General features: G+C 44.7%; 2 protein-coding genes and 2 non-coding genes across 6 annotated transcripts; 1 reads left to right on the top strand and 3 right to left on the bottom strand.

Annotated features, from left to right (window-relative positions):
• Positions 1-25,236: 25,236 nt before the first annotated feature.
• LOC140724206 (uncharacterized) lies at positions 25,237-34,873 on the bottom strand. Its single transcript, XM_073038695.1, has 3 exons — positions 34,717-34,873; positions 33,696-33,865; positions 25,237-27,830 (listed from the first exon to the last, which is right to left on the bottom strand). The coding sequence occupies exon 3, from the start codon at positions 27,442-27,444 to the stop codon at positions 25,987-25,989; it is 1,458 nt and encodes a 485-aa protein (XP_072894796.1). The 5' UTR covers positions 27,445-27,830; positions 33,696-33,865; positions 34,717-34,873; the 3' UTR covers positions 25,237-25,986.
• A 23,583-nt stretch (positions 34,874-58,456) lies between these two features.
• Positions 58,457-125,963, top strand: LOC140724209 (uncharacterized). Of its 3 annotated transcripts, XR_012098061.1 has the most exons (4): positions 58,457-60,365; positions 62,734-62,901; positions 120,762-124,317; positions 125,859-125,925. XR_012098061.1 is itself a non-coding variant. In XM_073038697.1 (3 exons), the coding sequence occupies exon 3, from the start codon at positions 121,128-121,130 to the stop codon at positions 122,283-122,285; it is 1,158 nt and encodes a 385-aa protein (XP_072894798.1). In that variant the 5' UTR covers positions 99,602-99,678; positions 100,642-100,803; positions 120,762-121,127; the 3' UTR covers positions 122,286-125,963. The 3 variants fall into 3 exon arrangements, 1 of the variants encoding a protein (XP_072894798.1); XR_012098062.1 differs by lacking the exons at positions 120,762-124,317; positions 125,859-125,925 and adding an exon at positions 71,645-71,776; XM_073038697.1 differs by lacking the exons at positions 58,457-60,365; positions 62,734-62,901 and adding exons at positions 99,602-99,678; positions 100,642-100,803 and having other exon boundaries at positions 120,762-125,963.
• A 10,822-nt stretch (positions 125,964-136,785) lies between these two features.
• Positions 136,786-136,901, bottom strand: trnal-uaa (transfer RNA leucine (anticodon UAA)). Its single transcript has 2 exons — positions 136,864-136,901; positions 136,786-136,831 (listed from the first exon to the last, which is right to left on the bottom strand). It is a non-coding gene; the product is annotated as a tRNA-Leu (tRNA).
• A 1,159-nt stretch (positions 136,902-138,060) lies between these two features.
• On the bottom strand, positions 138,061-138,174 carry trnal-caa (transfer RNA leucine (anticodon CAA)). Its single transcript has 2 exons — positions 138,137-138,174; positions 138,061-138,095 (listed from the first exon to the last, which is right to left on the bottom strand). It is a non-coding gene; the product is annotated as a tRNA-Leu (tRNA).
• Positions 138,175-144,179: the final 6,005 nt, after the last annotated feature.

Raw genomic sequence — 144,179 nt, 5'->3', positions numbered from 1 at the left:
CTTAAAATATCTGTGTTATGTCATAGACTCTCCGTCAACTTGTTTGCTAGAGCAACCCGATGCCTTCTTATAACCATCCTGGTTTCTCTCTTAAGTGTTCTCTTGCATTTCATCGACTCCATAAGTACATCATTTTCTCCCACCGATCTATACCTGCTATGTTTTTCTTTACTAGAGCCGCAGTAGCTATTGAAATCCAAGGTTCCTAAAAAGGTTACCTTTCATTCCGAGAGGCCCGTACAAGCTTTGAACTCTGATAATTTCCCCTTTGAAGGTCTCCCATTTACCAAGTACACCTTTGCCAGAAAACAGCCTGTGCCAATCCATACTTGTCAGATACTTTCTGATATCATGAACATTGGTCTTCTTCTAGTTTACCATCTTAACCCATGAGACAGTTATGTTTTTCCATATTTCCTTTGAATCTAATGGCATTGTTATCACTGGATGCAAAGAGTTTCCCTACACAATACTTCTATCATGTGTGAAAAGACCATGAGATATAGGAGCAGACTTAGGCCATTTGGCCCATCAAGTCTGTTCCATCATTTCATTATGGCTGGTCCATTTTTCCTATCAGCCTCAATCTACTGTGCACCCCGTAATGCCCAGATCACTCAGTAATCTACCAATCTCTGCTTAAAAAATATATAAAGAAATCGCTGCCTGTTGGCAAAGACGTCCACTGATCCACAACTCTCTGGCGAAAGACATTCCTCCTCACCTCTGTTCTAAATGGACGCCCCTCTATTCTGAGGCTGTGCTCTGTAGTCCTAGACTGTCCCACCACAGGAAGTATACTCTCTGCATCCATTCCATCAAGACCTTTCAGCATTCCATAGGTTTCAATTAGGTCACCCCTCATTCTTCTGAAATCTAGTGAATACAGGCACAGTGTCATCAAATGCCATTCATATGAAAAGCCTTTCCTCGCCATACACTCAAACAGCAAATTATCATTTAGAGAATACTGCACAGGGACACCCACATTTGCCTCAGATTCTTGAATTTTCACTCCATTTAGAAAATAGTCTACCGTTTTATTTCTTCTTCCAAAGTGCATAACCATACCCTTGACAACACAATATTCCATCTGCCATTTCTTTGCCCATTCGCCTAACCTGTCTGTCCTTTTATACCCTGTCGACTTCTTAAAAACTAACTTCCCCTCCACTTATGTCCCGATCGTCTGCAAACTTTGCAACGAAGTTATCAATTCGTCATCCAAGTCCTTAACATATAATATAAAAGGAAGCACTCCCAACCTGGACTGCTGTGAGACACCACTAGATATTGGCAGCCAGCCCGATAAGGCCCCGTTTATTCCCGCTCTTTTTTTCCTGTCAATCAGCCACTGCTTTATCCATGTTAGTGTCGGTCCTGTAATACCATGGGCACTTAAGCCAATAATATATAGCAGTTAGTTTTAGTTATGTGAAGAGTAAAAGGGCAGTGAGAGTTGATTATCGACCAGCAGAAAGTAATGCTGGTGAGGTAGTACTGGGGGACAAAGAAATGGCAGATTAACTTAATTAGTGCTTTGCATTTGTCTTCACTGTGGAAGAAACTAGCATTGTGCCAGTGGTTCTTGAGTGTCACGTGACAGGTGTTGAAGCTATACTGGATTTGAGGTAATGGTCTTGTGATGGTGGAGTGACGTCATTTTCCCGCCAGTAGAGGTCAGGTGACAGGCTTTTTTTTTACAGGGTATAAAAGGAGGACACCTCCCTGTGAAGACGGGCAGTTCGTGGCTGGATTTGCCATGTTGACTTCATGCCACTGCATGATTTAATATCATGACGCAGTGTGGTTGAAAGATGGAGTTTTATTTAATGCCTAAAGTTTAAAAGGTCATTGCCAGCAGTTTCTTTATATTACTGCTAGTTGAGAATTAGTGGAGAGTGAAGATCGGAGTTTGGGAGTTAAAAGATCGAGGAACGTCTATTTCGACGGTGAAACGGGTTCGACTTTGTTTGATCCTCATTCGGAAGGAATTCGTTGACTGTGCCCGTGTTAATCCCTGTGAATAGCAGAAAGGATTTGGAACAGTTTTGTAAAGGAAATGTCAGTGCCTTTAAGTCGTTTCATTTTTCACCTTCGTAAATTCTTCGTGGGAAAAGTAGTTCGACTGGGAACTGCAACAACCCGACGTGAAAGAGAATTTAAATCGTCTTAAAAAGTCTCTCCCTTAAATGGACTGTAAGCATTTTGAACTTTTGCAACACTACTTTGAAGAACTGTTTTTGCAACATCGCTTTAAGAACTGTTTAAGCTGCCGCACAGCAGCCGATTTCCGGTTACGTTAGTGATTTGTTTACTTTTGGGGGTTTGTTTTTCAGTGTTTAATAAACGTGTTATTTGTTATAAAAACCCTTGCCTCACTCATATATTTATTGTTGCTGAATCCGTAACACAGGGAGCACGAGAGTGTCAATTGTATTGCAAAGGAAAATGTTCTAGACAAACTGCAAGGACTTAAGGTGGATAAGTCACCTGGATCAGATGGATTCCATCCTAGAGCCCTGAGACAGGTTTCTGAGGAGATAACGGACGAATTAGTCATGATCTTTCAAGTATAGCTTCATTCCGGCATGGTCCAAGGAGACTGGAAGATTGCAAAGGTCAGTCCACTCTTTAAATGATGAAGACAACATAAAGGAAATTATAGGCCAGTTAGCCTAACCTCCGTGGTTGACAAAGTGTTTGTGTATTATTAAGGATGAGGTTTGGAGACGAATGATAAAATAAATCAGAGTTAGCATGGTTTCTGTAAATGAAAACATTGCCTGACAAATCTGTTAGAGTTCTCCAAGGAGCTAACAAGCAGGGTAGACAACAAAAGAGGAAGTGGACGTCATTTACTTGGACTTTCAAGAGTTTTATCAGGTGTCATACATGAAGTTGCTTAACAAGATAAAATACTATGGTTTTACAGGAAAGATACTGGCATGGATAGTGGAAAGTTTGACAGACAGGAGGTAGTGGGTGGGAATAATGGGGCCTTGTCTGGTGGGCTGCCGTTGACTAGTGGTGTTCCCCACGGGTCAGCATTGGGACAGCTGCTTTTCACATTGATTGTAATGGAACTGATGGCTTTGTGGCAAAGTTTGTGGATGATAAGAAGGTAGGTGGAGGGGTAGGTAGTGCTGAGGAAGCAATACAATTGCAGCAGAACTTAAACAACAGCAGGAGCGGCTGTGGAGGCCAAGTCATTGGGTGTATTTAAGGCAGAGATAGATAGGGTCTTGATTAGCCAGGTCATCAAAGGGTATGAGGTGAATGCAGGGGATTGCGGATGACTGGAAGAATTGGATCAGCCCGTGATAGAATGGAGGAGCAGACAAGATGGCCGAATGGCCTATTTCTGCTTTAATATCTAATGATCTTATGGTCTTAAGTTGGAAGAGTGGACAGTAAAGTGGCAGATTGAATGAAGTGTTGGGAAACGTATGATAATACATTTGGGTAAGAGGAGCAATAGTGCAGACTATTATCTGAATGGGGAAATCAGCAGAGGTGCAGGGAGGCCTAATTTTGCTCACGTCGTATGAACTTGTGGGCTTAACATGTTAAGCAGTCTCATGTGCGGTACCTTGTCAAAGGCCTCTTGAAAATCCAATTAGACAACATCAACCGATTCTCCTTTATCTGTCCTGCTTGTTATCACTGCAAAAAATTCCAACAGACCTTTCAGGCAAGATGCTTTTTGAGGAGACTATACTGACGATGTGCCTTCAATTACCACAAAGCCATGTTTCCATGTGAGCACATCTGCCTTTCCTTCAACACTTCTTACATTGAAGAATACGCAGCTGAGAACATTAATGGCATCATGGTTAACCTGCGATTCCTGACTTTGTCTATGGTCTTTACAAAATCTGTTTGAGACACTTGGATAGCTACATGGATGGGAGGGGATGGAGGACTGGTCAGTGGGATTCGGCTGATTAACATTTCGACACGGAGACCCAAAACCGTGCACAGTTGTGGGATAAGGGGACTATGAATCGGATGAGATAAAAGTTCCCGAGTGTGATACAGGGATCGGGAAACGTGCATGAGAAAACCCTCACTGTGGTATCGGAGACGTGGAACAATAATCTCACCGATTGTTTTTCTGTGACGTGAGTAGCCTTTTCACTGTGGAGCAGACACACCGTCTCTGTCCCTCATCCACTCCTCCTCACCGGTGCACTCCTTCAACTTGCTGTCTTCTCCATCCCTGTCCCTCAGTGTTCCCACGCCCCTCTCTCCTCGCCACCCATCAACCTCACCTCTCCTTTCTCAGCACAACGTTGTACTCACCCCAGACTCTGCTCCCCACAACTTCAGTATTTCTGCATCAAATACGTCTCGCTCACCCCTCTCATTGACGCCCATCTCACTCCTCACTCACTCGTCGCATATCCGGTCACTCAGACCTCCTACTCGCATAAATCTTGCTCCCCCTTCTCACCTCTGCACACACCTTCTTCTTCACCCTCATCCCTCACCCTACAAACCTCGCCAAATTTCCTTCCCCCTCTCCACAACTCTCCCCAACACACACCCTCTCACTCACTCTCTGCTCTTACCTCACAATCCCTCTCACCCTCGAACTTCCCCTTACAACCTCCCACTCTCCTCTGCCTCTCTCCATTTTCTGTACCCCACTCAATTGACCATTAACCATCTCTTCCACACCAATTTTCTCAGCCTGTTCCTCTCACTTAAGCGTTCTCTCCTTCTCTTTCCCATCATCTCTATATCGCCTTCTCTCCCTTCTTCTCTCTCACCCAATCTACTTCAATTCATACTAACCTTCATCTTCAGCTTCCCCGCATCCTGTTCACCCCTAATGATAGAGATCCAGAAGATTATAAGGCTAGCAGGCAGGAGCTTAAGGAGGAAATTAGGAGAGCCAGAAGGGGCCATGAGAAGGCCTTGGCGGACAGGATTAAGCAAACCCCAAGGCATTCTACAGGTATGTGAAGACCAAGCGGATAACTATCTTAATCAGTCAAAGTTTATCTAACTAGTCATACGTCCAGTCCCTTAGAACAACTTTCAATAACTTTCCCACTACTAATACCAGGATTCCCGGCCTCTAATTTCTGGGTTTATTCCAAAAAAAACTGCCTGTCCCACTGCACATTTGCCAGATCATTTCTGATACTATCCAATGTTTAATACCAACCGACAGAGCAGAGATATCCTTGTTCATATTTCCCTTGAATCTAATGATTTTTAAAAGAGTGTGCATGCACAAACTTCTGGCACATGTCCGGACTCATCCCGTGACAGGAGATCACGTATCACACGTTCTCTAATTGGGAATTAAATTTGCAGATGAAGGAAACATCCCTAAACACATCAGACACACACTATCACATCGAGTCATTTTACAGTATGGACGTCCCTGTCCATATGAGTAATGTTAAAATCACCTACCATCACAAATTCTGTTTGTTGCAACAGTCTACAATTTGCTCCTGTAAATCCCACGACTGTTAGGTGGTCATACTTCCCTGTGTTGATCCATGACCCGAGCACATCTGCCATTCCTTCAATACTACTTGCGTTGAAATACACGCAGCTCAGAACATCAGTCACAGCATGACTAACCTGCAATTCCGGACTGTGTCTAAGGTCTTAGCAACATCAGTTGGGAAACTTGGATAACTAGATGGATGGGAGTAGATGGAGGACAGCTTACTGGGATTTGACAGATTAACAGTTCTACATGAAGACCGGGAGCCGTGCACAGTAAAACACATGGTTCAGGATACGGTGACTGGGAATCATGCAAGGTACAACACCCGATATGGGGTATGGTGATTGGTAATAGTGAGGATGAGATATGGAGACTGGGAATCGTGTCTGGAAATACTCCCCATGTGGGTTACGGAATTCGAGAACCGTGCGTGGTAAAACACGCTCTGGGTTGGAGACGGGGAAGAGAGTGTGGCAAAACTCCCCGTGTGGAATAGTGGACGGGGAACCACATCTCACTGTGGATTTGTGCAGTGATGTGTGATCAGCCATAATTAACATCCTTGCCACTGTGGTTGAATAGTTAGTTAGTCTCATAATTCTGGCCAGACACAGCGCCTCACGCATCCATGGCTCCTTCACTCTGCTCCCTTCTCTATTGTTCTCACTCTCCCCTCCCAATTCGCCCCACTCTCCTCGCCACCCATCATCCTCATCCCTCCATTCTCACTGCCCCTTCGTAGTCACACCACTCTCTGCAACACATACTTTCACTCCGGCATCAAACCGGCTCCTTCACCTCTCTCTCATTGACACCATTCTCACTTACCCGTCTTTCCTCGCCACCCAACTCAGTCACCCTTCCTCCTCGCTGTATAGCCCACCCCTCCCTCTTGCCACCCATCTCTCTTGTTCCTCTCTCCCTGCCTCCCCTATCACTCTTGCTCGCTGCTCCTCTCGGTCACCCATTCCACCATGCCCAGACGTACTCAACACTCCTCCTTCAACTCTCTGAATCCTCATCCGGTCTCCCTGTCACTCTCCCTAACTCAGACGCTGTCACTCCCAATCTACTCCTATCCGTCACACTCTCACTTATGCTCACATCCCCGCAATCCCTGTCTTGTATCCCCCCTCCCATTTCTTTCAATTTTCAAACCTCTCTACACCTCTCACTCAACCACTCTCCGAAAGTCCTACTCCATTTCTCTCCGTCTCTGTTTATCTCGCTCCCTCTCTTTATCTCTCTCCCCGTTCTATCTAACCATTCCTCTCTGCATGTCCCTACCCACTACCTCCCCTTACACTCACCTTCATCTTCAGCTTTCTGCTGATCTTGTTCACCCTTCACTCTTCTCCTGACCCTCACCCTCCCCATTAGCTCAATGGCAATTAAAAGTTTCGTGGGAAGTGTAACTGGGAACTCTGCAGGTTCCAGTTCCTAGGTAATCAAGGGAGTTTGGGAATGCCATGGACTGATTTATTTAAAAGATCTTTGAAATTTATTTTTAACCCAACTGCAGATGATACGTGTCTGAGGTAAACACAAGATGGTAATAACTCTCAGCAAACAGGGCAGCAACTGTAAATGGTAATGTTGCAGGATCGAGACACAAGGCAATTTTCTTTAAATCATGTTAAAGAATCGGTCACTCTACCCTGCAGCTGAAATGGTTAAATACAATACTAATGAAATTCTGTTCACACCCGAATGAGAGAGAATTGTCAAAGCGATTAGATTTGTTTTCAGCCTCTCCCTGTTCTGAGGAACGTGCTCGGACCAGCAGCTGTTGACACGTATACCCTGAGCTCAAAGTCAAACAGAACAACAACCCGCATCTTCAAAATCAATGATCTGGCCTTTTCCCCCTTCCTTTCCAATTCCACTGTGGGGTCTCGACTCGAAACAGAGATTTAATATTCAGTTCCATAGATGTTGCTGGAACTGCTGTATTCCACCAGCATCTTGTGTACTACCGTGGTTACAAAGATCTGCGAGAGGGAGCGTGTGGGACAGTGAGCAAGGCAATGTTAAACAACTTCAAAACACAGACATACTGTTGGAATCTTTTTGGGGAATTAGGTATGAATAATTCAACTTCTGATATTTATTTTGGACTATCATTTAATCAGCCCGTTGTCTTTATTATGGATCAGAGATCAAGGAGTCATAAAGTCATAGAAATGTACAGCACAGAAGCTGGCCCTTTGGCCGAGGAATTTGAACTGGCTAATCTCATCGGCCTGCGCTGGGGCCACAGTCCACCATACCCCTTCCATCCAAAAGATCGCTTAAACAGTGACCACGAGGAAATCTGCAGATGCTGGAAATTCAAACAACACACACTGGTGGACCATAGCAGGCCAGGCAGCATCTATAAGGAGAAGCAGTGTCGACATTTTGGGCCGAGACCCTTCGTCAGGACTAACTGAGAGAAAAGATAGTAAGAGATTTGAAAGTAGGAGGAGGAGGGGCAATGCGAAATGATAGGAGAAGACCGGAGGGGATGGGGTGCTGAGAGCCAGAAAGGTGATTGGTAAAAGGGATACAGAGCTGGAGAAGGGAAAGGTTCATGGGACCGGAGGCCCAGTGAGAAAGAAAGGGGGAGGGGAGCACCAGCGGGAGATGGAGAACTGGCAGTGATGGGCAGAAGGAGAGAGAGAAAAAAAAACTAAATATATCAGGGATGGGGTAAAAAGGGGAGGAGGGGCATTAACAGAAGTTAGAGAAGTCAATGTTCATGCCATGAGGTTGGAGGCTACCCAGCCGGTATATAATGTGTTGTTCTTCCAACGTGGTTGTGGCTTCATCTTGATAGTAGAGGAGGCCATCGATAGACATATCAGAATGGGAATGGGACGTGGAATTAAAATGTGTGCCCAGTGGGAGATCCTGCTTTCTCTGGCGGACGGAGCGTAGGTGTTCAGCGAAACTGTCTCCCAGTCTGCATCGTGTCTCACCAATCTATAAAAGGCCACATTGGCAGAACCGGACGCAGTATACCACACCAGCCGACTCACAGGTGAAGTGTCACCTCACTTGGAAGGACTGTTTGGGCCCTGAATGGTGGTGAGGGAGGAAGTCTAAGGGCAGATGTAACACTTGTTCCACTTGCAAGGATAAGTGCCAGGAGGGAGATCGGTGGGAAGGGATGGTGGGGGGGGGGGGACAACTTTCTTCCTCCTTAGGCCTCCCGTTCCATGAACCTTTCCCGTCTCCAGCTCTGTATCCCTTTTGCCAGTCACCTTTCCGGCTCTCAGCTTCACCCCACCCCCTCCGGTCTTCTCTTATCATTTCGCATTTTCCCCTCCCCCTCCTATTTTCAAATCTCTTACTATCTTTCATTTCGGTTAGTCCTGACGAAGGGTATTGGCCCAAAAAGTCGACAGCACTTCTCCTTATAGATGCTGCCTGGCCTGCTGTGTTCCACCAGCATTTTGTGTGTGATGCTTAAACAGTGACACCGTGTTCGCTTGCACTACTTTTGCTGTCCACTCATTCGACGGCCCTCTGAGCGAAGAAGTCTCCACTCAAGTTACTCTTAAACTTTTTATCTTTCACCCTTCACCCACGACCTTTGGTTGCATTCCCACTCACCCTCAGTGAAAAAAGCTTGCTTGCTCTTACCCTACTTATATGCCTCATAATTGTGTATACCTCGATCAAATCTCCTCTCAATCTTCCAACCTTTGAAATCTGTCCTTAAAACTCAGGTCATCCAGACCCGCCAACATCCTTGAAAAAAATAAGTACTCCTACAACCTTATTAACATATTTACTGCAGGTAGGTGATTAATCCTTCACACTGTACTCCAAAGTCTCATACAAATTCAGCATAACATTCCATCTCCTGTACTCAATACATAGATTTATGAAGGCGAATGCTTGAAAATGTTTTATTTACGACCATATCTATCTGTCACATTACTTTCAATGAATTATGGAACTGTAACCCCAGATCACTTCGTTCTCTCACACTCCTCACTTCACTGCTTAAGTCCTACCCTGGCTGTTCCTACGGAAGTATAACACCTCACAATTGTCTGCGTTAAATTACATTTCACGGTTTTCAGCCCATTTTTGTAGCTGGTACCATTCCCCCTGCAAGTCTTGATAACCTTCCTCACTGTCAAATACACCTCTATCTTAGCATTCTCCGCAACTTTGCTGGTCCAGTTAATTACATTATCATGTAGATTGTTGCTTTCGGTGACAAAGAGCAATCGAGCCATCACTGATTCTGCAGTTTTTTACTAGCCACAGGCCTCCAGTCAGAGAGGTAACAATCTACTGCTACTGTCTGGTTTCTCCCACGAAGACACGTCTTATTCAGTTTATTGAATGCCGCGTGACTGGACATCTTTGACTATCCTCCATGCGAGACCATGGCAATTCCCTTCTAAAGTCCATGGAGACTATATCCACTGCCTTGTCTGCATCAACTTTCGTGGTAACATTCTCAAAAATATCTGTAAGTTTGCTGAGACAAGACCGACCTCGTACGACGCCATGCTGACTATTCATAATCAGTCAATGTCCATCAAATAATTCATAAATCCTATCCCTTAGTACAGCTCCCAATATCTTTCCCACTACTGATAACAGACTCACCTGCCTATAACATTCTCACAGAGCTTTAGACACTTTCTTAAAGAAAGCATCCTCTCTAATCAACATAGGATCCAGGACCTCACTACTTATACCGACTCTGTGTCCATCTCCTGAGTAAATTCAGATGCAGAAAACCCATCTCTTCTATCTCGTCATCGCCCCCATCCCCTTTGGCTCCACGTATGGTTTATTGTTCTCTTCTTTCAGAGGACCAGTGTTATCCTTTCCAGTCCTTTTGTTCTAATCTGTATAATCCATTAGTACTGGTCTTCACCCAACGCATTCATTTAGCACACTTGATTCCTTTCGAAGTGTTACCTTGCATTCCATATACTCAATCATTACCGACCTGCCTGTACCTACCGTGGAACTCCTTTTATCTCGTAACCAGAGCCTCAACATATCTCAAAAAAAAGTTTCCTAAACCTGTTATCCTTGTCTTTTATTCTGACAGTCACATACAAACTTTATACTCTCAAAATTTCACCTTTGAAAGACTCCCGCTGACTAGAACGCATTTGCCAGAAAAAGGCTGTCCCATTCCGCACTGGCCAGGTCATTTCTACCACCATCAAAATTGTCTTTTCCAAATTTTAATCTCAACCCATGCAGATACCCTTTTCCATATTTCCTTCGAATCACAAGATGCAAGGAGTAGTACTACACACCCCTCCCTCCTTACACCCCCCTCTCTCCTCGCCGCCCACCTCACTCATTCCTCTCTCCTGTGCTTCCCGGTCACTCAACCTTCTTGCTGACTGCACGTCTCTCACACCTCCCACTCGCCTACTCGTGCACACCCCTCCCTCCTTACACCCCCCTCTCTCCTCGCCGCCCACCTCACTCATTCCTCTCTCCTGTGCTTCCCGGTCACTCACCCTTCTTGCTGACACACCTCCCACTCGCCTACTCGTGCACACCCCTTCCTCTCTCTCACCCAACCCTCCTCGCACCCTTTCCATCATCGCCTCTCCCATTCTGCTGAACCCTCTCCCTTTCTCCTGTTTCCCACCTTTCTCTCTCCTATCCTATTGCCCCTCCTTACCCGTGACTTGCCCTCTCTCCAACTCTTTCTCATCTCTCCCAGACGCGCTCGCTACCCCTCTCACTTAACCCCTCCCGATGCTTCACACCCTTTATCTCACTCTCCCTCTCTCCGCCTTTTATCTGTCCTTTCCTTTCTCTCCCTCTCTCCAGCTGTTTCACTCCCCCTCTTTCTCTGTCTTTCCCCTCTCTCTCGTGCTCTCCATGTCTCCCATCTCTTTAACTCTCTCCCACTCCGCCGGCTCTCGACGTAACTTCATCTTCTTCCTCTCCAAATTCCACACAATCATCCTGCCTCCTCACCCTTCAAACCCCACTCTCTTCTTTCCATCAGCCTCTCCCCCCTCCTCCCTCACCATCACGGTTACAGCAAACATTTAAAAATACTGGCAACTTAACTGGGAACTTAGCCAAGTTAATGTTGCAGTTAGGAATGCCACGGACTGAATATTTGAAGGAATCCTGAAAATACCTGCAGAATAATTGCAGATGATGCGAGTCCGAGGGGACCATAAAATGCTGAAAAATCGCAGTAAACCCTCGCCGTACTGTATCGGGTAATGTTGCGGGTTGGAGACCCCAGGTAAATTTCGTAAAGATACATTGATGGTTCTATCGGTCTTTTCTGCAGCAGAAATGGTTAACTACATTATGAAGGTGAATGATTTCAAACCTGAATGACAGTGAATTGTCGAGCCGGTTGGATTTGATTTCAGCAGAAAGGCCGTCCCCTGTTCCGAGGAAAGTGCGGGTGCAGCAGATGCTTCCACACAGACCCTGAGCTCCGAGTTTCACAGAACAACCACCTGCATCCATGGTCTGCCCTCTTTACCCTTCAGTTCCAGTTCCACTGACGGGCCTTGGGCGAAAGCTCGACTTATTTCTCCGTTCCATAGATGCTACCGGCCCTGCTGAGTTCCTCCAGCATTTTGTGTGTTACCATGGTTACGAAAGATCAGCGGGTCGGGCAGAGAGCAGGGGCAGTTTGAAAAGTCTTCGGAACATATCCTCCTTGTCAGAAAATTCTTGGGAAATTAAGCTGTGAAAAAATAAACTTCCGAAATTTACTTCTGATCTTTGTTTAATCAGCTCGTTGTCTCTGTTATGAATCAGAGATTGGGTGACACAGAAAAGTACAACACAAAAACAGGCCCTTCGGCTGAGCCATTTAAACTGACTAATCCCTTCGAGCTGTATTGGGGCCAAAGCCCGCCACACCCCTCCCATCCAAACTATCTCTTAGTGGTTGAAATAGAACTCGCTTGTAATGTGTGTAGCCGGCAGCTCGTTCCGCACTCTCACAACCCCCTGAGTCAAAATGTTCCCCTCGTGTTCCCCTTATACTTTTCAGCTGCAATCCTTAATACATGACCTCGGTGGAAAACGACTGCTTGCGTTTACCCTATCTATACCCCCCATAGTTTTGTCTACCTCTGTCATATCTCCTCTCCATCCTCTTCGTTCAAAGGAATCAATTTAGAACCTATTCAATCTTTCCTTAAAACTCATTTTTTCTATATTTTTATATTTAAAATATATTTTAAAAACTGCAGATGACGTGAGTCTGGAGTAAAGATAAAATGCTGGAAACTCGCTGTAAACAGGGCAGCAACTATGACTGGTAAAGTTGTGTGTTCGGGACCCAAAGGTCGTTTTCCTTGAATCACGTTAAATATCCTATCACTCCTCCCTGCAGCAGAAATGGTTAAATACAATATTAAAGTGACTTTGTTCACACCTGAATGAGAGTGAATCGTCAAACCGGTTGGATTTGATTTCAGCAGAGGGCCACTCCCTGTTCTGAGGAATGTGGGTGGACAGGCCGCTGGTCACACACATATCTGAGACCGATATCTCTCAGAACAACCACCCGAACCCTCAGAATGAATCAGTAATCCGGCCTCTCCCCAGATTGGTGAGAGTTTGGTGTAGTGGGCGGGGCAGTTTCAATCACCTCAAAACATATCCAAGAATATCCGCGGATATACTTGGCGAATTTAAGAGGGAATATTACAACTTCTGATATATACTTCGGATCTTTGTACAATCAACCCGTGGACTGTTATGAATCAGCCACCAGGAGTCACAGAGTCACAGAGTCAAAGTGTCAGAGAAAAGTGCAGCACAGAAACAGGCCCTTCAGCTGAGCTATTTAAACTGCCTACTCCCATCCACCTGCACCGGGGCGGTATCTGCCATACCCATACCTTCTAAACTATCTCCGAATCGTTGAAATCCAGTTCGCATGCGCCACTGGTGCTGGTAGGTCGTTCCACGCTCTCACGACCGACTGAGTGAAGAAGTTTTACCTCATGTCCCTTTTAATTTCTTCATCTTTCATCTGGCACCCATCACCTCCGGTTGTGGCCCTACCGAAACTTGCTGAAAAGCCTGCTTGCATTTACCCTCTCTACAATCCCTCATATCATTGTATACCTCTGTGAAATCTCCTCTCAATCTTCTATATTCTAAAGAACCAGTTTTCATCTATTCAATCTTTCCATATTATTCAGGATTTCTTTGTAAACTTTCTCTGTCCTCTTTCAACCTTACTTACATTTTCCCTGTGGGTAGCTGACCAAAGCTGAGCTCAACCCTTCAGATTAGACTCTGACAGTGTCCTGTACAACTTCAGCTTAGCATCCCACCGCGTGTACTCGGTACTCTGGCCTGTGTGCCAGCAGCTTGCTTTACCACCCCACTGATCGGTGACGCCATCAGTCCGCTGCAAGCCGGTGTAGTATTCCTTGCTGCAGAACGCACTTCGGCGGCATCCGAAAATGTCCTGATGCATTTAACCATTTTATCATTCAGATCGTTGATTTAGTTGAAAACAGCAGAGAATGATCCCTCAGGGCAGCCAACAACTCCTCTGTAATTTATATAGTCCATGAAGTTGATGACATTTTGTCTTAACTCTACAGACTCTCTCTCCGTCTTCCAGGTAAATACAGATTCACATTAAGCTCATCCCTTTGGCTGCACACACGGTTTACCATTCTATTCTCCCAGAGGACCAAGTCTGGTTTTGGCAATCCCTTAGCTCTTAACATCTCTGCAGCAACCCTGAGGAATCTTCTTCCTCTTGTCTGCTAAGGGAACATCATGCAATCTCCTGACCCTTCTGCTTTCCTTCATAAGTGTTATCTTGCATTTCTTACGGTCCTTAAGCACCTCGTTGCACAAGGGATTTCCTGCGATTCACCATCTGCGATCCTCTGTCATCCTGCCCCACGTCAGCGCACCGGAGTCTCCTGCGCCCTCTACTGGTGACTAAAACGTGCTTGATGGTTAATTCACGCGCCTGGGGAACCAACAGGAATGGGATTTACAGAAGTGAGGATGCAATTAAATAACTTCATTGGCATTGCAAAAGACAAGAACAAATAATATACAGACAGCTGATCACTGTCACTGTCCCCAGAGTGATTGCCCCGGTTTTCGTGGTGCAATATTTTTTTGGCAACAAATGGCCACGGATCGATCAAAAGTGAAGGAGACTAAGTACCTGACAGAACAAAGAGGAACAGCGTGGATGTTAAACACCGATGCACACTCAGACAAGAAGAAAATTCCAGTTAGCATGTGAGCATTCGGAATCCTGCTCAGTATCTGGTATCAGTAACGATCAGCAGATCCCTCGCTTCCAATGCAACCAGTTAGCGAGTGAGAACACCGGAGAGAATTCACAATACAGATCTGCAAAGTGACTTCGGGTCCTTCTGCAGGATACCCTAAAGTTTACCCTCCAAGGTTGAGTCGGTGGTGAAGTAGGCGAATGCAACGTTGGCATTCATTTCTGGCGGTATAGAATACAAGAGCAATGATGTGATTGTGAGGCTCTGTAAGGGCTCATGAGACCACACTTGGAGTATTGTGTGCACTTTTGGGCTCCTTATTTCAGAAAAGATATACTGACTTTGGAGAGCTTTCACAGAAGATCCAGGAGAATGATTCAGGAATGAAAGGGCTACCTTATGAGGAACGTCTGACATCTCTTGGGCTGTATTCTGTGGAGTTCAGGAGAATGAGGGGGGATCTCAGAGAAACTTTCCGAATGTTAAAAGGCCTTAACAGATTAGATATGCCAAAGTTATTTCATATGGTAGAGGAGTCTAGGACAAGAGGGCACGACTTCAGGATTGAATGACGTCCATTTAGAAAAGAGATGGGGATACATTACTGTAGTCAGAGCATGGTAAATTTGTGGAATTTGTTGACAGGTCGTGGGGTGTATTTAAGGAAGAGATAGATATTTTCATGATTTGCCAGGTCATCAACGGGTAGGGGAGGAGGTAGATGCGTAGGGATGACCGGAAGAACTGGATCAGCCCATGATTGAATGGAGGGACAGACTCGCTGGACCGAATGGCATGCATCTGCTTCTTTATCTTATGGTCTTATGCTCATACGCAATCAGCGCAAGATTAAATTCCTCACGAGGTCGTTACGAGGGGCATAAAATCTTAGTGGTTACACATCCGGTAGCGTGTTCCTTTAATTTCATGAGGGACAATGTACAAGAACAGAGATATGTTATTACAAATGTACTTGGCTCATTTCAGCTCTGACTGAAGAGCTAGTCACAGCTTTCGACAACGCACTATCGGGAGGAAGATCCCCTGCACAAATGTGCTGAAGACTCTCACCAGAGTCTTGGGACATGTTCCTGGGATGGAAAGTTTCACAACAGGGACACACAGGTACCCGAGATAAGAGCTTGTTCGTGGTTTTCATCAGCAGTGAATAACTCAGATAAAGATCACTGATGATTAGGCAATTTCATAAATGTTGAGGGAAAGGTGGTCAATGGGGCATCAAATACAAACACCACAGAACTTAAATTCCATTCAATATCAGAATTAGAATCCGGTTTATTAACACTGGCATCTGTCGTGAAATTTGTTAACTTAGCAGCAACAGTTCAATGCAAAGCATAATATAGAAAAGGTAAAAAAAAAAACAATAAGTAAGTAAATCAATAATGGTATATCGGTATTGAACAGATAAAAAGTGGAAAAACAGAAATAATATATATTTTAAAAGTGAACACAAGTGAATCTGCAGATGCTGAAAATAAATGAAAACGCAAAATGCTGGCAGAACTCAGCAGGCCAGACAGCATCTATGGGAGGAGATAGTGACGACGTTTCGGGCCGAAACCCTTCAACAGGAGTGAAGTAACACGTCGTCACTACCTCCTCCCATAGATGCTATCTGGCCTGCTGAGTTCTGCCAGAATTTTGTGTTTTTATTAAAAAAGTGAGGTGGTTTCATGGGTTTAATGCCTATTTAGGAACCGGATGGCGGGGGGTAGACGTGTTCGTAATAGTGACCCATTGTAACTGGTGGGAGGAAAGGATTTTGGGAATGCCTAGGGTGGAGCACCGTGGGAGGAGTGTGAGACGGATGTCATAGAAGGAGAAACAGGGGCGGAGCATGAAGCGGTTACAGATATACCCAGACATGATTTTTGTTTTTGAGGAATAGAGAGCATGGCGGTAAGGGTAGTATTTCTCTCTGCGTGTCGGATGGGGGAATACTGGGAATCTTCCAGTCTCACAGATGGTCACATCTACGCCAGGTGCACCGAGAGTCTGTTAGGGATCTGGAGCTGCGGCTCGATGAACTACAGCTTATTAGGGAGAGTGAACAGGAGATAGAGAGGAGCTATTTGTCACCCTGAGGCTCCAGGAGTTAGATAATTGGGTGACCGTTAGGGGAGCGAGGGAAAGTGCTCAGATAGTAGAGAGCACCCCTGTGGCCACCCCCCTCAGTAATCGTTATCTTGTTTTGCATGCGGCTGGATGAAGTGACCTGACAGAGGACGATCACAGCGATCTGGCACTGAGCGTGGTCCTGTGGTGCAGAAGGGAAAGAGGAATATGAGGAATGCGGCATTCACAGGGGATTCCATCGTGAGGGAACAGACAGGGGATTCTGTCAACCTGATAGAGACACCCGCATACTGTGTTGCCACCCAGGTGCCAGGGTACGGGTTGTATTGGATCGGGTGCAGGGTATTCTGAAGGGAGAGGGTGAACAGCTAGTCTTGGTACACGTTGGTACCAATGGCATAGGTAGAAATAGGGAGGAGGTCCTGACGAGAGAATACATGGAGTTGGGTAGGAAGTTGGAAAGCAGGATCTGCAGCGTAGTATCCTCGAGATTGCTGCCTGTACCTCGTGCTAACGATTCGAGATAACACAATCAGGCATGTTAATGAGTAGCTGAGACTGGTGTACGGGGCAGGTTTTCCGGTTCCTGGATCATTGGGACATGTTCTGCGGGAGGTACAACCTGTACGAAAAGGACGGATTACACCCGAACCCAAAGAGGTCCAATACCATCGCGGGAACACTTAATTGAGCTGTAAGGGGTGGGGGGGAGGGCGGGTGGATGGGAACCGGAGTGATAGGCGTCAGGAAGGGGAAAACAGAAATAAGTCACGGATAGCGTGCAACAGAGATGATAGAAAAGAAAGGCTGGAGATGAGGCATAATCACAGCCAGTGGGATGAGCTACAGGGCAATAGAGGCGTGGTGCAGTTAAATCAGAAAGCAAGAAATACTGGAATGAAAGTGTTGCAGTAGAATGCACGCAACGTAAGAAATAAAACGGACGATCTTTAAATTCAGCTACTGATTGGCAAGTATGAGGATGTGGCCATCTCTGAAACTTGGCTAAAAGATGGCTGCCATTGAGAGCTGAACGCCCAAGGATATATGGTGCATCGGAAAGATGCAAGGGGTGGGGGAGTGCTGGTGTAGCCCTATATATAAAAAATGATATTAAATCATTGGAAAGAGATGACATAGGGATTGGAATGTGTAGGATCTCTACGGGTTGAGATAAGAAATGGCAAAGGTAAATGAACCCTAATGGCAATTGTATACGGGCCTCTAAACAACACCCGGGATTTGGATTACAAATTACACCAGGAGATAGAAAAGGTGTGTCAAGAGGGCAATGTCATGATAATCGTTGGGGATTTTAACATGAAATTCGATTGGGAAAGCCAGGCCAGTACTGGACCTCAAGAGAGAAAAACTGAAGAATGTCCAAGCGAACAGCTTGTTGTTGAACCCAATACCGGGTTGGCTGTGCTGGATTGGATTTTGTGTAACGATCGGGGGTGATAAAAGAGATTAAGGTTAAGGAACCCTTAGGGAACAGTGATCACAATATGATCGAGTTCACTTTGAAATTTGAGAAGGAGAAACTAAATGTCAATGTGTCGGTATTTCAGTGGAAAAAAAGGAAATTTTAATGGCATGAGAGGGAAACGGGCTAAAGTTGACTGGAAAGAGACACCGGCAGGAAGGACAGCAGAGCAGCAATGGCTGGAGTTTCTGCGAAAAATTAGGGAATTGTGAGACAAATATATTTCAAATAAGAAAACATTTTCGAATGAAAGATGGACACTACCGTTACTGACAAGTAAATTCGGAGATAAAATAAAAGTAAAATGGAGAGCATACAAGGAAGCCAGATCTAGTGGAAGGTAGATGATTGCGAAGCTTTTAAAAACTTACAGAAGGAAACTAAGAAGGTCATTAGGAAGGAAAAGATTAATTATGAAAGGTAGCTGGCGACTAAAGAGAAAAAGAGAATTGCGGGTAGATAGAGGACTAATAGAAAATGACGCTGGAGATAATGTAATGAGAGACGCAGAGATGGCAGAAGAACCGAATGTGAATTTTGCATCAGTCTTCACAGTGGAAGACATCTGCAGTATACCGGACATTCAAGAGTATCAGGGAAGTATGTGCAGTGAAAATTACGACTGTGAAGGTGCTCAGGGAGCATAATGGTCTGACAATTATGGACAAGATCAACAATAAGAATTTTCAGGATGGAGTAAAACGGGGGAAGATGCCAAAATAAGAAAATTGGGAGGAGCTGGAAAGAGCACAAGCTAGAAGGTAGTAGATGAAACTGGATGCGTGGGATAGTGGGCGAAATGTAGCTTGGGTGATAATGGGAAAAAGCAAAGAGCTGGAGAAGAAGGAATCTGATAGGAGAGAGTGGATCATTGGAGAAAGGGAAGCAGAAGGGGACCGAAGTGAGGTGATTGGCAGGTGAAGAGAAGAGTAGAAGGCCAGAGTGGTGAAATGAAGAAGAGGGAAAAGGGAGGGGGAAAATATCGGAAAGCCGAGATATCTGTGTTCATGTCATAAAATTGGAGGTTCCATAGACAGAATATATTTGCAGTTTACTCCTCCAACCTGAGGCTGCTCATGTGGCAGCAAAGGAGACGATGTGCGACATTTCAGACCAGGAATGGGGATTGGAATTGAAATGTTTGGCCACTGGGAAAATCTGCTTTTTGTTGTTGGAGCCGAGATGCTGGACTAAACGTTAATTAATCTGAAGAAGGCACGTCTGTACGAAACGTCGACAGTTTATTCATCTCCATAGAAGTTGCCTTATACGTTGAGTTCTTTCAGCATTTTGTATGTGTTGTGATTATTGTTGTTAACGGTTTTCGTGCGTCCATTATCTTCGTAAGTCTGGACGCGATATCAGGTTAAGGTTCTTCAATATATTACAGGAGCATACAAACAACATATATTTTTTTAATATTTCTATTGAAAGATCGATAACTGAGACAATTTCCCAGAGCGGATCTATAATCCAGACAAAGTCTATGGAGTCTGGGAATGGACAAGATCAACAATAAGAATCATGAAACCGAGAGGTGACACTGAGAGACTTTCACGGCAGCATTCACTGAATTCTCGATTCATCATTTCTTCGTCTTTGGGATTTTGCAATTTCGTGTGAAGCTCTCCATACCTCATCATATTTGAGATTTTACCTGAATGAAATCATGCTTATTTTTACCCCAGCTGTTGGAAAACACGTCAGCCTTGTATACAATTGAACACTCAGCGTGCTAGAGTGAGTATAAATGAATGATCGTGGAGATACATCAGCTCAGAGTTTCTTCAGCGAGATCGCGGGCAGCTCGAATACAGGGTGAATCACACACAGAATGCCTGAAACTATCTACAGTAGGAGAAGGATATATTACTTGATCGTTGCCGTTATTGGTGTCCCTGGTAGGAACAGACGCGAACTAATATTTGCAGTTCAATGTGCGCGGTATTTGGATCCGTTCAGTCACTAACAGCGTTGTGATGCCGGTGTATTAGTGAGTGTGGTGCAGTCATTGTGACAGAACTCTTGTGTTCCGTCAGAAGGTTCCTTGCAGTTTAGTCAGTAGACAAGGCTGAAAAGAAAAAAAAAAACATTAACTGAAACAGATGTAGAGTGGAAGATCGGGGAGATGGATATATTTTGTGGAAATAACAGGCAGCTTTGATTTATCAAGGTAAAACCGCTATCAAAATAAACTCCAATTCTCCAGCACGGTCGGCACCATCCGGGGCTACGGCGGTTTTTTTTTCCCGCACCAATAGTTCAAGATGCTTTAATTTAAAATTGAACGTAATTGTGCTGTGTTTGAAGAAATGCTACAAGGTTGAATAGAACGCGGAAAGCGAAACCCTGGTGAGATTCACTTGTGTGTTCAATCTCGGACCATCGGGAGTTTTGAAAATTCAAATCGTGTCGCTGTGCGTTTTCGTTTACAAGGGTTTGTTTCCACGCCTTATTATCGGTGAAGAGGGGTTTCGCCAACCAGAGGTGTCTGTTAGATGCCTGACGGGGTAAAGTACATGCAATACTCTGGTCTGGAAAAATAAACATCGAACCATTTGGAATAATGCTTCTGTAATTCGGAGCAGGTCAGGAAGAATGTGCAAATAAAAAGAAAATGCGAACTTCCTGATCTGATCCCTTGTCATAGTTTGAAGGAACCGCATCCAAGTGTATTTGCAGAATTTAAAAGCAGCGAGCCCAGCTGGGCCGGCGAGGGCAGGTGACAAACCGGAGTCGAAAAGGAGATGGACGCCTGCGAACAGAGGAAGTAAATGTGCTACGAACTTTGAACATTGTAAATGGACAACCTCAGAGGCAGCGGGGCGTAGCGACATGCGATGAGTGCCAGGATATCAAGGAAGTGCCGAGGTATCCAAACTTTACACATCGGTCGTAAAGCTCCCTTGGCGATCAGTTGACAGTGCCTCATTCCCAAATCCTGCTCCTCTTGCAGTACCGAGTATGTAACCTTTCTCCCTGCTTGCGCACCATTGCTGAGTCTGCGAAGCACGATTTAAACCTTTTAAACCTCCAGTAATGAGCGCCCGCCAGGTTTGATTGTTCTCTCTTTACAGCTTATCTCTGTCCCACAGAGCGTGAGAGAGTAATTCATTGATTCCTTCTGCTGTTCCCCCCCCCCCAAATGAATTTATCGGCGACTGTGATCCTGTCCCGGGAAATGTGCGGCCTCTCCACCTGCCCCACTCGCTACCTGGTGGCCATGGCAACGGCGGATCTACTGACCATTGTCTTTGTGGTGATATTGTGGTCGCTCAGTTATTATTACTTCCCTGGGACTTTCCTGGCCATCACCCCCCGTATGCAGTATGATTGCTGCCCTAACCGAGACAGCCACAGACTCCTCTGTCTGGTCCACTGTCAGCTTTACCTTTGATCGGTTTGTCGTCATCTGTTGCCAGAGGTGGAGAGTAAAGTATTGCACCGGGAAAACTGCGCCTGTGGTTCTGATAACAACCAGTGTTCTGGTCTATTTGAATCATGTGCCCTACTTCTTCTATTGCAACATGTGAAAGTGATTGACAATATACCTGGAGACTGCATTCCAAAGACGGGATACTATACGGATCCCGGCTGGGTGGGATATGACTGTCTTACTACTGTTCTAACGTCATTACTCCTGTTCTTGTTAAAAATACTCCTCAACAACCTGACAGTCAGACACATTTTGGTGACTAATGGCGTCCAAAAGGGTTGAAAGGTCAGAGCAAGGCGGAGAACCGCAGTGACCCGGAGATGGAGAGCAGGAGGAGGTCTGTGATCTTACTTCTCACCATCTCCGGGAGCTTCATCATCCTGTGGTCGGTGGGTGTTGCCCAATTGTTTATAGCACCATTGCTGGATTGGATCAGAATTATTAGAATGATTTGGAATACATTTCTTCAACACACAGGATACATACCAATGATATTAAGTTGCTGCACAGACGTGATTATTTATGGTAACTCAGTCCAAGTTCAGAGAGCAGTTCGTCAGCGCAGTGAAATATCCGCTCACGACAATTATTCAACTAATTAACAAACAAAATATCTAACCTCTTCTCAAGAGGCGGTTGCCGTGATTTCCATCTGGACACTGCAGGATGGACGGTCACCGAAGAACATGACAGCGGAGAGAATAAAACTGGTTTAGAGCCCGAGAGAGGACAACACAGGCAAACACACATTCACACCTTCAGCCCGCGACGTCCACCTCCTATCTCACCCTACCTTTTCTGTTTATTTGCCCAGCATATTCCGGCCCCTGTCACCGTCACAACCCTGTCGGTAATGATAAAGCGGGAGAGCATCCAAGGGTATTTAAAACCTAATCAGCAAAATAGCATCTCATTTGTTACTTCAGTCTTTTGCGTCAGGATGAAATGAAAAAGAAAGTCACCAGTCTAACGAGCTTACAGTAAATCTCGCACTTGTCCTTGGTATCAGATAAAGCTGTTGTGGAGAAATGATTAACACTACAGAACTCCTGGATTTGGTTCATAATTGTGCAAATTTGCATGGAACACCCAAATTCCTACTCCAGGGAGAAATGTCACCTTCCTTCCTGATTTTGATGAATGATGCTTGCCACTTGATGGCGACTGTGTGAGCAATCAAATGGCATATTCTGCTTCAGAGCCTGAGAAAGGAACAACACTTCGTCTTGAGTTTGTTACTCTTTCAAAGTGCATGTTTGTTATTTTTGTGTCAACCGCCTGGTCCTCTATTGACACAAGGAACCACTCAGCGTCTGAGAAGAGATCTCCAGTTTTGAGCCTGTCCTCAGACGCTTCACGTTGACACCTCGTCTGCTCAGATGGTGGATCTCACCCGTGGACGGTTATGCTCATCCATTGGTTAACTCAATCCTCTTTAGCAGAGTTTCCCAACCTACTTTAGCCCCAGTGCCGCGAGTCGAGAACAGTCCAGTACCCCCGTCACTAACTTATGCGTCTGCAACAACGTCTGCTAGGGTGGTTAGGTCGGACGAGATCGCCAAGTGTCAGACGCGTTGTGATGACGAATGCTCAAGGCCTGCAGTGTGATGCTTCTTCCTGTGTCCCAGCGCCACCACCTTTTTTGGAAGTGCCTGCTCTACTAATGGTCGGTCAGATCTGATGCCTTAAGTGATGGCTTATCGCCCCACCAAGATTCTTTAATGTCCCCCTAGCGAGTGTTATTTGCTCCTAAAGCCATCTTAGGACATGTAACCACCCCAGAGGGAATAACTGCTCGATTGTGATCATTTCTTCATCTTTCTGGTCTGAGCTTTCATTTCAGTTCAGAATAGTACATGCTCGCAGCATGTTGAATCCTGTTTTCATTGATGAAAATACATCCTTAGAAGAGTTACAGTGAGTAGGACAGAGGGAATGGGACTCCCTCAACACTGTGTGTGCAGCTCCCTCAACATCTTGCTTGCTCCTCTCCATAGTGCACTCACTTTATCTTCCACTCCCTTTCTCCCTACCCTTCACCCTCCTCTCAATTCTCAGCACACCTTCCTCTCTGCTTCTCCTCCATCTTCTCTCACTCTCCATTTCCTCCTTTCCCCTCTTATCCTAATACATCCTCTCCCACTTCCTCACCTCCCTCTCCTACTCCAGTCACCCCAACTTCCGCTGACTCTCACCTCTCTTCTCCCCTTTCTGTCTACAAACCACACACCCACCCCGACACTGAATCTCAGCCCGTGCTCACTGCAGGATAGCAACCCGTCCCTTTCAATATGCGACAGTGACATCGACAAGATAAGTAGTCTTGGTGACATCGGAACATACTGGCGTTTGGAGTTGGATGAAGCAGAGGAGGGAGAGAAAGTGACAGAGAGATAGAGGAAGAGGGAGAAAGAGAGAAGGGGGAGGAAGAGATAGAGAAAGAGGGGGAGGGAGGGTTGGAGTGAGGAGAGAACAGGCTGAGTGGTGGTTGTGAAAAAGAGGGAGAGAGAATCGAGAGACTAGGAGTGTTAGTGAGCAAGACTGAGGAGAGCTGGCAGGGAAGTGTTAGAGGCGAGAAACAGAGGGGAGAGAGATGGTGGCAACAACCAGTGAGGGGAGAGAATGGCGGGTAGAGTGAGATGGATGTGGGTAAGAAATAAACGGGGAGCAAGTGAGGGGCAGAAAGAGGCATGGGAGAGAATGACGGAGGAGAGAGATTGGAGGGAATATGGGAGGGAAGAGAGATGGGGAGTTAAACTGGGATAGAAACCAGGGATTGAGACGGGGGAGATATACGAGGGAAAGGGACATGTTGATCAGTGAGAGAGAAACTGACAGGGATCGAAAAGGGCCACTCATTTTAAATGGAGACATATGGAAATTTCTAAAATTCTAAATCTTCCATGTAAATTCCTTTAGGATCAGTGAAGTGTCTCTATCTGAGTGTAGGTGGGTGACTGGGTACATTTTAGGTGGAGATAGAGAGGGATAGACACAGAAGCATAGATCAGTCATGGCCATGTTGAATAAACATTATATCATAACACTTCCTCCTCATCTTTCTTATGAATTGATTTCCCTGTAGTCTGAGGGTGTACCCCTGGTCCTGGGCTACGCATTATGGCGAACATCCTCTCCATATCCTCTCTATCTTGGCTTTACAGTAGTCAGGAAACCCGGCCATAATTCTAAACTCCAGCGGGAACAGCACAGAGACATCATATACCATGAGCTGTGGTCCTGTTAAGCAGCTTCAGCTGCAGCACCTTGTTCAGAACCATCTGAAAATCCAAACAAACAACACCCACCACCTTTCTTATTTCACCAAAAAATTCCAAGAGATCTGGCTGGGAAGAGGAAAACCATGCTGTTTTGGCCGTACAGGGGAGGATTTAAAAGGACTGTCATGGAGCAGAATCACTGGCAGGGTCCAGCTGGCCAGAGTTAACTCTCTACTGTACACTAGGTGTGTTATAAATTCACTTCAGTACCGGAGACAGAGTTTAAAATTAACTGATTTATTTGTTTCAGATTCAGAATATTAAACACCAGTCCCATTAAAGGTGAAAGAAGAAACTCCTCCCATTCCCAGTGACCAGGGTGCAGAACTGGGTGTGGTGAGCAGCAGCAATAATTGCAGAGTTCAGCACCGACAGTCACTCTCGAAATTACATTCAGCAACGGTGATGGACAAATCTCCAGCATGCAGCTCATTGAATCTTTCTCCCCAGTGTGAACCCGCCAGTGTGTCACAAGTGTAACATGCTGCAAGGTTTCACTGCTCATGTAATGGCCTCTCTGTAATGTTTCACTGCTGAGGTAATGGTTTCTCTGCAGCAGCAATGTTTAGGTTAAGACTACAGATAACAGGGTTTTGGAGTGTGGGGGTATCCAATGAGAGAAACATTCTTTCTTGTGAGTCTGGAAGAGAGAATTTGTGGTCTTTCGCTAGGGAGAGATGAGAAGACGTGAATGGAGAGAGAGGGCCCTTTTTCTTTGTTTACTTTACTAACCCTATAGTCAAAGTAAGAATTATAAAGCTCAATTGTTTAATCGCATATTGTGTACTGTTTGTAATTTCGGGGAACTGATTTGTAACAGGGGACACATCACACAGCATCCACCCAAACGAGATTTCACAAGTTTGGCCGGGCTGGGGGCTATCACCCCTACATTAAGCTGCTAGCCGAAGCAAGAGTTACATACACCTAGATGACTGAGTGAATCGCGTCCCAAGGTCTGAGCAGGTGATCAGCCTCTACCCACTGTGAACTCGCTGGTGTCTCTGTAGTTGAGATGACCAAGTGAATCCCTTCCCGCAGTCTGGGCAGGTGAACGGCTTCTCCCCAGTGTGAACTCGCTGGTGTCTCTGTAGTTGAGATGAGCAAGTGAATCCCTTCCCACAGTCTGAGCAGGTGAACGGCCTCTCCCCAGTGTGAACCCTCTGATGTACACTCAGTTGGGATGAGCAAGTGAATCCCTTCCCACAGTCTGAGCAGGTGAACGGCCGCTCACCAGTGTGAACTCTCTGATGTATGTTCAGTTGAGATGACTGAGTGAATCCCTTCCCACAGTCTGAGCAGGTGAACGGCCTCTCGCCAGTGTGACCTCGCTGATGTACCCTCAGTTGGGATGAGTAAGGGAATCCCTTCCCACAGTCTGAGCAGGTGAATGGCCTCTCGCCAGTGTGAACTCGCTGATGTACCCTCAGTTGGGATGAGTAAGGGAATCCCTTCCCACAGTCTGAGCAGGTGAATGGCCTCTCACCAGTGTGAACTCGTTGATGTACCTTCAGTTGGGATGAGCAGCGGAATCCCTTCCCACAGTCTGAGCAGGTGAACGGCCGCTCCCTTATGTGAACTCGTTGGTGAGCCATCAGGTACGACGACCGAATGAATCCCTTCCCACAGTCTGAACAGGTGAATGGCCTCTCACCAGTGTGAACTTGCTGATGTGACTTCAGGTTAGATGAGCAAATGAATCCCTTCCCACAGTCCGAGCAGGTGAATGGCCGCTCCCCGGTGTGAACTCGCTGGTGTTTCATTAGGGAGGATGACTGAGTGAATCCTGTCCCACAGTATGAGCAGGTGAATGGCCTCTCTCCAGTGTGAACTCTCTGATGTACCTTCAGTTGAGATGACCGAGCGAATCCCTTCCCACAGTCTGAGCAGGAGAACGGCTTCTCTCCAGTGTGAACTCGCTGATGTAGCATTAGCTCAGATGACCGAGTGAATCCCTTTCCACAGTCTGAGCAGGTGAACGGCTTCTCTCCAGTGTGAACTCGCTGATGTACCTTCAGTTGAGATGACTGAGTGAATCCCTTCCCACAGTCTGAGCAGGTGAATGGCCTCTCCCCAGTGTGAACTCTCTGATGTACCCTCAGTTGGGATGAGCAAGTGAATCGCTTCCCACAGTCTGAGCAGGTGAATGGCCTCTCCCCAGTGTGAACTCGCTGATGTACCTTCAGTTGGGATGAGCAAGGGAATCCCTTCCCACAGTCTGAGCAGGTGAACGGCCTCTCTCCAGTGTGAACTCGCTGATGTATTTTCAGTTTAGATGAGCAAGTGAATCCCTTCCCACAGTCTGAGCAGGTGAACGGCCTCTGCCCACTGTGAACTCGCTGGTGTACCTTCAGATGGGATGACTGAGTGAATCCCTTCCCACAGTCCGAGCAGTTGAACAGCCTCTCCCCAGTGTGAACTCGCAGATGAGCCATTATGTCAGATGACCGAGTGTATTTTTCCCCACAATTTGAGCAGATGACCAGCCTCTGCCCAGTGTGAACCGACTGCTGTGTCCACAGGTGGGAAGACCGACTGGATCCCTTCTCTCACACAGAACAGGTGAATGGCCTTGTCCCAGTATGAACCTGCTGATGTACCTTCAGTTGAGACGACCAACTGAACCCATTCCCACAGTCTGGGCAGGAAATAACGGGCGTAGAAGTCAGTCAGATGATCGAGTGAATCCCTCCCCACAGTCTGAACAGGAAGGAAGATGAAGTGAATCCCTTGCTCCACTTCGTAAATATCTGGTCAGAGACAGCAAAACTGGCATGATATGTTTGAGATTCCAGTCGACAAATTCCTCATCATTTTCAACCTGTAAAAAGATTTACTAAGTTTTACTAAGATTTACTAAGTCAATGGGTGTCAGACAACATTTCAGATGAGATCACTTGATTCGTCAAGGTGTGATATGGCTTCACAACATTTCAGTGAATTTCAACCCAAGTTGGAGAGAGAAGTCATCTTCTAACTGGGCACAGTGCTGGTATCTAGAATGACCATCAAATTCTCTGATGCTCCTCCTGTCTCTATGAGAATGGGGCATTTCTAACATCTCCAATCTGTGACCTGGCTCACTTTGACTCTGTCCATTGGTGTTATTCCCTGCTCCCACTGAGCTGCATGGGTGCCTGGCCCCACAGTAACTGAAACACTCTCACACAAATAGCCGGTACTCATTCCAAGCACCCACCACTCTCTGTGTAAAAAAACTAACCCCTGACATACTCTCGGTATCTGTTTCCAAGCACCTTAAAACTATGCCCCTCATGTTAGCCACTTTAGACCTGGGGGAAAAAGCCTCTCATCATGCCCCTCATCATCTTTTCACCTAAAATATGCTCTAAACATAAACATCAAAAATGCCCCTCATCATCTTTTCACCTAAAATATGCTCTAAACATAAACAAGGGAATCATACATTGCTTTGAGGTTTTGTTAGAAGTATACAAAATTATTAGGGTACAGATAGGGTAAATGCAAGCAGCATTTTCCACTGAGGTTGGGTGGGATGATAACCAGAGGATCATGGGTAAGTGGCGAAGGTGAAAATTTAACGGGAGCGTGTAGAACAGCTCTTCACTGAAATAGTTGTGAGAGTGTGGAATGAGATGTCAGCATGAGTGATGAATATGAGCTCAGTTTCACCATTTTAAAGAAGTTTGGATGGGAGCCTGGATGGTAGGGGTATGGAGGGCGATGGTCCCAGTGCAGGTAGTTGCATTAGACAGCTTAAATGCTTTTTCAGCATTGACTAGATGGGCCAAGTAGCCTGTTTCCATACTGAACTTCTGTAGGTTTCTGTGACAGAGAAGCTGGACAAACTTGTTTGGAAGGGAAAAGGTAGGAGTGACAACGGAGCAGCAATGGCTGGAGTTTCTGGGAGCAATTCGGGAGCTGAGTGATCGATACATCCGAGGAAGTGAAAGCATTGGAAAGGCAGGAGGACACAACTGTGGCTAAAATGAGAAGCCAAAGCCAACATAAAAGTCAAAGAGAGGGCAAACAAAAGAGAAAAATTATTGGGAAGCATTTGGAAACCAACAGAAGACAACTAAAAAAAGTCAGATAAGCTCAGTGCATGGAATCATGATATTGTAGTCATTAATGAGTCTTGGTAGCACCCAACAGTCTGAGGCATTTAGAGGAACAAAATATCCGGGGCCTCAATATCTCTTAAAAACCCAGGTTCCCTGCACCAGTTACCATGCAACCTTTATTTTGGCAGGCATGTACAAACTCTACACCCTCAAAATTTCACTTCTGAAGGCCTCCCACTTACCAAGTACTCCTTTTCCAGAAAACAGCCTGTCCCAAACCACACTTGTCAGATCCTTTCTGATACCATCAAAATTGACCTTTCTCCAATTGAGAATCTCAACCCGTGATCCAGACCTCTCTTTTTCCATATTTTCTTTGAATCTCCTGGCATTATGATCACTAATTTCTGTCACCAGCCCTGGATCATTTCCTAACAGCTTCCTGCACACTTCTACATCGGGAATCCTACCTACTGAGTAAGGGCACATTTGACAAACTCTACCCCATCTAGTCTTTTTACAGTATGGAAGTCACAGACAATATCTGGAAAGTTAAAATCACTTACTGAATCAACCTTTGTTTCTTGGCATGGTCTGCGATCTCTCTGGAAATTTGTTCCTCTAAATCCCTCAGACTGTTGGGTGCAACCAAGTCCCAAGAATGGCTACAATATCATAATTCCCTGTCCTGATCTCATCTGACTTTCCTACGATGCTTCTTGCATTGTGATATACACAGCTCAGCACATTCATCGCACCATGCTCAACCATTTGATTGCTGACTCTATCTGAGGTCTGAACAACATCTGACTGGTCTGAACAAACTCTTCCTCATTGGCACAAAAACAATGGAGCTGATTGTGGAGGACAGGAGGAATGGACACAGACTAACCCCTAATGACGTCAATGGACCTGGGGTTAAGATGGTGAACAGCTTTAAGTTCCTCAACATAAACATCACCAAGGATCTCAAATGGGCTGTACATAGCAGCTGTGTTTTTCACCTCAGATGGTTGAAGAAGTTTGATTTGGGCCCCAGATCCTAAGAGATTTCTACAGGGAGACAATTGAGAGCATCTCGACTGGCTGCATCACTGCCTGGTATGGGAACTGTACTTCCCTCAATCGCAGGAACCTGTAGAAAGTGGTACGGACAGCCCTGCACATCTGCAGATGTGAACTTCCCATGATTCATGGAAAAGAATAAAGTGAACTCGTGAAAAAAATAATGAACTGATTGTGGTGTGGTTATTGCTCCGGCGAATTGAAGTTTACACCATAAAAAGTTTCCCATCCGGATACATCACACCTTTGTGTGGCTACTCTCTTCTGTTGACTTCAAGAAATAGCAGAGAACTGTGGACTTCACTGAGCACATCATGGAAACAAACCTCCCCTCCATGGATTCTCTCTATACTTCCTGCTGCCTCAGTAAATCAGGCAACATAATTAAAGATTCCCAGAACTCCAGACCAGACATTCTCAATTCTCAACCACCCATCGGGTCGAAGATAAATGAAAACACAAAAACAGAAAACGTACCACCAGGCCTAGGGACATTTTCCATTCTGCTGTTATAAGTAAACTGATTATTCCTCAGGAATTCCTCAGCTTCCTTCTTGCATTAATAGGGATATATACCTTGAAACATTGGCTGCACTTCGGCAAGTTTTAACAGTGGAATGGAGTGAATGAAAAAATGCCCGCCCACAATGAGAGGACGTGACACTGGATCTCACTCCCTTGTCTGAACGGAATAAAGATTAAACTGCACAACCACGAGAATAACCCACATATGTAAGGTACCACACACATGATGTTAGACACCGGTGTAGCAAACCCATGCATGACATCAGGCATGTGGGGGGGGGGGGGGGGGGGGGAATAGGATTTTTGGTTCCATGGCTCTCTTCCAGGGAAGGTGGGACCTGTACAGAAGGTACCACAGCAAGAGAGAAGGTTCTTTGGAAACTGAAGATCTGAAGGCAGATAAGTCACCTGGACCAGATGGTTTACACACACAGTTCTGAAAGAGGTGGCGGGAGAGATTGTGGAGGCATTACTAATGATCCTTCAAGAATCACTAAATTCAGGAATGGTTCTGAAAGACTGGAACATTGCAAAAGCCACTCCACTCTTCAAGAAGGGAGAGAGGGAGAAGAAAGGAAACTATAGGCCACTTAGACTGACAGTGGTTTGAAAGATGTTGGAGTTGATTGTTAAGGATGCCTCCTACTTGGAGGCACAAGATAAAATAGGCCAGGGTCAGCATTGTTTCCGCAAGGGAAAATCTTGCCCGATGAATTTGGTGGAATGCTTTGAGAAATAATAAGCAGGGTAGACAAATGAGAGTTGGTTGATATTTTGCACTTGGATTTTCAGACCTTTTAACAGGGGTGTCAAACTCATTTTAGGTCACGGGCCGGATTGAGCAAAATGCAGCTTCATGCGGGCCGGATCAGTCGGACGCGTGCGAACGCAGCTTTCGTTGCATCTGTTTTTTTCAGCCTGCTCTCATGCATCTCAGTCTCTGCTATAACTACAAAGTGTTTCACTTTATAAATTCCGTTTCTTATGAAGACTGCCGAATAAACACTAAAAACCCTGAAAACCTGGTACCTGAATAAACTCAGCATTAGCTATATCATACGCCATAGGCGCTTCAATTACTGGGGCCAGGTTTAATAGTAATTAGATATTATCTCGCGGGCCAAAGATAATTCCACTGTGGGCCGGATTTGGCTCGCGGGCCTTGAGTTTGACATATATGTTTTACAAGGTACCACACACGAGGCTCCTTAACGAGCTCTGAGCCTGGTTGGGCGGCGATGAGGAAGGAGCGGATCTCGGGTTTACATTGTTATGTGTGATGAGAAAACCATGGGGAGATGGGGTCCAGAGTTGGCCCCCCGTGAACTATGCTGCTAACGAGAGGGAGGGATAAAGATGGGGAGAGGCGCCATGCTGCACATGCTGATAATGAGAGAGACACAAGGATTTAAAATTATGGCTTCTTCGCTGATTGTTGACTTTACTCCCAAGGACTTTGCCTGCTTGAGTGAATCCTTGCTGACACAGCAGAGTGATGCCAGATGCCTGCTGAGACAGGAGGGAGTGGCCCAGTTTGATGGACATGATCAGCTGATGGATGGCTGGAACCCCAGCTGGGGAGATAAAAGACGAGTCTGCTGAGACACAGGCAGACACGCCACTGGACAGTGAATGAGTGTTCTGCACCCACAGGAAGGTGGGGGCTTGGAGGATCGATTCGGGGGAATCGGTCCAAAGCTCACAGTGTGTGAAGGCAGGCCGGTAGGGGCTTGTGTGTGTGTCTGTCCTCGCCTGGGTGACAAGTCCAGCACTGAAGAACGGTCTAGCCGGGAACGGAAGGGTCATAATCGATGACCACAACAGGTCAAAGGAACAAGAAGACAACGGAAGGTTTGCCTGCTGATTCCGCTCATCTCTCGTTCGCTCTCTCTCTCTCTCCAACGTCACAACAGCAACTACCTCAACCCAAACTGAACTGAACTCTGCATTATCTTAAGACTATTCATTTACCCCTTGACTACGATAGAGCTTGGTTTTGGTTCTTATTCCTACACTTCTGTATTTATCATTGCTAACCTGTTATATATGTATATTTGCATTTTGGATACTGTATTACTTAGTTTATTAATAAACACCTTTAGTTACAGTACCACCAGACTCCAATGTATCATTCCATTTCTGCTGATTTGGTTACCCGGTTACAGGTTACGTGACAACCTAAATCGAAGGTCGGTTGCAGGGGGGGAAAGGGTTGGGATGGAGACAGAAGGCTGGACAATCTGGGCCTGGAAAGTAGGATCAGTTAGTTGTGGTTCCCCAGCAGTGAGAGTGGATGTTGGTGACATGAATCTGTTTGTGTGTACGGGTGTGGGGTAAATGGGGGGAAAGTTGTGGGGCTACTGGCTGGTGGAGGGAGGTTGGGGATGTGGGTTATCGGACAAAGTGTGACCCGGGAGGATGGTTCCGAGGGCAGATTACATTGTGAGCAAACGAGGATCTGGTCCATTGCATCAGACAGCTTTCAAGAAGCAACAAATCTCTCTTTATGTTAATCACTGTCTAATTCTGCTGCTACCATTGTGTTTGTCACAGAGCCTAGAGTCTGGGAACAGCTCAATGGTAGGAAGCAGATGGTGATGATGGGAGGCTGTTTACTGGAGGCAAGGCCCGTGTCTCCTGGAGCTCCCCAGGGTAACACCCATTGCTACTTGTCATCTATGTAATTAATATTGTTGAGAATGTACAGGGTATGGGTAGTGAGTTTGCAGCAAGTAATTGCAAACAATTACTTCTTTTTGCAAGATAATAAATATAAACACCCCTCTTTCCCTCTCCACACTCAGAACCAACCAAAAGCTACTTCAGAAGATACAAGCTCTTCAAATGTGCAAACACTGAGGGAATGTGTGTGAGTTTAAAGAGCCGTGCTACTGACAGCACATTAGCAGATCTGGAGTGATTGCAACTGGGTCTGATAGAGGCATAACTGGTATTTCTGGGCACATTCAGCTCACTCCAATCATTCCCTACCTTCCTTTGTACAGTTATGTGATGTCTAAAGGACCAGTATTTGAGTAAATGAGACTCACCAAACTTTCTCCTGACTGAATCAATGGAAACTCTGAGTCAGAAGGGTTTCTCTCCAGTTGGTTCTCTCAATCCTCGGGCTGGTTCACGTGTTGCTGTTCCCTCGTCTTCAGTCGTGGTTTGCTTCCAGTTGTGGGCTTTTCTTCCAATAAATCTCTCACCGCAGGTGTAACTTTAACATGAGAGATAACGAACCATGTTAACAATACAAAGGAGAACAAAATATTTCTGCTCCCTGAACTCTAAACATTGAAGACAAATATAATGATCCCACTGAACAAATCTGTCCCTGACACGTCACAAAACCTGATATGGGATAGGAAGGAGTCATCATTCAGTCATTGTAAGACATAAGATGTAGGGACAGAATTAGGTGATTCGATCCATCGAGTCTGCTCCACCACTCAACCATGGCTGAGATTTATTCCAACACCATATTCCTGCCTTGCTCCTGGTACCCTGAAGCTACTTAGCAATCATGAGTATATTAATCTCTGTCATAAATATACCCAAATGGCAGCCTCAAGCACCATCTGTGGCAACAAATTCCACAAATCAGACATCTTTTGGCTGAAGAAATTTTTCTCATCTCAGTTTTAAAGGGAAGCATCTTTACTCTGACACCGTGCTGTCAATCGCAAACTTTCCATGCCCACTGTATCCAGGCTTTTCAGCATTCGGTAGGTTTACTTCACCATACATCCCTCCACTTCCCCCACCATCCCGCATCACCATCCATCCGCGGACGGTGGGCACACACCACGTGATCGTCCGTCACAAAGGGAAAGGCGGAGCAGATCTGCGGCGCACAGCCTCACGTGACCTGTTCGCGGGACGTCCGTTTCAATTCCGCGGAAATAGGCAGCCTGGGCTCCTGGTTTGGATCGCTCAATGCAGATTCAGTGAAGCCGACACATTTCTGACGAGCCCAGATAACTGGGTACTAAATGAGAAATTGGCCCACGGTTCGGAGCTCATGGCTAACATCGGATCTCCTCACTCGGGATCGGTCTCAGTACTCACCGATGGGAAAGTGATATCTTCGGCCCGCAGACAGTGATCCCGACCCCCGGCTCCCCACCCAGGAGGCGGGAACCCTTTGCCGATCCGGGAGCTGATGTACTTCAGCGCTGTGAAAGCGAGCACACCGCCCGCCTGTAGACTGTGAGCATGCGCGAAGTAATTGTTGCGTCATTAGGAGGGCGGGGCCTCGGACGCAGACGCCCAGATACTGCCCACCTGCGGTTAAATGGGAGGGGCAAACGATATCACGTGACCCGTGGGGTCTCACACCCCCAGAGAAAGATCCAGCTCCCCATCACTCTGTAAAGAAGCAAACTTGCCGTTCACATCGCCTCTCACCCTAAATGTGTCAGACATTTCAACCCGCAGGAAAATTATATCGTCTGTTCACTGTATCTACTCCTCTCGTAATCTTATAAATGTCCATCCAGTCTCACCCCAGCCTGCGCCGCTCTGGAGAAAACAACACAAGTTTGTCCAACCTCTCGTTATAGCTCATGCCCTCTAATACAGGCAATATCCTGGTAAACCTCTTCCACACCCTCTCCAAAGCCCCGACATCCTTCCAAGAATGGGGGCGCCCAGAACTATGAAATACTCCAGATGTGGCCTAACTTGTTTTATAAAGCTGTGTCACGAACTGTAACGTTTGAGAAACGAACCAGCAGCAATAGAGTTCACACTGGAGTCTGGTTTTAATGTTAAACCATTTCTTTTTAGTATCTACTTACAGTAACTTAACGAAATAAAGGAAAGGTAACAGTGTTTTGTGTAAATATAACTCCCAAACTATCGAGCCTGAGGCAACAAAGCTCAGAGTCTTGAGATGGTAAAGTAGGAAAGTTCAGTAATCCACGGAATAAATGATGGGAGAGAGATATTTGTGATCCAGGGTGAAACGTAGAGAAAAGGCCGTTACTTCAAAATAACCGTCAACGAAGATCTTATCCGTTGAATCCGTCCATATACGAGTTATCAACGAAAGTGACCTGTCACAGGAATACCGTCTACCGGGGTTGCCACACAACATACCCTGGCAATGGTTAACACAAGCGGTCCCCCAAGATATTCCACAATCCACTCCTATGGATTATACGAAGTGACAGTCACACACATTCGTTGTGGTTCCGTGTACCGATGATCAACCCACTCTTGTGGCACAGGAGAGTTCCACGCCCCGGCTGCGACACACTGAAGTGATCAGCTTTTCCTCTCTCTCTCTCTCTCTCTCTCTCTCTCTCTCTCTCTCTCTCTCTCTCTCTCTCTCTCTCTCTCGACTGACCGACAGCCTGTCTGCAGATCGCTCTCTCTCTCTCATGATTAATCCACAGTTAGCGCTGTCAGCCTGTGACTGACGTCATAGTCCCGCCTCCTCACGCCGGCGCTCTTAAAGAAACAGTCACAGTACGACCGCAGGCTCGTAACAGCTGCAACACAACTTCCCGACTTTTGAACTCAAAGCTTCAACTAATAAAGACAACCATGCCATTTGCCTTCTTAACCACCCGATCAATCTGTGCAGTCTCTTTCAGGGAGCGATGAACTTGGAGTCTGAGATCCCTCTGATCATCAACACTGTTCAGGGTTTTGCATTTAACAGTGTACTGTCTCGTACATTCGACCTACCGAGCTGCCAAGATGATCATCACTGATCAAATCTCACTGAGATTTCTCAGGTCCTGTTGAATTTATTGCCAAGTGCGCAAGTACGGGAAGGTACAGGTACAGAGAAACACTGACTTGTGGCAGCATCACAGGCAAGTACATTCAGATAACACACGGAACACAGGTTATACGATTCTCTGTCAGTAACAATCTATAAATATGCTTTATGTCATTAACTGTATATCACATACATTGTGTCATGATCAATATTAAAATGTGCAATAACAGACTTGAAAATGTTCAAATTGGTTCCTGTTTCCATTCCTCCTGTAATCCACAACCAGCTCCTTTGTTTTTGTCACAATGAGGGAGAGGTTGTTTTCTTGACACCACAGTGTCGAGGTGATGACTTCTTCTCTGTCGGCTGTCTCGTTATTATTTGAGATTAGGTCAATCAATGTAATGTCAGCAAATTTAATTATCAGATTGGAGCTGTGAGGGGTGACACAAGTCATGGTGCACAGAGTAAAGGAGGGGGCCAAGGAGACAACCTTGTGGGGTATGTGTGCTGAGGGTCAGAGAGACAGAGGTGAGGGAGCCCACTCTTACCAACTGCCGGCGATCTGACAGGAATTCCAGGATCCAGCTACACAAGGCAGGGTGAAGGCCGCGGTCTCTGAGCTTCTTGTCGATACTTCACGCCTTCGTATGGCTACAGCTCTGCCTATGACTGCAAGGAACTGCAGAGAACTTTGGAGAGCGGAGAACATGAGAGAAACAAGCCTCCCCTCCATGGACTCTTCCTACACTTCCCCTGCCTCGGAAAAGCAGGCCATGTACTCAGATACCCACAACTTGGACATTCTTGCTGCAAATACAGCTCCCATCGGAGACGAGATACAAAAGCCTTAAGGCGCGAACCAGGTTTAAGGAGGGCATTCCGTCCGCGGCTATAAGCCAAATCAATGGTCTCTAGTCCGATAGAATGGACTCGACCTCACAATGTAACTCGATGTGACCCTGCACCATATGTCTATCTACACTGCACTTTCTCATTCAGTGTCCAAAACCATGTATCTGTAGGTCTATCAGCTGACCCACTATGTATCTCATCAGCCGTCCATCAAATAACACCGCCCTCGGTCACCATGGCGACCCATGAGCTGCTCGTTGCTCTTTCTCTGTAAAAAAACTCACAAGCAGGCAGTGTCCTTGTATATTCAAAACAAGCTTGCAGAGAAACCATAACTCACTCTCTCCCCCCCTCTCTCTCTCTCTCTGCCCCCCCTCTCTCTCTGCCCCCCCTCTCTCTCCCTCTCTCTCTCTCTCTCTCTCTCTCTCTCTCTCTCTCTCTCTCTCTCTCTCTCTCTCTCTCTCTCTCTCTCTCTCTCTCTCTTCTCCCTCCCCCCCCCCTTAATAACAATGTGTCCGGTTTTGAACAACAACTCTCTCTCACTTTTCGAAAACACAGTTCATAGGGGTGATTCAGGACCCCGTCACACATAATAATCAGAAAGTCTCTAGTCGCAGCCGTGTAAATTAAATGTGATCTCAGTGGGTGTGTGGCGCATGCTCAGAATGCGAAGGAGACAGCCAAACTGAGCCAGGTCACAGACTGATGAAGGGGAGGAATGATCCATTTTGATACAGAGACGGAAGCAGAGTGTTTGATATTGTGCCTGATGCCGGAACTGTGGCCAGTTAGAAGATGAAGTCTTGTTCCTCCAAATTGTTTTGAGCTGTGACAGTATTTTTATCAGAAGACACCATGGAGACTAAAATTATCTGAGTTGAAATGTTGTCCTTCTCCCACTGACGTGCTTTGTAATGTTTTAACAGTGTAGAAAAGTCAAAGGATTTGTGTATGGGAATCACAAACACAACAGCTCGTTAGTTCCGCTGTATCTGTCAGCGTTGACAGCAGTGAGATGTCATTGACTGGCTCTCATTTTGGGAGGGATTCAATCGGCCATCGCAGATACACCAACAGCTTCGCACCCGGAAGCGACCGTTCACCTGCTCCGTGTGTGTGAAGAGACTCATTCAGTTAACCCACCTTGTGATGCTCCGGTGAGTTCACAGTAAATAGAGGCCACATTTCTGTCCGGAGTAAGCAAAGAGTTTTACTCAATCATCCCAGCTGCGGCAACACCAGCAACTTCACATCAGGGAGGAAGTTCAAATCAGCTCCGTGTTAAATGTTTAACCTTCACGGTGACTGAAGGCAGCTGCAGGTTCATGAGGGACGGTTACTGTCTTATCCGTTGATTCGTTCCGAAATTCACTTCGAAATATCACCAGGTGACAGTGACAGGAATATCGTCTTCAAGTGGTTACCATAGAACACCCCGATTCCAGGTAAGGGCCAACAAAAGTGATACCACAGGATACTCCAGCAAATTCACACCAATGGATTATACGAAGTGACAGTCACACATATCCGTTGTGCACGGCGTGCCGATGATCAACCTGATTTTCTGGGCATGGAAGAGTTCCAACCCATAGCAGTGACAAGCTGAAGTTCCAACAGCTTCTCCTTCTCCTTCTCCCTCTCCCTCTAAGTCTGCCACAGCTTGTGTCTGACGTCACAGTCCCGCCTCACTCAGGCACTTAAAGGGACACTCACAGTAAAAGAACCTGCGGTCTCGCAACACAATGCACCTCTAACGTCTGAAAGTAGACTCGCCAGTGAATCTTCCATGGTGCAGAGTCAGAAACCAAAGAGTTACCAGCCTGAGTCAGGGCTTTGGGACTCCAGAGAGAGATGGGGCCTGGAGTTCACGAGGAGGAGGAGGAATCAAACCAGCAGGCTATGGCTACAAAACAAAGATCGGAAACATTTGGAAACAGGTTGTCCGGAAAAAGGTGGTTAATTTCTGCAAAATACTGGTGGAAATCAACAGATCAGGCAGCAAATGTGGAGAGGAATAAATAGACAACGTTTAGGCCGACTCCCTTCAGCATGTCTAGACTGTGTACTCCTCTGCTTAGCTGCTGCCTGAACTGCAGAGTTTCTCCTGCAGTTTGTGTGTGTGCGTCTCTGGTTTTCCAGCAACAGCAAAATCTCTTGTGTTTTCAATCTGCATTTGTAAGAAGGATCTACTTTCGCATTAGACACTGGGAAGGGTTGCTGATATTAAGTGCATTGTTTATGGTAGCTGCTTTCTGCGTTAAAAGAGCTGCTGAGTTTTCTACACAAAAACAAAACTGAGGTCTGGATATGGAACCGGTGCTTGCAGAAACTTTTAATGGCACCGTGATTACCCAGAATGTTCTGCGTTACAATTTTCGCTATCGCTGAAGCACCGACCGAACGCGCAGGCGTCAGGGATGCGGATGGATCCAAATATCGCGCATGCGCGCAGTACAGAAAGGCCTCGAGGAATCGGCTCCAGGTAAGAGATGATTTGTGCTGGTTTTTTCAACACCGAATTCGGGGTAATTGCTGTGACGTTTGGACACCGTGCCCTGAAATCCCGGGATAGTCCTGTTCTCGTCCCCCTCTCTCTCAGCCTCACGATCCGTACACGGGCCCCGGGGAGCTTCCGGCTGATGACGGAATGGGAACCGATAGATCTCTCAGACAGAGCTGAGCTCCAGCTATCTAAATGCAAGGATTACGAACTCGGAGAAAGGGAACAACATCTTTTACACCACCAGTTGAGAAAATCACCTTTGTTTTACCTACAATCACAAACCAGAGAAAATGTGCAGAAATTGAAAATCCAAGCAACACACACAAAATGCTGGAGGAACTCAGCATTAGTACTCATTTCCATAGATGCTGCCTGGCCTGCTGAGTTCCTCCGGTATTTTATGTGTGTTGCTTGTTCTACCTCCTCTTCTTCTGGATTTTTCTACCCGTGAGAACGTGTTTTGACCCATTCTCTCTGGGTACATAATGATCTCAAACACCTTTGCCCCGGGCATCAAGTAGCTTTCACATCACAGATGTGCCAGACTCCAGTTAGACAGACTAGTGCCCTTCCCTTCATATTCATTGGCATTGCTGTCAGTGAGTTCGCCACCATCAGGTGGAGGGTTCAGGGGAAATATTTGTGTCCAATACAGAAATTGCGTTACCTTTGTGTATTGTGGCGATGCAGAAGTTGCTGGAGAATTTGCAAGTAGGAGTAAGTGCAGTAATATTTGGAAATCTGACTTTTTAAAGCATCATTTAGCAAGCAAATCAGACATGGATGGTGTGAAAAAGCTGGAGTGAGAAAATCCTTCATAACCCTCTACAGGCCTGCTACATAGATTGTGTGAGAGTGCAGATGAACTTGATCAAACCCAAAGAATATCAAAGTTCTTATTAACAGTGATTACAGTCCAACAGTCCACTCTCTCAACCCCAGATCCATTGATGTCAATAGGGGTTAGCCTGTCTCCATTCCTTCTGTCGTCCACAACCAGTTCCCTTGTTTTTGTGACTTTGAGCAAGAGTTTGTTTTCTTGACACCAGTCAGATGTTGTTCAGACCTCAGATAGAGTCAGCAATCAAATGGTTGAGCATGGTGTGATGAATGTGCTGAGCTGTGTATATCACAATGCAAGAAGCATCGTAGGAAAGCCAGATGAGCTCAGGACAGGGAATTATGATATTGTAGCCATTACTGGGACTTGGTTGCACGTAAGAGTCTGAGGGATTTAGAGGAACAAATGTGTGGAGAGATTGCAGACTGTGCCAAGAAATAAATGTTGATATGGTAAGCGATTTTAACTTTCTAAATATTGACTGTGTCTCCCATACTGTAAAAGGAATAGCTGGGGTAGAATTTGTCAAATGTGTCCTTATTCAGTCCATAGAATTCCTAAAGTAGAAGTGTGCAATATGCTATTAGGGAATGATCCAGGGCTAGTGACAGAAATTAGTGTATGGGAACACTTTGTATCTAGTGATCATAATGCCATGAGATTCTAAGTAAATATGGAAAAAGAGAGGTCTGGAACAGAGGCTGGGGTTCTAAATTGGAGACAGGACAATTTGGATGTTATCAGAAAGGATCTGAGAAGTGTGGACTCGGTCAGGAAGTTTTCTGTCGAAGGAGTACTTGGGAAATGGGCGTCCTTCAGCAGTGGAATTCTGAATCTGTGGAGTTTGTATGAGCTTGCCAAGTTAAAAGTTGAAAGTGAACTGGTGCAGGGAACATTGGTTTTCAGACAGACAGACATACTTTTTTGATCCCAAGGGAAATTGGGTTTCATTACAGTTGCACCAACCGAGAATAGTGAAGAAATATAGCAAAATAAAGCCATAAATAATTAAATAATAATAAGTAAATTATGCCAAGTGAAAATAAGTCTAGGACCAGGCTATTGGCTCAGGGTGTCTGACACTCCGAGGGAGGAGTTGTAAAGTTTGATGGCCACTGGCAGGAATGACTTCCCATGATGCTCAGTGTTGCATCTCGGTGGAATGAGTCTCTGGATGAATGTACTCCTGTGCCTAACCAGTACCTTATGGAGTGGATGGGAGACATTGTCCAAGATGGCATGCAACTTTGTCAGCATCCTCCTTTCAGACACCAACGTCAGAGAGTCCAGTTCCACCCCCACAGCATCACTGGCCTTACAATTGAGTTTGTTGATTCTGTTGGTGCCTGCTACCCTCCGCCTGCTCCCTCCACTTCTTCATCCAGGTCATTTATAAAAATCAAAGAGTAAGGGTCCAAACAGATACCTGAGGCACTCCACTGGTCACCGACCTCCATGCAGAATATGACCCGTCTACAACCACTTGTGTGATTCATTGAAACATCCAATCCTTTGGTACCTCCCCCTGTCACCAAGCATGATTTAATTATCTGCTCGGAACCCCGATAATTTCTGCACTTGTCTCACGCAGGATCCAAGGGAGCACCTTGTCATGCCCTGGAGATTTATCCACCCGCATCAGCCTCAGGATAACAAACATCTCCGCTTCTTTAATCTGTACAGGGTCCACGATTTTAATGCAGCTTTTCCACTCTCACATAGATCCTGTGTCCATCTCCTGAGTAATTGAGATGATAAAAGTATTTAAGATCTCCCCCGTCTGCTTTGGTTCCACACGTGGATTGCCATTCTGGTCTTGCGGAGGACCAACTTTGCTCTTAAATTCTTCAATTCTTTTGCTCTTAATCTATCTCTAGAATCCCTGAAGATTATCCTTCATCTTTTCTGTGAGGGCAACCTCATTCATGCCTTCTTTTAGCAATCCTGATTTATTTCTTATGTCAAACAGCACACACAAAATGCTGGTGGAACACAGCTGGCCAGGCAGCATCTATAGGGAGAAGCGCTGTCGACGTTTCGGGCCGAGACACTTTGTCAGGACTTTCTTATGTGTTCTCTTGCATTCCTTAAACTCCGTTAGAACCTACTTGCTATCCCTGTTAGTGCTTCACCAGGGTCACAATATCTCTTGAAAACCAAGGTTCCCTACAGTTTCTATCTTTACCTTTTATTCTGACACGTTGTACTTTCAAAAGTTTGCTTTGAAGGCCTCCCATTTACCAAGCACACCTTTGCCATAAAGCAGCCTGTCCCAGTCCACAGTTGCCAGATCCTGGAGTCATAATTCCAGGTGTTGTTCCGTGCCGTGAACACATCCGCCTTTCCTACGCAGCTCCTTGCATTGAAATATACAGGGCTCAGCATATTCACTGCACCATGCTGAACTTTTTCATTCCTGACTTTGTCTGAGGTCTGAACAACATCTGTCTCCACAACACCTCCACTATCTGTTCTGTTATTCAGGCTCCCATTTAGTTTAGTTTGCATCTTTAGTTTAACACCCACCCACCCCCACCTCCTAGCATGCAGCTCTATCACCCCTTTGGCTTTCATCTCCCAGATCAATAAAAAGGAGGTGCATACCAGGTTCAGGCAAATAGGAACAAATGGGGTACTTATGAAGTACAGGAAATTCAAGTGAACACTTATGAAAGAAATAAAAGAAGGCATGAGGTTGCCCAGTATACAAGGCAAAGGAGAATCCTCAGGGATTCTGCAGATATGTTAAGAGCAAAAAGATTCCAAGGGGAAAAAATTAATCCTGTGGAAGATCAGAATGGTAATACATATGAGGGAACAAAATAGATGAGGGACATTTGTTTTTACACAGGAAACAGACACAGGGTCTATAGAAGTGAGGCAAAGCAGCATCAACTTCATGGACACCGTACAGATTACAGAGGTGGAGGTGTTTGTTGTCCTGAGGCAAATTAGCGTGGATAAATCCCCAGGGCTTGACAGGTTGTTCCCTGGGACCCTGGGGAAGACATGTAGAAATTGTCGGGGCACAAGCACAGATATTTAAATTATCCTTAGTGACAGGTGAGGTACTGGAGGATAGGCAGCATGGCTTTGTGCATAGTAGGTCATGTCTAACCAATCTTGTAGAGTCTCTGGAGGAAGTTATCAGAAAATTGGATGAAGGCAAGGCAATGGATGTTGTCTACATGGACTTCGGCAAGGCACTTGACAAAGTCTGATATGGGAGGTGGGTCAAGAAGGTTCAGTCACTCAGCATTCAAGATGAGATAGTAAATTGGATGAGACACTGGCTTTGGGAGAAGCCAGAGTGTGGTAGCAGATGGTTGCCTCTCTGACTGGAGGCCTGTGACTCGTGATTGCCACAGGGATCAGTGCTGGATCTGTTGTTGTTTGTCTTCTATATCAGTAATCTGGATGTGAACATGGTTCACTGGATCAGCAAATTTGTGGATGACACTAAGATTGGAGGTGTACTGGACAGCGAGGAAGACTATCGTGGCTTGCAGTGTGAACTGGACCAGCTGGAAAAATGGGTTGAGAAACGGAAAATGGAATTTAATGAAGACAAGTGTGAGGTGTTACACTTTGGTAGGACCTACCAGGGTAGGTCTTACACAGTGACTGGTCGGGCATGGAGAAGTGTTGTAGAGGAAAGGGATCTGGGAATACAGGTCTATATTTCACTGAAAGTGGTGTCACAGTTCGATAGGGATGGAAAGAAAGATTTTGGCACATTGGCCTTCATGAACCAAAGTGGTGAGTGCAGGATATGGATGATATGTTGACTTTGTACAAGACATTGGTGAGGCCTAATTTGGAGTATTGTGTGCAGTTTTGGTCACCAACCTACAGGAAAGATTTAAAAGAGGTTGAAAGAGTTCAGAGAAAATTCAGAACGATGTTGCCAGGTCTAGAGGACTTGGGTTTTACGATTGAACAGGTCAGGACATTATTCCTTGGAACACAGAAGATTGAGGGGAGATTTGATGGAGGTATACCAAAATTATGAGGGGTATAGATAGGGTAAATGCAAGCTGGCTTTTACCACTGAGATGGGGTGGGACTACAACCAGAGGCCATGTGTTAAGGGTGAAAGGTGAAATGTTAAGGGGAACACGAGGGGAAACTTCTTCACGCAATGGGTCATCCGTGTGTGGAATGAGCAGACAGCTCAACTGGTGCGTGCAAGCTCAGTTTCAACATTTAAGAGGTTTGGATGGCAGGTGTATGGGAGTGGGCAGTTTAGACAGTTCAACACAAATCTGATGGGCCAAAAGGTCTGTTTCTGTGTTGTATTTCTCTTTGACTGTGACAAGAACCTGAAATAATACTAATATTTGCTCTAATTCCTTTTAGCAGCTGTGCAGACCAACCATACATCTGAGTAGGAGATATTTACATGGCGTTAAAACTGTGGCTCTTTAAATTAACAGTACATAAAAGAAAATCCCAACTGCACGTCAACAAATGCTATTTGCGTGAGAGTATTTCAGTTACTGTGGGGCCAGGCACCCATACAGCTCAGTGGGAGCAGGGAATAATACCAGTGGAGAGAGTCAACTGAGCCAGGTCACAGATTGGAGATGGCAGAATTGCCCCATTCTTGTAGAGACAGGAAGAACATCAGAGAGTTTGATGGTCATTCCAGATACCAGCAACTGTGCCAAGTTAGAAGATGATTTCTCTCTCCAATTTGGGTTGAACTTCACTGTAACAGTGTGATATCAGATCACACCTCGGCAACTAAAGTGATCTCATCTGAAATGTTGTCCTACACCCAGTGATGGATTTTGTAAATCTTTTTACAGGTTAAAAATGACAAGGAATTTGTCTACGGGAATCTCAAACAAAACACGCCAGTTTTACTGTCTCTGTCCAGATATTTAAGAAGTGGAGCAAGGGATTCACTCAATCATCCTTCCTGCTCAGACTGTGGGGAGGGATTCACTCAGTCATCTGAACGACTGGCACACCTGTTATTTTACAAGGGGAGAGGCCATTCACCTGCGCAGACAATGGGAATGGATTCAGTTGGTCATCTCAAATGAAGGTACATCAGCAAGTTCACATTGGGCAGACGCTGGACATCTGCTGAATTTGTGGGGAAGGATTCTCTCGGTCATCTAACCTAATGGCTCACCAGCGAGTTCACACTGGGGAGCGGCCGTTCACCTGCTCGGACTGTGGGAAGGGATTCACTGAATCATCTAAATTGAAGGTACATCAACGAGTTCATTCTGGGGAGAGGCCATTCACCTGCTCAGACTGTGGGAAGGGATTCACTCGGTCATCTCACCTACTGCTACATCAGTTAGTTCACACTGCAGAGAGGGATTTCACCTGCTCAGATTGTGGGAAGAGATTCACTCACTCTTCCACCCTACAGAGACACCAGTCAGTTCACACCAGGGAGAGGCCATTCACCTGCTCAGTCTGTGGGAAGAGATTTACTCAGTCATCCCACCTACAGAGACACCAGCAAGTTCACACTGGGGAGAAGCCTTTCACCTGCTCAAACTGTGGGAAGAGATTCACACAGTCATCCACCCTACAGAGACACCAGTCAATTCACACTGGGGAGTGGCGGTTCACCTGCTCACAATGTGGGAAGGGATTCACACAGTTATCCAAACTACTGGCACACCAGTCAGTTCACAGTGGGGAGTGGCCATTCACCTGCTCAGACTGTGGGAAGGGATTCACTCGGTCATCTGATCTGCTGACACACGAGCGAGTTCACACCGGGGAGAGGCCATTCACCTGCTGTGAATGTGGGAAGGGATTCGCTCGGTCATCTGATCTACAGATACACCAGCGAGTTCACACTGGGGAGAGGCCGTTTACCTGCTCAGTCTGTGGAAAGGGATTCCATCAATCTTCCAACCTCCATAGACACCAGCAATTTCACACTGGGGTGAAGCAGTTCACCTGCTCATTCTGTGGGAAGGGATTCAGTCGGTCATCCTCCCTATTGGCACACCAGTCAGTTCACACTGGGGTGTGGCCATTCACCTGCTCAGAATGTGGGAAAGGATTCACTCAATCATCTGAACTACTGGTACACCAGTCAGTTCACAGTGGGGAGTGGCCGTTCACCTGCTCAGAATGTGGGAAGGGATTCACTCAGTCATCCAACTTACAGAGACACCAGTCAGTTCACACTGGGGAGAAGCCGTTCACCTGCTGTGAATGTGGGAAGGGATTTGCTCGGTTATCCGATCTACAGATACACCAGCGAGTTCACACCGGGGAGAGACCATTCACCTGCTCAGTCTGTGGGAAGGGGTTCCATCAATCATCCAACCTTCATAGACACCAGCGAGTTCACACTGGGGTGAAGCCGTTCACCTGCTCAGACTGTGGAAAGGGATTCACTCGGTCATCCTCACTATTGGCACACCAGCGAGTTCACACTGGGGAGAGGCCGTTCACCTGCTGTGAATGTGGGAAAGGATTCACTCGGTCATCTCATCTGCTGGCACACCAGCGAGTTCACAGTGGGTAGAGACCGTTCACCTGCTCAGAACGTGGGAAGGGATTCACTCGGTCATCCAATCTACAAAGACACCAGCAAGTTCACTTTGGGTAAAGGACGATCTCCTGCTGAGACATTGGGAAGAGTTTTTGTCAGCCATCTCCATCAAATGTGCATCATTGGGTTCACACTGGGGAGAGGCTGTTTACCTGCTGCGAATGTGAGAATGGATTCACTCAGTTATCTAACCTTGTGACACACTACCGGGTTCACACTGGGGAGAAAGTTTCAATGAGCTGCATGCTGGATATTTGTCCATCACCGTTGCTGAATGCAATTTCGAGAGTGACTGTTGGTGCTGAACTCTGCAATTATTGCTGCTGCTCACCACACCCAGTTCTGCACCCTGGTCACTGGGCATGGGAGGAGTTTCTTCTGCTGCACCTTCACCTTTAATGGGACTGGATCAGTGACAAATCAATCAGTTCTATTTTAAACTCTGTCTCCGGTACTTAGTGCATTTATAACACACCTAGTATACAGTAGAGAGTCAACTCAGCCCAGCTGGACCCTGCCAGTGATTCAGTCCCATGACAGTCTATTTCAATCCTCCCCTTTTGTTCATCTCTCACTCTCACTCTGGTGATGGGTACAAATAGTCATCATCTGTGGGTGAAGAGGTTTCCCTTGAATTTTCTGCAGACTGAAGAAGTCGAGCTGATTGCAGTTCTGTCTGTGATGTTCTTCCCCCCTCAAATCTCTGGGCTGAGGAAGAATGACATTGGTAGTTAACCTCCTTAATCACAACTAATTTCCACATTATGGGTCATTTTCCCTGCTTCTAAAGGGTTGTTAGAGAACATCACTGTCCTCAAAAGACTGAAGTGAAGGCAGAATGGGAAATCATCAGTTGGATGTTCAACAGAGCAGGGTCAGACACCAGAGGTGGGTCTGCACAGGGCAGAGTTTGGGGCTCTGGGCCATGGTTGGGGTAAGAACGTATGATGAGGAGAAGGGTATCAGCAGCGGGGCGTGGCAACAAATGTCAGAGTAACAACATTTGGAAGCTGATTGACAGAGACAATCAGTTGATTGTCTGACTGATGACACAAACAATGCCTGTGGTGAGGTTCTCCACAGGTTGAGGAACATGTGTGTGTTGGGAATGGTTTAGTCTATTGAGGGAGTTGTTCCTGCTTGTTTATCCTGCAATATGATATCCGGATGGTTATTATGGACTGTCCTATTTGAAAAAATGTATTGATTATCATATCATTTGTAAGATCTTGACTCTAAAACTGGGTCAGGCTTGACTTTACGGTGCCCTCATTCAGTTATGGAGGGCATTCATGAGTTTTTATTTTTAAACAATGTTTTGGTGAATGGTATTTGCCACTTGATTGTACCTTTGTAAATAATCAGATTGAGTTAAACTGCTGCGGGATCCTGGAATGTGTTGGATTGTGTCGGGTTTCTCTTGGCATTTTCTGCACTTACTGCCTTGTTTGTTTGTATTTCATGTATTTTTTGTTTTTTTCCCCTTTTGTTGAACACCTTGTCCTGTATTTCTGCAAGGAACCCCTCTGTTTCTGGGAAGAGGTCTCCAACTCTCAGTGGAGTGCTCGATGCTTCCTTGTCACCATCTCATCTGCTCAGATTGTCGGGATGTCTCCCATGGAGGGTCATACTCATTCCACTGGTTAATGTTTTCTTCCAGAGTGGTGATTTATTTTTCTGATTTGGCCTCTCATTTAAGTTTTCTGGTCTGTATTTCAAATCAGATTTGCATATACACACATGGAGTGCTGAACCCTGTTCATTTTTGATGAAAATATATGTTTAGAAGTTTTATCTGACTGTTGTCTGATTTTTTTCATGTCTGTTGTTCCTCTTCCTCCTTGTATCCAAGGTAGTGTTAATCTAAATGTGTCACTCCTGATGAAGGGTTTCAGCCCGAAACATCGTCACTACCTCCTCCCATAGATGCTGTCTGGCCTGCTGAGTTCTGCCAGCATTTTGTGTTTTTATTTATTTCCAGCATCTGCAGATTCACCCGTATCTGAGTGTGAATAGACTTTTCTAAAGTTCTTATTTATCTTTGTAAATTCTACTGATTGAAATGGGACCAAGATATTTTTATTAAAAAATGTCAATGTCGGTATTGATGAAAGTGTTTATTGCCTCTGTTGTATTTGTTAACTATTGAGCTCTGTTTGGCAGAATTTTTAAGTCTTGAACTACATTCTGTCAAAGGGTTTCCCTATTTCGCACTACTTTCTATTGTCTTTGCTTGTTGGTATTCCAGATATTTGGGTATCAAGAGTCTCGATAAAGGGTCTTGGCCCGAAATGTCGATTCCCATCCATAGATGTTGCCTAACATGCTGAGCTCCTCCAGCAGTTTGTGTGTAGATCTCTAGATTTCCAGCATCTGCGGGTCCTCTTGTTTCACAGATAATTACCGGTATATGTTTCTTGAAAGAACAAGCTGGTAGTGGCTGTGTTGGTAAAATATTAAATAAAATCATTAGAAATAGGTGGCATAGTGTTGGCAGGTGTAGAATCTGTGGGTAGAATAAAGGAACTGCAAATGTTAAAAAAAAAAGTCCCTGATGGGAATTGTATAGAGACCTCTGAACAGTAGCAAGTATGTGGTCCACAAATTACAATGGGAGATGGAAAATGCGTGCCAAAAGGGCAATGTTACAATAGTCATGGGGGACTGTCGTGCAGGTGATTAGGAAAATTAGGATGGTGTTGGTCTCAGAGGAGGAATTCCTAGAATGCGCACAGGATGCTTTTTGGAGCAGCTCGTGGTTGAGCCCACTTGGGGATCAGCTATTCTGGATTGGGTGTTGTAATGATCTGGAAATTCTCAGGGCACTTAAGTTCAAAGAACACTTAGAGGCAAGTGATCTTAATGTGATGAAATTTACCCTGACATAAGAGAAGGAGAAGTTAAAGTCAGATGTGGTATTCAGAGAATTAGAGAGGCTTGAGAGAAAAAATGGTCAACATTGATTTGAGAAGAACGCAGGCAAGGATGAAAACAGAGCAGCAATGGCTGGAATTTCTGGAAGTAATTTGGAAGGCACAGGATATACACAGTGGCATGCTGAAGTTTGGGCATCCCTGGTCAAAGTTTCTGTTACTGTGAATAGTTAAGTGAGTAAAAGATGACCTGATTTCCAGAAGGCATAAAGTTAAAGATGACACATCTCTTTAATGGTTTAAGCAAGATTGCTTTTCTTATTTCCATCTTTTACAGTTTCAAAATAACAAAAAAAGGAAAAGGGCCAGAAGCAAATGTTTGGGAACCCTCATGGTCAGTACTTAGTAACACCCACTTTAGCGAGTTTTATAGCGTGTAAGTGCTTTCTGTAGCCAGCTAAGTGTCTTTCAATTCGTTTTTGTGAATTTCTGGGTTCAGTTATTAGCAGCAAAACACTGACAGCAGAAATTACAGATCAAAATATTATAAGAGTCACAGAGCCCAGCAGTACCAAAACAGGCCCTTCGGCCCTTCTAGTCAATGCTGACCTGTTTTTTGTTGTTAATGCCTGGTTCCAACTATCTGCCCCAGAGCCTACATACACCTCCCGTCCATGTCCTCACTCAAATTTCTCTTTCGCGTCTAAATCGAACCCACATCCAACACTTCCACTGGCAGCTCATTCCACTCTGACCAAACTGTGAGTGAAGAATTCCCCTTCAGGTTCCCCGAAAATAATACACTTTCACCCTGAACTGATGTCCAATGTCAGGGTGAGAGGGCAGACAGTAAGGGCAGGGGGTGGTCAAGTGCGGAGAGGGAAACAGAGCGGAGAATTTATACTTAATATCTTCCAGAAAAACTAATTGTTTGAACTTACTGGCTATAACCCTACTATCCATGTCCTGTACGTTCTCAACCTAATTTTTGATCTAGATGACAAGTAGCAATGTTCAAAGTTCAAATTACATTTCATTATCAGCGTACACATTTGTCACCACATACGACCCTGAGATTTTTTTTCCTACAGGAACACTTGGCAAATCTATAGAATAGTAACAGGATGACACAATGAAAGATCAAGTAGAGCATAGAATTCAACAAACTGTGCAAATGCAAATATAATTAAATATCAATGAATAATGAAAGCAATGGGTGTAACCCTGGGGAACCTCACTAGGCTGGGCCTCGAGTCCAATAAACAGCCTCCCACCATCACTCTCTGCTTCCTACCATCAAGCCAGCTGTGCATCCAGTGAGCCAGCTCTCCCTGGATCCCATGTGATCTAACTTTCCACAGCAACTTCCCATGCTGAACCTTAGCAGAGGCCTCATTGATGCCCATATCGGCCTCGATCCTGGGACAGAGGTGTCACAGATCAGAGAGCACAGATTTAAGCAGAGGATGAAGAGGTTTAGAGGGATCTGAGGAAGAGATTTTTCACTCAGAGGGTAGCTGAAATCTGGAACACACTGTCCGAGGTGGTGATGGAGGCAGGTCCCTTCACAACATTAATGAAGTGGATGAGCATTGAAACTGCCAAGATACAGTCGGCTATGAACCAAGTGCTGATAAATGGGACCAGTGTAGACAGTGAGTGGATGGTCAGAACAGGTACGGCCGGCCAAAAGCCTGTTTCCGTGCTGTGTGACCCTCCACTCTGGACACACTAAATTAACGATGGTGGCACCACAAGGGATTGATCTCAAAACTCCACACCCCTGTCCAACCTGAAATAAACCAGACTGCACCCCTTTGTCGCCACTGCAAGTATCTGTTTCTCTCAAGGTAACATAGATTGGTCACTTCTGCTGAACAACTGGCAATTGATGAAGTTCCTGTGTCTTCTTCCATTAATATTGCTTCCTTACAGCAAAACTAACCCTCTCACTGTGACAGAATCAGTGACTAAATCTGCCCCCAAACACTGTGCTTTCATCCCTGCACATTGTAACTGGAACCATCTCACGGAGGGTCTGATGGAGACACAACGCCTGCCCCTGCTTCTGACATTTCAAATACCCTCAGAATGGTTTTCTGATTCAGTCTGAAAGTGATGGTACATTCAGTCCGTCGTCAGACCTGACAAACCATGTCTTCCCACAGCTGGTCCCACCTGCTGGTGTGTCCTCTTTCCTCCACCTCCGGGGAAGCTGCATCTCCACACAAACTCCTCACTTCAGTCGACAGTCTGTACCCGTGCCACAGGAAATCACATCTCTGTCACTATTCCAGCTGCCACCATCCAGGAAGTGGTACCGCAACATAAAAGGCCGGACCGACAGGCTCTGGGACAGCTTCTTCACCAGGACATCAGACTGATGAACACATGCTGATTTGAGTGTACTCTATATTACATTGTCGGTTTTATTTATTATAAACTATTATAAATTACTATGATTGCACGTTGCACATTTCGATGGAGACATAACGTAAAGATTTTTACTCCTCATGGATGTAAGAAATAAAGTCAATTCAATTCAATTCCTGATTCTGTGTCTGACCTACTCGCCTCTGGGTATCCTCCGTCAACAAGCTTCTTCCTCAGTCACCACCTGTGAGATTACACACAAAAAAAAATCAAAACGATCTATTAGACAGCTCCTGTACCCCTCCACCCCTGAACATGTTTAAATTCTCTCCTCAGCCCCTTCCCTATTACCTTTCCCATTCAGACTCCCGATGTGCCAGCAGATCTCATAGGAGGCTGTACAAACCCGTGACCTTCTCTGATGTACAATTCAGTGACCTCGTTCCCTATCTGCACTCGCAGCCCATGACGGCTGTCCTAGATTCTGGGGCTCTGTAACACACAATGTTGTAACACGTAATCTTGTTAGCAGCGAGATTGGACAGTCATTAAAATGATTGTTGTTTCCTGAAAGGACACGCGAGCTAAGCTGTTTGATCCAATTCACCAGATCCCCCCTTGTTTACAACCTAATCCGTCTCGGGACCCGGACCCACACTCCATTCATAATCTCTACCCACACACAGACAGAGCCGTCCCTTCACCCCAAACCCCTCGGAGAACCACAAGGAATTGATCCCACAGCCGGGGCTCGGTCGCGAAGTTAAAACCGGGGCTGAGGAGAGCCTGGAGCCTCCAGTCGAGACAAAACCGCGCTGCCCACTCAGTCAACAACTGGACACAGGACTTTACATCACACAGCACCGGATTCAGTGCTGAAACCCCAATTTAATTTTGTTGTTCCACATCGTACGAAACAAAAGGTGTTTTAAAAATGAAGCGCTCCCCCTCACGTGACGTCACACAGGAGCCGCCACTCGCCTGACGTCACCCACGGTCTCCTCATATCTGCATCTGCTGTCACGAGCACGGTGCCTGACGTCACACACGCGCTGCTGTGCTCGAGCTTTTTCGGTTTAACGGCTGAGCAATTAAGCAAGAGCCAACGCCCCCCTCCCCGAACAGTCAACAGAGGAATTGAATTGATTGCAGAGCTGCGCTATTCCCATTTGTGCGAAGTGATGTCAATCACTGGTTACACCCAATAGTGAAGGCGGACCAGCCGAGCGGGCGTTGAGCCGTCTCCTGCTGCAGCTCGAACTGCACGTTAAAGCGGAACGAATTTCAAAGAAAATGTCCCGCTTTTTGATTTATATCTATTTCCATCCGAGGAAAGTTGGGGGCGTTTGTGAAGCGTCTCCGACAGCCGGAGTCTGAGGAAACCACACGATCCATCGCTTGATGCCGCTTCCCCGTGGAGGGATCAGACATAAAAAGTGAGGAGAGGGGGTATTTTATTGAAAGGATGAAGATGGTGTGAGAGGGGGCGGACAGGATGTTTGTCCCGGTGGGGACAGGAGGGGCTGATCTGTGGAAATGTCTGAGCCCACGGTGGTAGCGAGCAGAGGGATTCACCACATTGGGGGACAAACACCGGCAGACTGTTGCCCTGCAAGCGGGGCCAGTGGTCCGGGCAAAGTGACAATTATTTGGGTTTTGTTGAGATTGTACCTGGAATATGGTGTAAAATCCGGCTCCCCATACTAACACGGGTTATACAGACCAAAGAACAAACTGCCGGAGGAACTCAGTGGGTCGGGCAGCATCTGTGGAGGGAAATGGACCGTCAACATTTCGGGCCGAGACCCTCCCTCTGGACTGAGAGTGGACGGGAAATAGTCAGAGAAAAGAGGTGAGGGGTGGGGATGGGGCAAGAACTGGGGAGTGAGAGGTGGATCCAGGTGAGGGGGGAAGTGGGGTTGGAAATTGTGGCAGGGATGGGAGTTGAGTGTTTGGCGAAACACGGGGCTACAGAAGATGGAAATTAATTCCATACAGGATTAGCAAAGTTTTTAGAGAGTATTTGTTATAGAGAGTGCAATGAAGATTCACCAGACTGATCCCTGGAGTGGTGGGTCATCAGATGGAGAAAGATCAAATGTGATTACCCTTTCATTTCGAGAATCGAGGATTGAGAGGTGAACACATTGAAATGCACAACATCATTACCGGTTGAACCAGGGATCCCAGTCTCTGGAAAAGTGGGTGGACTGTCCGGGACTGAGATGAGGGGAAATGTCTCCACTCCGCTGGTTGTGAATGTCTGTAAATCCCCACCACAGAGGGCGGTGAAGACTCGGTGATCGTCCTCACATAAAACAGAGACCGGCAGATGTGTGGAGATCAAAGGGATCGAGGAAATGAGAATCGGGCAGAAACATGTGGCTGAGATGGGAGAGCAGCCGCCATCTTGTTGATGGTTAGAATGTCCCTCCTATTTCTCACTTGATGTTTCAGTGTTCCTCTCCAGTGAGGCCAGAGGAATGTGAATAGAAATTAGTGTTCTGAATTGTGTGTCTGCCCGGGATGGGAATCGAAAGTATAACTCTGAGAACTCTGTGACCTGGCGGTGGAGGGAAAGGGATTGGTTAAGATACGGAGGGAAAAAGTTAAATACGTATCCGGTGTACGTATGAAAATAGGATAGGGAAATAATGAAATGATGTGGGAAATGTGGCGGTGGATTGGGCAGCGTGTGAAGGGAGGAGCGGAGTCTCCGGGTCACGTGGGCGACCCATAATCACGTGACCATGTTTCACCGCGGGTCCGCAGCACCTTTGGGTTTGTTTCTGAGGCCCCGCCCACTGCCCGATGACGCTATTACAGATCGCGCATGCTCCGTTGTTTTTTCGTTCTTTGTGGAAGCGGGTCGGCGGAGGGTTCGGGATCGGGAGGGGTCCTTCCCCGCTAGGACGGGGAGCCAGGAACGGATTATTCTCTGCGGGGTAACACCAACAGTTTCTCTTCGGTGAGTACTGAAGCCGGTCCCAAGCGGAGAGGTCTGACGGTGGGTAGTGAGTTAACTTTCCCGAACTCAAACAAGAGAAAATCTGCAGATGCTGGAAATGCGAGCAACGCGCACAAAATGCTGGAGGAACTCAGCAGTCCGGGTAACAGCTAGGAAAATAGTACAGTCAACGTTACCGACCGAAACCCTTCGGCAGGACCTGAGAATAAAAGGTGGGGGTGAGGAAGAGACAGAGAAACACACGGTGATCGGTGAAACCTGAAGGAGGAGGGAATGGACTGGCGGCCTGGCCTCGCGCCTTCACACCGAAACGCCTGAGATGAGCCGCCACTCAGCCCGTGTTGTTCTGGTCCTATTAGCAGGATGACGTAAAACATATTTCTATATTGTTACTGAGGGAGAATTGTATAATTTGTGTTCCTTGTATTATCTGAATGTACTTGCCTGTGATGCTGCCACAAGTCAGTGTTTCTCTGTATCTGTACCTTCCCGTACTTGTGCACTTGGCAATAAATTCAACAGGATCTGAGAAATCTCAGTGAGATTTGATCAGTGATGATCATCTCGGCAGCTCGGTAGGTCGAATGTACGAGACAGTACACTGTTAAATGCAAAACCCTGAACAGTGTTGATGATCAGAGGGATCTTAGACTCCAAGTTCATCGCTCCCTGAAAGAGACTGCACAGATTGATCGGGTGGTTAAGAAGGCAAATGCCATGGTTGTCTTTATTAGTTGAAGCTTTGAGTTCAAAAGTCGGGAAGTTGTGTTGCGGCTGTTACGAGCCTGCGGTCGTACTGTGACTGTTTCTTTAAGAGCGCCGGCGTGAGGAGGCGGGACTATGACGTCAGTCACAGGCTGACAGCGCTAACTGTGGATTAATCATAGAGAGAGCGATCTGCAGACAGGCTGTCGGTCAGGAGAGAGAGAGAGAGAGAGAGGAAAAGCTGATAGCTTCAGTTTGTCGCAACTGAGGCTTGGAACTCTCCTCGGCCCACAAGAGTGGGTTGATCATCGGTACAGGGAACCACAACGAATGTGTGTGGTTGTCACTTCGTATAATCCATAGGAGTGGGTTGTGGAATATCTTGTGATAACCATTGCCTGGGTATGTTGTGTGGTAATCCCTGGAAGACGGTATTCCTGTGACAGGTCACTTTCGCTGATAACTCGTATGTGGACGGATTCAACGGATAAGAACTTCGTCGACGGTTATTTTGAAGTAACGGCCTTTTCTCTACGTTTCACCCTGGATTACAAATATCTCTTTCCCATCATTTATTCCGGGGATTACTGAACTTTCCTACTTTACCATCTCAAGACTCTGAGCTTTTTTCCCTCAGGCTCGATAGTTTGGGAGTTATATTTACACATGTACACACATAACACTGTTAACTTTCCTTTATTTCGTTAACTTATGAGAAGTAGATCCTAATAAAGAAATGGTTTAACATCAAAACCAGACTCCAGTGTGAAATCTGTTGCTGCTGGTTCGTTTCTAAAACGTTACAGTTCGTAACACAGTTTTATAAAACTAGTTAGGCCACATCTGGAGTGTTTCTGACAGTTCTGGGCGCCCCCATTCTCGGAAGGATGTCGGGGCTTTGGAGAGGGTGTGGAAGAGGTTTACCAGGATATTGCCTGGATTAGAGGGCATGAGCTATAACGAGAGGCTGCACAAACTTGTGTTGTTTTCTCTAGACCGGCGCTGGCTGGGGTGAGACTAGATGGACGTTTACAAGGTTACGAGAGGAATAAATAGAGTGGACAGACGATATATTTTTCCTGGTGGTTGAAATGTCTAATACATTTAGGGTGAGAGGAGATGTGAGTGGCAAGTTTGCTTCTGTCCACAGAGTAATGGGTAGCTGGAATAACTGCCCGGGAGAGGGGGGTCATGTGATCCACTTTGCCCCACCCATTTAACCGCAGATGGGCAGCATCTGTGCGTCGCTTCCGAGGCCCCGCCCTACGGATGATGCACCAATCACTTTGCGCATGCTCACAGTCTCCAGGCGGGTTGCGTTCTGCGGATTCGGGATCACTGTCTGCGGGCCGAAGATATCACTTTTCCATCGGTGAGTATTGAGACCGATCCCGGGCGGGGAGATCCGATGTTGGCCGTGAGCCCCGAAATGAAGGCCAATTACTCATTTAGTACCTGTAAGATTCAAAATTAAGATGTGCGTTTCTGACAGGTCCGGGTTAAAGTCAAAGGACAACTGTGATTTAATTATGTCTAGGGACAACTGTGATTTAATTATGTCTAGGGACAACTGTGATTTAATTATGTCTGGGTTAAAGTCTGTAAACAAGTGTGATCTAATTATGAATGCAGAAGCCTTGACAAAATTAACTGTTTGTGGAATCATTGAAGTCCTGAGATATGGACTATTGTTTTACAGAAGCGTGTAAAAAAACAACTCCAAATATGGAATGGGAAAACACTGTGTACCTCCCGAGTCAGGGAGGAGGGGTGGTAAGGAAGAAGGATAAAACCTGCTGCCCTGTAAGGCTCAGAGTTCCCTTCTCTGAAGGGGCCCAGCTCTGCAGAACTGTTAATAAATTTTGTTTCCTTGAATTTGTCCTGAAGCCATTATTCAGGAGCGTGGCTCGTTTCTGACAACTTGGGGCGCTCGTCCGGGATCCACACTCCAGCCGTGAGGGGGGCAAGGAAGGACATCGGAGAAGGTGCACCCTGCCGAGATCGGCAGTCCCTGATTCCTTGCTCGTCGCCCCGCGCGGCTTGAGCGAGTGATATCCGGCGGACTCAAGGAAACAAAGAGGGGTTGTTGAGGCAGTTGAGACAGTGAGCGATCGAGTAATTTCTGTGCACAGGACCCAGGTAAGAAATTGAATTCCTGTAGAGACGTAGTACACAAGAATCGTGGAACTGCGGGGTTCCTGCAGGTGATTTCTCCTGTAGAGACGTAGTACACGAGAATTGTGGAACTGCGGGGTTCCTGCAGGTGATTCTTCCTGTAGAGACGTAGTACACGAGAATTGTGGAACTGCGGGGTGCCTGCAGGTGAATTCCTGGGCGATCGCGGGAATACACGTTCCGGAATTGGACAGGAGTGACCGAGCTAGGTGGGTCACATTCAAATTAAATTCCTGCAAAGACGTAGTGCACGAGAATTGTGGAATTACAGGGTGCCTGCGGGTGGATTGGAACCGAGCAAGTCCTCGAGATGGGGAATAAGGGGTCTAAGAGAGAAAAGGGTAAAGGAAATCCAGGCGCCAATGATGAAAAATACCCCGGGGTACCCCCTGATAGTCCGTTGGGACGGATGTTAGAAAATTTGGATTATGGGAGGCGAAAAGGGAAGTCAAAAAAAAAAATGATACAGTACTGTGAATTCTGGTCCCGCCAGCCGATCCAAGGGTCGGCTGTGTGATGGCCTAAGTTTGGGTCTAGCGAGGATTGGGTACAACAAGCCCTTAATCTGTACGTGAATTCAAAACCTAACGTTAAACCTGAAGAAAGTGATTATGCCCTATGCTGGTTACCAACGACAAATAGTTATAAATTGAAAACGATAAATGAAGGGGGACAGAAAAAGAATACATGGGAGGTGCTCGACCACCTGCCGCCCCATATGTGCCCCCTACCGCTCCGCAAATCGAAGACCCTGAGCGGAGGTTGGCCAACAGCTGATTCGTGTTGAATTTGTATCGAAAACATGGCCAGATTAAAAAAAAACTGGAAAAACTAGAAGATTGGAAAACTAAACCCTTAAGTGAACTACTTAGGGAGGCACAGATAGTGTTTGTAAGAAGGGATGAAGAGAAGCAGAAGACGGCAAGGATAATGGTCCAGACAGTGCGACAAGTAACCGCAGATAGTAGAGAGAGAGACGGGGACCATGGTTGGATCGAGGTAGTAGCCAGGAGCAAGGAGGAGGGCTAAGGAAGGCTTTAAGATGTTTTCACTGCAACGAAGAAGGACACTTCAGGCGCGAGTGCCCCAGATACCGACGGGAAGTGCGCTCGTACGCTATGATGGAAGATGAAGACTAGGGAGGTCGGGGGTTCCACCCCTTGGGGATGAATTATCGGCAGGAACCCCTGGTAAATTTAAAAGTAGGTTCCCAAGGGTCAGATACAACCTTTATGGTAGATTCGGGTGCCGAAAGATCTAGCATAATCCAGATACCTCCCGGCGCCCGAACCGGAACAAAGGTAATGGGAGTATCCGGTATTGGAGGCAAAATATTACAAGTACCTGTTATAGAAAACGTGAAAATTGAACATGAGAATAGGGTAACGGGACAGGACCTACTTTTGTTACCCTCTGCGAGATTCAACCTGCTCGGGCGGGATCTGCAAGTCAGGCCAGGCATCGGGACTGTGCCCAGGAACGGGAAGATAATGGTACAGCTGTTTGCCCTCAGGGAAGAAGATGATAGGAAAATAAGCCCGGAGGTATGGTACCAGGAAGGGAACTGGGAGGGTTTGATGCACTTGATATCGAATGGAAGTACCATACCCCGTGGCATCCCCAGAGTTCGGGAAGAGTAGAACGAATGAACAGCACCCTAAAGGCACAACTGACCAAGTTGATGTTAGAAACCAAACTACCATGGACTAAGTGTCTCCCTATTGCCCTTTTAAGAATACGAACAGCGCCCCGCAAGGACATAGGAATATCCCCATATGAGATGTTGTTCGGACTCCCGTATTGGAATAAGGTGGAAGGGTACCCCACGCTACAAGGGGGTGATATCTTTGTAAGGGACTATTTACTGGCACTGTCCCGTTCCTTTGCAGAACTGCGGAAAAAGGGTCTCTTGGCCCAGACTCCGCTGTTCGATTTTGCTTTACATCAGATCGTGCCTGGAGATTGGGTTCTGGTAAGGAACTGGAAGCCGGAGAAGTTACAGCCACAGTGGGAAGGCCCTTTCCAGGTCCTGCTAACAACAGAGGCGGCTGTAAGGACAAAAGAAAAAGGGTGGACACACGCATCCAGGGTAAAAGGACCGGTGAAGCCCGAAAGCTGCACTGAGTGGACCTGTGTTCCCGGTGAAGAACCGATGGTGGTGAGGCTAAAAAGGCAGCAAAAATGAACTCTATGTGGACTGTAACATTATTGACTGTAATATATTTGATTCTATATGTCGGGGAAATTGAAGGGAAATGTGACAAGTGCAGAACCATGGTACGAGTGGGGCAGAGGGTGTTCCCAGGATCATTTGTGTCCCACTCGCATGTGAATGATCGATGCTATGATCTAAGCAAGAGAGAAACATGTTGGGAGAATAGTAAACCTTATTACCAAGTCTATAATAAAGGATACATGGGACAGGGGGGGACCATGAGAAGTCTCAGCTGTCCCAGGAAAGACCGGAGTTCTTCCTCCTGCATCAGGAGGGTGACCGGAAGCTGGGAATTAAGTTGTTTGATTCATTAAGGAGAGAAACACGGGAGATACAGGTGGACGAGTGGGGTGATGAGTGGCCACCGGCTCGCATCATTGAATACTATGGGCCAGCGACCTGGGCCCACGATGGGTCGTGGGGGTATCGCACTCCTGTCTACATGTTAAACCGAATTATTAGACTGCAGGCGGTGGTGGAAGTGATAACCAATCAAACGGCACTGGCATTGGAGCTGTTGGCAAAACAGCAGAGTCAGATGCGAACAGCAATATACCAGAACAGGCTGGCTGTGGATTACCTATTGGCCTCTGAAGGCGGGGTATGTGGGAAGTTCAATCTTACAAACTGTTGCCTTAAGATAGACGACAGTGGAAAGGCTGTGTTAAAAATATCCGACAAAATTCGGAAACTGGCCCAATGTGCCAGTACAAACCTGGAGATCCCTGGGGAACATGAGTTGGCTAGACGGGCTACTGGGAGGTAGTTGGTGGCGCACCGCTCTCCTAGTAGCAGGCGGGGGTCTAATGATTCTCTTACTTTTGCCGTGTTTGATTCCTTGTATACGAACACTATCAGGCACAGTATATTCCAGCTCCAGGCCGTAGCGATACCCCATCATGGGACAAACGAGCTAAAACTTATGCTATTAAAGAAGAACCTGGGCCCCCTGGGAGTGAGAGAAATGCTAGCTGAAACGCACATCTTAAAAAGAAAAAGGGTGGTATTGTAAGATTCAAAATTAAGATGTGCGTTTCTGACAGGTCCGGGTTAAAGTCAAAGGACAAATGTGGTTTAATTATGTCTAGGGACAACTGTGATTTAATTATGTCTGGGTTAAAGTCTGTAAACAAGTGTGATCTAATTATGAATGCAGAAGCCTTGACAAAATTAACTGTTTGTGGAATCATTGAAGTCCTGAGATATGGACTATTGTTTTACAGAAACGTGTAAAAAAACAACTCCAAATATGGAATGGAGTCAGGGAGGGGAGGGGTAAGGAAGAAGGATAAAACCTGCTGCCCTGTAAGGTTCAGGGTTCCCTTCTCTGAAGGGGCCCAGCTCTGCAGAACTGTTAATAAATTTTGTTTCCTTGAATTTGTCTTGAAGCCATTATTCGGGAGCGTGGCTCATTTCTGACAGTACCCAGTTATCTGGGCTTGTCAGAAATGTGTCGACTTCACTGAATCTGCATTGAGCGATCCAAACCAGGAGCCCAGGCTGTCTATTTCCGCAGAACTGAAAGGGGAGTCCCGCCAACAGGTCACATGAGGCTATGTGCCGCAGATATGCCCCGTCCCCCGCTTTGTGACGCACGATCACGTCGTGTGTTGCTAACAAGGTTTGCAAGAATTATCTCAGAAATGATCGGCTTTATGTATGAGGAGCATTTGATGATTCTGGACCTGTGCTCAATGGAGTTCAGACGGGGGTGAAAGGGGAGGGGGTAGTCGAGGGATGTACGGTTAAGTAAACCTACCGAATGCTGAAAAGCCTGGATACAGTGGACATGGAGAGGATGTTTCCATTAGACAGAGAATCTGTGATCTGATAGCACTGTCTCAGAATAAAGATGCTTCCCTTTAAAATTGAGGTGAGAAAAATTTCTTCAGCCAAAGGATGTCTGATTTGTGGAATTTGTTGCTGTAGAGGGTGGTCGAGGCTGTCATTTGGGTATGTTTATGACAGAGATTAATATATTGATGATTGCTAAGTCGCTTCAGGGTTACAGGAGGAAGGCAGGAATATGGTGTTGGAATAAAAATCAGCCATGGTTGAGTGGTGGGGCAGACCAGATGGATCGAATCACCTTATTCTGTTCCTGTGTCTTATGTCTTACCATACTGAATGATGGCTCCTTCTTCTCCCATATCGTTTTGTGACATGTGAGGGACAATAAAAGATTGTTTACTGAGATCATTATATTTGCCTTCAACATTTAAATTTCAGTGAGTTTTCTTCTTAGTAACATTAAGCAGAAATATTTTGTTCTTTCTATTGTTAACGTGCTTCATTATCTTTCATGTTAAAGTTAGACCTGCGGTGAGAGATTTATTGGAAGAAAAACCTCAACTGGAAGCAAACCACAACTGAAGACGAGGGAACAGCAACAAGTGAACCAGCCCGAGGATTGAGAGCATCAACTGGAGAGAACCCATCTGATTCGAAGATTCCAGTGATTCAGTCAGGAGAAAGTTTGGTGAGTCTCATTTACTCAAACACTGGTCCTTTAGAGATTACATACCTGTACTAGGGAAGGAAGGAAATAGTTGGAAGTGAGACTGAATGTGCCCAGAGGAATCAGTTATGCCTCTGTCAGATCCAGTTGCAATCACTCCAGGTCTGGTAATGTGTTTCCAGCAGCCCAGTCCTTTAAAACCACTCCCATTCTGTCAAAGCCGAATCCGGATAAAGTCACTCAGAGACCGTATAAATACAAACTCTTTATTCCAAGCACCCGGGGCTTATTCAGTTAGTCACTCAAACAGGAAGAGTCTATGACTGTTCCTGCCCAATCCACTAACTGACTAACAATACCCCTTACACCACAGATATATCCATCCAGGTACTCCCCACACAAGACAGGCTGGAGCCAAAGTTATTTACTACATGACAGCCCCTGAAGGCAATTTACAAAATAGTCATAATGGCTTACACACACAGACCAGACTGCAGCTGTCCTATCTGTACGCATGAGTGCCCAAGGAGATGAGCATCTTGAAGCCCTATCTATCTTCCCTCAAGAAGAAATACGGCTCAGCATGGCTTAGCACATCTGTTGAATATCAGCAGTTTCTTTCAGAAAAACAGGCTGCTATTGTTTAACCAAGTTTAACAATATTTTATTTAATATTTAATATTTAACAATATTTAACAATAATTAAATAACAATATTTAACAATATTGCTGCTATTGTTTAACCCTTTTGCATACTTTATCATTCCCTCCTTTTGATCATTACATGATCAACAAAGCAGTAGTTTTTTTTACAGAGAAAGCAACTGAGTACAGCATTGACTTATCAGTAGGAAGAAACAGTGTACAACAGTTATTATTACAATGATATGTACAACTATTAGGCCATAATGCAATATGATGCCCCATATATTAACAAACCGGCCTTCAAAGACCACCATTTCGAACCTTCGGTGAACCCATGTAAATCCTACCCTACTTTCTTGATGCTGTCAATCTCCTTGGCAGTGTGCTTGGAGAGAGATGTCATGTTAGACTCATCAGGGATATAGGTGCAGCATTCTGTGTCAATAATAACACAGGTTCCCCCTTTCTCAGCGAGGATAAAATCTAAAGCCATACGACTCTGTAGGACTGTTTGCAGGATTGCAATCATTTCAGTGGATATTTCTGTTACTTGGGTCTGTGTTTCTGTCAGGGCCTCTGCAGTATTGTGGCCAGCTCAAGTGCTGTAGACAAATTGATAATCTCTGGTGAATTCCTGGCTACTCCATAGGAGAGAAAAGTGATCATCCAAAATCACTCAGTCTCAGTTATTCCTCTCCGCTGCCAGGCACCTGCAAGTATGGCCAGGATGCATGTTTCCCAGTGTAGGAAGTTCCGTTTGGTGGGAGCCTGAGATACCATCCCTCAAAACACTGACAGCCACAGTACCACAGTCCCTCACCTCACTTCCCCGGGTGTTGTTTGAGAAAGCCCAGGCTGAGAGTTCCTCACTCTGGTTGAGCGGGATTACTGACATTGGAATCATAGTTTGCCATGCTGCGGAATTTCAGCACAAACCTAGCAGGCCCCTAGTTCTACCTGTTTGGCATCGGTGTGACAGACAAAGGTGTTAACATGGGTGCCCCCCGGATGCTGGGGTGAGCCCTGTCAAAGACATAAGCATGAATACCACTATCAGACAATACATTTTCCTTTAGTCCAAGAGTCATTCTACTCAGTTCCTTCAGTAACACGATTGCAGACTGTTCAGTGTATCCAACGAGATTGCCCCTTCAGTTTCACAGCCATGGAGTTGTCAGTAACACCTGATATGGTTGTCTCCACCGAGATCCGAGTTTCCCACAATCCCAGTTCTTGATCAGAACAATATTCCCAGGTTCTTGGGTGGGATAGTCACTCCTCTCTGCGGGGTAGTTCTCTTCCTTGTAAGCCTGTCATACCTGTGTATGTAATGCTTGGAGAATTTTGGTTATTTCCCATCTCTTCCCCAAGAGTATGAATTTTGAATTTTGCTGGTAGACTTTCTGGCAACAATGGTATACAAGGTCTTGGTCCCCAGGGTGTCCTCATGATGATTTCAGCTGGTGACAACACTGTTTTCCCCTGTGGGGTAACCCGCATGTGGAATAGGGCTAATGGTAGGTCCTTCAACCAAGTGAGTCCAGTAACCACAGTTAGTTTGGCCAATTTACTCTTCAGAGTGCCATTGACTCTTTCCACTATGCCAGCAGTCCGTGGGTGGTGTGCACAGTGGAATTGTTGCCTCATAGTTAGTTTGTTACATACCTCTTTGTTCACTGTCACAACAATATGTGGGCTATTGTCAGAGCTCAGCATCTCTGGCTTGTACCTGGGAATTACTTCCTGTAATAATACCTTCACAACAGTCATAGCTGTATTAGTGGTCATTGGAATAGCTTCAAACCATCTACTAAACACATCTATAATATCTAAGCAGTATCAATAGCAATGTACTCTAGGCAATTCAATAAAATCAACTTGTAGACAGGAAAAAGGTCTATCTGTCGAGGGAGTCATACCCAGTGTGCTGGTTACCAACCATTCCCTCCTTTCCCAGGTGTGTACAGTTCTGTATATAATCGACCAATATTGGTAAAAACTGTGTAGGAACACAAACCTGTCCCACTGGGGTGATCCAAAAACCTTGGTCGGGATCTTTCTGGCACCCCATCTGGGACCACAGTTTGCGCTCCTCATCAGAGGCGTCCTGCTGAAGTACGTACCTCCCACATGTCTGGCAAACCCGTTCTGCTTAAGTCACGGAGGATTGCTTGATGGGAACCCGAGGAGACTACAACTACCGAGGATTGTGCCGCACTTTTCGCTGTCTGATCTGGTAAAGCATTGCCTTTAGTGACCCAGTCCGACTGGCGGGTGTGGGCCGCACATTAATAATAGTCAAAACTCGAGGTAGCTGTAGAGCGGTGAGTAAGTTGTTTATAAAGGTGGCATTACTAATGGGGTGGCCAAAGCAAGTCAGAAATCCCCCTGTTCCCAGAGAGCCCCGTAGTCATGTACAGCTCCAAATGCATAATGGGAGTCTGTGTGAACGTTCGCACTTTAGTCTGTTGCTAGGATACAGGCAGGAGTCAGAGCAAACAGCTCAGCCTCCTGGGTGGAGACAGCTGCTTCAAAAGAGGCCTGCTCAATTATTTCACTGTCTGTCACTATCACATAGTCAGAATATTGTTTTCCTGCTGGATCCACAAAAGAACTTCATATCCTCATAAAACATTTACTCAGGCTTGAGGGCGTATTGCGGAATGGATGGGAGAATCTTTCACGGTGATCCAGATGGGGGGCAGTTGGTGCGGCCGTCTTCTTAGCCTGAGGTTGCCCAGAGACGGGGTACAACGTCTAGGGTTCAGTCAATATTGATAGAGTGTTTTACAAGATGTCCTGTCTTCACCTCAGACTCCTTCCAGTATTGGAGTTGTCCCGCGACCAAGTTTTGCCAGTCTCCCTTGTTGCTGGAGGCTTGTTACATCAAAATGTAAGCAAGGAACCCTAGGGTCTTTGGTTTGAACCCGGGGCAAACCCTGACCCTGGTAGTATGGGGAACAACCAGTCCTGTCTGTCGCCAAAGAAATCTGGAACTTCGGCCAGAAATGCACTGCCCTCTTTTCCTTTAACCTCTCCAATCACCGTGACTGGGAACTTCTGTCCCTCGAGGGGGACCTAGTACTGGCTTTCCTCAGTTGAGCACCCCGGAGGGTCATAGCACAGAGTCACATGAGGGTCGGCCGCTGGCAGAAGGGGTTCAAACACAATGGAGTCCAGATTAAGTGCCCACCACTGGGGGGGTGCCAGTAACTGGAGAAGCTGTCGGTTGTTCACTAGTCCCAGGGTAATACCCTTGTCCACGCAGAGAATCTCGACTTCCAATGGACAGAGCAAGTCCCTCTCTGCTAGATTACACCCCAACTGGTGGTGACTGTAAATAAAACCTCACACTGGTTCCCCTAGAATTCCACCTGCAGTGGCTGGGTACGTGGATACGTACATTCCATTCATTCAAACCCAAACAGAGTCTGATAGCTGTTTTCTCTTTTCCGATACTATTTCCTGATCGAGAGTGGTTGTGGTTGCCCCATATCAATCATAAACGGAACAGGAATTCCAGCAACTTGCAATATTACACTGGGCTCTTCCTGAGGAGTGGTACTCACGGTAGGAAGCATCATTGATTGTCAATTTCTAAACAGGTTGTTGTCCCCACCTGTCCCTTGGTAGGTTTTTGTTTCCATTTCTTATCCCCAGATACAGCACACAATGTCAGGTCCCAATAATATGTCAAAGCTCTTTGCATTCGATTTCAATCATTGTCAGGCCAATCCATATTATTTGTTTTAATCATGTTGGCTATCTTAGTTGGTAAGCATTGGAGCAGTAAGGTGTTAAACTGGGGAACGGATTCCCATCATTAAAGACTCAGTCTCCTGCGAAAGTGCCGTAGCAGGCCACAAATCACTCCCAATAGTCTATTCCCAATTCCCCAGGCTTAGGTTTGCATTCAAGAACTGCAGTGATGTTTACAGGTTGCTGGAAAGCCCTTTCCAAGGCTTGAATAATCTGGTCTGTCTGTTCATTCTCATTATGGTTTCCTGGCTGTAACTCCTGATAGGTTTGGTATCTCAATCCTGCCTTCCATTTCCGCCCCTCAACAGCTGAGAGAATCATGTAGCAGAGACCGAATAAATCTTGCAGGGTCGCATTAAACATTTGGATAGTACTGCGGACACACTGAGCAAACTGTGCTGGTTTTTCTTTTCTACCTGGGACCTGATTCATGATCATTATCATTTCTTGAGGCTTCCAGGGTGCATACACAGGAATCACTAAGGGCTGGTCTTCCTCCTGCTCGTGGATTGGGCAGCATTCGGGTGGGCAATTGCCTTTAGAACCATAGAACATTACAGCACAGTAACAGGCCTTTTGGCCCTTCTTGGCTGTGCCAAACCATTTTTCTGCCTAGTCCCACTGACCTGCCCCTGGGCCATATCCCTCCAAACCCCTCTCATCCATATACCTGTCCAAGTTTTTCTTAAATGTCAAAGGTGAGCCCGCATTCACCACTTCCTCTGGCAGCTCATTCCACACTCCCACCACTCCCTGAATGAAGAAGCCCCCCACTGATGTTCCCTTTAAACTTTTCACCCTTAACCCATGACCTCTAGTTTTTTTCCCCCTGGCCTCAGTGGCAAAAGCCTGCTTGCATTCACTCTATCTATACCCATCATAATTTTATACATCTCTATCAAATCACCGCTCATTCCCCTATGCTCCAGGGAATAAAGTCCTAACCTATTCAACCTTTCTCTGTAACTCGGTTTCTCAAGTCCCAGCAACATCCTTGTAAACCTTCTTTGCACTCTTTCAATCTTATTAATACCCCTCCTGTAATTAGGTGACCAAAACTGCACACAATACTCCAAATTCTGTCTCACCAATGTCTTATACAACCTCACCATTACATTCCAACTCTTATACTCAATACTTTGATTTATAAAGGCCAATGTACCTAAAGCTCTCTTTACAACTTGTGTTGCCACTTTTAGGGAATTATGTATCTGTACTCCCGGATCCCTCTGTTCTACTGCACTCCTCAGTGTCCTACCATTTACCTTGTATGTTTTACCTTGATCTTCCGAAGTGCAATACATCACACTTGTCCGCATTAAACTCCATCTGCCATTTTTCAGCCCATTCCTCCAACTAGTCCAAATCCCTCTGCAAGCTTTGAAAACCTTCCTCACTGACAACTACACCTCCAATTTTTGTATCATCGGCAAATTTGCTGATCCAATTTGCCACATTATCATCCAGATCATTGATATAGATAACAAATAACAATGGACCCAGCACTGATCCCTGTGGCACACCAGTAGTCACAGGCCTCCACTCAAGAGTAGCAATCCTCCACTACCACTCTCTGGCTTCTTCCATTGAGCCAATGTCTTTGTGGAGCCATTACCTCTGGGGTTCTATTGGATTCTTCCCTCCCTGTCTCGGAATAATCGTAGGTATTCCCTTTCCGAATCTCATGGTATAGGGACCTCCCCCTTCCCTGCCGCCACTGTTTTACCCGAGTGGTCACCGTATCTGAGTACTGGGAGGATAGGGGTTCGGGAGCACTGGGTGCACTCGGCTCCTGGTGAGGTGTTGGGGGGGGGGAGTACCTTGGGTGCCCACACCTCATCACAGTCACTGTCCTGTAACAGGGTTGGTATGCCAGACATGGGTTTGGGATCTCTTGTTTCCCTATCAGTTCGAACTTCAGACTGACATTCCTGCCATTCTCTCCTATCTAGGCTAGACTCAGTTTGCTTATGTTTTTATCCCTGCTCTTGTTTTCTTCGTCTATCCACCCATTCACGCACCGCTTTTAGTGTCTCCCAAACTTTGGCGTTCCTCCTGCTGAACGTACCCTTTGTCACATGCATTATTCCTCCAACTTGCTAATAATGTACCGTTCCACTTTGCATCTGCCTTATCCTTCCATTTCCTTTCCAACAATTTCCACTTCTTTCCACAGTTCTTTTTCCATATCAAATTTACTGCTTGTTCTCATGAGGTAATATCCCTGGTTCCCCCACAGTGGCCAGATTTTGTCCCCCAATTTCTTATTCAGTGCTGCACTCAACATGCGCAAATCTTTTTCCTTGTCTGGAAAACTCTCACACATTGTGTAGGGCTGCTCCCGGCCCACTCATATCAATCGACTGCAATTGACCCATGTTCTCTAAGTAATTTACCCGGCACAAAGCCTCCTGCTTAATTAACAAACAGATACATTTACCCAGCTGACACCTCCTGTCCATTTAATAAATTTACCCGGCTGGCACTTCATGCTCATTTAATTAATTTACCCGGCACGTCTGCCTCCTGTCTACTTAGTGAAATTTACCTGGAACCGCCTCCTGCCCACTTACTAAAATTTTGCCTCCCTTATACAAGTCTCCCAACAGATTCTTTCCTGATCCCGTCAAGGTATACGATTAGCCTTGGGCGAGGGACCGTACCCCGAAAGGAACGAACGGAGAGCGATGAAAGATAAAATACCTATTGAGTGCCCGGTCAGTCTCCGCCGTCCCCAGAGTGGTCCAGCCACTTACTCAGCCCGTCTGCTTGGCACTCCCTATATTGGGATCCTGTTCGAGACACTAAACGTTAAAGTGGAATCTGAATAAAACTTGGGAGACCAGGTTCTTATCGTCACCACGGTTTATTGCGCATTCTCCTGCAGGAGTTTGAGACCCAGTTGTCAAAGGGAAGGCACGTAAGCACTGCCACCATCTGACAAGTGGACTGACTCAGTCAGGTTACAGCCGTGTATTTATACATGAACCCAGACATTTATATATAGTAAGCCCCAGACTTTACTATTGCAAAACTTAATTACATAGATAAGAGAGTTTGCTAAATGAAGGTTTTAATTACAGGTGGATGTACTGTCCAGTCCTTATCAGTTATTCCCATTGCAAGGCCCTGACTTAATTACAGACAGATGTTCATTCCTGTCCTTATCAGCGAGTTCTCCTCCCTTCACTCAAATGAGGGTACAATGTATAATGTTATCAGCTAATGAGGGTGCAATGCATAATGTTATCAGCTCTCAGTGTGTCTCTCTGCAAGCCACAGAGAACTGGTAATGAGCCTGTCTTAGCAAACCACTGAACACAAAGTTGACTTCAGTTCAAAAATTCCTGTTCAGTCCCAAATATTCTTTTAGCCAGAGCTTACATAGGGTCAAAATGTTTTTTTTTTTATGTATGTATCCTTAATTCCTCAGGAGGTTTCATGGGAAATATTTATGTCCAATATAGAAACTGGTGTTACCTATGTGTATTGTGGTGATGCAAAAGTTGCTGGAAAATTTACAAATGGGAAGAAGTGGAGTGATATTTGAAACTCTGACTTTTCAAACCATAATTTAGCAAACAAACCACTTACGGACAATATGCAAGACCTTTGGTGAGAAAATCCTTCATTGACCTACAAGTATCTGGGAGTACAGTTAGACGAGAAGCTAGACTGGACTGCCAACACAGATGCCTTGTGCAGGAAGGCACAGAGTCGACTGTACTTCCTTAGAAGGTTGGCGTCATTCAATGTCTGTAGTGAGATGCTGAAGATGTTCTATAGGTCAGTTGTGGAGAGCGCCCTCTTCTTTGTGGTGGCGTGTTGGGGAGGCAGCATTAAGAAGAGGGACGCCTCACGTCTTAATAAGCTGGTAAGGAAGGCGGGCTCTGTCGTGGGCAAAGTACTGGAGAGTATAACATCGGTAGCAGAGCGAAGGGCGCTGAGTAGGCTACGGTCAATTATGGAAAACCCTGAACATCCTCTGCATAGCACCATCCAGAGACAGAGAAGCAGTTTCAGCGACAGGTTGCTATCGATGCAATGCTCCTCAGACAGGATGAAGAGATCAATACTCCCCAATGCCATTTGGCTTTACAATTCAACCACCAGGAGTAAGATATGTTAAAGTGCCGGGGTTGATTGTATTTAATGTATTTAAGTAAACTACTTAAGAACTTTTTAAAAGCTATTATTAATGCTTTTTGAGAGAGTGATTTAGATGCATATCATATTTTTACTGAGTTAAGTATTGTATGTAATTAGTTTTGCTATAACAAGTGTATGGGACATTGGAAAAAATGTTGAATTTCCCCATGGGGATGAATAAAGTATCTATCTATCTATCTTTCTATCTACAGGCCTGCTATATAGTGTGAGAGAGCAGATGAACTCGATCGAACCCAGAGGAGATCAAAGTTCTTATTGACAGTGATTTGCTAGCTGTTAAAATGAATACCTCACTATATAAAAATCTCTATGCACATTTTGTCACTGGGTAAAAAAATGTACAGTACATGATTTATGTGCACACTGGTCATTACAAGTTAGAGGGGATATTGGTGGGAAGGTGGGGAGACCTCCAGTGTCCCTGATACCCTCACCTACAAGATGTGCATCCAGCTGCAGCTTGTAACCCTGCACCTTAAGGAGTTGGAACTTGAAATGGATGAATTCTGGATCAGCTGGGAGTCTGTTATATACATGAGGGGTAGAAATCTTTACGTTACGTCTCAATCTAAATGTGCAATGTGTAAGTTATAGTAATTTCTAATAAATAGTTTGTACATAGGACAGTCAATAAAGCAAAAATGCAATTCTATCAGCATGAATTAATCAGTCTGATGGCCTGGTAGAAGATGATGTCCTGAAGCCTATTAGTCCTTTTGCTGTGGGACCGTTTCCTGGATGGTAGCAGCAGGAACAGTTTGTGGTTGTGATGAATTGGGTTCCCAATATCCTTTGGGCCCCTTTTAAACACCTGTCTCTGTAAATGCCCTGAATCATGGGAAGTTCACATCTACAGATGCGCTGGGCACCACTCTCTGCAGGTTCCTGAGATTGAGGGAAGTACAGTTCACATACCAGGCAGTGATGCAGCCAGTCAGGATGCTCTCAATTGTCTCCCTGTAGAATGCTCTTAAGATTTGGGCCCATACCAAATGTCTTCAATGATCTGAGGTGAAAAAGGGGCTCCTTTGCTCTTTTCACAACACGGCCGGTTTGTACAGACCATGTGAGATCCTTGTTGATGTTTGTGCTGAGGATCTTAAAGCTGTTCACCCTCTCAACCCCAGATCCATTGATATCTTGATGTCAATATGGGTTAGCCTGTCTCCAATCCTCCTGTCATCCACAATCAGCTCCTTTGTTTTTGTGCCAATGAGGGAGAGTTTGTTTTCTTGACACCAGTCAGATGTTGTTAATACCTCAGATAGAGTCAGTGATCAAATGGTTGAGCATGGTGTGATGAATGTGCTGAGCTGTGTATATCACAATGCAAGAAGCATCGTAGGAAAGCCAGATGAGCTCAGGACAGGGAATTATGGTATTGTAGCCATTACTGGGACTTAGTTGCACCCAACAGTCTGAGGGATTTAGAGGAACAAATTTGTAGAGAGATTGCAGACCATGCCAAGAAACAAAGGTTGATTCAGTAAGTGATTTTAACTTTCCATATATTGACTGGGACTCCCATACTGTAAAAGACTAGATGCGGCAGAATTTGTCAAATGTGACCTTAATCAGTACGTAGAATTCCTGATGTAGAAATGTGCAATAAGCCATTAGGAAGTGATCCAGGGCTGGTGACAGAAATTAGTGATCATAATCCATGAAATTCAAAGTAAAGGTGGAAAAAGGGAGGTCTGGATCACGGGCTGAGATTCTCAATTGGAGAAAGGTCAATTTTGATGGTATCAGAAAGGATCTGACAAGTGTGCTATCGGACAGGCTGTTATCTGGCAAAGGAGTACTTGGTAACTGGGAGGCCTTCAGATGTGAAATTCTGATGGTGTAGAGTTTGCATGTGCCTGATAAAATAAAAGTTGAAAGGTAACTGGTGCAGGGAACCTGGGTTTTCAAGAGATATTGAGGCCCCGGATATTTTGTTCCTCTAAATGCCTCAGACTGTTGGGTGCTGCCAAGACTCATTAATGACTACAATATCATAATCCCATGCCCTGAGCTCATCTGGCTTTTTTTTAGTCATCTTCTATTGGTTTCTAAAAGCTTCCATATAGGTTTTGCTCTATATTTTGCCCTCTCTTTGGCTTTGGCTTCTCAGTTTAGCTACAGTTTTGTCCTCCTGCCTGTCCAATGCTTCCACTTCCAGGAATCCATGCAGCTCAGTGGGAACAGGGATTGGAGACAGTCAAATGGAGCCAGGGCACAGATTGTACATGGCAGAAGTGCCCCATTCTTATAGAGATAGGAAGAGCATCAGAGAATTTGAGGGTCATTCCAGATACCAGCTCTGTGCCCAGTTAGAAGATGATTTCTCTCCCCAACTTGGGTTGAACTTCATTGTAACAGCGTAATGCCAGATGACACCTTGATAACCCAAGTGTTCTCACTGAAATGATGCCCTTCACCCTCTGATGCATTTGTAAATTTTTTTACAGGTTAAAAATGACAAGAAACTTGTCTATGGGAATCTCGAACACAACACACCAGTTTTGTTGTCTCTGTCCAGATATTTAAGAAGTGGAGCAAGGGATTCACTGGATCATCCTTCCTGCTCAGACTGTGGGAAGGGATTCACTTGCTCATCTCAAATGAAGGTACATCAGCGAGTTCACACTGGGACAAGGCCATTCACCTGTTCTGTGTGTGAGAAGGGATTCAGAAAGTCTTCCCACCTGTGGACACACCAGTTAATTCACATTGGGAAGAGGATGGCCGCCTGCTGAATTTGTGGGGAAGGATTCACTTGGTCATCTGACCTAATGGCTCACCAGCAAATTCACACCAGGGAGCGGCCGTTCACCTGCTCAGACTGTGGGAAGGGATTCACTTGCTCATCTCAACTGAAGGTACATCAGAGAGTTCACACTGGAGAGAGGGCATTCACCTGCTCAGACTGTGGGAAGGGATTCAGTTGCTCATCTCAATTGAAGGTACATCAACGAGTTCACACCGGGGAGAGGCCGTTCAGCTGCTCAGACTGTGGGATGGGATTCATTTGCTCATCTAATTTGAAGGTACACCAATCAGTTCACACTGGAGAGAGGCCTTTCACCTGCTCAGACTGTGGGAACGGATTCACTCAGTCATCTAAACTGAAGATACATCAGAGAGTTCACTCTGGAGAGAGGCCATTCACCTGCTCAGACTGTGGGAAGGGATTCACTCAGTCATCTCAACTGAAGGTACATCAGCGAGTTCACACTGGAGAGAGGCCGTTCAGCTGCTCAGACTGTGGGATGGGATTCATTTGCTCATCTAATTTGAAGGTACACCAATCAGTTCACACTGGAGAGAGGCCTTTCACCTGCTCAGACTGTGGGAAGGGATTCACTCAGTCATCTAAACTGAAGATACATCAGAGAGTTCACACTGGAGAGAGGCCATTCACCTGCTCAGACTGTGGGAAGGGATTCACTCAGTCATCTCAACTGAAGGTACATCAGCGAGTTCACACTGGAGAGAGGCCATTCACCTGCACAGACTGCGGGAAGGGATTCACTCAGTCATCTCAACTGAAGGTACATCAGCGAGTTCACACTGGAGAGAGGCCATTCAGCTGCTCAGACTGTGGGATGGGATTCATTTGCTCATCTAATTTGAAGGTACACCAATCAGTTCACACTGGAGAGAGGCCATTCACCTGCTCAGACTGTGGGAAGGGATTCACTCGGTCATCTCAAGTGAAGATACATCAGAGAGTTCACTCTGGAGAGAGGCCATTCACCTGCTCAGACTGTGGGAAGGGATTCGCTCGGTCATCTAAACTGAAGATACATCAGAGAGTTCACACTGGAGAAAGGCCATTCACTTGCTCAGACTGTGGGAAGGGATTCACTCGTTTGTCCTCCCTAATTGCTCACCAGCAAGTTCACAACAGGGAGTGGCTGTTCACCTGCTCGGACTGTGGGAAGGGATTCACTCAGTTATCTCAACTGAAGGTACATCAGCGAGTTCACTCTGGGGAGAGGTCATTCACCTGCTCAGAGTGTGGGAGAGGATTCACTCGGTCATCCAACCTACAAGCACACCAGTCAGTTCACACAGGGGAGAGACCATTCACCTGCTCAGAGTGTGGGAAGGGATTCACTCAGTCATATAAACTGAAGGAACATCAGCGAGTTCACACTGGGGAGAAGCCGTTCACCTGCTCAGAGTGTGGGAAAGGATTCACTCAGTCATCCCACCTACAAGCGCACCTGTCAGTTCACACTGGGGAGAGACCGTACATCTGCTTAGACTGTGGGAAATGATTCGCTTCATCATCTCAGCTGCAGAGACACCAGCGAGTTCACATTGGGTAGAGGCCTTTTTCCTGCTGTGAATGCGGAAAGGGATTCACTCAGACATCTAACCTTATGTAACTCTCACTTCGCCTAGCAGCTTAATATAGGGGGTGTTCACGCCACCCCCCCAGCATGGCCAAACTTAAGAAATCTTGTTTGGGTGGATGCTGCGTGATGTGTCCCCTGTTTCAAATCAGTACCCCGAAGTAACAAACAGTACACAATATGTCATTAAAGGACTGAGCTCTATAATTCTTACTTTCACTATAGGGTTAGTAAAGAAAAAATAAGGGCCCATTTTCTCCATTTGTGTCTTCTCATCTGTCCCAGCAAGCGACCGTGAAAATCTCTCTTCCAGACTCAATGAAAGAACATTTCTCTCATTGGATAGCATCGCACACCACAACCCTGTTATCTCTGCTACAGAGAAACCATTACCTCAGCAGTGAAACATTACAGAGAGGCCATTACATTAGCAGTGAAACATTGCCGCATGTTACACTTGTGAGACATTGGTGGGTTCACATTGGGGAGAAAGTTTCAATGAGCTGCATGCTGGATATTTGTCCATCACCGTTGCTGAATGCAATTTCGAGAGTGACTGTCGGTGCTGAACTCTGCAATTATTGCTGCTGCTCACCACATCCAGTTCTGCACCCTGGTCACTGGGAATGGGAGGAGTTTCTTCTGCTGCATATTCACCTTTACTGCGACTGGATCAGTGACAAATAAATCAGTTCTATTTTAAACTGTCTCCGGTATTTAGTGAATTTACAACACACCTAGTGTACAGTAGACAGTTAACTCATGCTGGCTGGATCCTGCCAGTGATACTGTTTGCGACAGTCCTTTTACATCTTCCCTTGTTGTTCATCTCTCACTCTCCCTGTGGAGGGGGGGGGGGGGTGTTCCAGTCACTACTCTGTGGGTGAAGAGGTTTCCCTTGAATTTTCTGCAGATTGAGGAAGTCGAGCTGACTGCAGTTCTTTCTGAGATGTTCTTCGCCCCTCAAATCTCTGGGCTGAGGAAGAATGACATTAGTTGTTAACCTCCCTATTCAGGGCTAATTTCCACATTATTTGTCATTTTCCCTGCTTCTGAAGGGTTGTTAGGAAACACCACTGTCCTCCAAACACTGAAAGTAGTATGGGAAACCATTAGTTTGATGTTCAATGGAGCAGGGACAGAAACCAGAGGTGGGTCCACACAGGGCATTGTTTGAGGCTCTGAACGATGGTCAGCATAAGAACGTATGATGAGGAGAAGGGAATCAGCAACAGGGTGTGGCAACGAATGACAGAGTAGCAACATTTTGAAGCTGATTGACAGAGAAAATCATTCAGTTATCTGACTGATGACACAAACAATTCCTGTTGTGAGGTGCTGCACTGGCCGAGGAACGTGTGTGTGTTGGGAATGCTTTTGTCTATTGAGGGAGTTGTTCCTGCTTGTTTATCCTGTAATATTATATCCAAATGGTTATTATAGATTGTCCTATCTGATATAATGTATTGATTATCATATAATTTGTAAGATTTTGACTCTAAAAGTGGATCAGGCTTGAACTTACGGTGCCTCGATGAAGTGATAGAGGGCATTCATGCGTTTGTATTTTAAAGCTAGGTTTTGGTGAATCATATTTGCCACTGATTGTACCTTTGTAATTAATCAGATTGAATTAAACTGCTGTAGGGTCCTGAAATGTGTTGGATTGTGTCTGATTTCTTTTGGCATTTTCTACACAGACAGACAGACAGACATACTTGATTGATCCCGAGGGAAATGGGGTTTCGTTACAGTCACATCAACGGAGTGTAAAAATTACTTACTGCCTTATTGTTTGTATTTCATGTACTTTCGATTTTTCTTTCCTTTTGTTGACCACATTGATGTGTATTTCTGCAAGGGACCCCTTGTCAAGTGATTTTTGACAGGTCATGACCATTGCATCTGTTATCTCTTCAGCAACCTCTCTCAGGTGTTACGAGTCCCTCGGTTTCCTTTGCTGTGGACTGTCACTTTAAGAAAGTTCCTGAGTGAGGCGGGACTAACAGTGACGTCAGCAGGCAGCTTTCTCAGCTCGGAGAGAGCGAGATAGAGATTTAGAGAGAGCGATACATATAGATAGATATGAGACACACACACACACACACAGTCGGAACGAGGGAGACAGAACAGCTACTCTCGTAGTCTAAGACTTTTATTTAGAACTGCCAGGGCAAGGTTTGCTCCAGAATGTGTGTCTGTCACTTCGTATAATCCAAAGGAGTAGATTTAGGAATGTAATGTGGGACCACTTGAAGTTAACCCTTACCTGGATATGTTATGTGGTAGTCACTTGAAGACGACATTCGTCTGATATATCTAAGTGGATTTTGGATCGATTCAACGAACAAAATCTTCGACGACAGTTTGCGTTTACCTGTGGAATTCGACATAATTGCCTTCTCTCTACAATTACCCTGGACTACAAGTATCTTTCTCTGATCATTTATTCCTCCGATTACTGAAGTTTCCTACGTTACCATCTCCAGACTCTAAGCCTTGATCCCCCAGGCTCGATAGTTTAGGAGTTATATTTACCCATATCTATACGCATAACACTGTTAACTTTTGTTTAATTTGTTTAACTTAAAATATTATAAGTAGTTTTTTTTTAAAGCTATTATTAATGCTTTTTGAGTTAGTGATTTAGATGCATATCATATTATTACTGAGTTAAGTATTGTATGTAATGAGTTTTTGCTACAACAAGTGTATGGGACATTGGAAAAAATGTTGAATTTCCCCATGGGGATGAATAAAGTATCTATCTATCTATCTATCTATCTATCTATCTATCTATCTATCTAATAAAGATAATGGTTTTAACATCAAAACCAGACTCCGGTGTAAACTGTATTGCTGCTGATTTGTTTCTAAAACGTTACACAGGGCTCTATGATGTACTTCTTCTGGTCCAGGTGTCTTATCCACTTTAAGAACCTGAGTTTGCCTCGCACGTTTTCCTTTGTAATAACAATGACATTCACTCCTGCTCCCTGACACTCACGGATCTCTGGCACACTGCTGTGTCTTCCACAGAGAAGACAGATGCAAAGTACCTATCAAGTTCATCTACCATCTCTTCCCCATTTCCACCTCATGAGCATCATTTTCCAGAGGTCCAAAATAAACTATCACCTCCCTTTCGCATTTTTTATAATGGTGTATATTATTGTGTAGTTTGCTGCGATATTTCACCTTTCCCCTTCATATAACTTTTTGCAGTTTCCTGTTGTTGGATTTTCAAAGCTACCCAATTATCTAACTTCCTACTCACTTCTGCTACCTGAAAAGCACTTTCCTTGGCTTTTATACAGTCCATAACTTCCTTTGTCAGCCACGGTAGCCTAGCCCCGCCGTTTGTGAACTACTACTGCGGGAGATTATGACCTATTCAGTACATTATGAACTATTCCCAGAAACGTCAGCCACTTCTGCTTTGACATCATCCCCACCAGTATCCTTCTCAAATCCACCTGGGGAATAACCTCTCTCATGCCTCTGTAATTCCCTTTATTCCATTGTGATACTATGCATGTGACGTATGCTTCTCCCTTAGAAACTGCAGCAGGAATTCAATCATTATGATCACTGCCTTCTGATGGTTCCTTTACATTAACCTCCCTAACAAGATCTGGGTTATTACACAACACCCAATCTAAGATAGCAGTTCCCCGAGTAGGCTCAACCATCAGCTGCTCTAAAAATCCATTTCGTAAGCATTCAATACATTCCCTCTGTTGTGATCTCACACCAATCTGACTTTCCCAATTCTCCTGCAGATTGAAGCCACCCACTGCTTTTACAAAGGAGAGAACGTGTTTTGGAAGCTGAAAAGCCTGAAAGTGAACACACCAGGGTGCGGAAAGAGGTAGCTGAAGAGATTGTGAAGGCATTAAAGTCATAGAATACTACAGCACAGAAAAATCTTGTCCGTCCTAAAGCATTAATCTGCCGAGTTCCAACAACTTCCACCTGGACCATAGCCCTCCATATACTTCTCATCCATGAACATAAGCAAACTTCTCTTAAAGTTTGAAATCGTCCCTGTCACTTGCTCTGGCAGCTCGCTGCACACTCTCCCCGACTCTGAATGAAGAAGCTCCCCCTAAGTTTTCTTTTAAAGTAATGAGTAATGATCTATCACGAATCACTAGATTTTGGAACGGTTCTGGCAAACTGGAAAGTTGCAAATATCACTCCACTCTTTAAGAAGTGAGGGAGGGCAGAAGAAAGAAAATTGTAGGACAGTTAGTCTGACCTCAGTGGTCAGGAAGATGTTAGAGTGTATTAAGGGTGAGTGTTTTTGGGTACTGTAATTGGGGATGCATGATGAAATAGGCCAAAGTCAGCAGGATTCCTTTAGAGAAAATAGTGTCTGACAAATCACTTGGAATACTTTGAGGAAATAACAGGCAAGATAGATAAAGCAGAAGCAACGGATGTTTTTAGCTTGGATTTTCAGATTATCTTTAACAAGGTACCCCATTCAAGGCTTATTGAGAATGTAAGCAGGCATGGGATCCAAGAGGACATTGCTTTCTGGATCCAGAAGTGGTTTCCCCACAGAAGACAAAGAGTGGTTGTAGTTGGGTCATATTCTGCATGGAGGTCGGTCACCAGTGGAGCGCCTCAGGGATCTGCTCTCGGACCCCAACTCTTCGTGATGTTTACAAATAACATGGATGATGAAGTGGAGGGATAGGTTAGTAAATTTGCTGGTAACACAAATGTTGGGGATGTTCTGGATAGTGTGGATGGCTGTCAAAGGTTACAGCGGGATATTGATAGGCTGCAAAACTGGGCTGAGAAGTGGCAAATGGAGTTCAGCCCAGAAATATGTGAGGTGGTTCATTTTGGTAGGTCAAATATGATGGCAGAATATAGCAATAATGGTAAGACTCATGGCAGTGTGGAGGATCAGAGGAATCTTGGGGGTCCGAGTCCTTTGGACACTCAAAGCTGCTATGCAGGTTGACTCTGTGATTAAGAAGGCATACGGTGCATTGGCCTTCCGTGGGATTTAGTTTCAGCGCCGATTGGAAATGTTGCAGGTATACAGGGCCCTGGTCAGACCCCACTTGGAGTAATTTGCTAAATTCTGGTTGCCTCATTACAGGCATGCTTCTGGCATGGTCCCGGAGGACAGGAAGATTGCAAATGACAATCGACTATTTGAGAAGGGAGGAAGGCAAAGGAAAGCAAATTATAGTCCAGTTAGCCTCACCTCATGCTGGGGAAGTGTTTGAGTCTATTATTAGAGATGAGGTTTTGGGGTACTCGGAGACTAATGATAAAATAAGTCAAAGCCAGCATAGCTTCTGTACAGGGAAATCTTGCCTGACAAATCTGTTAGAGTTCTTCGAGGAAGTCATACGCATGATGGACAACCGAGAGGCAGTGGATATCATTTACTTGGATTTTCAGAAGGCATCTGATAAGGTGTCACACACGAGACTGTTTAACAGGATAAAAATCAGAAGAAATACTGGCATGGATAGGAAGAATGGCTGACAGCAAGAGGGAGCGAGTGGGAATTAAAGGAGCCTTTTCTGGTTGGCTAGCAGTGACTAGTGGTCTTCATGGGGCAGTAATCGGTCCGCTGCTTTTCACATTATTTGTCACTGATTTGGATAATGGAATTGCTGGCTTTGTGGCAAGGTTTGCGGGTGATTCAAAGATAGGTGGAGGCGTTATTACTGCTGGGGAAGCAATGCGACTGCAGCAGGACAGACAAATTTGAAGAATGGGCAAAAACTGAGAGAGGGGAACTAGTGAAGGAAGAAACTTCTTGGGATATAATGACAGACAGACAGGCATACTTTATTGATCCCAAGGGAAATTGGGTTTCGTTACAGTCACACCAACCAAGAATAGTGTAGAAATATATCAATATAAAACCATAAATAATTAAATGATAGTAAGTAAATTATGCCAAGTGGAAATTAGTCCAGGACCAGCCTGTTGGCTCAGGGTGTCTGACCCTCCGAGGGAGGAGTTGTAAAGTTTGATGGCCACAGGCAGGAATGACTTCCTATGACGCTCAGTGTTACATCTCGGTGGAATGAGTCTCTGGCTGAATGTACTCCTGTGCCTAACCGGTATATTATGGAGTGGATGGGAGTCATTGTCCAAGATGGCATGCAACTTGGACAGCATCCTCTTTTCAGACACCACCGTCAGAGAGTCCAGTTCCACCCCCACAACATCACTGGCCTTACGAATGAGTTTGTTGATTTTGTTGGTGTCTGCTACCCTCAGCCTGCTGCCCCAGCACACAACAGCAAACATGATAGCACTGGCCAACACAGACTCGTAGAACATCCTCAGCATCGTCCAGCAGATGTTAAAGGACCTCAGTCTCCTCATGATATAGAGACGGCTCTGACCCTTCTTGTAGACAGCCTCAGTGTTCTTTGATCAGTCCAGTTTATTTTCAATTCATATCCCCAGGTCCACACTGACCCCTTGGATGGAAACGGGTCACCGGTGCCTTAGCCCTCCTCAGGTCCACCGCCAGCTCCTTAGTCTTTTTCACATTAAGCTGCAGATGATTCTGCTCACACCATGTGACAAAGTTTCCCACTGTAGCCCTGTACTCAGCCTCATCTCCCTTGCTGATGCATCCAACTATGGCAGAGTCATCAGAAAACTTCTGAAAATTTCCTTAACGATTCTCGAAAGATCATTGCTAATGTCTTCATATCTCTTCAGCCATCTCCGGTTGGTGTACCACCTGATCCAGCTGACCTATTTACCTTCAGACCATCTGTTTCCCAAGAACCTTCTCCCTGGTAACATAACTTTAAACATTCTGACCACTAACAATTGGGACTTCCATATTCCTGCAAGTGTCTTCGACAGATAAGAGTGATGCACAATACTTATTCAGTTCATCTGCCATCACCTTCCGCACCCACCCCATTACTACCTCTCCAGCATCATTTTTCCCAGGTCTGATATCCGCTTCAGCCTCTCGTTTACACTACATGTACCTGAAGAAAAAATTGGTATCCTCTTTAATATTGCTGGCTAGCTCATCTATGTATTCCATCTTTTCCTTCTTAATTATTTTAGTTGCATTCTGTTTGTTCTTAAAAGCTTCCCAATCATCTAGCTTCCTAGTAATTTTTGCTCTAAGCCATCTCTTTGGTTTTTATGTTGTCTTTAGTTTCTCTTATCAGCCACGGTTTTGTCACCTTACCTTTAGAATACTACTTCCTCTTTGTGATGTGTATATCCTGCGCATTCCAAATTGCTTCCAGAAATTCCAGCCATTGCTGCTCTGTTTTCAACCCTGCCTGTGTTCTTTTCAAATCAATTTTGACCAATTTTTCTCTCATGCCTCTCTAATTCTCTGTATTCCACATCTGACTTTAACTTCTCCTTCTCTAATGTCGGGGTGAATTTGATCACATTAAGATCACTTGCCCCTAAGGGTTCTTTGAACCTGAGTGACCTAATTAATTCCAGTTCATTACAACACCCAATCCAGAATTGCTGATCCCCAAGTGGCCTCAACCACGAGCTGCTCCAAAAAGCATCTCGTAGGCATTCTAGGAGTTCTTCCTCCTGAGACCAACACCATCCTAATTTTCTGAATCACCTACATGACAATCCCCCATAAATATTGCCCTTTTGACAGGCATTTTCTATCTTCCATTCTGATTTGTGGACCACATACTTACTACTGTTTGGAGGTCTCTATACAATTCCCATCAGGGATTTTTTTTTTACATTTGCTGTTTCTTAATTCTACCCACAGTTTCTACAACTCCCAACACTATGCCATCTCTTTCTAATGATTTTATTGAATATTTTAACAACAGGGCCACACAACCCCATGACCAGCTTGTTCCTGGCTTGTCCTTTCAAGAAACATGTAAGTATCTGGGAAACAAGAGGACCTGAAGATGCCAGAAATCTAGAGTAATACACACAAAGTGCTGGAGGGGCTCAGCATGTCAGGCAGCATCTATGGATGGGAATCAACTTTTTGGGCCAAGACCCTTTATCGGGACTCTTGATACCCATGTATCTGGAATATCAAGAAGCAAAGAAAATAGGAAGTAGTGCAAAATAGGGAAAACCTTTGAAAAATTTAGTTCAAGGCTTTAAAAAAACCTGTCTGAGCTCAATAGTTAACAAACACAACAAAGGCAATAAACACTGACATTGAATTATTTTTTATAAAAATATCTTGGTCCCATTTCAATCAGTAGAATTTACAAAGATAAATAAGAACTTTAGAAAACTTTAGAAAAGACTATTTACACCCAAACCCATTTAGATTAACACTAGCTTGGACAGAAGGAGGAAGAGATATAACACACATGATAAAAAATCACACAACAGTCAGATAAAACTAAGTATATATTTTCATCAAAAATGAACAGGATTCATCATTCCATGTGTGTATATGCAATCGTGATAAGCAATACAGACCAGAAAACTTAAATGAAAGACCAACTCAGAAAAATGAATCACCACTATGGAAGAAAGCATTAACCAGTGGAATGAGTATGACCCTCCATGGGAGATATCCCAACATTCTGAGCAGATGAGATGTTGACAAAGAAGCATTGAGCACTCCACTGAGAGTTCGAGACTTCTTCCCACAAACAGAGGGGTTCCTTGCAGAAATACAGGACAAGGTGGTTAACAAAATGAAAAAAAAATCAAAAATACATGAAATACAAATAAAAAACAAAGCAGTAAGTGCAGAAAATGCCAAGAGAAACCAGACACAATCCAACACATTCCAGGATTCTGCAGTAGTTGAACTCAATCTGATCACTTGTGCAGGTACAATGAAGTTCTAAATATCATTCACCAACATCTTGCTTTAAAATACAAACTCATGAATGACCTCCATCACTTCATCAAGGCACCATAAATTCAAGCCTGATCCAGTTTTAGAGTTAAAATCTAACATTATATGATAATCAATACATTATGTCAGATAGGACAATTCATAATAATTATCTGGATATAATATTACAGGATAAATAAGCAGGAACAACTCGCTCAATAGATAAAACCATTCCCAACACACAAATGTTCCTTGACCAGTGAAGCACCTCACCACAGCTATTGTTTGTATTATCAGACAACCAAAAGATTTTCTCTGCCAATCAGCTTCCAAATGTTGCTACTGTGTCATTTGTTGCCACGTCCTGCTGAATCCCTTCTCCTGATCATACATTCTTACACCAACCATCATCCAGAGCCCCAAACTCTGCCCTGTGCAGACCCGCCTCTGGCTTCTGACCCTGCTTCGTTTCCCATTCTGCTTTCAGTCTTTGGAGGACAGTGGTGTTATCTTAAGAAGCAGGGAAAATTGCACATAATGTGGAAATGAGCCCTGAATAAGGAGATTAACTACGAATGGCATTCTTCCTCAGTCCAGAAATTAGAGGGCCAAGGGACATCTCAGACAGAACTGCAGTCAGCTCGACTTCTTCAGTCTGCAGAAAATTCAAGGGAAACCTCTTCACCCACAGAGTGGTGACTGTTTGGAACCCATCACAACAGGGAGAGTGAGAGGGGAACAACAGGGGAGGATTTAAAAGGACTGTCGTGGAACAGAATCCCTGGCAGTGTCCAGCCGGCCTGAGTTGACTCACACGAGGTGTGTTATAAATTCACTAAGTACTGGAGACAGAGTTTAAAATAAACTGATTTATTTGTCTCAGATCCAGAACATGAAACTCCAGTCCCATTAAAAGTGAATGTGCAGCAGAAGAAACTCCTCCCATGCCCAGTGACCAGGGTGCAGAACTGGGTGTGGTGAGCAACAGCAATAATTGCAGAGTTCAGCACCGACAGTCACTCTCAAAATTGCATTCAGCAACGGTGATGGACAAATATCCAGCATGCAGCTCATTGAAACTTCCTACCCAGTGTGAACCCGGTAGTGTGTCACAAGTGTAACATGCTGCAAGGTTTCACTGCTCATGTAATGGCCTCTCTGTAATGTTTCACTGCTGAGGTAAAGGTTTATATGTAGCAGCATTGTTTAGGTTACAATGAGTGATAAAAGGGTTTGGAGTGCAAGGCTATCCAATGACAGCAATGTTCTTTCTTGTTAGTCTGAAAGAGAGATTTTCGTGGTCTTTTGATGGGGAGAGATGAGAAAACTCGAATGGTGAGAGTGAACCCTTTCTCTTTTCTTTTGGTTTATTTCACTAACTATATAGTCAAAGTAAGAATTATAAAGCTCAATTGTTTAATCACATATTGTGTACCATTTGTTATTTCAGGGTACTGATTTGTAACAGGGGTCATCACATAGCACCCACCCAAACGAGATTCCTTATATTTGGCTGGGCCAGGGGTCTATCACCCCCTATATAAATCTGCTAGCCAAAGCAAGAGTTACATGAGGTTTAATGACAGAGTAAATTGCTTCCCACATTCACAGCAGGTGAACGGCCTCTCACCAGTGTGAACTCAATGATGCACATTTGGTTGATTTGACTGAAAGAATCTCTTCCGCAAGTCTGAGCTGGTGATCGGCCTCTACCCAGTGTGAAATTACTGGTGTCTCCGTAGTTAAGATGACCGACTGAATCCTTTCCCACAGTCTCAGCATATGAAAAGCCTCTCCCCAGTGTGAACTCGCTGATGTACCTTCAGCTTAGATGAACAAGTGAATCCCTTCCCACAGTCTGAGCAGGTGAATGGCCTCTCTCCAGTGTGAACTCGCTGATGTAACTTCAGTTTAGATGAGCAAGTGAATCCCTTCCCACAGTCCAAGCAGGTGAACGGCCTCTCCCCAGTGTGAACTCTCTGATGTACCTTCAGTTGGGATGAGCAAGTGAATCCCTTCCCACAGTCTGAGCAGGTGAATGGCCTCTCCCCAGTGTGAACTCTCTGATGTACCATCAGTTTAAATGAGCAAGTGAATCCTTTCCCACAGTCCGAGCAATTGAACGGCTGCTCCCCAGTGTGAACTCTCTGATGTACCTTCAGTTGGGATGAGCAAGTGAATCCTTTCCCACAGTCCAAGCAGGTGAATGGTCGCTCCCCGGTGTGACCTCTCTGATGTACCTTCAGTTGGGATGAGCAAGTGAATCCCTTCCAACAGACTGAGCAGGTGAATGGCCGCTCCCCAGTGTGAACTCTGATGCACCTTCAGTTGAGATGATTCATTGAATCCCTTCCCACAGTCCGAGCAGGAGAATGGCCTCTCGCCAGTGTGAACTCGCTGATGTACCTTCAGTTTAGATGACCGAATGAATCCCTTCCCACATTCTGAGCAGGTGTACGGCCACTCCCCTGTGTGAACTCGCTGGTGAGCCATTAGTCAGATATGGCCTAGTGAATCCTTCCCCACAAATTCAGCAGATGACCAGCCTCTGTGCAGTGTGAACTGACTGGTGTGTCCACAGGTGGGATGACCGACTGAATCCCTTCTCACACACAGAATAGCTGAATAGCTTTGCCCATTGTGAACTCGCTGATGTACCTTCAGTTGAGATGACCAAGTGAATCCCTCCACACTGTCTGAGCAGATGAACGGGTTCCCCCTGTGTAAAATGACTGGTATGTCAGTCAGTCAGATGATGGAGTAAATCGCTCCGCATAGTCTGAGTAGGAAGGATGATCGATTGAATCCCTTGCTCCACTTCTTAAATATCTGGACAGAGACATCAAAACTGGTGTGTTGTGTTCAAGATTCCTGCAGACAAATTCCTTTTCATTTTTAACCTGTAAAAAGATTTATAAAATCCATCAATGGGTGTAGGACAACATTTCAGATAAAATCACTTGATTTGCTAAGGTGTGATCTGACATCACACTGTTACAGTGAGTTTCAACCCTAGTTGGAGTGAGAAGTCATCTTCTAACTTGGCACAATGCTGGTATCTCTGATGCTCTTCCTGTCTCTGTAAGAATGGGGCATTTCTGCCATCTCCAATATGTGACCTGGCTCAGTTTGTCTCTGTCCATTGGTATTCCCTGTTCCTACTGAGCTGCATGGGTGCCTGGCCCCACAGTAACTGAAACACTCTGGGAATAATACTTTGGCTATCCACATGATCAATGCCCCTCAACAGCTTATACACCTAAAAAAACTCTAAACATAAACAAGGAAATTATACATTGTTTTGAGGATTTGTTGGAAGTATACAAAATTATGAGGGTATGAGGGTAAATGCAAACAGGTTTTCCACTGAGGTTGGGTGGGATGAGAAACAGAGGATCATGGGTAAGAGGGAAGGTGAAAATTTAATGGAAACATTTGGAAAAGCTCTTTACTGAAATGGTCATGAGAGAGTGGTATGAGATGCCAGCACAAATGGTGAAAATGAGCTTAATTTCACCATTTTAAAGAAGTTTGGATGGGAGCCTGGATGGTAGGGGGATGGAGGGTGATGGTCCCAGTGCAGGTAGTTGCATAAGGCAGCTTAAATCTTTTTTCAGCATTGGCACAATGGGCCAAATAGCCTGTTTTCAAACTGAACTTCTCCATGATTCTATGACAGAGAAGCTGGCCAAACTTGTTTGGAAGGGAAAAGTTAGGACTGACATTGGATCAGCAATGGCTGGAGTTTCTGGGAGCAATGCAGGAACTGAGTGATCGATACATCCCAAAGAAGTGGAAGCATTGGAAATGCAGGATGACACAACAGTGGCTAAAATGAGAAGCCAAAGCCAACATAAAAGCCAACAAGAGGGCAAACAAAAGAGCAAAAACTATTGGGAAGCTTTTAGAAACCAACAGAAGACGACTAAAAAATAAGTCAAATGAACTCAGGGCATGAAATTATGATATTATAGTCATCAATGAGTCTTGGTAGCACCCAACAGTCTGAGGCATTTAGAGGAACACAATATCTCTTGGAAACCAATGTTGCCTGCACCAGTTACACTTCAACATTTATTTCAACAAGCACATACACACTCTACATTCCCAAAACTTCACCTGAACAACTGCCACTTACCAAGTACTCCTTTGCCAGAAAACAGTAGACTCTCACATGGTGGATTGGATAGTGGACTACTTGACAGATAGGCCTCAGTATGTGCGGTTGGGAGACTGTAGGTCTGACACGGTGGTCAGCAGCACAGGGGCGCCGCAGGGAACCGTACTCTCTCCGGTCCTGTTCACCCTGTACACATCAGACTTCCAATATAACTCGGAGTGCTGCCATGTGCAGAAGTTCGCTGATGACACGGCCATAGTGGGGTGTGTCAGGAATGGACAGGAGGAGGAGTATAGGAAACTGATACAGGACCTTGTGATATGGTGCAACTCAAACTACCTGCGTCTCAATATCACCAAGACCAAGGAGATGGTGGTGGACTTTAGGAGATCTAGGCCTCATATGGAGCCAGTGATCATTAATAGAGAATGTGTGGAGCAGGTTAAGACCTACAAGTATCTGGGAGTACAGTTAGACGAGAAGCTAGACTGGACTGCCAACACAGATGCCTTGTGCAGGAAGGCACAGAGTCGACTGTACTTCCTAAGAAGGTTGGCGTCATTCAATGTCTGTAGTGAGATGCTGAAGATGTTCTATAGGTCAGTTGTGGAGAGCGCCCTCTTCTTTGTGGTGGCGTGTTGGGGAGGAAGCATTAAGAAGAGGGACGCCTCACGTCTTAATAAGCTGATAAGGAAGGCGGGCTCTGTCGTGGGCAAAGTACTGGAGAGTATAACATCGGTAGCTGAGCGAAGGGCGCTGAGTAGGCTACGGTCAATTATGGAAAACTCTGAACATCCTCTACATAGCACCATCCAGAGACAGAGAAGCAGTTTCAGCGACAGGTTACTATCGATGCAATGCTCCTCAGACAGGATGAAGAGGTCAATACTCCCCAATGCCATTAGGTTATACAATTCTACCACCAGGACTTAAGAACTTTTTAAAAGCTATTATTAATGCTTTTTGAGATAGTGATTTAGATGCATATCATATTCTTTACTGAGTTAAGTATTGTATGTAATTAGTTTTGCTACAACAAGTGTATGGGACATTGGAAAAAGTTGAATTTCCCCATGGGGATGAATAAAGTATCTATCTATCTATCTAAAACAGCCTGCCCAAGCCACACTTGTCAGATCCTTTCTGATACCATCAAAATTGACCATTCTCCAACTCAGAATCTCAACCCATGGTCCAGACCTCTCTTTTTCCATATTTACTTGTAACCTCATGGCCTTATGATCACTAGATACAAAGTGTTCTCATACACTAATTTCTGTCACTAGCCCTGGATCATTTCCTAATAGCTTTTTGCATACTTCTATGTCTGGAATTCTATGTGCTGATTAAGGGCATATTTGATAAACTCTACCTCATTTAGTCCTTTTACATTATGGGAGTCTGAGTCAACATTTGGAAAGTTAAAATGACTTACTCAATCAACCTTTGTTCCTTGGCATAGTCGGTGATTTCTCTACAAATTTGTTCCTCTCAATCCCTCAGACTGTTGGGTGCAACCAAGTCCCAGTAATGGCTACAATATCATAATTCCCTGCCCTGAGCTCATCAGGCTTTCCTATGATAATTCTTGCATTGTGATATACACAGCTCAGGTCAGTCTTCACACCATGCTCAACCTCTTGATTGATGACTTTGTCTGAGGTCTGAACAACATCTGTCCGGTGTCAAAACAAACTCTCTGGGACAGCTTCTTCCACCAGTTTACCAGACTTTAATTCAATACTGAAAGAATTGTATTTCTGTGTAATATTGACTGTGCTGTTGCACATACAATTTATTGTAAATTACTATAAATTGGACATTGCACATTTAGATGGAGATGCAACATAAAGATTTGTACTCCTCATGTATGTGAAGGATATAAGTAAGAAAATCAATTCAATTCACCCTCTCCAGTATCTGTTCTGGCATTCTGGCCCATACCCCTTGAAACTTTAGTTTAACCTCTAACCCCCCCCCCCCCCACAAGCAGTAGCAAGCCTCACCCCTAGGCTATTAGTCCCCTTCTAGTTCTGTTCCCCTCACTAACAAATCATGTATCACCACTTTGACATTCCACTGCCAGCTAATTCCCTCCAACACTTTCTAAAGTGGTCCATCTATTGTTGTGGGGGATGGCCACAAAAGTACTCTACGATGGCTATTTAACATCGTTCCCCTTCCTGACTTTCACCCAGTTTCCTGTGTCCTGCAATCTGGAACTTCTATCTCCTCTGGGTTTGATCGAGTTCATCTGCACTCTCACACAACCTATGTAGCAGGCCTATAGTGGATAATTAAGGATTTTCTCGTCAGAGCATTTGGACACCATCCATATGTGATTTGCTTGCTAAGCAATGCTTTAAACAGTCAAATTTCCAAATATCACTCCACTTCTTCCCACACGCAAATTTTCCAGCAACTTTTGCATCACTACAATACATGCAGGTAACACCAGTTTTTGTATTGTACATAAATATTCCCTCTGAACCCTCCCCCTGGTGATAGATGGTGGTGAATTCATTGATGGAAATGCCAATGAATGTGAAGGGAAGGGCAGTAGTCTGTCTCACTGGAGTCTGGCACATTTGTGATGTGAAAGCTACATGATGCCCAGGGCAAAGGAGTTTGATGTCATTATGTACCAAGAGAAAAGGGGACAAAACATGTTCTCACTGGTAGAAAAGTCCAGAGCAAGAGGAAATAGAACAAGCAACACACACAAAATGCTGGAGGAACTCAGCAGGCCAGGCAAAATCTATGTAAAAGAGTACTAATGCTGAGTTCCTCTGGCATTTTGTGTGTGTTGCTTTGATTTCCAGCATCTGCAGATTTTCTCTTGTTTTTGATTATATAGGCATCCGCTAGTCTCATGAGACCATGGATTTGTGCCTTGGAAGGTTTCCAGGGCGCAGGCCTGGGCGGGGTTGTATGGGAGACCAGCAGCTGCCCATGCTGCAAGTCTCCCCTCTCCACGACCCCGATGTTGTCCAAGGGAAGGGCATTAGGACCCATACAGCTTGGCACCGGTGTCGTCACAGAGTAATGTGTTGTTAAGTGCATTGCTCAAGGACACAACGCGCTACCTCAGCTGAGGCCCGAACTAGTGACCTTCAGATCACTTGGCCACGCGCCAAGTGGATAAGTGTTTATAATTGCAGGTAGAACAAAGGTGATTTTCTCAACTGGTGATGGAAACGATTTTGTTCCCTTTCTCCGAGTTCCCAATCCTTGCATTCAGATATCTGGAGCTCAGCTCTGTCTGAGAGATCCATCGGCTCCCATTCCCTCATCAGACGGAAGCTCCCCGGGGCTGGTGTACGACCCGTGGGGCTGGAGAGATGGAAGAGGGCAGGACTGTCCCGGGATTGCGGGGTGTAATGTTCGGAACTCACAGCAATTGTCCCGAGGTCGGAACTTAAGATAATATCACGAAGAATCGCTCTTACCTGCTTCCGACATTTTCCGAGGCTTTTTGTGCACTGCGCGCATGCGTGATATCCGGAGACCGCCGCAGCCCTGACGCCTGCGCATTTGATCGGTGCTTCACGGGTAATCACGCTGCAGTTAAAAGTTTCTGCATGTACTGGTTCAATGTCCATACCTCAGTTTTTTTTTGTGTGTATAGAAAACTCAGCAGCTGTTTTAATGCAGAAAGCGGCTCCCATAAGAAGATAATCAATATCAATGTGTATCTAATGGCAAAGTAAAATCCTCTTACAAATGCAGAAATGCAGACAAGAGATTCTGCAGTTACTGGAAATACAGAGACGCACACACACAATGCTGGAGGAGCTCTGCAGTTCAGGCAGCAACTAAGCAGAGGAGTACACAGACTCGGCATGCTGAAGTGAGTCAGCCTAAACGTTGTCCATTTATTCCTCTCCACATTTGCTGCCTGATCTGTTGATTTCCACCAGTATTTTGCAGAAATTAACCACGTTTTTTCGGTCAACCGGTTTCCAAATGTTTCTAATCTTTCATTTTTAGCCACATCCTGCTGGTCTGGTTCCTCTTCCTCCTCGTAAACTCCAGACCCCATCTCTCTCTGGAGCCCCAAAGCCCTGATTCAGTCTGGCAACTCTGGTTTCTGACTCTGCTCCATCGTAGCTCGTCTTCTGTCAGACTTTAGAGGTGCATTGTGTTACAAGACCGCTGGCTCGTTTGAAGACAGAGGCTGATCAGAGTCCTGACGAAGGGTCTCGGCCCGAAACGTCGACAGTGCTTCTCCGTATAGATGCTGCCTGGCCTGCTGTGTTCCACCAGCATTTTGTGTGTGTTGTTTGAGGTTCGTTCACTGTGAGAGGCGGGACTATGACGTCAGAGACAAGGGGCGGCAGCCTGCGAGAGAGAGAGACAGAGAGAGAGACAGAGAGAGAGAGAGAGAGAGAGAGAGAGAGAGAGAGAGGGAGAGGGAGAGGGGAGAGGGAGAGACTGAGACTGTTGGAACTTCAACTTGTCACTGCTATGGGTTGGAGCTCTTCCATGCCCAGAAGGTCAGGTTGATCATCGGCACGCAGTGTACAACGGATGTGTGTCTGTCACTTCGTATAATCCATACGTGTGGATTTGTTGGAGTATCCCGTGGTATCACTTCTGTTGGCCCTTACCTGGAATCGGGGTGTTCTGTGGTAACCACTTGAAGACGATATTCCTGTCACTGTCACCTGGTGATATTTCGAAGTGGATTTCGGAACGAATCAACGGATAAGATCTTCGGCGACAGTTATTTCGTTTACCCAGCGTGGAATGTGTGTGGAATTCTGCGTAATTGCCTTCTCTCTACACGTTCGTGTGGATTTACAAATCTCTCCTCTCACTCACTTATTCCGTGGATTACTGAACTTTTCTACTTTACCATCGTAAGACTTTAAACATTGTTTCCCAAGCTTGATAGTTGATGGTGGAGGAAGGGAAGCCCCTTTGTTTAAAAAAGGAAGACATCTCCTTCGTCCTGGAACGAAAAGCCTCATCCTGAGAGCAGATGCGGCGGAGACGGAGGAATTGTTAGAAGGGGATAGCATTTTTGTAAGAGACAGGGTGCGAAGATGGGAAGCTACAGTCCAGGTAGCTGTGAGAGTCTGTAGGTTTATAGTAGATATCAGTAGATAATACGTCTCTAGAGATGGAGACAAAAAGATCAAGAAAGGGGAGGGAGGTGTCAGAAATGGACCAGGTAAATTTGAGGGCAGGGTGAAAATTGGAGGCAAAGTTAAAGAAGTCAACGAGCTCAGCATGCGTGCAGGAGGCAGCTCCAATGCAGTCGTCTATGTAGCGAAGGAAAAGAGGGGGATGGATGCCCATATAGTCTTGGAAAATGAACTGTTCCACAAAGCCAACAAAAAGGTAGGCATAACTGCGACCCATGCCGGTGCCCATGGCTACGCCTTTGGTTTGGAGGAAGTGGGAGGAGCCAAAGGAGAAATTATTGAGAGTAAGAATTAATTCCTGTTGTGTTTGTGATTCCCAATCACAAATCCTTTGACTTTTCTACACTGCTAAAAGTTTACAAAAGCACGTCAGTGGGTGAAGGGCAACATTTCAACTCAGGTAATTTTAGGCCCCATGGTGCCTTCTGATAAAAAGCACTGTCACAGCTCAAAATAGTTTGGAGGAACAATACTTTATCTTCTAACTGGCCACAGTTCCGGCATCAGGCACAATATTAAACTCTCTGCTTCCGTCTGTATCAAAATGGATCATTGCTCCCCTTCGTCAGTCTGTGGCCTGGCTCAGTTTGTCTATCTCCTTCGCATTCTGAGCATGCGCGACACACCTACTGAGATCACATTTTATTTACACGGCTGTGACTAGAGACTTTCAGATTATTTTATGATAACCTGGTATCTATCGGTGGTAAAGTCAGAGTCAGCAATGGTATTGAACCTCAGGATTAGGTGATTAGGCTTTTTCGTTGGAGATCGATAAACTGCCGGTAGTGTGTGGCTGGATGAGTGGGTCGTTTTCAGACTGGAAGGAGGTAGCGTTTGGAGAATCCCAGAGATCGGTCCCTGACCACAGTTGTTCACAGTTTAATGTCTTGGCGGAGGCAGCGAGATATGAGATGTCCCAGTCTGCTGGTGACGCAGAAAGAGTGGAGTTGGGGTAGGGGAGGCTATTCATATGAAATTTCGTAGCTTTGCAATCAGTACGTAGTGCACTGTGGGGCTGCATTGGCGGGGTCCATTGCTGGGATCAGTGCACAGTCAAAGTGGGCTATGAGGATTTTGTGAATAAAGCGCCATTCTCCAATTTAGAATCTCCAGCCGCGGAGCAAGCCTATCGTTTGTACATTTATATTGTATTTATGGCATTGTGATAACCAGATACTATAGCCCTCCACAACCTCTCTATCTGGTCCTTTCAATATTCGACTTCATTCGTAAGTTTGGCCACAGGGCCATCAATACTTTCATCCGATGCATTGACATAGAACGTAAACAGAAACGTTGCCAACATAGAACGTAAACAGAAACGTTACCCCTGTGGACCTCTGGGGTAGTAATCTCAGGATTGCTGCCTGCACCACGTGCTAGCGACGAAAGAATAGCATGATCAGGCGTATTAATGTGTGGCTGAGAGACTAGTGTAGGGGGCAGGGCTTCAGATTCCTGGATCATTGGAGCCTCTTCCGGGGGAGGTACGACCAGTACAAAAAGGACGTGTTACACCTGAATACAAAGGGGTGCAATATCCTAGCAGCCATATTGAATAAAGCTGTTAGTGAGGGTTCAAACGAATTTGACAGAGAGATGGGAACCGGAGTGATTGGGCAGAGGAAGGGGGAAAACAGAAATAAATCAAAGATGGCGTGCAACAGAGATTATAGAAAGAACAGTCAGGAGATGAAGCTTAATCAAAACCAATGGCATGAGTTACAGGGCATTAGAGTCAACGTGCAATTAAAACAGAAAGCAACAAATGCTAGACTGAGTGTTGTATTTGAAAGCACGCAGCATCAGGAATAAAATGGACACTCTTGAAATCCAGCTACAGATTGGCAAACATGACGCTGTAGCTATCTGTGAGACTTGGCTAAAAAGTGGCTGCCATTGGGAGCTGAAAGTCCAACGATGTACTGTGTATCTGAAAGAGAGGTGAGTAGGCACAGGAAGTGATGTGGCCCTGTGTACAGTATTAAATCATTGGAAGGAGATGACATATGATTGGATGGTAGAGTCTCTATGGGTTGAATTAAGAGCAGGGATGCGATGGTGCAGGTCCGTAAGGCACTCGTGAGATGACACATTGTGTGCAGTTTTGGGATCCTTATTTCAGAAATGATATACTGACATTGGAGAGGGTTCAGAGAAGATTCACTAGAATTATTCCAGCAATGAAAGGTTTACCATATGAGAAGGGTCTGACAGTTCATGGGTTGTGTCCCCTGGAGTTCAGGAGAATAATAGGGATCTCATAGAAATATTCTGAAAGTTAAAAGGCCTTTACAGATTAGATATGGCAAAGTAAATTTCCAATGGTAGGGGATACTAGGACAAGAGGGCATGTCTTCAGCATTGAAGGACGTCCATTTGGAATAGAGATGCGGATAAATTACTTCAGTCAGTGGGTGGTAAATCTGTGGAATTTGTTGCCATGAGTGGCTGTGAAGCCAAGTCATTGGGTGTACTTAAGGCAGAGATAGATAGCTTCTTGATTAGCCAGCGCATCAAAGGGTATGGGGTGAAGTCAGAGGAGTGGAGATGAGTTTTTTTTTATTTTTTATTTTATTTTTTAATTTTTATTTTCCTGAGCTTCTCATCAATGTGAACAGTTCACATAAGCTTTGCTCCAGAATTTCCACAATTAAGAGTTTAGTTCAGTTTTTATGTTTCTTTTTGCACTACTTATATAATTTAACGATTTAATATATATATTATTGTAATTCATAGTTGTTAAAATCTATTGTTATGAATTAGGTTCTCCTGTTGCCGCAGAGACAACAGATTTCAGGACATATGCCGGTGCTATTAAACCAGATTCTGATATTGATATGGGAGACCCACCACCGGTCACCTGATCCCAGTTACCGCAGATCGTAATGCGAGATTGAAGCCTTTTCCGTTTATTTGCATTCCTCAGAAATTACAACAGTCAGTTAAGTTTCCTTCTGTGGTTCCAAAGCAGGAGCTCAGTCTGTCTAATGTTTCCACACAATTAAAATGGGGATATTGTTTATTATCATCATGTACTGAGCTACAGTGAAAATCTTGCCTGACGTACCATCCACACAGATCAATACATTACGACAGTACATTGAGTTGATATACGACAAGACAATAACTGTAACAAAGCATTATGGCTGCAGAGAAAGTGCAGTGCAGATAGACATATGGTGCAGGGTCACGTCGAGTTACATTGTGAGGTCGATTACATTTTATCATTCATTTGGCTTATAACCACAGACAGGAAGCCGACCTTGAGCCGGGTGGTTCGCGCTTTAAAGCTTTTGTATCTCTTCCCCGATGGGGAGCGGGTTTTGCAACAAGAATGTCCAGGTTGTGAGGATCTCTGAGTACATGGCCTGCTTTTCCGAGGCAGGGGAAGTGTAGGAAGAGTCCATGGAGGGGAGGCTTGTTTCTCTGATGTTCTCCGCTCTCCAAAGTTCTCTGCAGTTCCTTGCAGTCATGGGCAGAGCAGTAGCCATACGAAGGCGAGAAGTATCGACAAGAATCTCAGAGACCTCGGCCTTCACCGTGTCTTGTGTAGCTGGATCCTGGACTTCCTGTCAGATCGCGAGAGTGGGCTCCCTCACCTCTGTCTCTCTGAACCCCAGCACACATACCCCACAGAGGTGTCTCCTTGCCCCCTCCTTTACTCTCTGTATATCCATGACTTGTGTCGTCACCCACAGCTCCAATCAGCTTATTAAATTTGCTGAGGACACTACACTGACTGGCCTAATCTCAAATAATAACGAGACAGCCGACAGAGAAGCATCATCACCCCGACACAGTGGTGTCAAGAAAACACCCTCTCCCTCATTGTGTCAAAAACAAAGGAGCTGGTTGTGGATTACAGGAGGAATGGAAACATGGACCAAATTCAACATATCCAAGTCCGTTATTGCACATTTAAATATTGATCATGACAGAACGTACTGTATATAAAATACGGTTAATGACATGTTTATAGATAATAGATTGTTACTGACAGAGAATCGTATAATCTGTGTTCCGTGTGTTATCCGAATGTACTTGCCTGTGATGCTGCCACAAGTCAGTGTTTCTCTGTACCTGTACCTTCCCGTACTTGTGCACTTGGCAATAAATTCAACAGGATCTGAGAAATCTCAGTGAGATTTGATCAGTGATGATCATCTCGGCAGCTCGGTAGGTCGAATGTATGAGACAGTACACTGTTAAATGCAAACCCCTGAACAGTGTTGATGGTCAGAGGGATCTCAGACTCCAAGTTCATCGCTCCCTGAAAGAGACTGCACAGATTGATCGGGTGGTTAAGAAGGCAAATGGCATGGTTGTCTTTATTAGTTGAAGCATTGAGTTCAAAAGTCGGGAAGTTGTGTTGCAGCTGTTACGAGCCTGCGGTCGTACTGTGACTGTTTCTTTAAGAGCGTCGGCGTCAGGAGGCGGGACTATGACGTCAGTCACAGGCTGACAGCGCGAACTGTGGATTAACCATAAGAGAGAGAGAGAGAGAGAGAGAGAGAGAGAGAGAGAGAGAGGAGAGAGAGAGAGAGAGAGGAGAGAGAGAGGGAGAGAGGGAGAGAGGAGAGAGAGAGAGAGAGAGAGAGAGAGAGAGAGAGAGAGAGAGAGAGAGAGAGAGAGAGAGAGAGAGAGAGAGAGAGGAGAGAGAGAGAGAGAGAGAGAGAGAGAGAGAGAGAGAGAGACTGGAAAAGCTGATAGCTTCAGTTAGTCGCAGCTGAGGCTTGGAACTCTCCTCGGCCCACAAGAGTGGGTTGATCATCGGTGCACAGAACCACAACGAATGTGTATGGTTGTTACTTGTGTTAACCCTTGCCTGGGTCTGTTGTGCGGTAACCCCTGATAGACGGTATTACTGTGACAGGTCACTTTCGCTGATAACTCGTATATGGACAGATTCAACGGATAAAAATTTCGACGACGGTTATTTCGAAGTAACGGCCTTTTCTCTACGTTTCACCCTGGATTACAAATATCTCTCTCCCATCATTTATTCCGGGGATTACTGAATTTTCCTACTTTACCATCTCAAGACTCTAAGCTTTGTTCCCTCAGGCTCGATAGTTTGGGAGTTATATTTACACATAACACTGTTACCTTTCCTTTATTTGGTTAAGTTACTATAAGTAGATACTAATAAATAAGTGGTTTTAACATCAAAACCAGACTCCGGTGTGAACTCTATTGCTGCTGTTTCGTTTCTAAAACGTTACAGTTCGTAACACAGCTTTATAAAACTAGTTAGACCACATCTGAAGTATTTCATACAGTTCTGTTCGCCCCCACTCTCGGAAGGATGTCGGGGCTTTGGAGGAGACGCAGAAGAGGTTTACCACGATATTGCCTGGATTAGAGGGCATGAGCTGTAACGAGAGGTTGCACAAACTTGTGTTGTTTACTCCAGAGCGGCGCAGGCTGGGGTGAGACTGGATGGACATTTTGTAAGATTACGAGAGGAATAAATAGAGTGGACCGACGATATATTTTTCCTGGGGGTGAAATGGCTAATACATTCAGGGTGAGAGGAGATGTGAGTGGCAAGTTTGCTTCTTTCCAAAGAGTAATGGATAGCTGGAGTCACTGCCCGGGGGAAGGAGGAGTCACGTGATCCCATTTTCCCCTCCCATTTAACCACAGATTGGCAGCTTCTGTGCGTCGCATCGAGGCCCCGCCCTCCGGATGATGCACCAATCACTTTGCGCATGCTCACAGTCTACAGGCGGGTTGCGTTCTGCGGATTCGGGATCACTGTCTGCGGGCCGAAGATATCACTTTCCCATCGGTGAGTATTGAGACCGATCCCGAGCGGGGTGATCCGATGTTGGCCGTGAGCCCCGAAATGAGGGCCAATTACTCATTTAGTACCCAGTTATCTGGGCTCGTCAGAAATGTGTTGACTTCACTGAATCTGCATTGAGCGATCCAAACCAGGAGCCCAGGCTGTCTATTTCCGCAGAATTGAAAGGGGAGTCCCGCCAACAGGTCACGTGAGGCAGTGCGCCGCAGATCTGTCCCGCCCTCCGCTTTGGGACGCACGATCACGTGGTGTGTTGCTAACAAGGTTTACAAGAATAATCTCAGGAATGATCGGCTTCATGTATGAGGAGTATTTGATGGTTCTGGACCTGTGCTCAATGGAGTTCAGAGGGACGGTGGGAGTTGTGGACGGATGTATGGTTAAGTAAACCTACCCAATGCAGAAAAGCCTGGATACAGTGGACATGAAGAGGATGTTTCCATTATACGGAGAGTCGGTGATCTGACAGCACAGTCTCAGAATAAAGATGCTTCCCTTTAAAACTGAGATGAGAAAATTTCTTCAGCCAATGATGTCTGAACTGTGGAATTTGTTGTCGCAGAGGGTGGTTGAGGCTGCCATTTGGGTATGTTTATGACAGAGATTAATATATTGATGATTGCTAAGTAGCTTCAGGGTTACAGGAGGAAGGCAGGAATATGGTGTTGGAATGAAAATCAGCCATGGTTGAATGGTGGGGCAGACCAGATGGATCGAATCACCTAATTCTGTTTCTGTGTCTTATGTCTTACCATGACTGAATGATGGCTCCTTCTTATCACATATCGTTTTGTGACGTGTGAGGGACAATAAAAGATTGTTCACTGAGGTCATTATATCTGCCTTCAACATTTAAATTTCAGTGAGTTTTGCTCTTAGTAACATTAAGCAGAAATATTTGGTTCTCCTTTCTATTGGCAATGTGCTTCATTATCTTTCATGTTAAAGTTAGTCCTGCGGTGAGAGATTTATTGGAAGAAAAACCCGACTGGAAGCAAACCACCACTGAGTGGAACATCAACAAGTGAACCTGCCTGAGGATTGAGAGCATCAACTGGAGAGAACCCATCTGATTCAGAGAATCCAGTGATTCAGTCAGGAGAAAGTTTGGTGAGTCTCATTTACTCAAACTCTGGTCCTTTAGACATTACATACCTGTAAAAGGAAGGTAGGAAATTGTTGGAGTGAGACTGAATGTGCCCAGAGGAACCAGTTATGCCTCTGTCAGATCCAGTTGCAATCACTCCAGGTCTGGTAATGTGCTTCCAGCAGCCCAGTCCTTTAAAACCACTCCCATTCTGTGGAAGTCGAATCTGGAAAAAGTCACTCAGAGACCGTATAAATACAAAGTCTTTACTCCAAGCACCTGGGGCTTACTCAGTTAGTCGCTCAAACAGGAATAGTCTATGACTGTTCCCACCCAATCCACTAACTGACTAACAATTCCCCTTACACCACAGATATATCTGTCCAGATACCCACCACACAAGGCAGGCTGGAGCCAAAGTTATTTACTATATTACAGCCCCTTAAGATAAATTACAAAATAGTCATAATGGCTTACACACACAGAACAGACTGAAGCTGTCCTATCTCTACACATGGGAGCACAATTCAGATAAACATCCAGAAACCCTAGCTAGCTACCCTCAAGAAGAAATATGGCTCAGCATGGCTTAGTACATCGGTTGATCATCAGCAATTTCTTTCAGAAAAACAGGCGGCTATTGTTTAAGGAAGAGTTAACCCTTTTACATACTTTACCACTTCCTCCTTTTGATCATTACATGATCAACAAAGCAGTAATTTTTTTTACAGAGAAAGCATCCGTGTACAGCATTGACTTATCAATGGATAAAACAGTGCACAACACTAATTATTACAATGATATGTACAACTATTAAGCCATAATGCAATATCATGCCTCACATATTATCAAACAGGCCTTCAAATACTACCATTTCGACCCTTCGGTGAACCTGTGTAAATCCTGCCCTACCTTCTTGATGCTGTCAATCTCCTTGGCAGTGTGCTTGGAGAGGGATGTAATGTTAGTAGACTCATCAGGGATATAGGTGCAGCATTCTGTGTCAATAATAACACAGGTTCCCCCTTTCTCAGCTGGGATAAAATCTAAAGCCATACGATTCTGTACGACTGTTTGCCGGATTGCATTCATTTCAGTGGATATTTCTGTTACTTGGGCCTGCATTTCTGTCAGGGCCTCTGCAGTATTGTGGCCAGCTCAAATGCTGTAGCCAAATTGATTATCTTTCGTGGATTCCTGGCTACTCCATAGGAGAGAAAAGTGATCATCCAAAATCGCTCAGTCTCAGTTATTCCTCTCCGCTGCTGGGCACCTGCAAGTATGGCCAGGATGCATGTTTCCCAGTCTGGGAATTTGCGTTTGGTGGGAGCCTGAGATACCATCCCTCAAAACACTGACAGCCACAGTCATGTCTGACTGGACCCCAGTTCCGCATTTCTCTTCCCCGGGTGTTATTTGAGAAAGCCCAGGCTGAGAGTTCCTCACTCTGGTTGAGCGGGATGACTGACATTGGAAGCATAGTTTTACTATGCTGCGGAATTTCGGCACAAACCCAGCAGGCCCCTCGTTCTACCTGTTTGGCATCGGTGTGACAGAGACACAGAAATGTGTTAACATGGGGACCCCGGATGCTGGGGTGATCCCTCTCAAAGACATAAACAAGAACACCACTGTTACATACCTGTAACAATTTAAATGAACCAGCAGCAATAGACCACACATGGAGTCTGGTTTTGATGTTAACACCACTATCTTTATTTGTATCTACTTATAATATAACAACTTAAGCAAAACAATCAAAAGGGACCTTGGGGTTCAAATCCATACATCCCTCAAGGTTGCTGCACAGGTTGATAGGGTGGTTAAGAAGGCCTATGGTATGCTAGGGGGATTGAGTTCAAGAGTAGAGAGGGCATGTTGCAACTCTACAAATCTCTGGCGAGACTGCACTTAGAGTATTATGTTCAATTCTGGTCACCTCATTATAGGAAGGATGTGGACGCAATGGAGAGGGTGAAGAGGAGATTTACCAGGATGTTGCCTGGTTTGGAGAACAAGTCATATGAATCAAGGTTCGCAGAGCTGGGACTTTTCTCTTTGGAGCGTAGAAGAATGAGAGGGGACTTGATAGAGGTCTACAAGTTTATGAGAAGCATAGACAGGGTGGATAGTCAGTATCTGTTTCCCAGGGCAGCAATAGCAAATACCAGAGGGCATATGTACAAAATTAAGGGAGGGAAGTCTAGGGGAGACATCAGTGGTAAGTTTTTTTACACAGAGGGTTGTGGGTGCCTGGAATGACTTGCCAGGGATGGTGGTGGAGGCTATAACATTAGGGCTATTTAAGAGCCTCTTGGACAGGCACATGGATGAAAGAAAAATAGAGGGTTATGTGGTAGTGTGGATTTAGTACATGTTTTTAAAGGATTATATGGGTCAGCACAACATGGAGGGCTGAAGGGCCTGTACTGTGCTGCAGTGTTCTATGGTTAACAGTGTTATGTGTATACATATGTGTAAATATAACTCCCAAACCATTGAGCTCAAGGAATACCAAGCTTAGAGTCTTAAGATGGTAAAGTATGAAAGTTCAGCTCATCCACGGAATAAATGATGAGAGAGAGATATTTGTAATCGAAGGTGAATGTCGAGAGTAGGCAATTGCTTCCAATTCCACAAGTTCCACGGTGGTAAAACAGGATAACAGTCGCCGAAGATCTTATCCATCTTCGTTCCAAATCCACATATGAATTATCACCAAAACTAGCTTATAACATGTGTACCGTCTTCAAAGGGAACTACCACCCAGGCAAGGGTTAACACACAGGTAGATTCCACAAGGTACTCCCAATCCAGATCCAACACACAAAGTATTACCAACAGTGATTTCCACAGAATATCCCCTCTCACAAGTGGTTACCACATAACACACCCGAATCCAGCTAAGAGTTAACAAATGTGGTAGCCATGGGATACTCCATCAAAATCCCCATATGGATTATAGGAATTATCACCAACAGTGATTTGTCACGGGGTACCCTGTACAAGTGAATTACCACCCCCAGGCAAGGGTTAGCACAAGTGGTCTTCACAGGACACTGCCAAACCTAAAGATTCACTCCAGTGGATCAAACAATGTGACAATCACACATTCAGTATTTGCTGGATCAATAATCAACCCACCCTTGTGGGCACAGGAGAGTTCAAACAGCGAACTTCAGCCACTAGGTCCTTTGTTTCGAACCTTCCATCTTCTTTCTTTCTCTCCGTCTGACTGTCTGTCTCTGACTGTCCTTGCTTAAATAAAGCAAACTGCGAGCTATGTAAACACAAGCTGTGAGCAAGTGTAAGCACGCTGCAGAGTCAAATAGTTCCACCCCTCCCTCTCTCTCAGTAAGAATCAAACAGGAGCTGAGAAACCCGGCGGCTGACGTCACTCAGGCACTCTCTGAGTGACAAGAAGCCTAGAGGTTCATCACACCACGATCAACCAATACTTTTTCCTTTAGTCCGAGAGAGTCCTTCTACTCTGTTCCTTCAGTAACACGTTTGTAGTCTGTTCGATGTATCCACCGAGATTGCCCCTTCAGTCTCAGAGCCGTGGAGTGGTCAGTAACACCTAATATGGTCCTCTCCACCGAGGTCTGAGTTTCCCTCAATTCCAGTTCTTGGTCAGGACAAAATTCCCAGGTTCTTGGGTGGGACAGTCACTGCTCTCTGCGCGGTTGTTCTCTTCCTTGTAAGCCTGTCGTACCTGTGAATGTAATGCTTGGAAAATTTTGTTAAGTTGGCATATGTATTTCCCCATCTCTTCCCCGAGTGTATGCATATCCAATGTACCTGGTAGACTTTCTGGGAACAATGGTACACAAGGTCTTCGTCCACAGGGTGTCCTCATGGGCCGTCCATAAATGATTTCAGCTGGTGACAGCACTGTTTTCCCCTGTGGGGTGACCCTCATGTGGAATAGGTCTAACAGTGGGACCTTCAACCAAGTGAGTCCAGTCTCCACTGTTAGTTTGGCCAGTTTACTCTTCAGAGTGCCATTGACTCTTTCCACTAAGCCAGCGGCCCGTGGGTGGTGTACACAATGGAATTGTTGCTTGATAGCTAGCTTGTTACACACCCCTTCACTTGCTTTCGCCACAAAATGTGGGCCATTTTCAGAGCTCAGCTTCTCTGGCAGGCCGTACCTGGGAATTATATCCCGTAATAATACCTTCACAACAGTCATAACAGTATTATTGGTAGTTGGAATAGCTTCAATCCATCTGAGGATTGCTTGATGGGAATCCGAGGAGACTACAACTATCGAGGATTGTGCAGCACTTTTCGCTGTCTAATCTGCTGAAGCATCGTTTAGTGACCTGATTGGACATGTGGGTGTGGGCCGCACATTTAATAATAGCCAAAACTCGAGGTAGCTGTTGAGCGGTGAGTAAGTTGTTTACAAAGGAGGCATTACTAATGGGGTGGCCAGAGCAAATCAGGAATCCCCATGTTCCCAGAGAGCCCGGTAGTCATGTACAACTCCAAATGCATAATGGGAGTCTGTGTAATTGTTCGCACTTTTATCTGTTGCTAGGATACAGACACGAGTCCGAGCAAACAGCTCAGCCTTCTGGACGAGACAGCTGCTTCAAAAGAGGCCTGCTCAATTACTTCACTGTCAGTTACTATCGCATCGCCAGAATATTGTTTCCCTGCTGGATCCACAAAAGGGCTTCCATTCTCATAAAACATTGCCTCGGGCTTGAGGGGATATTGCAGAGTGGATGGGAAAGTCTGTCCTTCTTTCATGGTGATCCGGATGGGGGGCAGTTTTAGAAATTAACAAGCAAGGCCAATTTCATGGCCTGAGATTGCTAAGAGATGGGGTACAGCCTCTTGGGTTCGGTCAATATTAAAAGAGTGTCTTACCAGATGTCCTGTCTTCACCTGAGTCCTTCCAGTATCAGAGTTGGCATGCAGCCAAGTCTGGCCAGCCTCCCTTGGTGCTGGAGGCTTGTTTCATCAGGGTGTAGGCAAGGAACCCTAGGCTCTTTGGCTTGAACCCAAGGCAAACCCTCACGGTGGTATGGGGAACCACCTGTCCTGTCTGTCGCCAAAGGAAATCCGGAACTTCGGCCAGTAATGCGCTGTTCTCTCTTCCTTTAACCTCTCTAATGTGACCGGGAACTTTGTCCCTAGAGGGGTGCATAATACTGGCTTTTCTCAATCCCCCTGGAATTCCACCTGTAGTGGCTGTGTATGTGAATACGTGCATTCCGTGCCTTCGAACCCAGACAGAGTGATTGTAGTGTTTGATAGCTGGAATCCATTTTCCAATATTATTTCCTGATTGAGAGTGGTTGTGGTTGCCGGCATATCAATCATAAACGGAATTGGAATTCCAGCAACTTGCAATGTTCCGTCGGGCTCTTCCTGAGGGGTGGTACTCACGGCAAGAAGCATCCTTGCTTGTTAATTTGAAAACGGGTTGTTGTCCCCACCTGTCCCTTGGTAGGTTTTTGTTCCCATTTCTGATCCCCAGATATCGCCCTCTCGCATCCTTCTTCCCACTGAACATCTTCACCTTTAATATTAGTTCCCTTCAGGGTTGATTGGGATTTGAAAGTTAGGTCCCAACAATATGTCAAAGCTCGTCACATTCAATTTTGGTCATTGTCAGGCCAATCCATATTATTTGTTTTAATCATGTTGGCTAACTTAGTTGGTAAGTATTGGAGCAGTAGGGAGTTAAACTGGGGGGACAGATTCCCATCTTTACAGGCTTGGTCTGAAGTTGTTCAGTCCTCAGATGGAGTCAGCAATCAAATGGCTGAGCATGGTGCGATGAATGTGCTGAGCTGTGTATATCACAATGCAAGAAGCATCGTAGGAAAGCCAGATGAGCTCAGGGCAGGGAATTACGATATTGTAGCCATTACTGGGACTTTGTTGCACCCAACAGTCTGAGGGATTTAGAGGAACAAATTTGTAGAGAGATCGCAGACCATGCCAAGAAACAAAGGTTGATGCAGTAAGTGATTTTAACTTTCCATATATTGACTAGGACTCACAGAATGTAAAAGGACTAAATGGGGTAAAGTTTGTCAAATGTGCCCTTAATCAGTGCGTAGGAATCCCGACGTAGAAGTGTGCAATAAGCTGTTAGGAAATGATCCAGGGCTGATGACAGAAATTAGTGATCATAATGCCATGAGATTCAAAAGTAAATATGGAAAAAGAGAGGTCTGGACCATGGATTGATATTCTAAATTGGAGAAAGGTCAATTTTGATGTTATCAGAAAGGATCTGACAAGTGTGGTTTGGGACAGGCTGTTTTCTGGCCAAGGAGTACTTGGTAAGTGTGAGGCCTTCAGAAGTGAAATTTTGAGGGTGTTGAGTTTGTATGTGCCTGTCAAAATAAAAGTTGAAAGGTAACTGATGCAGGGAACCTTGCTTTTCAAGAGATATTGAGGCCCCGGATATTTTATTCTTCTGAATGTCTCAGACAGTTGGGTGCTACCAAGACTCATTAATGACTACAAATCATAAATCCATGCAAGCTCATCTGACTTTTTTTTTGTTATCTTCTGTTGGTTTCTAAAAGCTTCCCAATAGTTTTTGCTCTTTTGTTTGCTCTCTCTTTGGTCTTTATGTTGGTTTTGGCTTCTCATTTCAGCCATGGTTGTGTCATTCTGCCTTTCCAATGCTTCCACTTCTTTGGGATGTATCGATCACTCAGCTCCCGAATTGCTCCCAGAAACTCCAGCCATTGCTGCTCCGTTGTCACTCCTACCTTTCCCCTTACAAGTTTGGCTAGCTTCTCTGTCATAGAAACATGGAGAAGTTCAGTACAGAAACAGGCTATTTGGCCCACCTAGTCAATGCTGAGAACACATTTAAGCTGTCTAATGCAACTACTTGCACAGGGACAATCACCCTTCATGCCCCTACCATCCAAATACCTATCAAACTTCTCTTATTGTTGGAACTGGGCTTATATTCACCACTTTTGCTGGCATCTCATTCCACAGTCTCACGACCATTTCATTAAAGAGATTTCCCAAATGTTCCCATTAAATTTTCACCTTCCCCACTTATCCATGACCTCTGGTTGTCATCCTACCCAACCTCAGTGGAAAAAGCTGCTTGCATTTACCCTATCTATACCCTCATAATTCTAACAGATCCTCAAAGCAATGTATAATTTACTTTCTGATGTTTAGACCCTTTTTTAGGGCTATAAAGTGATGAGGGGCATTGATCGTGTGGATAGCCAGAGGTTTTACCCCCAGGGTTGAAATGGCTAACACGAGGGGGCATAGTTTTAAGGTGCTTGGAAATAGTTACCGAGGGGATGGCAAGGGTAAGTTTTTTACTTAGAAAATAGTGTGTGCATGTAATCCACTGCCAGCAGTGGTGGTTGAGGCAGATACAATAGGGTTTTTTAACAGCCTCTTACATAGGCACATGGAGCTTAGAGAAATAGAGGGCTCTGTGCTAGGGAAATTCTAGGCAGTTTCTAGAGTAAGTTACGTGGTTGGCACAACATTATAGGCTGAATGGCCTGGAATATGGTGTAGATTTCTATGCTCAATGATCTATATTGAACAGTGAAATAACATCTCTTCTTTAATCTGTACAGGGTCCACAATTTTAATGTGGCCTTTTCACACTCCAATAGAACCTTTGTCCATCTCCTGAGTAAATAGAGATGAAAACATATTTAAGATCTCCCCATCTGCTTTGGTTCCATACGTGGATTGCCATTCTGGTCTTACAGAGAACCAACTTTGTGCCTGAAAATCCTTTTGCTCTTAATCTATCTCTGGAATCCCTGATGATTAATCTTTTCTGCAATGGCAACCTCATGCCTGCTTTTAGCCATCCTGATTTATCTCTTATGTGTTCTCTTGTATATTTTATACTTCATAAGAACCTGCCTGCCTATCCCTGTTATGAAACTCCATTTTGTGCTTCACCAGGGTCTCAATATCTCTTGAAATCCAAGGTTCCCTGCAGTTTCTATCTTTACCTTTTATTCTGACAAGCACATACCCGCTTTGTACTTTCAAAATTTCACTTTGAAGGCCTCCCATTTACCAAACACACCTTTGCCATAAAGCAGCCTGTCCCAGTCCACAGTTGCCAGATCCTGGTATCTTAATTCCAGGTGTTGATCCATTCCCTGAACACATCCACCTTTCCTATCATGCTCCTTGCATTGAGATATACAGGGTTCAGCATATTCACTGCACCATGCTCAACGTTTTTCATTCCTGACCTTGTCTGAGGTCTGAACAACATCTGTCTCCACAACACCTCCACTATCTGTTCTGTTATTCAGGCATCCATTCCCCCTGAGACGTTAGTTTAACCCCCCTTACCCCCACCCCCCACCATGCAGCTCTATCACCCCTTTGGTTTTCATCTCCCAGATCAATAAAAAGGAGGTGCATACAGGCAGATAGGAACAAATGGGCTACTTATGAGATACAGGAAATTCAAGTGAACACTGATGAAAGAAGGCATGAGGTTGCCCCAGCAGACAAGGTGAAGGAGAATCCTCATGGATTCTGCAGATATGTTAAGTGCAAAAAGATTGCAAGGGAAAAAATTAATCCTTTACAAAATCAGAATGGTAATCCATATGAGGAGACAAAATAGATGGGGGAGATTTTTTCTGCATTCGTATTTACTCAGGAGGTGGACACAGAGTCTATAGAAGTGAGGCAAAGCAGCATCAACTTCATGGACACTGTACAGATTACAGAGGTGGAGGTGTTTGCTGTCTGAAGGCAAATTGCCATGGATAAATCCCCAGGGCCTGACAAATTGTTCCCTCGGACCCTTTGGAAGACAAGTGCAGAAGTTGTCGGCGCTCATGCACAGATATTTAAATCATCCTTAGTGACAGGTGAGGTAGTGGAGGATTGGAGGACAACCAATGTTGTTCCGCTGTTCAAGAAAGGCTCTAAAAATAAACTAAGAAATTGTACATTGGTGAGCTTGACATCAGTAGGGGGAAAGTTATTGGAACTTATGTGCAGGAACTGGATATATAAATATTTGTATAGATGTGAATTGATTAAGGATAGACAACATGGCTTTGTGCTTGGTAGTTCATGGCTCACCAATCTTATAGAGTCTCTCGAGGAAGTTATCAGGAAAGTGGATGAAGGCAAGGCAGTGGATGTTGTCTACATGGACTTCGGCAAGGCACTTGACAATGTCTCATATGGGAGGTGGGTCAAGAAGGTTCAGTCACTCAACATTCAAGATGAGATAGTAAATTGGACGAGACACGGGCTTTGGGAGAAGCCAGAGTGTGGTAGCAGATGGTTGCCTCTCTGACTGGAGGCCTGTGACTAGTTGTGTGTCATAGGGATCAGTGCTTGATCTGTTGTTGTTTGTCATCTATATCAGTAGTCTGGATGATGGTGTGGTTAACTGGATCAGTAAATTTGTGGATGACACCAAGATTGGGGTGTAGTGGACAGCGAGGAAGACTATCATGGCTTACAGTGCGACCTGGACCAGCTGGAAAAATTGTTTGAGAAATGGAAAATGGAATTTAATGCAGACAAGTGTGAGGTGTTGCACTTTGGTAGGACCTACCAGTGTAGGTCTTACACAGTGACTGGTTGGGCACTGAGGAGTGTTGTAGAGGAAAGGGACCTGGGAATACAAGTCTGTAATTCACTAAAAGTGGTATCACAGTTAGATAGAGATGGAAAGAATGATTTCAGCCCATTGGCCTTCATGAACCAAAGCACTGACAACAGTAGATAGATGAAAGTTGTAAAAGAGGTTCCGAGAGTTCAGAGAAAATTCACAAGGATTTTGCCAGGTCTGGAGGACTTGGGTTACGAGGAAAAATTGAACAGGTTCGGACTTTATTCCTTGGAATGTAGAAGATTGAGGGGAGATTTGATTGTGATAGAGGGGCATAGATAAAATGCAAGCTGGCTTTTACCACTGAGATGGTGTGGAACTACAACCAGAGGCCATGGGTTAAGGGTGAAAGGTGAAATGTTAAGGGGAACATGAGGGGAAACTCCTTCACACAGATGGTCATCTGGGTGCGGAATGAGCAGCCAACACAAATGGTGAATGCGAGCTGGATTTCAACATTTAAGGAGTTTTGTGTAGGTACCTGAATGGTTGGGGTGTGAGAGTGGGGAGTTTAAATAGTTTAGCACAAGCTAGATAGCCCAAAGGGCCTGTTTCTTTGTTGGTACTTTTCTGCAAGAGCCTTTAACAGCTGTGCGGACCAACCATTCATCTCAACAAGAAATTTTTATAAGACATTAAAATTGTGGCACTTTAAGTTAATAATACATATAAGAAAATCCCAGCGGCACATCAAGAAAGACTATTTGTCTGAGAATTTTTCAGTTACTGTGTGGCCAGGCACCCATGCAGCTCAGCAGGAACAGGGAATAATACCAATGGAGGGAGACAAACTGAGCCAAAGCACAAATTGGAGACCACAGAAATGCCCCATTCCTATAGAAACAAGAAGAGCATCAGGGAATTAATGGTTATTCCAGATACCAGCACTGTGCCCAGTTAGAAGATGATTTCTCTGTGCAACTTGGGTGGAACCTCACTGTAACAGTGTGATGCTGGATCAAACCTTGGCAACTCAAGTAATCTCATCCAAAGTGTTGTCCTACACCCATTGATGGATTTTGTAAATCTTTTTACAGGTTAAAAACGAGAAGGAATTTGTCTCCCGGAAGCTCAGACATGGCACACCAGTTTTGCTGTCTCTGTCTAGATATTTAAGAAGTGAAGCAAGGGATTCAATCGACCATCCTACCTGATCAGACTACGGGGCAGGATTCACTTAGTCGTTTGACCAACTGGCACGCCCGTAATTTTACACAGGGGAGAGCCCATTCTTCTGCTCAGACATTGGGAATGGATTCAGTCAGTCATCTCAACTGAAGGTACATCAGCAAGTTCACACTGGGCAAGGTCATTTACCTGTTCTATGTGTACGAAAGCACTTAGTCTGTCATCCCACCTGTGGACCCACCAGTCAGAAGCTGGTCATCTGCTGCATTTCTGGGAAAGGATTCACTTGGTCATCTGACCTGATGGCACACCAGCGAGTTCAGACCGGGGTGCGGCCGTTCATCTGCTCAGACTGTGGGAAGAAATTCACTCGGTTATCCAGCCTGCAGAGTCATCAGCATGTTCACACCGGGGAGTGGCCGTTTACCTGCTCAGACTGTGGGAAGGAATTCACTCGGTCATCTCAACTGAAGGTACATCAGCGAGTTCACAATGGAGAGAGGCCGTTCACCTGCTCAGTCTGTGGGATCGGATTCACTCAGTCATCCCACTTACAGAGTCACCAGCGAGTTCACACTGGGGAGAAGCCGTTCATCTGCTCAGACTGTGGGAAGGGATTCACTCGGTCATTTGACCTAATGGCTCACCAGCGAGTTCACACCGGGGAGCGTCCGTTCACCTGCTCAGACTGTGGGAAGGGATTCATCAACTCTTCCAGCCTACTGACACACCAGCGAGTTCACACTGGGGAGAAGCCATTCACCTGCTCAGAATGTGGGAAGAGATTCACTGATTCATCCACCCTACAGAGACACCAGAAAGTTCACACTGGGGAGAAGCCATTCACCTGCTCAGTCTGTGGAAAGGGATTCACTGAATCATCTAAACTGAAGGTACATCAGCGAGTTCACACTGGGGAGAAACCGTTCACCTGCTCAGTCTGTGGGAAGAAATTCACTTTGTCATCCAGCCTGCAGAGACATCAGTCAGTTCACACTGGGGAGAAACCGTTCACCTGCTCAGTCTGTGGGAAGGGATTCACTCGGTCATCTCACCTACTGAGACACCAGCGAGTTCACACTGGGGAGAAGCCATTCACCTGCTCAGTCTGTGGGAAGAAATTCACTCGGTTATCCAGCCTGCAGAGACATCAGTCAGTTCACACCGGGGAGAAACCGTTCACCTGCTCAGTGTGTGGGAAGGGATTCACTCAATCATCCAACCTGCTGAGTCATCAGTCAGTGCACACTGGGGAGAAACCGTTCACCTGCTCAGACTGTGGGAAGGGATTCACTTGCTCATCTAAACTGAAGGTACATCAGCGAGTTCACACCTGGGAGAAACCATTCACCTGCTCAGTCTGTGGGAAGGGATTCACTCGGTCATCTCACCTACTGAGTCATCAGCGAGTTCACACTGGGGAGAAGCCATTCACCTGCTCAGAATGTGGGAAGAGATTCACTTGGTCATCCCACCTACAGAGTCATCAGCGAGTTCACACTGGGGAGAAGCCATTCACCTGCTCAGACTGTGGGAAGGGATTCACTCGCTCATCCCACCTACAGAGTCATCAGCGAGTTCACACTGGGGAGAAGCCATTCACCTGCTCAGAATGTGGGAAGAGATTCACTGATTCATCCAGCCTGCAGAAACATCAGCGAGTTCACACTGGGGAGAAACCGTTCACCTGCTCAGTGTGTGGGAAGGGATTCACTCAATCATCCAACCTGCTGAGTCATCAGTCAGTTCACACTGGGGAGAAACCGTTCACCTGCTCAGTCTGTGGAAAGGGATTCACTCGGTCATCTCACCTACTGAGACACCAGCGAGTTCACACTGGGGAGAAGCCATTCACCTGCTCAGTCTGTGGGAAGGGATTCACTCTGTCATCCAGCCTACTGAAACACCAGTCAGTTCACACATTCTGAGCTATTCACCTGCTCAGAATGTTGGAAAGGATTCATTCAGTCATCCCAACTACTGGCACACCAGTCAGTTCACATTCTTATTAATTCCTTGCTTTTGCTTGCTGAGGACATTCATTTTAAGAGAGAGAGTGATTAAGAAGGCAAATCAGTCGGGCTTGCAGCTTGTTTACATCGCTCACAGCTTGTTTAGTTTTAACCGAGGACTCACACTCAGAGTCAGGCGGAGATGAAGGAGGAAAAATGGAAGGATCGAAACCAGGGAACTAGTGGCCAAGGGTCACTGTTTAGAGCTTTCCTATGCCCACAAGGGTGGGTTAAGTGTTGATTCACCATACATCGAATGTGTGGTTATCACCTCATTTGATCCATAGGTGTGGATCGGATTTGGGGTATCCTGTGAAGACTACTTATGTGTTAACGCTTGGCTGGGTGTGGTGTGATAATTCACTTGAAGGCGATACCCCTTGTGACAAGTCACTTTCGGTGATAATTCGTATGTGGATTTGAAACGATGAAGCATAAAATCTACAGCAACTGTTCTCTCGTTTCACCACAATGGAACCTTTGGAAATCGACTTAATTGCCTTCTCTCGACATTTATCCTGGATTACAAATATCTCTCTCTCATTACCTATTCCGTGGATGAACTGAACTTCCATACTTTACCATCTCAAGACTCTCAGCCTTGTTTCCCCCGAGCTCAATAGTTTGGGAGTTATATTTTGTTACGCCTGTGACCCAACTCTGAGGGGCTGATGGGTACAAAGTAGCCCCCACCTTTTTGAAAATCGCAAGATCGCTATTAATTCAGGTCAGGAGACGCAGGAAATGAGAGAAAGACACGCAGAATCAACATGGGGTTTGGAATGTCCTGGCCCCTCAGCGATACAAAGCCACGGGAAATGGCCATTGTCTCTTGGAGACGGAATTGTGTATTGAGTTTTCCATGGAACGGCTTAGCTAAAGGACCGACTACAAAAACGGAACTCTCGAAGGATCGACATCATAAAAAGGAAAGCCGGCAAGTTTAAAATATCTGTCTCTCTTGACTCCAACAAAAGGCTGCAGCCTGCATGAACTTGAGTGACTTTTATATTTCCATCGGACAATACATTATCCCCTACACAACGATAGAGTTATTTCTTATTGATTATTATTATACCCGCGCTTTTAGATTTAGTATTGATGATGTATATTATCTGTATGTTTGCATTGATATTATTTTTGTGTATTTTTATCAATAAATACTGTTAAAAATAGTACCATCAGACTTCAACGGACCTCTCTATCTTTGCTGGTAAGTGACCCAGTTATGGGGTACGTAACAATTTACACACATATATACACATAACACTGTTAACTTTTGTTTATCTTGCTTAATTTAATTTATTATAAGTAGATACTAATAAAGATAGTGGTTTTAACATCAAAACTAGACTCCAGGAGTAGTCTATTGTTGCTGGTTAATTTCTAAAGCTTTAGTTTCTAAATATTTGTTCATAACAAAATTGGGGCCTGCATCTGGGATATGAACAAATTTGAGGGCGTGTTGATAAATTAATTATTGATTTCATTGGGGAAATCCCTTCTGATTTATTTGTCTGCAAAATCAGCAGCAATGGATGTTGATAAATGTCTGGAAGCACCAACCTCTGAGGCATTAGAGGACGCCAGAAGGGTCGTGTTGTTGTGTATTGTGAAAAGGTTTAAACTTGCTAAGGTGAAATTGACAATGAGGAAGGCACAGATGCAGAGGATTATAGCTGAACATCATGTATCTGAGGTGTGTTTAAAGTGGAGGAGTTGGAGGTGTTTCCTGAAAGTAAACCTAGTGAGCTTGAGCTCCATTACAAGTTAGAAAAGTTAAAGATGGAGGCTGCGGAAAGGCAGAGGCAGTTTGAGGCTGGAGAGGCAGAAAAACAGAGGGAGGAAGCAGAAAGACAGAGGGTGTTCAAGCTGGAAAAGATAGAGAGATTGCAGCAAAGGGGTCTAGCGTTAGACTCTGGTGATAAGTTTGAGGACAGTTGGGAAGTTAAATTGGTACCTCCACTTGACGAGGCAGAGGTTGATAAATACTTTCAGTATTTTGAGATGGTTGCTCGGAGTTTAAAGTGGCCAGAAAAGGGTTGGCCTATTCTCTTACAATGTGTAATTAACGGGAAGGATCAGCAAGCATATTCTGCTTTGACAGTTGATGAAGCAGCTGATTATGACATAGTGAAACAGGCTGTGCTCAAAGCTTACGAGTTGGTCCCAGAATCATACAGGCAAAAGTTTAGAAATTCAAGGAAATCTGTGAACCAGACTTATATGGAACTTTCTTGTGAGCAGTTTGTGTTTTGGCTGGTGCACATATAAAAATATAAATGTTGATTTTAACAGCTTGAAAGAGTTGGTTGTAATTGAAGAATTCAAAAGGTGCGTCCCTGATGACATAAAGACGTATTTAGATGAAAAAGATGCTGCTACATTGCAAGAGTCTGCTAGATTAGCAGATGAGTTCGCTTTAACTCATAATGTTAAATTTACCCAGAATAAGAGTTTCCAAAAGAGTAGCAGGGATCACCAGGGTAATCCAGAAATTAAAGCTGGGACTAGTGACACGAGTAAGAATGAAGGGAAGCAGTTGAAGGAGAAATATTCTGGTCTTACTTGTTACTATTGTAAGAAGCTGCTCATATGATGGCTAACTGTTCTATCCTGAATAAGAAAAAGAAAAAGGAGGCAGTCCCAAATGCCTGTGTTCAGTATGTTGAAGCACCTATAACCCCACAGGGTTCTGAACATTCTGTTGAAGCTCAGTTAAGAACTGAGAGGTCTGACCAAGTTAAGAAGGGATTCGATCATTTTATGTTAGATGGGTTTGTATAAGTAAAGGAACGGTCAACCCCAGTACCAGTGAAAATTCTTTGAGATACTGGGGCTTCTCTGTCACTTATATTAGCGTTCTAAAGTTTGGTGATGAGACTAACACTGGTGAGGTAAATCTTATTAAAGGCATTGGGAGCGGCATTTTATTAAAGGCATTGGGGCTTCTGTGCCATTGCACAAGGTAACTTTACAGTCAGGGTTGGTTTCCAGACCTGTTAAGATTGGATTATGCTCCAGTTTACCAGTGGAAGTTGTTACTCTGCTGTTAGGGAATGACCTGGCAGATGGTAAAGTAGTTCCGGCAGTGCAGTTGACAACTAAGCCAACCACTGGTGACCGACAGATGGATTTTAACATTTATCCTTCCTGTGCAGTAACTCCCAAGTGTGGCTAAAAAGTCTGCCGATGCAGACAGTTCTGTGCAGCATGATTCTGATACCCATGATAGCCAAAATCGGGATTCAGGTAATGCTGACCTGTCAGGGACTTTTCTGCCTTCAATGTTTCAACAGGATTCAGGTAGCAAGTCTGATGAGAAAGACCTATCCCTGTCTAGGAAGGAGTTTATAGCAGAACAGAACCGAGACACTGAGATTGAAGTTTTAAAAGAAACCGCTCTCTGAGATGATGAGATTAAGAAAATGCAAGTCGGGTATTATCTCAAGGATGGAGTGTTAATCAGGAAGTGGAGGCCACCTGCTATACCTGTGAGTGAGGAACGGACAGTTGTTCACCGAATTGTAGTTCCTAAAGTTTATAAGATAAAAATGTTAACTTTGGCCCACAGTATGCCCTTAGGTGGCCATTTTGGAGTGAATAAAACTAAACAGGATTATGAAGGAATTTTACTGCCTAATTTGAGGAAAGATGTTATGACCTTTTGCAGAACCTGTCACACTTGTCAAGTTGTGGATAAACCTAATCAGGTCACACCAGTGGCCCCACTCCAGCTAATACTTGCATTTGGTGAACCCTTTTCCAAAGTTATAGTGGATTGTGTTGGCCCATTGCCAAAGACTAAAGCTGGCCATCGGTATTTGCTAACTATTGTGAGTACCTCATCCAGATTCCCAGAGGCAATACCTCTCAGTAATATTAAAGCTCAAACTGTGACAAAGGCTCTTACCAAGTTTTTTACTCTACTTGGTTTGCCTAAAGCAATCCAGTCTGATCAAGGAAGTAATTTTACATCTGGTTTACTCCAGCAGGTGGTTTATGAACTGGGAGCTAAATGAATTACATCATCTGCATTCCATCCGGAATCACAAGGGGCTTTGGATAGATTTCATTCCACCCTCAAAACAATGAATAAGACATACTGTGTTGAAAATGGAAAATACTGGGATGAAGGAATATTTTTTTTTTGTTCACAGTAAGAGAGTCAGTACAGGAATCACTGGGCTTTAGTCCATTTAAATTTGTATTTGGTCACTGCGTGAGGGGACCTTTGACCTTGTTAAAGGAACAGTGGATTGATGGGATGTACATGTTAACTTCTTAGACTATGTTTTGAAGTTCAAAAACAAACTACACTAGTCCTGTAGCCTAGCAAGACAAAACTTATAGATTTCTCAAAGCAAAATGAAGTTTTGGTTTGATAAGCAGGCTTGTGAAAGAAAATACCAGGTGGGGGGTAAGGTGCTTGCCTTATTTCCAATGTGGATGAATCCAGTTAAGGCGAAATTCAGTGGACCATATGAAATAGTCTCTCAAGTTAATGACGTGAATTATGTTACTAAGACACCCGACCGACACAAACCAACACAGCTCGTACACATAAATATGATACAGACTTATTTTGACAAGCAGGCACCATCTGTGGGTGTTGTTATCAAAACATGAATCTGGCAACCCTGAGAATGAAACAATTGACTCATCTGAGACTTTTCACAAGCTAAATATGGTCCCAGTTAGGCTAATGAATTCGTTGTTCAAGAAAACATTGATAACAAGTTGGCTCATCTGCAGCCAAAGCAACAGTGGTACCGTTTCCTGGATGGTAGCAGCAGGATCAGTTTGTGGTTGTGGTGAATTGGGTCCTCAATATCCTCCGGGCCCTTTTATCACACCTGCCTCTGCAAATGTCCTGAATAGTGGGAAGTTCACATCTAGAGATGTGCTGGGCTGTGCGCACCCCTCTCTGTAGGTTCCTGCAATTAAGGAAAGTGCTGTTTACCAGGCAGTGATTCAGCCAGTCAGGATGCTCTCATTTGTGTTCCTGTAGAAAGTCCTTAGGATTTGGGTCCCCATCCCAAACTTCAACCGTCTGAGGTGAAAGAGGTGCTGTTGTGTTTTTATCACAACACAGCTAGTATATACAGACCATGTCAGATCCTTGGTGACCCTCTCAACCCCAGATCCATTGATGCCAATAGGGGTTAGCCTGTCTCCATTCCTTTTGTTATCCACAATTAGCTCCTTTGGTTTTGTGACAATGATTGAGAGGTTGTTTTCTGGACACCAGTCAGATGTTGTTCATACCTCAGATACAGTCAGCAATCAAATGGTTGAGCATGGTGCGATGAAAGTGCTGATCTGTGTATATCACAATGCAAGAAGCATCGTAGGAAAGCCAGATGAGCTCAGGACAGGGAATTATGATGTTGTAGCAATCACTGGGACTTGGTTACACCCAACAGTCTGAGAGATTTAGAGGAACAAATTTGTAGAGAGATCACAGACCATGCTAAGAAACAAAGGTTGATTCAGTTGGTGATTTTAACTTCCCAGATATTGACTGGGATTCCCACACTGTGAAAGGACTAGATGGGGTAGAGTTTGTCAAATGTCCCCATAATCAGGACGTAGAATTCCTGATGTAAAGTGTGCAATAAGCTGTTAGGAAATGATCCAGGGCTGATGACAGAAATTAGTGATCATAATGCCATGAGATTCCAAGTAAATATTGAAAAAAAGAGGTCTGGACCACGGGTTGATATTCTCAATTGGAGAAAGGTGAATTTTGATGGTATCAGAAAGGATCTGACAAGTGTGGTTTGGGACAGGCTGTTTTCTGGCAAAGGAGTACTTGGTAAGTGGGAGGCCTTTAGAAGTGAAATTTTGAGGGTGTGGAGTTTGTATGTGCCAGTCAAAATAAAAGTTGAAAGGTAACTGGTGCAGGGAACCTTGGTTCTCAAGAGATATTGAGGCCCCGGATATTTTGTTCCTCTAAATGCCTCAGACTGTTGGGTGCTGCGAAGACTCATTAACGACTGGCTCATTAATCATCATTCCAATTCCTGAGCTCATCTGACTTTTTTTTTAGTCGTCTTCTGTTGGTTCCTAAAAGCTTCCCAATAGTTTTTGCTCTTTTGTTTGCCCTCTCTTTGGCTTTTATGTAGGCTTTGGCTTCTCATTTCAGCCATGGTTGTGTCCTCCTGCCTTTCCAATGCTTCCACTTCTTTCATAAGTATCGATCACTCAACTCCCGAGTTGCTTCCAGAAACTCCAACCATTGCTGTTCCATTGTCACTCCTACTGGTTTTCCCTTCGAAGCAAATTAGACCAGCTTCTCCATCATAGAAACATGGAGAAGTTCAGCACAGAAACAGGCTATTTGGCCGATATAGTCAATGCCAAAAAAAAACATTTAAGCTGTCTAATGCATCCACCTGCACTGGGACCATTGTCCTCCATACTCCTACCATCCAGGCTCCCATTCAAACTTCTTTTAAATGGTGAAACCGAGCTCACATTCATTACTTGTGCTGGCATCTCATTCCACACTCTCGCGACCATTTCAGTGAACGGCTTTTCCACATGTTCCTGTTACATTTTCACCTTCCCCACTGACCCACGAGCTCTGGTTGTCGTCCCACACAACCTCAGTGGAAAGAGCTGCTGGCATTTAACCTATCGTTTTCCTCAAAGTTTTGTACACTTCTAATAAATCCTCAAAGCAATGTATAATTTCCTTGTTTATGTTTAGAGCCTCTTTTTTAGGTGGATAAGCTGATGAGGGGCATTGATCATGTGGATAGTCAGAGGTTTCTTTCCCAGGGCTGAAATGGCTAACACAAGAGGGCAGAGTTTTATGGTGCTTTGAAATAGATACCGAGGGGATGTCAGGGGTAAGTATTTTTACACAGAGAGTGGTGGGTGCGTAGAGAGTGTTTCAGTTCCTGTGGGACCAGGCACCCATGCAGCTCATTGGGAACAGGGAATAATACCAATGGAGAGAGACAACTGAGCCAGATCACAGGTTGGAGATGGCAGAACTGCCCCTATGTTATAGAGACAGGAAGAGCATCAGAGAGTTTGATTGACATTCCAGATACCAGCACTGTGCCCAGTTAGAAGATGATTTCTCTCTCCAACTTGGGTTGAACTTCACTGTAACAGTGTGATGTCAGCTCACACCTTGCCAACTCAAGTGATCTCATCTGAAATGTCCCACACCTATTGATTGATTTTGTAAATCTTTTTACAGGTTAAATATGACAAGGAATTTGTCTATGGGAATCTCGAACACAACACACCAGTTTTGCTGTCTCTGTCCAGATATTTAAGAAGAGGAGCAAGGGATTCACTCGATCATCAGACCAACTGGCGTGCCCGTCGTTTTACACGGGGGGAACGCATTCACCTGCTCAGACAGTGGGAACGGATTCACTCAGTCATTTCAACTGAAGGTACATCAGCAAATTCACACTGGGCAAGGCCATTCACCTGTTGTAAGTGTGAGAAGGGATTCAGTCAGTTATCCCACTTGTGGACACACCAGTCAGTTCACACTGTGCAGAGGCTGGTCATTTGCTGAATTTGTGGGGAAGGATTCACTCGATCATCTGACCGAATGGCACACCAGCAAGCTCACAGTGGAGAGAGGCTGTTCACCTGCTCAGACTGTGGGAAGGGATTCACTCGCTCATCTAAACTGAAGGTACATCAGCGAGTTCACTCTGGAGAGAGACCGTTTACCTGCTCAGACTGTGGGAAGGGATTCACTGGATCATCCCACCTACAGTTGCACAGGTCTGTTCACACTGGGGAGAGGCCGTTCACTTGCTCAGACTGTGGGAAGGGATTCCCGTTTTCGTCCCAACTGAAGGTACATCAGCGAGTAGACACTGGGGAGAGGCCGTTCATCTGCTCGGACTGTGGGAAGGGATACACTTCTTCGTACCAACTGAAGGTACATCAGCGAGTTCACACTGGAGAGAGGCCATTCACCTGCTCATTGTGTGGGAAGGAATTCACTCAATCATCTGAACTGAAGGTACATCAGAGAGTTCACACTGGGGAGAGGCCGTTCACCTGCTCAGTCTGTGGGAAGGGATTCACTCAGTCATCTGTACTGAAGGTACATCAGCGAGTTCACACCGGAGAGAGGCCGTTCACCTGCTCAGACTGTGGGAAGGGATTCACTTGCTCATCTAAACTGACGGTACATCAGCTAGCTCACACTGGGGAGAGGCCGTTCACCTGCTCAATGTGTGGGAAGGGATTCACTCGCTCATCTGATCTGAAGGCACACCAGCGAGTTCACACTGGGGAGAAGCCGTTCAGTTGCTCAGACTGTGGGAAGGGATTCACTTGCTCATCCCAACTGAGGGTACATCAGCGAGTTCACACTGGTGAGTGGCCGTTCACCTGCTCAGACTGTGGGAAGGGATTTGCTCTGTCATCTCACCTACTAACACATTGGAGAGTTCACACTAGGGAGAAGCCGTTCACCTGCTCAGACTGTGGGAAGGGATTTTCTCAGTCATCTAAACTGAAGGTACATCAGCGAGTTCACACTGGGGAGAGACTGTTCACCTGCTCATATTGTGGGAAGGGATTCACTCAGTCATCTCATCTACAGAGTCATCAGTCAGTTCACACTGGGGAGTGGCCCTTCACCTGCTCAGACTGTGGGAAGGGATTCACTTGCTCATCTAAACTGAAGGTACATCAGCGAGTTCACACTGGGAGAAGCCGTTCACCAGCTCAGTGTGTGGGAAGGGATTGACTCAGTCATCTCATCTACAGACACACAAGCGAGTTCACACAGGAGAGAGGCCGATCAGCTGCTGAGACTTTGGGAAGTAATTCTGTCAGCAAAATCAGCCAAATGTGCATCATTGAGTTCACAGTTGGGAGAGGCCGTTCACCTGCTGTGAATGTGGGGAGCGATTCACTCAGGTCATTTAACCTTATGTAACTCTTGCTTCAGCTAGCAACTTAATATAGTGGGTGATAGCCCCTGAGCTTGGCCAAACCTAAGCAATCTCGTTTGTGTGAATGCTGCATGATGTGTCCCCTGTTACAAATCAGTACCCCAAAAATAACAAATGGTACACAATCTGCGATTAAACAATTGAGCTATTTAATTCTTACTTTGACTATAGGATTAGTAAAGGAAACAAAAAAAAAAAAGAAAAAGGGCCCTTTCTCTCCATTCGTGTCTTCTCATCTCTCCCTGACAAAAGACCGTGAAAATCTACCTTCCAGACTCACAGGAAAGAACAATATCTCTCTCATTGGGTAGCTAGGCACTCCAAAATCCTGTTATTTCCAGTCATAAGCTAAACATTGCTGCTGCAGAGAAACCATTAGCTCAGCAGTGAAACATAGCAGAGAGACCATTACGTTAGCAGTGAAATCTCACAGCTTGTTACACTTGGGACACACTACCGGGTTCACACAGGGAAGAAAGTTTCAATAAGTTGCATGCTGGATATTTGTCCATCACCGTTGCTAAAGCTATTTTGAGAGTGACTATCGGTGCTGAACTCTGCAATTATTGCTGCTGCTCACCACATCCAGTTCTGGGCATGGGAGGAGTTTCTTCTACTGCATATTCACCTTTAATGGGACTGGAGTTTAATATTGACTGGGGTGAAGTGTGGCCAGTGAAGAAGTGGAGCTTTGAGGCTTTGGCTCAAGTAGTTTTGGCAGATGGATTGTGCAATCAAGTCAATCAAGATTTGAATAGCTCCTGGAGGCTGCGCCTGTCTGTGAATGGAGTAACAGCAGTTTCTGAGCTGCTCCTAGTTTTGTCCCTTTCCCCCTAGTTTAAACTGAATTTAATGTCTTCAGTTGCTGATTCTTGAAGGGGAACCATATATCTTTGAGGAGTGGGAAATACTTGTCTGAACCTAGTGATAAAGGCAACGGGAAAGGAAAGATGCAAAAGGAAGGATCTGATGAAATGCCATTGTGGGCTGAAGATATGGCTTGGACGCAGTTCATTTAAGGACTAACTTGAAAAGAATAGTAATGAAATGATGTCATTTCTGGGAAATCTTAAGGATCTGGAAGCTCAAGTCACTACACACAAAGAGGAATTGAAGATAATTAAGCAAAAATTGCTTGAAAGTAAAATACAGTAAAACTTGTTTGGAAGGATATCGAAATAAGATTATAGATCTGGAAACTAGGTCTCGCCGAAGGAATATACAAATTGTTGGGCTGCAGGAAGGAGTTGAAAATGGAGATTTAACTGCTTACATTGGTAAGCTTTTTCATACCTTATTTTCTTCCATATTATCACAGCCGCCTACTGTAGAAAGAGCAGACAGAACTTTTACTTCGAGATCTCAAGATCCAAATAAACCAAGGGCTGTTCTGGTTTGTTCTCATTATTTTAGGATTAAAGGTCAAATAATGCGACAGGCAAGACAACAGAGTTTTTAGATTTGAGACATCTGAGCTCGGTTTTTATGAAGATTTTTCTCAGGAGGTAATGGAACAAAGATCAAAATTTGCTCTGGTAATGAAACAGGCATATGATAAGAAATTGTTTCCTTCCTTGCGTCACCCAACAAGGATTAAAGTTTTTCCTCCTGATTCTCCTCCTCGTACATTTTGTGATCCTAAAGTTGCACTGGCGTTTGTTTAAACTATACCTGCTGTGACCGCCGATTGAACTGTCTGGCATATTATCTGCATAATAGCATTTCGGAAAGAAGATTTATGAAGGTTACTTGGACATTTCATTGAGAGACTATTAAAAGAAGATTAGGGGACTTGTTTATTATTGCATATCATTGTTGTTTTTGGTAAGAAGATTTATGGTTCAAGTATGACTGTTTAAATGGTTATTTGGACATTCGATGGAGAAAAATAACATAAAAGGACTTACTCCTTTAACCTAATATCTGGTTTGATATTTTTTGTGTTTTTTTTCTTAATTAACTAACTGGTAGTTTTTCCTACTAATGGGGCTATTTCCTTCTCTTATACATACTTAGCGGAGGTTTCAATTATTTGTATACTATTAGTTTTAAAGATTGTGTTGATCTGTTATTAAACACTATGCTTGGTTTCTCTAGGTAATATGTTTTAGATTTTAATAAGTGCTTATTTTTTAAATTCTTTTCAATATATTAGTATGTTTTTTATATAATGAATATTATTGCATCTTATAACTGAATTTAAAGCTTTTTTGGGGGATTTAATGTTAAATTTAAGATGGAGCTGTTTTTTACTTTTTAAGAGATAACAATTTTTTGGTTTCCTCTTTGTTTGAAAAAAGATTAAGTATAAACATGGGATAGTTTGTAGATGCTGGAATGTAAACATTTTCATTTGTTGAGACTTTGTCGTTCCTCTTACAAGGTCAGTGGGTTTCATTTTTTAACTGGGGGAGGGATAGAGAACCTTTTTTAATCTTTTTTTTCGGACAGACAGAGCAGTCTTGCCTGTGTTTTCTATCATAGGGTGCCTGCTTTTTCTGGGCTGTGGGGGGAGTGGGATGGGGTTAGAATTAGGGTTTTTTTTCCCATTGGGTGGTTCCGGAGCATGTGTGTTTTCTGTGAGGTTGTATTCTCCATCGCCACCATTTTTGATCATCCCATATTGGTATGTGCTTGGCACATGTGTAAAGTAGAATAAAATTATAGTATGGAATCTAAACAGATTAATGTAATAAGTTAGAATGTACGTGGTTGGAATCATCCTATCAAATGAAAGAAGTCTTATAAAATCATTAATCGATTTCAACCTGATACAATTTTTGCCCAGGAGACGCATATCAAGGAGGGAGATCAAAATAGGTTTTTTGGATCATGGAAGAGTTTGCAATTTCACTCCACTTCTCAAAATAAAACTAAGGGAGTGTCTATTTTTATTAAATCCAATATATCGTTCATTCAAGAGGACATTAAGTCAGATTCTTTTGTTGATTTTTAATTGTTAAAGGAGTAATTTGTAACAGAAAAGCTGTTTTGGTCAATTTGTACGGTCCTAACTTAGATGATCTTTTTTTAAAAAAAAATGTATTTGCTTTACTGCCTAATTTAAATGAATATATGTTGATAATGGGCGGGGATCTTAACTGTTGTTTAAATCCTTTGATTGACAAGAGCTCAACCAACCAGCAACTTCCAGATCACTCCGCATTACTTATTAATTCCTTTTTGACAGATTTTTGGATTGATTGAATTATGCAGATATTTACACCCTGATGATAGAGAATATTCTTTTTTGTCCCATGTTTATAGAAAATATTCAAGGATCGATTATATTATAGTTGACCCTTACTTCTTGCCCAGTGTTAAGAATTGTGAATATGACACTATCGCTGTATCTGCTCATGCAGCTTTCAGTTTGTCTTTCGAATTTGAAGATGCCATCCTTGCCCACCCACCTTGGCGCCTGTCTCAGACATCATTGCAGAATTCAGACTTTGTTAGCTTCATTGAAAACCAGGGAAAATATTTTTTTTCTTTTTAATGTTATGGGGGTACATCTAAATGAATGAAATGGGATACATTTAGAGCATTTTAAAGTGGTCAGATCATTTCTTATTCTGCTAACCTGAAAAAACAGACTAGAATTAGATAAGATTACAAAACAAGTTAAAGACTTCAATAATATTTATGCGATTTCCCCTAATGACTTATTTAAACAAGGATGGAACTTCAATCACAATATAATTTATTATTAACTCATCCTATTGAAGGCTATTTGCTTCAGCTAAAAAGTCAACTTTATATGTCTTGAGATAAAAATAACAAACTGCTTGCATCTCAATTAAAAACGGCCAGAGCCAAAAGGCAAATTTTGAAAATCTGTAGGAAAGATGGTACCCTGACTTGGGAATATGAAGATATTAATAAGATTTTTTAAGATTTTTATACTGAACTTTATAAATCTAAATTTCCAGTAGATTCTTCTAAAATGAATTTTTTTTACGAAAGATTGTTTTTCCTCGAATTTCTGTTAATGATCAAAAAACTCTTGATGCCCAAATTACCAAAGCCAAAATTCATAAAGCTATTTTTTCAATGCCATCTGGTAAGGCCCCTGGACTTGATGGGTACCCTGTAGAATTTTATTAAAAAATTGGAAAATTGCTGTCTCCGTATATGTAGGAAATGTTTAAGGACTCTTTTGTGAAAGGCGATTTACACTTTATTTTTTATGACGCTTCTATTGCTTTAATTCTTAAAAAGAATAAAGGTCCTTCTGATTGTGCCTCATGTAGACCTATTTCATTATTGAATGTTGATGCTCAGATCCTGTCAAAGATAACGGCCAATTGGTTGGGAAAGTTTTGGGTAAAGTTATATTTAAAGATCAAACAGGCTTTATAAACGGCCGTTATTCCTTTTCAAATATACCCATCTTCTTTTAAAACTCTATAATGTGTCATCTCTTTCGATGCTGAAAAAGCGTTTGATCGTTTGTTGCATGGAAATACTTATTTAATGTTTTAGAGAAATTTGGTTTTGGTGTTAATTTAAATAATTGGATTAGAATGATATATAAATCTCCTGTTGCCTCTGTTATTACTAATAATTGTAGATCTCTCTTTTCAGCTTTCACGGAGGACAAGACAAGGTTGTCTATTAAGTCCTTTGGTATTTAACTTAAAATTAGAATCCCTTGGTATCACTCTTCGTGAAGCTAATGATATTCATGGGATTCTTGTGAATGAGATTTCTCTACGCTGACGATTTTCTGGTTTATGTATTTAATCCCGAGGAATCTCCCTGCCTTGCTAAATTTATTTCATGAATTTGGAGATTTTTCAGGATATAAAATAAATTTTAATAAAAAAGAATTGTTTCCTTTAAATGAATCTGTTTCTATATATGGTAATACTCCTTTCAACATTACGGATTCTTTTAGATATTTATGTGTTATAATCTCTAAAAGAAAAAGGATCTTTACAAAGCTAATTTTGTTCCCTGAGTAGATTCTATGAAGTATTTATTTAGTGGATGGAACCCACTTACATTTTCACTTGTTGGTCACATCCATATAGTCAAAATGCTGATTTTACCAAAATTGTTATATTTATTTCAGAATATCCCTTTTTTAATGAAGATGTGTTTTTGATCGGATTGATTCTATTATCTCATCTTTTATATGGAATAATAAAAGACCAAGAATTAGTAAATGTCACTTACAAAAATTGAAAAAGGATGCAGGTCTTACTTCGCCTAATTTAAGAATGTATTACTGGGCTGTTAATGTGCAATATATGTCCTTTTGGTTACACTGGGTTGATAAGAACGAACGGCCAATTTGGGTCGATTTGGAATTGAAAGCTGTGAAACAGTTTTATTTAACCTCGTTATTGTGGTCTGCTTTACAATTAGCTAAAGTTGCTAATTTAAATTGATACCCTGTGATTAAGTATTCTTTACAAATCTGGCTCCAGTTCTGTAATTTTTTTATATTAAAAAATTTAAATTTTGTAGTTTAATTTATTATAATTTTTTAAGCATTATTTATGTGATCCAATTTTTTTTACTTTGGAAAATAAAGGTATCTATTCTTTTTTGGATCTATTTAAAGAAGATAGACTAATGCCTTTTGAACAAGTCGTTGATAAATATTCTCTTTCCTACTCACACTTTTTACAATACCTTCAAGTTAGACATTTCTTACAAAAACACTTAACTAATTTTCCTTACATATTGAATGCTGGCTTGTTAGGTATTCCATTGGAAGAATTTATAAATTACTATCACAATGGGATAAGTGTCCTTTATTTAACATTAAACAAGATTGGAACTTAATTTGACTTTTATGACGGAGGACTGGACACAGATTCTGAAGTTGGTTAGCTCTTCTTCGATTTGTGCTAGTTATGCACTGATTCAATTTAAAGTTGTACATCATTACTATTTGATGAAGGAGAGATTGTCTAAAATGTTTCCTGATGTTGATAGTTATTGTGATAGATGTAAAACTGAGACAGCTACACTGACACACATGTTTTGGCCTTGTTCTATACTGGAAGAGTTCTGGAAGTCAGTTTTTTTCTACAATTTCTAAAGCACTTAAAATTAATTTACAACCTAACAAATCAACTGTACTTTTTGGAATAATCCCTCAAAATATCCAAGCTATTTCTTTGTCTGACCAACATGCTATTGCGTTTGTTACATTGATAGCTAGGAGGGCCATTCTGTTGAAGTGAAAAGATACGTCGGCTCCCACTCTGTTACAATGGTTCTTCCAAGTGATGCTATGTCTTAGTTTGGAGAAAATTAGAAGTTTAACCTTTGAACCTGTGTTTAATTTTGAGAAAAGAAGGGGTTCATTTTCTCGTTATTACCATTTGAGTTAATTGATAATTTTCTCCATGATCTAATTGTATTTTTTTTCTTGCTGGAGGTTTGATGGTTATCTTTAGAAGCTTTTTGTATGATGCATGGCTCCGGGGTTGAGTTCTTAATATTTTTTTTCCTCACTTTTCTTTGCTTTAGTGTTTTTTTTTCCTTTTTTTGTGTCACCATATTTTTCAATCTTTAAAACAATGTTTTTTTTCCCCTTGACAATAAGTGTTATTTACTTCGATGTACTCTTGTTATTTTGGACAATAATAATGAAAAGATTTGAATAGTTCAGACTCAGCAGAAAGCAGCTGATTGGGCTGTCGAGGTCAGGTGACCAAGCAGTCTGATTCGGTAATTGTAAATTGAATAGCTCTACAAACAAATAAAAAGAGGGGTAGCTCAAGCGGAGCGGCCAGTGAGTGAGTGGGGCCAGAGCAGCAGTGGAGCTTTGAGGCTTTGACTCGAGAGGTTTTGGCGAGCAGAGGCGGAGGACGAACTTGCTCCCAGTGGGTAAGGCCGGGTAAGGTTCTTTAATTAATTTAATTAACTTAGGAGTTGATGATGGAGGCAGTAGATAGGGCAGTCCAGTGCTCCAATTGTAGGATGTAGGAGTCAGGGACAGCACAATTGTCTCTCATGACTACACCAGCAAGAGAAGCATCCAGCTTCAGTTCTTGTCAAACTGAGTTAGGGAACTGGAGCTGGATGAACCGGATCATTCGGGAGGCAGAGGCAGTAATAGATCGAAGTTTCAGGGAGACAGTCTCCCCTAAAAGTCAGGAGACAGGTAACTAACGGGGTGACTGTCCGGAGAGGGAGTGGGAATAGACAGAGAGAGCAGAGCACCCCTGTGGCCGTTCCCATCAACAATAAGTTTACTGTTTTGAATATTGTTGGTGGGGATGACCTACCAGGGACAAGTTGTAGTGGTCGTGTCTCTGGCACAGTGACTGGCCCCTTTGCTGAGAAAGGAAGGATGGAAAAGAGGAGAGCAGTAGTGATTGGGGATTCGATAGTTAGGGGGACAGATAAGAGGTTCTGTGGGAAAGATCGAGAATCCTGGATGGTGTGTTGCCTCCCAGGTGCCAGGGTCCGTGATATCTAGGATCAATTTCTCGGTATTCTCAGGAAAGAGGGTGAGCAGTCAGCTGTGGTCCGAGTGGGGACCAATGACATCGATAGGAGTAGGGATGAGGTCCTGAAGAAGGAATATAGAGAGTTAATACAAAAGTTAAAAAGCAAGGATGGTAATCTCAGGATTGCTGCCTGTGCCACGGGGCAGAGAGGGGAGGAACTGGAAGTCATGGCAGTTGAATGGGTGGCTGAAGAGTTGGTGCAGGGGACAGGGGTTCAGACTTCTGGAACATTGGGATCTCTTCTGGGAAAGGTCTGACCTGTACAAAATGGACCGGCTGCACATGAACTGGAAAGGGACCTGCCTGCCAGGTTTGTTAGAGCTGTTGGGGAGGGTTTAAATTAATTTGCCGGGGGGGGGGAGTCAGAATGTGAGTGCAGAGATTAGGGTACAAGGACGAGGGCATGATTCTATGTGTTCTGAGTTAGTGAGGAAGGACAGGCAGGCGATAAAACATAAACATAAACATTACTATTTCAATGCTAAGAGTATTTGAATGAACTGGATGAACTTAGAGCATGGATCAGTATGTGGAGTTATGACACAGGCCGTTACTGAAACCTGGCTGGAGGAAGGGCAGCATTGGCTGATGGAGGTACCGAGGTTGAGGTGTTTTAAAAGGAATAGGATGGGAGGTAAAAAGGGGGGGGGGGTAGTAGCATTACTGGTCAGGGATAGTTTCACGTCTATAGAAAGGGAGGACGCTGCAGAAGGCGTGTCCATTGAGTCGGTCAGGGTGGAAGTCAGAAATAGGAAAGGAACAATCACGTGTGCTGGGAGTAGTCTATATGCCCCCAAATAGCCCTCGGGACACCGAGGAGCAGATAAGCAGGCATAGTTTAGAATGCTGCAGGAAATACAGGGTTGTAGTTATGGGTGATTTCAACTTCCCTCATATTGACTGACACCAACTGACTGCAAGGGGGATAGATGGGTCTGAATTTGTCAGGTGTGTTCAAGAAGGATTCCTGATACAGTATGTGGACCGGCAGATGAGAGGAGAAGCCATACTGGATCTAGTTCCAGGTAATGAACCTGATCAGGTGGCAGAGCATTTTGGTGAGAGTGACCTCAACTCCCTTAGCTTCAGCATTGCTATGGAAAAGGATAAAAACAGGCCATGGGAAAGTGCTTAACTGGGGAATGGCTAACTGAAGGGATGAGACAGGAACTAGCGGGAGTAAATTGGAAACAGATGTTCAAAGGTGAAAGCACAGAAGTCATGTGGAGGAAGTTTAGGGAACACTTGTGCTGGGTTCAGGATAGGTTTGTTCCACTGAGACAAGGAAAAAGTGGTAGGAAATGGGAACCGTGGCTGACAAAACATGTGAGGCAACTCGTCAAGAGAAAGAAGAAAGCATATGTTAGATATAAGAAACAGGAAGCAGGAGAGGCTCATGAGAAATATAGGATAGCCAGGAAGGAGCTTAAGAAAGGATTTAGGAGAGCTTGAAGGGGGATAAGAAGGCCTTGGCATCTAGGATTAAGGAAAACCCCAAGGTGTTCTATGCGTATGTGAAGAGCAACGATGACAAGAATGAAGATGGGGCCGCAAAAGGATAAAGAGGTCAACATATGCCCGGAGGCGCAGGAGGTTGGAGAGTTACTAAATGGATACTTTGCTTCAGTATTCATAAGTGAAAAGGATCTTGATCAGGGTGAGGTCGAAATAGAACAGGCCTGTGTGCTGGAGAATGTGGAGATTAAGGAAGAAGAAGTGTTGGATCTTCTTAAAAACCACAAATCCCCAGGTCCGGACGAGATATACCCCAGGTTGCTGTGGCAAGTGAGAGAAGAGATCGCTGGAGTAGTAGCTATGATCTTTGAATCCTCTTTGGCTGCATGGGAGGTGCCGAAGGATTGAAAAACGGCTAATGTAGTTTCCTTGTTAAAAAAGGTAACAGAGAAACCTGGTGAGACCTAGTATAGACCGGTGAGTCTTACGTCGGTGGTCTGCAAACCATTGGGAAGGATTCTTCAGGATACGATCTACGAGCATTTGGAGAAGTACAGTCTACTCAAGGATAGTCAACATGGCTTTATGAAGGGAAGATCGTGCCTCATGAGCCCAATTTAGTTTTTTGAAGAGGTAACAAAATAAATTGATGAGGGTAGGGCGGTAGATGTCGTCTACATCGATTTTAACAAGGCATTGACAAGGTCCCCCGCGAGAGACTCATCCAGAAAGTCATGAGGCATGGGATCAGTGGATCCTTGCTGTTTGGATTTAAAACAAAAAAGGTTACAGGAGGAAAACAGGGTGTAGTTGTGTAAGGAAAGTATTCCGCCTGGAGGTCGGTGACTAGTGGAGTACTGCAAGGATCAGTCCTGGGACCGCTGCTCTTTATGATGTTTATAAATGACCTGGATGAAGACACAGGAGGACGGGTGTGTAAGTTTGCGGATGACACGAAGATTGGAGGAGTTGTGGATGGAGCTGTAGGTTGTCAAAGGTTACAAGAGGGTATGTACAGGATGCAGAGTTGGCCAGAATAGTGGCAGATGGAGTTCAATCCGATTAAGTGAGCGGTGATGCATTTTAGAAGGACAAGCCAGAAGGCTGAGTACAGGGTGAATGGTCGGTTATTTAAGAGTGTGGATGAACAGAGGGACATTGGGGCTCAAATCCATACATCACTCACGGTCGCTGCACAGATTAATAGAATAGTTAAGAAGGCCTATGGGATGCAAGGCTTCGTTAATAGGGGGATTGAGTTCAGGAGTAGATAGGTCATGTTGCAACTGTACTAAACTTTGGTGAGACTAAACTTAGGGTATTGTTTTCCATTCTGGTCACCTCATTATAGGAGGATGTGGAAGCTATGGAGAGGGTGCAGAGGAGATTTACAGGGAAATTGCCTGGATTGAAAAACAAGTGTTATGAGGCATGGTTCGCAGAGCTGGAACTTTTTTCTTTGGAGTATAGAAGGATGAGAGGGGTCTTTATAGAGGTCTACATGATTATGAGAGGCATAGATAAGGTGCTAGCCAGTACCTGTTTCCCAGGGCACGAATAGCAAACACCAGAGGGCATACATACAAAGTTAAGTTAAGGGAGCGACGTTTATGGGAGACATCAGGGGTAATTTTTTTTTTTACACAGAGGATTGTGAGTGCCTGGAATGACTTGCCAGGGATTGTGGTGGAGGCTAAAACATTAGGGGTATTTAAGAGCCTCTTGCACAGGCAAATGGATGAAAGAAATATATGGTTTGGCTCAAAATCGAGCGCCGAAGGTTCTGTATTGTGCTGTCATATCCTGGTGTCTAGTGTCATTTACAATCGGTGTCCACGTACTTGCCATTGGTGCCTGTTAGTGCCCTTGGAATTTCGGGGCTTAGTACTAATAAATACCCATACAATGGCTACTATTCGTTGAAGCTGGCATTTATGGAAGCAGATGTTGGAGTAACTGAGACTATGGAAACGGATGGAACTTTTTATTCCTGTGAGAAGGTTCCAAGGAGCATGCAAAGAGAGAAGTAGAGAGAACTTTTTGAACACCTTGTCCATTGACCATGTGTTCAGAGCTGCTTTTGAGAAGGTGCATGTTCCTGATAAGTAGGATGATGAGCGGAAAGGAGGAACTGTGAGGTGCATCCTGTCTAAACCTGTCATGTTACATTCTGGGAGCCACTAGAGCGACCGGAAACCCTAAATTTGCTGAAATGTTCAAGGAATGGAAATGGAGATTAACTGATAACGTGTTGGAACGCGAAGACGCCTTTTCCACTGGCAGTTCTGAGTTTGATTTCTCCAAGAGTACTTGCCACAGTATTAGAGGAACCGAGGGCATCCCTTTCCGAGAGAGGTCTCGCCGATTGGTTCTAGCGGGGGTTCCTGACTTTCATCCGCAGCTGATGAAACAGAGGGAAGCTGAGTTTAGTCATGGAGCAGGAGCGCCTAAGCAGCCGGGAGACATGAGTGATAGACACGGGGAGAGACGGTCCCGTAGTCAGCTGGGAGACACGAGTGATAGACACGGGGAGAGACGGTCCAGTAGTCAGCTGGGTGACATCAGTGATAGACACGGGGAGAGACGGTCCAGTAGTCAGCTGGGTGACACGAGTGATAGACACGGGGAGAGACGGTCCAGTAGTCAGCTGGGTGACATCAGTGATAGACACGGGGAGAGACGGTCCCGTAGTCAGCTGGGTGACATCAGTGATAGACACGGGGAGAGACGGTCCAGTAGTCAGCTGGGTGACATCAGTGATAGACACGGGGAGAGACGGTCCCGTAGTCAGCTGGGTGACACGAGTGATAGACACGGGGAGAGACGGTCCCGTAGTCAGCTGGGTGACATCAGTGATAGACACGGGGAGAGACGGTCCAGTAGTCAGCTGGGTGACATCAGTGATAGACACGGGGAGAGACGGTCCAGTAGTCAGCCGGGAGACATCAGTGATAGACACGGGGAGAGACGGTCCCGGAGTCAGCTGGGTGACATCAGTGATAGACACGGGGAGAGAAGGTCCAGTAGTCAGCTGGGTGACATCAGTGATAGACACGGGGAGAGACGGTCCCGTAGTCAGCTGGGTGACACGAGTGATAGACACGGGGAGAGACGGTCCCGTAGTCAGCTGGGTGACATCAGTGATAGACACGGGGAGAGACGGTCCAATAGTCAGCTGGGTGACATCAGTGATAGACACGGGGAGAGACGGTCCAGTAGTCAGCTGGGTGACACGAGTGATAGACACGGGGAGAGACGGTCCCGTAGTCAGCTGGGTGACATCAGTGATAGACACGGGGAGAGACGGTCCAGTAGTCAGCTGGGTGACATCAGTGATAGACACGGGGAGAGACGGTCCAGTAGTCAGCTGGTTGACATCAGTGATAGACACGGGGAGAGACGGTCCCGTAGTTAGCTGGGTGACATCATTTATAGACACGGGGAGAGACGGTCCAGTAGTCAGCTGGGTGACATCAGTGATAGACACGGGGAGAGACGGTCCCGTAGTCAGCTGGGTGACACGAGTGATAGACACGGGGAGAGACGGTCCCGTAGTCAGCTGGGTGACATCAGTGATAGACACGGGGAGAGAAGGTCCAGTAGTCAGCTGGGTGACATCAGTGATAGACACGGGGAGAGACGGTCCAGTAGTCAGCTGGGTGACATCAGTGATAGACACGGGGAGAGACGGTCCAGTAGTCAGCTGGGTGACACGAGTGATAGAGACTGTCCAAGGGGTGATTTGATGCGCGAACCACTCACTCTCCTTAATTCCCCTGAGTAGAGACGCAGAACCAGCACATGCTTCTCGCATGACAAAGCTTTCAACCCGGGAATAATTTTCTAAACCACCTCTGAACCGTCTCCAGTGACAGCACAACCTGTCTCAGACAAGGGGCTCCAAACTGCTCACAGTACTCAAGGTAAGGCCTCATCAGTGCATTTTAAAACCTGAAAATTCCATCGCTGCATCCATACCCCATTCCTCTGGAAATTATCGCGAACATCGCATTGGCCTTCCTCACCACTTTCGCAACATGCATATTGACCTTCATGGAATGCTGGACGAACAACGTTGAGTCCTTTTGCACCTCAAATTTTCCAATTTTCTCTACGATTAGTAAATAGCCTTCAATTTTATTTCTTCTGCTCAAGTGCAGCACCATGCATTTCGTGCCTGTGTTTTATGACTGCCACTTCTTTGCCCATTCTCCTCCACTTCCTCTGTCATTTTGTAGACTTTCTACTTCCTCCAGATTTCCTGCACCTCCACCTATCTTCATCTGGACCGCAAACCTGTTCGTATGATCATCAATTCCAGCATCCAAGTCATTAACATATAAAATAAGAGTATTCATCCATCAGTTGTACTGTATCCTGCAGTTCTGTTATATATTATGCTACCTCAATTGCAACTCTCTTTACGTTTAATCCAATACGCTGATTTTGTCCAGATTTTATTTTTATATCTTTTGAAATCATATTTACTATCTGTATTAAGTATTTCAGCTTTACGTGAATAATTTCAAATCGTGCATATTCGATCCTCTGTCAATGTGTAATTCATCTGGTTGTCTCTGAGAGAGGTTAAATCGAAACAAACTCCAGTGAGCTTCATAGTCGCCCTGGATTATTGTGTAAAATAACAATTAATATTGCTATTATCATTATTCTTTCACTTGACTTGCACAGATTGCTGTATTGTACACATTGAGTGTTTTGACCGTCCTGTTAGTGCGGTCCTTCATGGATTTTATTGTGTTTCTTGGATGCCCGTAGGAATGTCAATCCCATTGCTGCAAATGGTGATATATGTATATAGATATGCTGTGATGCAAAATTTACTTTCTGCTCTGAACTTTGAACCAATTGGGCCGAAGGCTATTTTCCATGCTGTACGACTTAAAATATCTGCATTGCAAAACAAGGAAGAGTGGCCTGTTAAACAACGGAAAGTGAATATAATCTAGTCCGGAATGATCAATCCGATATTCCCAAATCCAGAAAGGTATTAAACACACGTTATGGAGCTCCACGGCAGATGTACGCTTAAGAACGACAATGTAAAATGCCGTTTCGATATAGAGACCAACAACGTGTTTGAATGGCCCCTTGTCATTCTGTCCAAACAACAGCCACGGTTAAGAAGGTGACACAGACACTCTTCAACGAGGCTTCTTTCTCATCAAACGCTGCAGCCTGAATCCCATGTAACCCGTTGTTCTGCTCTCTGTTGTGACTAAAACAAAATTTTTATCTTAATTGTATCTTTCTCATACTCCCAAACAGACCACGCTTTGATCGCTGCAGTAAAATTACAGTGATTGCATTATAAATAACAGCACGTGAAAAACAGAGTATTTGTCAGGAGTGGGATTCGAACCCACGCCTCCAGGTGGAGACCAGAACACTCGCGTTTACTATGAAGCGACTTTCTCGCCTTAAGTCTGGCGCCTTAGACCACTCGGCCACCCTGACAGGCCCTGCAGTACTCTCTCCACATGCCAGATAAACAGCTGTATTTCGGAATAGTCTGACTGACTGTTTTGTTGAGCGGGTATACATACAAACACACTCTATATCCTGGGATTTTAAATGAATATGGACGGGATGCATTTTCTCAGATTGCCAAGCATGTGCGTAATCAGAGCGTACAGCATCACAGCACTGGAATTGTGCTGCACTCCGTTCAGGCCATCCTCCAGAGAAAGGATGACGCGGATTCGGAGTGTGCAGAAGAGCATCACCAAGATGCTACCTGAATTAGACGGTTTGTGCAATAACGAAATGAACAAATGTGCCAACACCCTACCACTCTATGTCGGCAAGACCAAGGACTGATTGTTGTCCTCAGCAGAGGGAAAACCAGAGGTCCTTGAGCTAGTTCTCCTTGGAGGATCAGATGTGGGGCGCGTCAGTAACTTTAAATTGTTGGTATGACTCTTTCCTCTACTTTCTTCGGAGACTGCGGTGATTCAGCATGACATCAAAAACCTTGATGAGCTTCTATAGATGTGTCGTAGAGAGTATATTGTCTGTCTGCAACAAGACGTGGTACGGAAATACCGTACCTTTGAAGGAAAATCTTTAAAAAGTTAGTGATTTCGGCCCAGTCCATCACGGGAAATGCACTCCCAAACATTAAGCAGATCCACATAAAACGATGTCATCGGAAAACAGCATCCACCGTCAGAGGTCGTCACCATCCTGCCATGCTCTTTTTGCGCTGCTGCCATCGGGTACATGGTACAAGAGCCTCAGGACTCGCACCACCACGTTCAAGAACAGTTACTACCCATCCGACACTGGACTTTTGATCAAAAGGTGATAGTGTACACTACGCGCCCATGCATTGAATATTCTGACAACCAGTCATTTCACTTTAGAAACTATATTGAGCAGCTGAGTATGCCAGGAGGAGCTCAGCAGACCAGGCAGCATGTATGGACAGGCGTAAACAGTCGGCGTTTCGGGACGAGATCCTTCACCGTGAAATTGTTTCTGAATAAATCACTTACCCACAATTCGGTGTACGGTGATCTGTTGTAATGCGATGAACAGTGTCAAAAACATAGACTTATATTCCAACCGTTTTTCTAATCCACCTCAACAACCCAGGGTTTGTTTGCAGAAATTATGTCAGGAGTGGGATTCGAACCCACGACCCCAGATGGAGACCAGAACCCTCCCGTTTATCGGAAGGACTTTCATTCCTTGAGTCTGGCGCCTTAGACCACTCGGCCACCCTGACCACTTTTGAGTTGAGTTTGAGAACGGAATGAATGCCTGATTTGTGAGCAGTTATATACACACAATCACGCATATCGTCCTGCCAATCGGAAATGAAAGCGAGAATGTTACAATTTTCTCAGGTTAGGCATCTTCTGTGGAGAGTGAAGCTGTAAAACAAATACAAATCGAAGACTCGTGAGACGCGTCTCGGCAAGAATTTGTGAAGGACGTCTGCTGAGATGGATGAGAACGCTTGGAAGACTCAATAATTTTACATTTAGGGAAGCAGAGAAATAAACGTTTATAGACAAGACTGAATCTGAAAATTAGGTGGGAGTTGATCGCAACAATGTCAACAGAAACTGAACACAGGTTGTTCAGTTATACCGGGCAGCGCTGCTTTACAGATGGATGTTGATAAGTAGACTACCAGGCCCAATAATCTGATGATTGTGGAAGAAAGCGAAGATGTGACAAGGTTCACAAGAACATAAGACATCGTGCGGAAAGGCAGTTCGGTCTCCTGGGTTTGCTTCATCATTCCGTCATGGATGAGTAATGACAGTCAGAATGTTGTTCAGGCTTGTAGGTCAATGTTTAATCTAAGAGAGGAGACGGAAACAGGGTGTTTTGGACGATAGAGCAGCGGCCTTTCTGAGAGATTAGACGCTTAAGAGAACGTAATTCGCTCAGGTTCTCTGATCCAGTGTTAAAACCACAGAACGCATTAAAATAAGGCAGGGACAGGCTCTGGAGGCCATCGACTAAGTAAAAGGCTCCTCGCGGGATGTGGAAGACGGGGAGGCCTCCAGAGTTCATGATGACGACACCTGCGGGAAGTGCACACGGCTGCAGCGTGGAACAATCGCCCTAAGGTGCTGGAGTTGAATCTGGATGAACTCCGGTTCATTCAGGGCCACGGACGTGATGGACCAGAACATATAGAGTGGTAGGACTGCCAGGGTGCAAGACACAGAAAACTGGGTGACAGTCTGGAGGAAAAAGGTTTTAAAGACCTTCACCGTCAGCAACACCTGGATTCCGTTTCTGGTTGGATGATCCAGCAGGGGAAAGACTAGAGGTCGGATCTCTGGCACTGAGTATGGTCTGTGATTCAGAATGGTAAGGGAAGAACAGATTCCTGGATGGTATGTTGCCTCCCGTGTGTCAGGGTCCCGGACAACTTGGATTAAGGCTGAACATTCTTCAGTAGGAGCGTGAGCCGGCAGGGGTTGGCTCCATTTCGGTGCCAATGACATCGGTAGGAACAGTGACGAATTTCTGCAATGGAAATTCAGAGATTTAGGTGCTGAGGTGTAGGGCAGGATCTTCGGGGTTCTGACAGCGACTCGTGCCGCGTCCTTATCAGGCCAGTAAAGGAAATATGATGCAGATTAACACGTGGCTAAGGGTCTGGTGCAGGAGGGAGGCCATACGATTTTTCGATCATTGATCTCTCTTCCAGGGAACCTGAGACCCATTGATAAAGAGGATTTGCACGTGAACTAGAAATGCTAATATCCTGCAGAAGGTTATTCAGGACGTAAACAAAGACAGGTGTGTAAATAGGGTCCGAAGGATCATAAGAGACCCGGGTCACGCTAACCACAAACTGTTCCAGCTGCTACCATCCGGGAAACTGTACCACATTTTAAATGCCGCGAACAAAAGCTACGGGATATCTTCCAGCAGGCCATCAGGCGGTTTAATTAATGCTGACGCAACTGCATTTCTATGTTATAATGACTATCCTGGCGTACATATTTCTGCTTAGAAATTGCAGCAATTGCAAGTTGCTCATTTATACGAAGACGTATCGTAAAAAATTTACCCTCATGTTTCTGAATGATGTCACTAATCAAGTCAATTTAATTCAAATAAACAATACAAAATAAAGTAAAGAGGGAGTTAAAATAAAAGTGGACTTGTAATATTAATCATGGACTCTAGCATCTGATGGGATTTGCCTGAGGATAGAGAGGCAGAGATGAGATTGCTGGCTCTTAACCAATTTATCAATACCCCGGATTGCCAAGGACTCTGTGGGACAGGGGAATAGCTATGTTGCTCCATCTTGCAGAACGGAAATCAGGATAAAGCGAGTAACTACAGAGTGTGCGTTAATCGGCAGAGCTATAGAAGTCATAGGATTTTTCAATCTTTCCAACAAAACCACCATTTCCATCGCTAAATCAGTGACATATAACGCAAAAAAGAATACACACAGACTCCTATGAAACACTACTGGACAACGCCTACCAGTCAGAAAACGCTCTATTTACACCCCCCAGTCAGCAGCCTCATGTGTGGCACCTTCTCAAAAGCATTCGGAAAATCTCATTTGTCCGGCTTGTTCTCCCTTGAAAGAATTCCATTAGATTTCTCAGACAAGATTTTCCCTGGATGAAGCCATGCTGACTCCGGCTTAGTTTATCATGTGTCTCCAAGTACACTGAGACATCATCAGTAATAATTAACTCGGACATCTTCCAAACCCCTGTGGTCAGACAAACTGGCTTAGATTTTCCTTTCTTCTGTCTCTCCCTGCTTGAAGAGTGAAGTGACATTTACAATTCTCCAGTCTTCCGGAAACATTGCAGACCGAGTGGTTGTTGCAAGATCATTTATAATACTTCAACCATGTCTTCAGCCAACTCTTTCACAACTATGGCGTGTACACCGTATGGTCCATCTGATCTACCTTCAGATATTTGAGTTACTCACTAACCTACTCTCCCGTCATGGTAACTTCACACACTTCATACCTATGACACCTCAAATTTCCAACACACTGCTAGTGTCTTCCACAGCGAAGGCTGATGCAAAATATTTATTTAGTTCTTCCGGTATTTGATGGTCCCACATTGCTACATCTCCAGCATCGTTGTTCAGCGATCTGATGTTCAGTCTTGCTATTTTACTTACTTTTTATATATGAAGAAGAGTTTGATGTCCTTGCTAATATTATTCGCCATCTTACTTTCGTACTCGATCTTTCCCTTCATAATCACTTTCCAGTGCTCCAACTTCCCAGTAATCTTGCTCAATTTTTCGCCCTCTCCTTTGCTTTTTTATTTTCGTTTTGAAATCCCGTATTAAGACCAGAAAACCATAAGATATAAGTGAAAGTATTCCATTCGGCCTGTTGAGTCTGCTACACCAGTCAATCATGGGTTGATCCAAATCTTCCAGTCATCCTCACTTCCCTGTCTCTTCACCACATACTCTTTGATGACCTTGTTAATCAAGAACCTATCTATTCCTGAATTAAATACATCCAATGTCCTGGCCTCCACAGACGCTCGTGGCAACAAGTTCCACTGATTTACCACCCTCTGACTACGCTAATTTGTCCTCATCTCAATTCTAAATGGACATTCTTCAATCCTGAAGTCGTGCCCTCTTGTCCAACCTATGCTTCCCTGGCTTCACCAACTTCCCTGTAATTCCATGGGCTCTTAACTTGTCAAGCAGCCTCACGTGTAGCACCTTGTCAAAGGCTTTCTGAAAATCCAAGTACACCACTTCTACTGCATCTCCTTTGACTACCCTGCTTGTAATTTCCTAATAAAATCGCAACAGGTTTGTCAGGCAGGATTTTCCTTTCAGGCTTTAGCCTACCTTGCTGTGTGCCTCTAGATACTCGGTAATCTCATCACTTTCAATCGATTCCAACAACTTTCCAAACACCGATATCAGGCTAACTGGTTTATAGTTTCCGTTGTGCTGCCTCCCACCATTCTTAAATAGGGGAGTAACATTTGCAATTTGAAATTTTCCAGTCATCCGGTACAATGCCAGAATTCATCGATTCTTGAAAGATCATCGTTAATGCCTCCGCAATCTCTCCAGCTACTCCCTTCAGAACCCGAGGGTGCTTTCCATCAGTTCAGAAGATTTATCCACCAACAGACGAGGAAGCTTCCTGACCACCTTCTCAGTCGTAGTTTTCCCTGCACAAATTTCACTTCCATGACACTCTTGAATGTCCAGTTTACTGCAGACGTCTTCCACAGTGAAGACTGATGCAAAATGCGCATTCAGATCCTCTGCCGTGGTATTAGCCATGGTTGTGTCATCATTTCTTTATTTTTTTTCTCTTTGAGATGTATATATCTTGTGCGTTCCGAATTGTTTCCGCGAATTCCAGACATTGCAGTTCAGCTGTCATCCCTGCCAGTGTTTTTTTTCTTTCTCAATCAGTTCTGGCCAACTCCTCACTCAGCCTCTGTAATTCCGATTACTCCACTGATATACTGATACATCTGGCTCCAGCTTCTTCTCAAATTTCAGGGGGAATTCGATCATGTTATGATCACTTTCTCCTAAGGATTCTGATAGCTGGAGCTCTCTTATCAATTTTGGTTCATTGCTCATCTCCCAGTCCAGAAGAGCCGATCCATTGAGCTCAAACACGAGGGGCTCTGATAAGCCATCTAGTAGATATTCTAGAAATTATGGATCCCGTAATGAAGCCCCCACCTGATATCCACCAATCTACATGCACATTGAAGTCCTCCCGTTGTAATTTGTAGGCCACATCATTTCTACTGTTTGGGTGTCTGTATACAACTCCCAACAGTGTTTTATAGCCCTTGCAGTTCCTTCGCCCTATCAAAAATAATTCAACACCATCGAACCCTATGCCACCTCTTTCTAATGATACCATGTTGAACCAATCTTACCGTCGCTTATTGATCAGTAACACAATATATTGTCATTCATGGTTTCCTCGGGTACCGACAGGCTTGCAGTAATCTTGCAGTAACATCTACTGGAAGGGGGAATTTGAACAGTCTGGAAACACAAACTATCCGGAAAGCTGCCTCAAATATGCAGCTGTTCTTGTTCAATCCTGAAATGCATTCTGTCGATGTGAATTTGGGTATTCCCTGTGCGGATAGGTTTCTACTCGCCTCCCGATATCTCGCGGACTGGTCACTAATTTTTTTTTTAACGGATTTATCCTTCAGTTAAAGACACTGTGGGTTGTAGAGCTCAGGGAGTTCGTGGGAATGTGCGAAGAATAAATGGTTTCCATGCAAATAGATGCTGGACTGTCCATGTCCACTCGGTGAACCGACTGTCCTTTTTCCACGTTGAATGGCTATGAATGGCCGACCAACATTGACTTCGCTGGTTGTACATATCAACCTCCTAGCTGACAAATCTATTTCGGGTGAGCATTCTAGAGTTGTTCGAATACTCTCCTTGAAGTTAATCAATAACTCCTACAGTCGATTAGGTGCAGAATATCCTTTCCTGTTTATGAATCAGATTGACTGACACCGATCTTTGCCCCACGTTATCTCCCGAATTTATTGCAAAGAATCAACTGATAACACCACTCACAGTAAAACCTGACAGCTGAGATCAAAGCTCACGCAGCCACAAGCAGGAATTCCTAGTTGGAAGTGAAGTTGCACCGAACGATGAACCGTGGGTAATATAACCACAATATAACCAGTGTGACAAGTAACTAATCTTTAAAATTCGGTTGGAATGATAATGTGCGTGGTTCAATGCATAAAGGACGGGGCGCGGTTGCAGCAGAGAGTCTATAGGTCGGGTTTATGATAGTGATGTGCAATTGATCTTCACCCTGGCAGCGTTCACTCAAAGTGCTGACTCAAATCGCTAGTCTCCTCAAACTCTGTGCCTCAAGCTAGAAGACGCAACAGAAGGTAAGGAACGTTAAATAAACTCGACAAAATGAAATATACTGGAAACATTGGGTAGTTTTAGAAAATTAAGCAATCATTCCACCGGCGTTGTTTTGTATGCTCTACAAAAATATATAGCAAATATAAGAAAATAGATTGTTTTAAAGAAATTGAATGATCGAATCAGACACCAATCATGTCAGACTCACTCCTGAATTCACTTTGTAGAAATGTTTGCATACTTTAGCCGCAAAGTAGATCAATAGGCTCTAGAAGTAAACTTTCATTTTCTTGCATTCTAGTGACAATACAGGCGGAGCAGGAGAAAATATAATTGTAGAAAATGTGCAACAGGGTACAT

The sequence above is a fragment of the Hemitrygon akajei genome, unplaced genomic scaffold (assembly GCF_048418815.1).
Source record: "Hemitrygon akajei unplaced genomic scaffold, sHemAka1.3 Scf000173, whole genome shotgun sequence".
NCBI lineage: Eukaryota > Metazoa > Chordata > Chondrichthyes > Myliobatiformes > Dasyatidae > Hemitrygon > Hemitrygon akajei.
Note: the sequence above shows the minus strand (reverse complement) of the source record. Positions and strands in the feature narration are given on the sequence as shown.

Coding starts and splice junctions, on each gene's coding strand:
- LOC140724206 (XM_073038695.1), bottom strand. CDS start 27,444: ATGGCTCATCTGCGAGTTCACACTGGGGAGAGGCTGTTCAACTGCTCG.
- LOC140724209 (XM_073038697.1), top strand. CDS start 121,128: ATGGCACACCAGCAAGCTCACAGTGGAGAGAGGCTGTTCACCTGCTCA.